At 55.0% G+C, this 136322-nt stretch overlaps 5 protein-coding genes across 12 annotated transcripts; all 5 read left to right on the plus strand.

Annotated features, from left to right (window-relative positions):
* Nucleotides 1–3266: 3266 nt before the first annotated feature.
* baz2a (bromodomain adjacent to zinc finger domain, 2A) lies at nt 3267–46913 on the plus strand. 7 transcript variants are annotated; one of them, XM_088633449.1, is made up of 30 exons: nt 3267–3638; nt 11049–11181; nt 12459–13421; nt 17671–18492; nt 19158–19340; nt 20241–20552; nt 20662–20722; nt 21307–21415; nt 22288–22389; nt 22934–23162; nt 24092–24153; nt 24427–24492; nt 25162–25506; nt 26501–26755; nt 27747–27961; nt 28113–28187; nt 28470–28641; nt 29482–29544; nt 29991–30135; nt 31288–31895; nt 32091–32337; nt 33065–33262; nt 33715–33875; nt 34625–34690; nt 37261–37553; nt 38343–38478; nt 39364–39510; nt 40490–40737; nt 40926–41069; nt 42106–46913. In XM_088633449.1, the coding sequence occupies exons 2-30, from the start codon at nt 11052–11054 to the stop codon at nt 42263–42265; spliced, it is 6717 nt and encodes a 2238-aa protein (XP_088489575.1). In that variant the 5' UTR covers nt 3267–3638; nt 11049–11051; the 3' UTR covers nt 42266–46913. The 7 variants fall into 7 exon arrangements, with proteins under 7 accessions (XP_088489575.1, XP_088489574.1, XP_088489577.1 ...); XM_088633448.1 differs by lacking the exon at nt 3267–3638 and adding an exon at nt 6602–6824; XM_088633451.1 differs by lacking the exon at nt 3267–3638 and adding an exon at nt 6602–6824 and having other exon boundaries at nt 33065–33220.
* Nucleotides 46914–54770: 7857 nt separating this feature from the next.
* LOC148678403 (bromodomain adjacent to zinc finger domain protein 2A-like) lies at nt 54771–73955 on the plus strand. Its single transcript, XM_088633457.1, has 16 exons — nt 54771–54982; nt 55135–55209; nt 55492–55663; nt 56504–56566; nt 57013–57157; nt 58310–58917; nt 59113–59359; nt 60087–60284; nt 60739–60899; nt 61649–61714; nt 64288–64580; nt 65370–65505; nt 66391–66537; nt 67517–67764; nt 67953–68096; nt 69124–73955. Exons 1-16 carry the CDS (start codon nt 54771–54773, stop codon nt 69281–69283), a joined length of 3075 nt encoding a protein of 1024 aa, XP_088489583.1. The 3' UTR covers nt 69284–73955.
* Nucleotides 73956–79844: 5889 nt separating this feature from the next.
* LOC148678404 (ATP-dependent 6-phosphofructokinase, muscle type-like) lies at nt 79845–95866 on the plus strand. Its single transcript, XM_088633458.1, has 22 exons — nt 79845–80039; nt 82382–82455; nt 82829–82906; nt 84757–84946; nt 85709–85874; nt 86041–86085; nt 86594–86702; nt 88619–88714; nt 88799–88891; nt 89014–89139; nt 89707–89771; nt 89954–90017; nt 92124–92270; nt 92367–92437; nt 92547–92634; nt 93042–93194; nt 93397–93561; nt 94042–94103; nt 94253–94364; nt 94470–94569; nt 94664–94769; nt 95161–95866. Exons 1-22 carry the CDS (start codon nt 79955–79957, stop codon nt 95306–95308), a joined length of 2343 nt encoding a protein of 780 aa, XP_088489584.1. The 5' UTR covers nt 79845–79954; the 3' UTR covers nt 95309–95866.
* Nucleotides 95867–96693: 827 nt separating this feature from the next.
* Nucleotides 96694–103992, plus strand: endou (endonuclease, polyU-specific). Of its 2 annotated transcripts, XM_088633459.1 has the most exons (8): nt 96694–96851; nt 97634–97756; nt 98708–98873; nt 99481–99686; nt 100647–100760; nt 100859–100965; nt 101729–101871; nt 103512–103992. In XM_088633459.1, the coding sequence occupies exons 1-8, from the start codon at nt 96791–96793 to the stop codon at nt 103624–103626; spliced, it is 1035 nt and encodes a 344-aa protein (XP_088489585.1). In that variant the 5' UTR covers nt 96694–96790; the 3' UTR covers nt 103627–103992. The 2 variants fall into 2 exon arrangements, with proteins under 2 accessions (XP_088489585.1, XP_088489586.1); XM_088633460.1 differs by lacking the exon at nt 97634–97756 and having other exon boundaries at nt 96695–96851.
* A 17426-nt stretch (nt 103993–121418) lies between these two features.
* On the plus strand, nt 121419–132934 carry neurod4 (neuronal differentiation 4). The gene is made up of 2 exons (XM_088633461.1): nt 121419–123189; nt 128326–132934. The coding sequence occupies exon 2, from the start codon at nt 128332–128334 to the stop codon at nt 129478–129480; it is 1149 nt and encodes a 382-aa protein (XP_088489587.1). The 5' UTR covers nt 121419–123189; nt 128326–128331; the 3' UTR covers nt 129481–132934.
* The last annotated feature ends 3388 nt before the right edge of the window (nt 132935–136322 follow it).

Below are 136322 nucleotides of genomic sequence, written 5' to 3' on the forward strand. Positions count from 1 at the left end.
GCAAAGTATAACAAAGTCAGCACACAGAACTTGATGCAGCCTCACCTCAACTTGCTGATTAAGAACTTTCTACCCTTATTAACTAAAAAGCTCAAACAGGAGATTGGTTTATGATGGACCGACATGCCTGCCCTTTTCCTATCGCTTAAATCCACGCAGTTCACACCTTAACGGGGGCTGGTCTGAAGCTTATCGATTAGGTTGGTACCAATTACAAATCCAGATTCACCTTGTGAAATAGGCTATTGAAATCAATTGAGCAGTGAATAAGAACTGGATTGGTGAGTAGCTGCGTCAGCATGCGTAGGCTACAAAGGAACAAGTAATAGGTTTATTCCATGCTGAAAAAAAAAGAAAGAAAACAATGTTTCAGCCTTGGAGCCTCCTTCAGGTGTGCTTCCTGACCTTGCTTCACACCCGAAGAAGGTTCCATGGCCGAAACGTTGTGTTTTCTTTCTTCTTTTTTTCAGCATGGAATAAACCTATTACTTGTTCCTTCAAGAACTGGATTGGACTGAATTACTGCATGGCATTTGTTGTGGCCGTCATGCCCCTCTGTACAGTTATAATATACATTAGAGGAAAGCCACTGCAAATAGCTGAATCAGGCATGGTCTTCCCATGAATTGAAAAAAATCAGCCTGTGGTGGGTGTGTAGCGACACCCACTGGCCAGAATGTCAAACTACCACAGGGAGAGCTGGCAGCAGAGTGGAAAGGCAAGGTCCTGACCTTTCACCTCTGAACCATAGTCCTCCTCGCTACAGCCTTGCACTTCTGACAGCATGCGCCATGAAGTTTGTATCTGCAAGAGGATGAGCGTGCAAGTGTATCACAAAGCAATCGAAATCACATTAAAGTATGGTCATTTTTAAAACTGAAACCAGTAGCAACATTATTAATGTCGATAATGGTACTGGTGGCGCAGTTGTTAGCATTGCTGCAGGGCAGCTCTGGGGCCCTGGCAGGCTAAATATGTGGTGTTTGCAAGTTCTCCCCATGCTGACATGTGTTTCCTCCAGGAAAAACTGGCCCTGGTGTGAGTGTGTTTGTATCTGTGTTTATTGTTGTTGTTGTAATAACTGCTGCCTCACTGTTCTTGGAAACAAGGTTGGATTCTGGTCTGGAGTACCTTCTGTACGGAGTTTGCATGGTATTCCTCTGTCCAGGTGTTGTATTTCTCTCCACCTCCCAAAGGCAACCACCTTGCTGGTTTACTTGCAGTCTCTAATTTATGCCTGAATAATAATAATAATAATAATAATAATAATAATAATAATAATAATAATAATTGCTTACACTTATATAACGCTTTTGCTGGACACTCCACTCAAAGCGCTTTACAGGTAATGGGGACTCCCCTCCACCACCACCAATGTGCAGCCCCACCTGGATGCATGTCCGTGAACACATCCTGGACTGGAGTCCCATGTAGAGTGAAGTCTCGCATTGCATAATGAGGAGAGTCCCGCCTCACACCCTCTGCTGGAGATAAGCTTCGAGCTGCCTTAACATTGAACAGGAATAAGTGACTTTCTGATCATGGATGGAAGGACTGATTATTATCAGTCAACTGTGCTTTTATACAATACCTTTCAAGGACACCAGCCTTCAAAAAACACTGCAGGATAAGAAAAATAAATATGAGATAGAACATTAAAAAGTCAATGTAAACCGACGAAGTAGCAGATCAAAGAGCAATAACACTTAAAATAAAAATTAGAGCAGACAAAGCAAAAAAGCAATTCACACACCCCAGTGCATACAGAGTTCCAACTGAGGGGGAGAAATACGAAGTTTGACAACAGCTGCTTCAGCCCAGACACCATCCCCAGTCATTGAGCCCCTCTGTAACCCTGAGGTTTTCTCTGAAAAATCATCGAAGAGCAAGCAGGTGTCGATTCAGTTCGTCTTTGTGGTTTTGTTCTTGCATGAGCTAGTTTTTAAAATTCAGGCCATTAATTCAATAAAATCAGGGGCGCTTCACACCACCTATACACAATTTCTGTCCGAAGAGTGTGGACATGAAACCTGTTGTTTCCATCTTGCATCCTTGTGTGTTTCAGCCAATTGTTTTTGTAATCTAATTGATCTTCTTAATGCAATCATATTTTCCTTATAATCTCTTGTAGTCCAATCCCTCCATTCAAGGTCACTTTACATTCAAAACACAATACATCACATACAGCCTTCTGAAGAGATACAGTATGTAGTCCTGAGGTTATAATTGTGTTGACTAGTGTAGCACAAGTCTTAGAATAGAAGAAACTGACATGGGACGGACAGTAAATGAGGTCACAGTAGTAAATTCATTGGTTTAATCCCACGCCTCCGGTTTTCCGATTCAGGGTCGCAGGGGTGCCAGAGCCTACCCCAGCAAGCAGGGGGTGCAGACGGGGTGCGCCCTGGGCAGGACGCCAGCCCATCTCAGCACTGACTCACGGGCACACAACCTCGCACCAGGGCCAGCACTGCTCCCAGAACTCAGTGAACCCTTTTAGCTTGTCTTTGGACTGTGGGGGGGAAACTGGAGCACCCAGAGGAGACACATGCAAACTCCACACAGACAGCACCACAAGAACTGAACCCAGCGCCCCAGTCCTGCGAGGCAGCGAGCATATTAACGGTGCCACCCTGTTTTAATCTCACTGAAGGTATTTGTTTCATTGCTAAGGGGAAGGCTAGTTTAAGGCAATACTCTTTATCTAATGTTTATAGAGACCCACACAAATGTTAGAAATGTTAGGTAGCCTTTGGTTTAAAGGAATTCTCTCTCAGTGTTACTGCCGGACGTCGTACAGAAATTGTGGGTTCACATTTTACCGTAATTCAAAATCATTATTCGCTTTAAAAATAAAGCGTTTACAATATCGTCTTTGCCTGCACACAAAGGTGCAATTGTGGATTTGGGTGAGTTCTTTACATATTTTCTTCCGACTTAACTCATCCTATCCCAGAGTATCTAGTTGTTTTGATGACAGTTAAAAAACATTTTTCACTAATGGCAGTATTTATTTTACTACTTAATATTATGCCGGGTACCATGCGTCAAAAAGGCATAAAATTGTTCTTTTAAAAATCATTCAAATGGTTCGGTGCGTCTGTGGCAAATTATTCACATTAATTAATGTGGAGACGGGGGGCGGTGTATCATATTATAGACAGAACAGTGCAATTAAAAAAAAAGAGTAAGACGCTCGGATCCCTGCAAAGGAAGAACTCTCAAATCTCGTTTCTCCTCACTCGCTTTCCTAGCACTCTCGCATCGGGACGTGCATGTTAAAACGTGTGCATTTCAGAGTGCGATTCCCCCTGGCTGTTCGCCGTCTCCCCCAGGCTGGTCCGCACTGTCCAGTGTGGGTGTCCTCTCCCCGGTCTGCGCCAGACCCGTGCCGCTGCACATCGCGCGAATCAGTGACATCACCGCATCGCCCGGGCGCCGCTGACCACCTGCTCGGCTCGGCTCGGCTCCGCCAGGCGAGCGGCGCAGGAGCAGACCCAGCGACGCGGACGGGGCAGGCGAGAGGAGGACGCAGCGGAAAAGAAAAGAAGCCGAGAGAGAAAACTTAATTCATTACAATACTTCTCTCTTTCAAATTTCTCCTTTTCGAAACCACCGTCTATAACTGGACCCGGGAGGTAAGGCTAATTTAGATGACGCTCGCGGGCGGAGGGGGGGGGCTCGTTTTTGGCAAAGCCGCCCGCGTTATCTAATTTCCCCCAACGGTTATTTTTTTAATTGAAATCCATTTTGTTTCGTTTCATCCCCCTTGTTTGTGTCCCCGTCTTTCTGTCTCCGGCCGTGCGCGTGCGGTATCACTTCCTGCTGCCTCTCGCCGGCTTCCGCCGGGTCCTGCTGCCGTCCGAGTTCGCGCAGACGCGTCGTTTCCTTCGCTTTCGGGGGTCTCTGCCCTCTCTCAAGGACTGCGAGCAGAGCACACAGCCGACAAGCCTGAGATGCACTGCTTAACAATCCCTGTCACCCTTCAGATCGAGACCCGTACAAGTATTCAAGCATGCGGCCGTGGTCTCAAATAAGTGATCAACGGAAATATGGACCAAACTCCCTTTACGCCTTATTTGACTTAAAGGAGCTTTTACCAGCTGCCCCCGACGAATCTGAGAAGTCGAAGCCGATTTCCTCCATGATAAAGTAACAAGCCTGAAATCTCCAGTCTTGGGAGCTGGCATTTTTACCAGAGTGCCGGAGCTGGTAATAACACGGACCGGATCAATCTAAGCGCAGTCTAATAGCATAATGTAAGTGTCCAAGTCGCAGTGTGACATGACTTAGGGCAATACTCTTGTGCCAACACCCTCAAGACTTAGTTGGACTGTCTTCTCTCTGAGGATAGCTGCACGCCTTTCACCAAGAGCAGAATGATTATCCAGAGCTGATTATCATTTGGACATAATTACCTGTAGTACCAAAGCTGAGGGGAGCTTGTGAGTGTGGGACAAGAAGGTAGTAGTAGTTACCTCCCGGCTGCACAGCTGGTGAGTGCAGTAGCAATAGGAGTATCAGTGGCAGCAGTAGGTGTAGTAGCAGCAGTACTGTATATACAGTATAGTAGCACTAGGGGCAGCAGTGGCTGCAGTAGGAAGAATTGTAGCAGCAGCAGCAGCAGGAGGAGGAGTAGTGTCAGCAGTAGATGTAGTGTTGGAGCAGTTGCTACAGTAGCAGTAGGAGTAATAGGAGCACTAGCTGGAGCAGCAGTTCATGTAGCATTGGACTAGTAGCTGTAGTAGGAGTAATAGGAGCAGGTGCTGTCGCAGCAGTAGATATAGGAGGAGTAGCAATAGGGGTAATGGGAGCAGTAGCTGCAGTAGAAATAGGGGTAATAGGAGCAGTAACTGCAGTAGAAGTAATAGGAGCACCACCTGGAGCAGCAGCAGTAGTAGCTGCAGTAGGAGTAATAGGAGTACCAGCTGGAGCAGCAATAGATATAGGAGCAGTAGCTGCAGTAGAAATATGGGTAATAGGAGCAGTAGCTGCAGTAGGAGCAATAGGAGCACCAGCTGGAGCAGCAGCAGATATACAGTAGGAGCAGTAGCTACAGTAGCAATAGGAGTAATAGGAGCAGTAGCTGTAGCAGCAGCATTAGTGGTGCTGTGACCCCCACCTCTTAAGAGCTCAAAGCCTGTACCTGCAGACATCACCCTCCTTCAGGGGGCCTCCTGTCTGCCTGCTGTGCTAACGTTCGGATTTCCTCTGCAGCTGAGCGCTGATTAGATCAAGCCCCACACAGGCAAAGGGTACAGGACCAATCAAGGTGTGCTGTGGAAAATGAAATGCTGTACATTATACAGCTGTGCAGTGAATAAGGCTCTGCTGCTGGTGTGGGTTTTTCATATGGTAGGCAGGCGTTGGTGTTTCTTTGATTATGATATCAGTTGTAGGTTTTGTATGAATGGCCTAGTGTAACTCTGTGAGCACAGATTGCAGTTTGAGAGGTGAGATCGTGATATTTGGATACCCAAACCATTTAAGTCTCTTTTTGAGGTTGAATCGCCCAGTTACAATCTTTCACCCTGCCATGGTGTTGCCTTGTTAAAAAAGTGGCAGCTGACAATCACATGCTAAATTATTGATGGCAATAAACTGCCATATTAGCACCAGCTTCTAAAGTTGTTAAATGGGTTTGAGTGAGCAGAGATTATTATGAGCTGGAATGAAAACCAGGAGGAACCCCAGCCCTTGCATGGATCGGGACTGTGCAGCCCTGCTTTAGGGTTCTGCATTAGTGTTTCCTACCAGCTAACCCTTGAGATGATAAAACTAAAGCCTACGTGTGCAGAAATTCATTACATTTCAGAGAAACATCAGACTCCAGTTCCTTAGCAGTTTGATGCATTTTGGTTTTTACCAGCTGCAGGCTGGCTGCATATTCTGAGTGAGCACCAGGTGCAGGAGAGTCCAGGCTTGCTACCTGATTTTGAGCTCCCTGGCAGAGGTGTGAGGAGTGAAGATTACAGGGATGCTGAACAACAGGTCTGCTGGATTGGGGTCATTTTCAGATGGCAAAATCTAAAATGGATTAAACTGCTGAGCAACCGGAGTCCTACCTGTTTCCTCGCCCCCAAAGGGTGTCTTGCCTGTAAAGGGGTTTAGTGTTTACAGTGCAAAGACGCCTGTCTCTAGCACGGAATAATTATTTTAACGCAGTCTGGTGGAATGGAAGCACACCTGGTCGAGCGAGTGACCGATAGTCAAAACAAACTCTTTAAGTTGACCTGTTTTTGCTCATCTCCAGGGATTCTCAACTGGGGGTTCCCCGAAACTGACAAGCTTTTCTCTCCCAACCTTACCATAAAAATAACTTTTTGAATAAGTTAGCATTGTATTAAAATAACCCCTCTCAGAGAGACTCAGCTCTGGTAGCGCTTACAGGAGATCCGTCTTTTGTGGCTTTTAATATGTTAACCCTGACAGCCGTACGGCTGTAATAATCACAGGCTTTTGGGTTAGGGTTATTTTTAAAATCGAGGGCCTTTCTTCCGAGGGATTTCTCCAAAAGGGACTCTCTAGCCAGGAAATGTGGCAGCAGGCATCAGCCACTGTTGTGTCAGGCAGGCGTTAGGACCCGGGGCAGCCTGGCGTCCCGCGGTGTGTATAGCACCATTCACTTCCTTTAGGTTGAATTTCTTTCTTTTCAATGATCATGGCTGCACTCAAATACACCAGCCATGTTTGCTAATTTGGAACCTAAAGGTTAGCGATTACCTGTTTTATTATTTTGACCTACGATCCCCTTTCCGAACTGTACCCGGACTTCCCTCGAAAGCTCAAAGGCACTGGTGTCTTTGATAAGCAAGGAATACGAGGTGGGGATTTTTTTATTTTAATTTTTTACTGTGCAAACTTTTGGAGCTCTGTGTGTGTGTGTGCAGTTGCTGTTTCAAAATTTCTCCACTGTGAGCGAACGGGGAAAAACAATGCGAGTTTATTAAACAAAAGAGGAGCGTCCGAGTTGCCTGTCGGTCGTAAGGAGAAATTTAAAGGGCCGGTTTTTGAAGACGATCGTTTTACGTTTTTATCTTTTATAATGCTAAAACCCCGGAGGGAAAAGATAGTATTTTAACCAAAAAAAGTTTCTGAATCGTGTTGTTTTTTCGAGGAATGCAGTCGCGGAGTGTATTGGAGAATGAAGTTTCAACAATTATAAATAACCTTTGATGTGGACTAGTCACTGTCTAATAAAGACGAGGCCTCAATTGGTGCCAGAGGCCTTGTGCCATTTTCATGTTTTAGGTAACAAATGATGTTTTTTTACTAAATAATTTCTTGGTCTTTACTCGGGACGTTTTCCCCGATACTGTGTTCCGTGGGTGAGTGGGGGCTGTGTTTCGGAAGTAGTAAAGCGATCTGGGACCTTAACGGGCTTTTTTGCAGTGTAATACTGAGAGAAAGGCCCGGGTTCGTTTCCCGAAAACACGCATTTATATTATTTAAAAGTTTTAATGAAAAAAGTTTAAACGCATCCAGTCGGCACACGGAGGGGCCAGGCGACGATGGCTCCCTCGTTGTTAACCTGCCACGTTTTCTGCCCGTTTTCCGTTTCGCCATTTCGGTGGTTTTTTCGTGTTTTACTCTGTTTTGGTTATAAAGTTGTCGCGTTTACTAAAGGTTGCCGGAGTAATTTTCGTTTTCTTTTTTTTCCTCTGTGTCGACGGGAAATCCGTGAGCTTACTTTCGTTATTCTGCGGTTAGCGGTTTTAGGGAGACGCCAAGAGGGGTCCGTGTATTTTTTGGGACTTGATTTGAGGGAGAGAGGGGGCTTGTTTTCATTTTCTGAACGCGTGGTCGGGGCGGCCGGAGTTCCTCGCTTGTTCAGGCGGAGTTTTAAATGTACGTGTAAAAATAATGGCCGCATTTTCTAAACCGGCCGGGCTTATTGATTGAGGGAGAAGGCATTTAAACATTTCATGAGGCGATGTATACCCATCCAGAGCTATTTTGTCGGTGTGTAACAAACAAGGTAGCTACCGAACAGTTTTCTTCATGTCTCCTTCTAATCCAGTAAACAACAACACCGCATTTTCGCTGCGTGTTTTTTGTGGGGGTATTTCTGGGGTTGGGGGGGGGACACAAACACTCATTTTCGGATTAAAAACGATGGAGAGCTCCCCGGCTTCGACGGCCAGAGCCCCTAGGAGCGGCAGCAGCGAGGCGGCCGGCGCACGGTGTGCGGTCCGGTCCGGCCCCGCGCATCGCATCGCTGCCTAGCAGCGGGGCTGCCCGGGCGGACTCGGCAGCTGCGACATTTTAGGAGTTGTGGAAGTGCTGTTGTTCGTGATGTCGTCCTGGTCGGCGATCGTGACACAGCCGCCCCGCAGATGACAACGCCTGCTCGCTTCTTGTACGCTGGCCAATTGCTGCCTGCTTGTGCGTTGCATTACAGCAAATGATGCAGAAGCGAGTCGTCGCTGCGCCTGTAAGAACAGGCGAAAAAATAAAATATCGCACGTTTTAGGGACTCAACTTTCCCCCCCACCTGCTCCGTCTTATATTTTAAAAACAAACTGATGAAATGCTGTTTACATTTGATTAAATATCAAAATGCCTTATTTTACGTGGGATGTGGAGTCGGTAAAATCGAAAAACAAAATAATTTTGTCAGCTTTTGCAAAATATGTGGGGCGCTATTTTCTCTGAGAAACAATATCTGGACACGGGTGATGACTTCCCGAGCGAGTGTGAAGTATTTTTTTTTCATTATTATTGGACCGTCTTACGAGGGACGCGAGTGGAGCGGGCGGCCAGAGCCGTGGCAGTTACATCTCTCGCCTCTCCGCCTCAGTCCCGTCGTGCCCAGCGCGGCTCCCTCGCGAGCCTCAGTCCTGCAGGAATCGCAGCTCTGAAGAAAATCCCAGAATCCTTGAGCCCTGCCCGGGAGCACGCTGTAACGTGAGCGGTGACCATAAAAACGTTCACAAAGAAGAGGGTGGCCTTTGGGCCGGTGTGATCAGCGAGGCCCCCATTAATCGGGCTGGCGCATTTTACTGAATGATGGATGACCGAACCCGACAGGCCTTCCCCTCCCCAGCGCTTGGTCTGGTCACCCCTACGCTGTCCTTGCTGTAAGGACGGGGTCCTGGAGGGAGGTGGGGATCTCTGGGAGCCCCATTCTTCTCTCTATCCCAGGCTGGCTGCTCCTGGTCCTGCGAGCCCGGGGCAGAGGGCTCGGGGCTCTGGTCTCCCAGCTGGAGGGCTGTGGGTTTGAGTGCAGATGCTGCTGTTGGACTCCAGCAGGCTGCCCTACCCTGCTGGCTCCTGTCTCCCACGGTTGCTCCATGTTTAGGGGGCGACCCTGTGACCTAGTTCTCCAGTGTTGGCGACCGGTGCCCATGCACTTGGCTACTGGAGGCGGAGTAAGCTATGACCTGCTGGAGTGTACCCCAGCGTACCCCCGTTCCTGCAGGAACACTGTGTCTGCTGGTTCTCATTCCAGCTCCAGTGCTTACTGGTGACTTACAGGCACTGGCCTGCTTGCTGGCTGAGACTTGTGTTGAACCCGTTTCTCCAGTCAGTCCCGTGTGTCAGAAATACCCCAGCTGAAGGGCACTGTTTCTACAGCTTCATCTCCCAGAGCCTCACACAGCCTCTCCTCACCCTGCTGGCTGTTCCTTCTGATTCAGCAGCTCTGACGAGGTGATCAGCTGGTGAGGAGCACACATGGCCGGGGAGTGAGACTGTGTCAGTGACAGAGACAGGAGTGGGTGACAGTATCAGACACAGGCACAGTGCGGGCTCTTTCCTTCTGCAGAGGTCTGGTCTGGTTACTTTTCACGCAGCGCGCCTGAATGAGGGCAGTTCTGAGACCTCTGAAATACCAATTGCCCACCTCATCTGAGCGAAAAAGTGCCGAAAGTAGATTTGCAAATTACACCCCCAACAGGAGAGCTGAAATGAGTGAGCCTGTGATTGAGATCTCAGCTGGAGCAAAACCCCGAAGAGACGGTGCTGCTTCAGGACCTGGGCTGGGGTAGCAGCCAGGACTGTTGCATGCCGAGCAGTTGGATTCATGTTCTTTCCCCTGCACAATCATGCCTGAGACCAGAACTGGATGGGAGTCCTGTAGTTTTTTTTTTCTCAGTGGTTACAAACGGGGATTTTAGCGCCATAGAGCTCCAGGTCTTGAGTTTGTTTGTGGCTGTCTGTGTGGAGCTTGCATGTTCCTGTGCCCGCGTGGCTTTCCTGGTTTCTTCCTGCATTCTGAAGATATCGCAGTCCAGGGTAATTGGCGTCCTCGGATTGCCCCCCGCAGCGACCTGGTGACCCCCTGGGAGTGTTGCCCAGCCTCGCGCCCTCTGGCCCCTCTCCCCCGAATGAAGCTTGGAGGTTAAACCCTCTCCTGAATATCGGGGGGGGGTGGGATGGGGGGAGAAACGGATTGTAGTAGTATTCTGGATGTGTTTTTCCCAGAATATCTTCTCGGTTGTAGTCGCAACCGGCAGGAGGTCATCTTCAGAGCGGCTCGGGCCAAAAAAAGGAAAAGACCGCTTTCCTCTGTGCGGTTAATGAGTCTGCAGGGTCCGCTTGCAGGCAGCGTGGGCTTTCTTTTCCAGTGCAGCCCTGGTGTGCACCGCTGGAGGCCCGCTGTGCCTTTTCTCCTGTGAGAAAACAGGCTGTGAGACACAGGCTGGCGAGGGAGAGGTTGTGGTGGTTTTGTGGGCGTCATTGGTGGCGCAGTGCAGGGGCCCCCCAGGTTGGTTTTGGATCCGGAGTGCTGTCTGTGTGGAGTTTGCGTGGTGTCCCTGTGTTCGTGTGGGTTTCCACCAGGTTCCTCCCACAGTCCAAAGACATGCTGGGAGGTAAACTGGCTTCTGGGAAAACTGGCCCTGGTGTGAGCGTGTCTGTCTGTGTTTGCCCCGTGATGGACTGGCGTGCCGTCCAGGGTGTACCCTGCCTCGCCTGCTCGATAGGCTCCAGCTCCCCTGTGACCCTGAACTGGAAGAAGTGGTTGGAAGACAGAGGGATGTTTTTTTTTTTGTCCATTCACTGTGCATCATCGTGCTTAGTGCCTGTCTTTTTTTTTCTTCTTGCAGGTCATGGAAGCGGACAACCATTTTAACTTCGGCGGTCACCCCTCGGCGCCCGCCGGCTCAGGACTGAAGCTTTCCTCTGGGGAGTCTCTCTACACTAACGGGTCCTCGATGAGCTTCCCTCAGCAAGCGAAGAGTGAGTCCGCCGAGATGGGCGCGTCTCGCGGGGGCGCCTCGGTCTTCCTGGGTGGGTTTTCCCAGAGGGGCCGGGGGCGGAGGGACAGCTGCAGTGCCCGTTGTTGTTGGAGTTGCGGGCGATGGAGGGACACGGTGCCCATTTATATCAGATTGGCAAGGTAGCACGGTGGGGCTGTGGTCTGGGCTGCCACCTCGCAGCACTGGGGTCCTGGGGTCAGTTCCAGACCGGGGTGCTGTCTGGGTGGAGCTTGTGTGTTCTGCGTGGGTTTCCTCCAGGTATCCTCCTTTTCCTCTTACAGTCCAAAGACATGCTGGTGGGTAACTTGTCTTCTGTAGCCCGTTGCTAAAGCAGTTAGAAACTGGATGGATGGTCCAGATGTCAGAAGCAACGTGATGTAAGTGGGGGTCTGCGAGCTCCTTCATTCGTTACGTGTATTGAGAGCGTCTGTTCGTACAGCTGGGGATTTCACTGGAGCACTTTGTGTACAGCAGCCGTGTCTCACCTGGGATTCCAGTGACCAGCCCTGGCCGCTGCTCCGCACCGCTGCCTTCCTCCCTTAGCTAACACTGCTGTCTGAGAGGTGTGCTTTCGCTAGCAATGGGCCCATCGCTCGTGTGCGTTAAAGGGGCGTCGCGCAGGGAAAAGGGACAGGGAGAGCGAGCCTGTCTGAGGAAAGAGCCAGTCACAGGAGGTCAACAGCAAGGGAGCAGCAGTGACCCCAGTTCGCAGCCTTACTGTTTAGTGCCTGTTTGTCAGCAGTCTTAAGAACACTGGCAAGCTCACGCGCAAGAGGAGCCATTCGACCCATCTGGCCTGTTGGGGAGCTAATTGATCACAGGCTCCGGTCCAGATGTTGAAACCAGTGGCGACTGAAGCCGCCAGCTGGCGGAGCCCGAGCCTCGAGTCCAGCCGAGACGCCACCTGTGAGGTGCCACCTGCCCGCATTGGCCCCTGTCCGAGAGCATCGGCGTCCGCGGGTTTTGTGACGAGGACTGAGAGTTCAGGAGGGGCAGAGGGCTTGACAGGGCAGACCCCTGCCTGTCTGCTGCGAGCATCCTCCCCTTCATCCCCGGCTCGTTAGCGCTGCGGCTTTCACGTCGCCAAACGCTCGGAAACAGATGGCCGGTGCCGCAGGTGGTCTTTTTATTTCTCTAACAAAGCCCCGAGAAACGGAGGGCAAAAGATGGTTTAGTTCCTGATCTGAAGGCGGAGAATCTCCCCAGCGATGCCCAAATGTGTACAAGCTCACCCCTGCCTCTCTCCCTCTGTTCCAGATCTGAACGGCGACTTGAATGTGAACGGCATCACTACTGTAATCGGGACCAGTGCGGCTGGGTCCCACATCTCCTCCCACCCTTCCTACTCCCTGATGGGCAACCACCAGACCGGCCTGGGCTACGACTACCTGTGGAACCAGTCTCAGTATGTCCCCGCCATGGGGGCGGGGCAGGGGGCGGGGCCCGGGGTGGGCGTGCACCACAAGCAGAGCCCAGGAGGCGGGGTGATGCAGTTGCCCCAGCAACCGCAGCAGCCGCAGCCGCAGCAGCAGCAGCAGCAGCCGGCGCCGCCCCAGCAGCACTTCCAAGGACACGCGCAGTACCAGCTCAACGGGGGCGTGGGGGCGGCGGTGACGACGGCGACGGCGGTCTCGGCCGCTTCAGCTCGGCAGGCCCCCGCCGCGGCGGCGGTGGCGGCCCCACCTCCCAACGTCACCCTGAGAGGGGCCCAGTACTGGAACAGCGGGAGCCCCAGCCACCAGCAGAGCAGCTCCCCCCTGCCTATGAGTTACAACTCGCATGGCGTGTACGGGACGTACCCGAGCCAGGTGCATGCCCAGATGCCCCCCGCCCAGCATCACCAGCAGCAGCCCCAGCCGCTCCCCCATCACCACCACCACCACCACCAGCCTCAGCAGCAGCAGCAGCACTACGGCATGGTGACCAACGGCATGCCCTATTACCCCATGTCTCAGCCCCAGCGCCAGATGATGACCCCCCCCGCACAGGCCTACTCCTCCCCACACGGCAGCCCGCAGCACGTGACCCTGAGCCGGAGCGCTGCGCCCAGCCCCCTCCCTGTGCCAGCGCCACTGCCGCCTGCGCCCGTGACCGTGCCCGTCCCGCCCCCTGTGAGCGCGGCGCCTGAGAACGGAGGAGGAGGAGGAGGAGGAGGTGGCCCCCTGACCCTGGACAGCACCTCGGGCATGCGTGCGGCTCTGCCCCCCTCCGTCACGCCAGGTGGGTGAGCCTTCGTGTACCGGCCCTGGCACCCTGGCCCAGGTGCAGCGTTTTGGGGATAGGGGTGGGGATGGAAGGGTAATCCGGTGCCGGGTTTTCCTTTTAGCGGTTCCCGCGGGTGGGGCAGCAAAGCGAGTCGCTTGACGCTCACCCCGCGGACCTTGTCCGTCTGCGTCTTGTTTCTGCAAGACCAGACTTAAAATCCTGCCTTGGCTGGAAGCAGCTGGAATCGCAATTGGCGGCTTCTAAACTCCGGAACGGATCAGCCTGCTCTGCAGCGGGAGGCTCGTTCCCCTGGTTTAAAAAGCACAGCACGCCGTGGGACCTCAAGGCGCTGGCTGCAAACGGATCGGCCTGCTTCCTTTAGAGACGCGTCTGATTCGGCTGGGAGGGGGGGGGGCGGGGGCGAGTCATTTCCCGTGTTGCTCATCGGGGTCTCTAGCGCAAGGACCGGTGCCTCCAGCCGCACAGAACCCCAGCTTGCAGCCTCTGCAGGCCTGTTGCTGAAGGCTGTGCAGGAAATCGTGCAGATTTCAGAAAGCGCAGCTGTGAACATTTTCTAGCTTCAGACCATGTGGGTGTGGAAGATCTTTTTTGTTTCGCAGATCATTTTGAAATCTCTGTCTTGGCTGAGAGGGGGAGCCTGTAGTTCTTGGGCTGCAGGGTCGGAGAGGTGACAGCCTGGCGATGTCCAGATCTCTGGGTTAAGCGGTTCTTGACACTTTTAGGATCTTAAACACTTGAGACGAGTCATCCAGAATCCTCAAGGGCTTTGGCGAAACCAACCCACCGTACTTCTTAAGAATGAGCATTGAAACATGAACCAGTGAGCACAAGTGAAAGCTGGGAACAGGAGGCACTTCTTTACCCAAAGGGTGGTGGGAGTGTGGAACAAGCTGCTGTTACTCAAAGCCGATACCCTGTATCCTCTCAGGAAACAGCTGGATCACATCCTCAGATCCATTAGCTACTAACTACCCAACGGACAGATGGTCCTAGTAACTCTTCTTGTCTGTTATCTTTCTTAAGAGACCGACCGACTAGTTGAGTTGCACTGCAAATCTTTATTGACACTGAGCTCTGCCAGCGACCACAAACACAAAGTTGTGCCCCAGGTCTTGGACTGGAACAAAGGCCCCGTGATCTGTCCACCCTGCTTTGTGCATCCAGCGTCTAAATAAGTCCAGGAAACTTGATCTTGATTTGTGGTGTTCTGAGCAAACCTACGTCTCCACAGAGTCTGAGATTAGCTCTAACCCGGTGGAGGCAGGGGGGTGGGAGGAGCTGGGATCTCTAATGTTAATTGGGAAAAAATAGCTCTTGAACAGAGAAAGCAAAAGTTAAACATGGAAAGCATGCAGAGCTTCTTTTATGAACTTCTATGCTTGTACATTTTTCAGACTTGATGTGTGTGTGTGTATATACACATCTCCTTTCCATTGACAGCACTGATGTTGCCCACAGTGTTATCAGCGTCCTGTCTGATTTCCTCTGGTGGGTCTCAGCTGTCTGTTTCCTGAGACAGTAGGAGGCTGTAAATCTCTGTGACTCGCCTGTTTCCTGAACCCTCTTTTCTCTCGGGTGAGGCCAGAAAGAACTCGGCTACAGAACCCACAGCCATCTTGCCTGCCTGTCTGCCTTTATCTCTTATCTTTGAATGAGCTGGAGTTATCAGGTCAGATGTTTCTCCTGTATTGAAGCAGGAAGAGATTTAAGTGTTTTATCTCTGTTGCTCTCAGTACATACTCCAGACTTGTGGTAAAGCTTATCGGTTTTCTGGATGATCGTGTTGGGAAGGCCCTGTGTGATGCCCATCGCTCATTCTGAGTCATACCATAAGCAGTCTGCTGGGTTTTGTGCTTGGCGCATAGTCTAGATTGCTTTCCCAGCATGCATGGGTGCCTGGTTTTGGGGGTGAGGGGTGAAGGGGGGGGGGTCTTGACCCATGCTGTATTGAGTTGTATTTGTGCCTAGGCTTTAATTCTTAATACAGCTGCTTTCACTAGATAAATTCCCTTTAAAATACATTGAAACTGTTAATAAAGTTGCATTGTAAAATACAGCTCCGTGACTCAGTAGTGAAAATTGCTGCCTCGCAGCGCTGGGGCCCTGGTTTAAGCCCGGATCTTTGATTGCTACTCGAGGAATTTGCATGTTCTCCCTGTGTTTGTGTGGGTTGCCGCCAGGTGCTCTGGTTTCCTCCCACAATCCAAAGACATGCTGGTACAGTAGGTTAGTTGGCCCTGGTGTGGGTGTGTGTGCGCCTTGCGCCAGTTGCCTGCTGGGATAGGCTCCAGCTCCCCAGCAACCCTGAACTGGATTAAACGGTTTAGAAAATGGATGACTATAAACACCCCCCCCCCCTGCTCGGCACAAGCGTGACTTGAGTCCAGCTGTTGTCGGAAGCGCTCGAGCAGCGCGCAGCACTAGTGTTCCCGCGCGCGAGGCCTGATTTTCCACAGAGGCAGCTGAAGGCTAGAAGCGGGTGAAATACGCGCTGATTTGTGAATACCCAGCATCCCCCGCCACTGGGAACCTCCCGCCGCATCGCGGTGGACTAATCAAGGCAGAAGCCAGCAGCCCGGCTTGGGGCGAGTCGGGATGTCCCCAGGGTCATCCGCTGAGTTTCCCAGCCTTTCCGGTGCGGAGAGGGGGATCGCTGGGATCGCTGCTCCCGCCGCCTGCGAATGGAAAGTGCCTGCTCCCAGAGTCAGCCCCGCCGTGGAGATGGTTTCTAGCCGGGGAATGGCTGTGGAGTCTTCTCTCCAGCACGGTGCAGAGTTCAAGTCGGATGAAACGGATGATGACGCACTTTGAGCAGGGCGTGGCTGCTCGGAATCTGCCCCCCCCCCCCCCCCCCACTCCGCTCGAGCGCAGGTGTCCGGCTGCAGCAGGAGGACAGGAAGTTCCTCTTCCCAGCGCTTGGCCGGCTCGCGCCTCCCAGCTGATTCTTATTTTTAAAAGCCTGCTCCCCTGGCCGGTGGCCCCCGTTCAGACTTCCTGCTCTCCCCTCCAGCGGCGCGCGTTTTCGAGACAGCTGCTCGGGGCCTCGGCGGTACGGCCCCCAACCCGCCAGGCTCTGTGTCTGGTCTCTGCCGCGCGCACAGATCTCTGCGGCAGAGTCCTGGCCTGCGGCGGCTCTTTAACGCCCCCCTCCGCACGGCCCTGCCCCTTCCCCCGGTGGCAGAGGGGTCCCTGGCGATCGATCAGCTGGTCGCCCTGCGTGGGAGCGGTCAGAAGAGGACGTCCTTTGTTTAGTTCCAGTAGAAGAGAGCCAGGTGTCTTTGGCCAGGGGCGGGGGGAACGGAGGAGCGATCGAACGCTCACCTGTTCTGCAGAATCTTTGTCTGCAAAGTCTCCGTGTGTCCTGGCTGTTTGGCAGTGAGGAAGGTGGTCGGAAATGAACCCTTCACAGTTCGGTAGTAGAAGGCTTTGTGCTTTTTCTGATTAAACCTGCAGGTGTGGTTGTGCTTGTGCCCCAGCTACGCTTCAGCCTGCGCTGTTGACTGTAAATCTCCGAGCCTGTATGTTGCTTGAATTGCAACCCGCAGGCCCGTCGGTAATTTGTATTCCTCCCTTGCTGCTGACAAAGTCAAGGGCGTAAATAATATATTGTTTGCCTTTTGTTTAATTGTATTGCTGTTTTATTACAGTATTTGTGATCATAGTTTAATTCCAGGAGATCAAAAATGATTCCACAAAAAACAGGTTTGGAGTGGGTCTGAGTGGCATTTGAATAGGAAAATCTATGCACCTGCTGGTCTGGTCCTGGGGGGTCAGTGTGTCTGCAGGGTGTCTAATCCCAGTCATCCTGGGGAGGTCAGTGTGTCTGCAGGGTGTCCAGTCCTGGTCCTGGGGGGGTCAGTGTGTCTGCAGGGTGTCCAGTCCTGGTCCTGGGGGGGTCAGTGTGTCTGCAGGGTGTCCAGTCCTGGTCCTGGGGGGGTCAGTGTGTCTGCAGGGTGTCCAGTCCTGGTCCTGGGGGGGTCAGTGTGTCTGCAGGGTGTCCAGTCCTGGTCCTGGGAGGGTCAGTGTGTCTGCAGGGTGTCCAGTCCTGGTCCTGGGGGGGTCAGTGTGTCTGCAGGGTGTCCAGTCCTGGTCCTGGGGGGTCAGTGTGTCTGCAGGGTGTCTAATCCCGGTCGTCCTGGGGGTTCAGGGTGTCTACACAGCACACTGAAGCGCAACAGCCATTCTGCTCCAGCAGCTGTATACCATTTCAATCTCCTCTCTCTGTATCTCTTATGATCCACAGGGCACATGAGCAGCAGCTACAATGGCATGGAGAGAGTAGCAGCCAGGCTCCCCCCCGCCAAGACGGACGTTTTTGCCCCCGATTCGGCCCCCCTGCAGCCCGTAAGCGAACCCTGCCATCAGGACAGCTCCCAGCATGCCCTGCCCAGCTCTGGACGCTCCCCGACTGAGTGCAGGGAGACGGGGCACGCCGTGGGGGTTCCTGTAGAGGCGGCCTCGCGGGATCCTGATCACGGGGACCAGAGGAGGGGCTCCCAGCTGGGGGGCGCCTCCCTGGGAAGCCCCTGCCCTTTGGGAGCCGCACTGAGCCAGCCCTCCTCTCCTGGGCCAGGAAGCGACATGCAGGCGGCAGCCCACCCAGCAGGTCAGACTGCAAGGCGGGACAAAGGAGAGGGGCCTGTGGCCAGCCCTGCCTCGCTCGGGGGGTCCATGGACGGGCCCCCCCGGGACTGCGACTCCCCTGACGAGTCCTCCCAGATGGCCGGGTCTCTGGACGACGTCTGCGACACAGAGGACTCCATGAGCAGCTTCCCTTGCCTGCTGGAGGACTCCGGGCTCGAGGCCCCGGGGGCGGGGGAGTCGCGCTCGGGGGGCGGCGGCTGCTCGGGGGAGGGCTCCCCGCAAGGGGGCGCGCCCGGGGCGGAGGAGGAGTCCCTAGGCGCCAGCTCCGCCGCGGACGACTCCTCCCTCGAGTGCTCGGCCCTGGCGGAGACGGCGCAGAATGAGTCCGTGGGCGACTCCCTTAACGAGGCCTCGCAAGCGGCCGTTTCCCTCGCCTCCGCCTCGGACAACGCGATCTCGAACGCCTCCTCTTCCTGCAGGGGTGAGCCTCGTCGTCTGCTGCGATAGCCCGGTTCTAACTACAGCTACACTCGGCATCTTCACACTGGCGGTCCTGCGTGGTTCTTGGCGTGCTGCCTGGCCCTGGAACTGCTGTCCTGTGACATCCTGTGTGACAGCTGTCATTCCTCCATCCATTCTCTGGCCTCCTCTTCCAGTAGAGGGTCACAGGGGAGCTGGAGCCTATCCCAGAAAGCAAGGCTGTCCATCACAGGACACACACTCATACCGGGGCCAGTTTTCCCAAAAGCCAGTTAACCTGCCAGCACGTCTTTGGACTGAGGGAGGAAAGCAGAGATCCACAAACGTGGGGGTGGAGGGGGGACATACAAGCTCCACACAGACTAAGCTCAGGGCCACAGCGCTGCAAGCAGAGATATTGACCGCTGTGCCACTGTGCCGCCCATTGTGCCATTAATTCTTAGTTGAACACTAACAGCTCTGAGTTTTTACAGAACAAAGCTCTCCCTTCCTCGGCTAGATTATTAGCTACGCATCAGTGTGATCAAGTGAGCCTTTGAGCTCGGCATCAGAAATAGGTCTGCTGTCTCGCATGTGGGCTTAGCGGGGTCATAGGTCAGAAGGAGGGGCCGGGCACGGCCGACGTTGGCATTGTTGGGCCTGACTTTTCACTGCTGTTGACTGCAGGTTCGGAGAGCGAGGAGGACCAGGACGCCCCTGGTTCAGTGGCGGTGTCGGAGGAGGAGGAGGAACAGTGGGATGGGGGGCGGCGCCCCGTTGGTGCACAGGTGTTCGAGAACCGTGCTGCTCCCTTGCTTGACGGCTTGGATGTGGCTGGGTGTGACGGCGGCGGGGCCTCGCCCGATCGAGGTAAGATCCTGGCCCCGCCCTTTCTGTCCCGGCTGGGAAACGAGCTCCAGCGGTCTGAAATGCGCGCACGAGTTGCCCCCTACTGTCTGGTGACGAATCCTGTTCTCCGTCTTCACCCACCTGTCCCTACCTTATTAAGAAACATGCACTTCTTCACACTGTGTGCCACATCTGTGCCCGCTTTCTAAAGTCAACTTGCAAGCGTATTGAAGCGGCACTCTTGGTTTCAGTGCCCACTATGGGCTCTATCGTAATCTAGACCGAGGACTGGCTCCTGAACGGCTCCTGAGGTGCCGAAGGGTTTAGTGTTGGAGTGTTGGTCTAGGCCTGTATCTCAGGTGTGACTCGTGCATCTCGTGCCATGAGGGGGCCATCACCTCATGCAGCTGACTGTAGAGCAGGAGGGGGGTCGGGAGCCGGGTGGAGCTGTGTGAGCCGCGAGGAGCTGCTTGGCATCAGTGCCAGAGAATCCTGAAGTGGCGACACACAGCTGGTAAAGCGACGCTCTGAGGTGGGGCAGGGTGGGGGTCGGTGGATCGTATCTGTCGCGCTTCAGTACGGATGTCAGTATTGTGAGCCGAGAAGTTGGGGTTAAAAAGTTACAGATTACCAGTTGGGGTGGAGTCAGATTAATTAAAAATCGCCTTGCACTAGCTTTGAGTTCTTTCACTGGTCTGAGAGAGAGCAGGAGACTGCTTTATGACACTTTTGTGTGAAGTTGCTTTAGTGACCTTTAAAACCTTGGGGCTACCTTGTGGTGTCAGTTTGTGCCTTTTCAGAGACAGGCGTGGACAGCAGCACCACAGTCGTCTGACCTCGGTGCACCTCGACCAGGCCATTACTAGACCTGCTGCTGGTTTCAGCTGTCTTTGAAGTCGCATGCTCCTCTTTCTCTTCTAGATTCCCGGTTTTCTCAGGATGAATCAAAAAGTGAAAACGGAGGGGAGGAGGCCCCTGCCAAGGTGGAAGTAGGGGATGGCGGGGAAGAGGAGGAGGAGGAGGAGGAGGAGGGGGAGGAGGAAGACTGGGAAGAGGAAGAGGAGGAGGAAGAAGAGAAGGGCGAAGAGGACAGTGAGGCTCAGGAAGCTCTAGCCCAGGTGCAGGTGTCCTACCACCCCTCCTCCAGAGCGGTACCCCTGCCATTGAAGGCGAAGAAGCGGGAGAAAGAAGTGGGTGGGGAGAGGGAGGAGACTGGCAGCACCACGCCCACAGGTGAGCCCCTCCCACAGCCGGTGCGTCGCTGTCGCTGAATCGATCTGCATTGGAGAAGCTGACTGCAGTCCTTGTTATTTTACTTCATTTTCACTTTTGTTTGTCGCAGGGGAGGTCCAGAGGAGGAGGATCGCTACAGAAGAGCAAGTTCGGTTTCCTCTTTTGCACGGGTAAGGTGCTCTTCGCTCCTGGAGTCTCCCAGCAGTTTTCTCCAGGACAAGATCCTGCAAAGCCAGGAATCTGGATTCATTTATACAATATTTCATGGAGCATGTGTATAGCAAACCTAGTCCCGTTAAGACTGTGTCCCCCACAGGAGGAGGGGTTTTAAAAAAAATGGGGTACCTTATCCATTTTAGGCACAAGAGCAGATCCACTGTGAAGGGGTTGTTTTTAATACCACTGGACTAAGAATTATGTGTCCCTGATTCTTGGGGCCCCCTTGGACCCTTGTACCCCAGGCTAAGTAAGACATAACCCCTGGCTTACCAGTTAAAAAGTGAAAGATTCACAACCCTCAACACCATTCAAAAGCAGTAAGGCACTAAGCACGCTCCAGTGACAAGAGGTTTACAGAATTGTGCACAATTGGACACAAGTATTTAGCAGAGTCATGGCACCTGTATTGAGCCAGTTGCTGTAGACAAGCTCCAGATGGCAAAGGCGAAATGAGAGATGCTTTGTCACAAAGCAAGCACAAGTGCAGTGAAGTTTATTTCCTCCCCCTACTGACTGGGCGCCTGTGTCCTTGCAGCTGGAGGCGGGAGATCCGCATCAGGAGGAGCGAAAGCCGGCTGAAAGGAGAGACCTGGTACTACAGCCCCTGCGGGAAGAGGATGAAACAGTTCCCCGAGGTCATCAAGGTAACGTCTCTGGGCGTGCACGAGCCCCCGGTTCATTTTGGCAATCCAAGGCCCCTTCGCTGGAACGAGCTGGTCTTGCAGGGGTCACCAACGTCAAGGCCTGTGTGGCATGGGGCACGCTATGCAAAGGCACGACTCATTCGTATAAAACCTGCGTTATTCTGCGTTAACAGAACATGCGCGACAGTCTGTTTCTTCCCTGTGACTGGTCAGCACCAGCACTAGTGTCCAAACAGTGCAGTCGAGCAGCACGCTCCCTTGTTTCTAGGCGTTACTGCAGGAGTGCTGGACTGGCCTTGATTCTGGGGAGCCCCTGCACTGTCTCAGGAAAAGCCAGGGGTCCACAGTCCTGTGGCTAAGACCCTGTGATTTCAGGAAGTGTTCCAGGGGGCCTGATAACACTGGAGTCTACTGATGGGGCGGACAGCCTTCCCCGTGTTTTTCCATCCATCCATCTCCTAACTGATTCTTCCGGTTCAGTGTTGTAGGGGAGCTGGAGCCTATCCCAGCAGGCCATGGGCACAAGTGCGGATACACCCGGGACAGGACACCAGTCCATCACAGGACACACAGGCGCACACACTCACACCAGGGCCAGTTTTCCCAGAAGCCAATTAACCCACCAGCAGGTCTGTGGACTGTGGGAGGAAACTGGAACACCCAGAGGAAACCCAGGCGAACCCAGAGAGAACATACAAACTCCACACAGACAGCACCCCAGGTCCGGAATTGAACCCATAGCCTCACAGCTGCGAGACAGAAATGTTATCCACTGCCCCATGCCCTCCGGTTATGTCCCTGTCATGTTAATTATTAACTGTGACCTGAGCCTGATCTTGTTACTAAGTAATCTTTCTCTCCTGTCACCCCAGTACCTCAACAGGCACCAGGGTTTAGGGGTCACCCGGGAGCACTTCAGTTTCAGCCCCAGGATGCCGGTGGGCGATTTCTTCGAGGAGCGGGAGACCCCGGAGGTAAGCGCGGTCAGGTGGTCAGTCGCACTCTCCTCCAGCCGGGTCCAGACCGGCTGGGTCGGCGCTGCTCGGGGGATCCTGGCCCTGTGGTTTGGGACGATCTGAGTTTCGCTCCAGCTGAGCTCCATCTCGGAATCAAACCCCCTTAAAGTCATTAGCCGATGGACAAACTATAGGTAGGGAAACAGTAACACTCCTGCTCATTTACTGTATGGTACAGTCGCTACAGCGTCAGATGTTAGCAAAAGCACAAACCTTGTTATATCCTGTACAGAAGTGCACTTAACACACACAAGCCTCTGATAAAAAAAAAAATGCAATCAAAAATAAAAGAAAGTTCCCCCTCCCAGAAGATTCAAGAAAAGAATCCCAGCGTTGCTTTACGAGAGCCCAGCTCGCCAGAGTGGAGATCTGCTCGTTGACAGGGAATACCACGTCTTGTACCCGCTGGAGCTATTGTAGCGAGGGGTTCCTGTCCTGGCGGTGCTGAAGTGGAAGCGCTGTGCTGTGCCAAGGTGTGGGCCTCACTCCTCTGTCCCCGCAGGGCGTGCAGTGGGTCCAGCTGGCCGACGAGGAGGTGCCCTCCATGATCATGGCCATCACGGGCAAGCGCGGCCGGCCCCCCAACCCGGACAAGGAGAAGCCCCGGGCTCGGGCGCGGGGGCGCGACAAGGGGGGCTGCCGGCGCCGACCCGGGAGGCCCCCCAAGACCAAGATGGTGGATTTGCTGAGCAAGGTGGACGCCAGGCTGCTGAAGAGACTGGAGGCGCAAGGTGCATGCTGGGAAGAGAGCGGGACTCTCGTTGGAGACTGTAAAAGGGAGACGTGGGTTTAAAATGTCCTGGAGAGCTATAGGCAGTGGGGGTTCCGGAGGGTGCTAGGGTGGGCTACCCCAAAATTGTGTGGAGCCTCCCTGAGAATGTATGCTGTGATCTTCAGGTAGTTTTTTTAATCCAGCCATCACCAAGCTTCCTGAGCCCTTCCTGTGCTCAGCAGGGCTCAGCCAAGTGAGTGCCGTAACCCAGGCTCGAGCCCACGACTGCAGAGTCTAGCCCGCGCCTGTGCAGGCAGCTTTTTCAGCTTAGCCATTCGGGAGTGTTCTCCTCAGGAGTTTTAATGTCTACACTTCCTGCTGGCTGTAGAGTTTTAATTCCTGAGCTGGTATAAACGAGACATAACGAGAAAGCATGGGGCTTGTCAGCTGATGGACCTGGGCACTGTATGGGAATGGTGGCAGGAGCACAAAATCAAAGCGATGTGCCCCGCTGTCTTAGAGCAAGGGGCTTACGTGTTACAGCAAGTGTGCCCAGGGGCCCTGTGGCACGGCACACATTGTGCAGAGCGCAGTCTCTTCATTACAACAGACCAGCTGACATGGAATAGTGCAGAGCAGACTCACGCCAATCTGTTTCTTCCCCGTGACTGGTCAGCACCAGCACTAGTGTCCAAACAGCGCAGTCGAGCAGCCCACTCCCTCGTTTCTAGGCGTTACTGCAGGAGTGCTGGACTGGCCTTGATTCTGGGGAGCCCCTGCACTGTCTCAGGAAAAGCCAGGGGTCCACAGTCCTGTGGCTAAGACCCTGTGATCTCAGGAAGTGTTCCAGGGGGCCTGATAACACTGGAGTCTACTGATGGGGCGGACAGCCTTCCCAGTGTTTGTGCTGCTCTGTAATCACTGCTCCTGTGTCCCTCTCCCCAACAGAAACGCTTAGTGAGGAAGACAAGGAAAAGCTCAACAAAATCAAGAAGAAGATGAAGAGAAAGGTGCGTTTCTGTGACACTGTTGCTCCCAGGAGAATTCAGCTGTGACTCTGTCCCTCCAACGAGCTGATCGGTTATGTTGCATAGTAATTACAGCTGTATCAGGCCTGGAAATAATTGGCCCTCTGAGTTTTGATGCGGGGGAGATGTGAGATTTTGCAGAAAGATTCGTGCTGGAGGATCTCCCTGGTCCAGTGACTTGGGGAAGTAGGGGGTGGGGGTTTTTCTGAAACCGGAAACGTGATGTGGGTTTGTGACTCGCTTTTGTCTTCCCAGGCGAGGAATAAAAGGAAACAAGACGCCAAGAACAAAAAGTTGAAACTGGAAAAGAAGAAGGCAAAGGTACCTCAGTCTCCCCAAATCGGAACACTTCCCCCTGAGATCCCTGTCCTGATCTGTCCCCGGTCTCCCCCGGCGGGGACACTGACGCCCTGTCCCCGGTCTCCCCCGGCCGGGACACTCCTCACTGTGAATCTAGCTGCTGCACAGTTTTCTCGAAACTTCAGTCCCAAGCAGAGGGTCCTGAATGCACATCCTGCCTGGAGGCAGGCTGCTGGCTAACCTGCTGTTCCACAGCATCAGAAACGAACGTGTTGTGTAGTCTGCAGGTTTTTCCATCTCTGTTCTAAAGCACCAGCAAATTAAGTGCTGGACCGTTAAAAGGATCCCGTTCATTTAATAGTGAGCTTATTTAAAGTTGATGGCCAAACTGGATTCAGAGTCTATAACCTGTGGTGCCAGGATTGGACACTCCTACATCAGAGCATAGGACTTTTAAGAGGTTAAGACGAGGAGCTCATTCCGTCCCCAAGTGCCAGTAATTGGCACCTCTGTACTTAATTGGGTGGTAATGGTTTAATTGGTGCTATTGGAGAGAAGTAGAGGATACGGGCCAAAGCTGCTCTCCTGGCTTTGACAGTTCTGCTGTTTCTGGGGGTGGCGGAGAGCCCGAGTCACGAGTGACCCCTTCTCGCCCCTCTCTCTCTCTCTCTCTCTCCGGCCCCCACGCAGCTGGAGAAGGCCAGGGAGAAGAAGGAGGACAAGGCGGCGGCGCAGGAGCCGGGGCCCGAGCCGCCGGAGGCCAAGAAGCGCCGCTGGAGGAGGAGGAAGGAGACGGGCGAGAAGGGGGGGAAGGAGCGCGTGGAGCGGGAGAAGCGGGGCGCCGGCCGGGGGAAGGCCAAGGCCGAGGCGCAGGCGCAGGCGCTGGCGCAGGCCGAGGTCCTGGCGGAGACGGCGCGCAAGCTGGCGGAGAAGAAGGCCCTGGCGCAGAGGAGGCAGGAGGAGAGGAGGCGGCAGCAGCTGATCCTGGAGGAGCTCAGGAAGCCCACCGAGGACATGTGCATCACCGACCACCAGGTAGGGGGAGAGCGCCCCCACCAGGGCGGGGAGAGACTTGCGCGAGCATGTTCAGATGAGTGCTGTTTCCCGGGAAGGCTGAGCTTTCTGTTACCTTATCACCCCAAAACCAGAGCACCTCAACTCTGAGCCCTCAAAGCCTAGAAAACCTTCTGCCCGCATTTCTATCCAAGCTCTTTGTTAGCTAACAGCTCGGAACTTGTCTGAGAAGTGCTCCCTATCTCCAATTTAGTGTAGTATTGGATCCAACAGTCCTCTTAATGATCTCATTTAGACCTTAATTTCCTTTAATGAACTTTGCATTCATTTTCAGCTTAAGCCAACAGAACTGCTCAAGCTCAGCACATTGCTTTAGCTAAGGCAGGGTGTTCCAATTTATCTTGACTGATGCTTTTATACAAAGAGACTCGGATTTGCATCTGTTTGGACAGCTGGATATTTTTCACCAGGTTCCTCACCTTGGATTCACACCCATAACCTTCCAGATACAACATCCCTGTAATCACTGCACCACACTGGTGCCCTTGATTCAGTGGCATTTACATTCAACAGTGGTGAATTTGTAAGCTCATCTGGTGCCTCGTAAAGGACAGCAAAACGGAAACTTCCAACACTGCAGTGCTAAAAACAATTAAAAAGATTTTTAATCAAATGAGTTCAATTAAGGATTTAATTACTGAAAAAGACTTGAGCTAGAATCGAGCCCTGTAGGCAAGGGGGTGCCGTGGACTGAAACTGAAAATCCAAAGTATACAGCCTCCACTGGGACTTTTATACATTTTATTGTGTTATAATATGGAATCTCGATGTGTTTAATTGGGATTTTTTCCCTTTGATCAACACAAAACACTATAGTGTCAATGTTTTCTACAGCTCCTCTTAAATTATAAATATAAAAGGGAATATAACTTATTGCAATCAGTATTTGCCCCCTTTGACAGAAATTACAAGCCTCCTGTCAGCATTTGTCCATCTGCCGTTCCCTCCCTGCCAGCCTCTGCCGGAGTTCTCCCGGATCCCGGGCCTGGTTCTGTCGGGCCGGGCCTTCTCGCACTGCTTGACGGTGGTGGAGTTCCTGCACAGCTACGGGAAGGTGCTGGGCCTGGACGTGCCCAAGGACGTGCCCAGTCTCGGCACCCTGCAGGAGGGGCTGCTGGGCATGGGCGACAGCCAGGGTGAGGTCCAGGACCTGCTGGTGAAGCTGCTGCGGGCCGCACTGCACGACCCGGGACTGCCTCCATACTACCAGGTCAGGAGCCGAGCGGGCCCTGGGGCAGATATTCGGCCGAGCGCGGGTCCGAGTGGCCTCTCGGGGTACCGCAGGGTCTCGACATCTGCGAGTTTAACGTTCTGGCCGTTGCAGTCTCGTTTGGAAGTAGAGCAGGGCGGGCTGAAACTGAGCCGGAGGTTGTTAAGCGGGACTTTCAAACGAGCGGATAGGCAGACTGGGGTTGTGAGGCGAATCCAGCCAGTGAGTGAGCCTCTCCCTACCTCCTGCATCCACATCTCAGCGTGATCTTGTTTTTCTGTTCTAACAGACGCTCCAGATTCTGTGTTGGCAGTGTGACAGGCTGGAGATGACCGAATAGGCTCACTCACGGTTTTATTGCCAGTTAAAGTATTGTAGGGCGTGCTGATCACAGAGGCTGAAAGAGAAAGTGCAGGCATCCACTACATGCAGAGGAGGGATTCATGTTGTTTATTTTAGCCGATTACTATAAGTTTGTGATCAACTTTGTTTTTGTTGATCAGATATTTTCATTAACCTAAAGTCAATACATTAGTACTTCACTATGTAAAGGAGGTTTATTTGTGTTTTGACCATACAGACAGTTTACTGTAGAATGTGACAGTATAGGGGTGGACTTGGTTATATGCCAGTTTGGCTGTTTGTGACTCTATTGTTCTTTCCTCTGCTTTCAAACCCAAGAAGGGTTTCGGATGAGTGGCCCAACTTGTATTTTTTTGTGGCTGTTAGTTTGCTGAAGGATCCAACACAGCAGGGAATCCAATCTCTTGCCACCCTTCAAATTCCATCATTATCGTTTTTCTAGGGGAAAAGATCTGAAACTGGGCCACACCACAGTTTTTCGTTGTGTTGCGTGCAGTTCTCTTGCGTTATTTTAACGGAATGTTTCTGTGTGTGACTCGGAAAGCGGATCTTAACTCCCAGTCATCCTGGTTGACGTGACGCGTGACGTACTCTCCCGATCCTTCCTCTTCCTCTCCCCCCCCGGCAGTCGGTGAAGATCCTGGGGGACAAAGTGGCCGACCTGGATCTGAATCGCAGCAGCGTGTCGGAGGGGCTGCGGATCTTCCTGGAGGCGTACGGGTTCGAGGCAGAAGTCTGCGACAGCCTGCGGACCAAGCCCTTCCAGGCCCATCCCCCCGACGTCAAGGCCGCGGTACTGGCCTTCCTGGTCGACGAGCTCAACGGCAGCAACATCGTCATCAGGTGAGGGGGGGGGCGTCGGAGGTCGCGCAGGCTCGTGTGCCTCCCAGGGCCTGCCCACCTGGGCGAGCCCCCTGTCGGGGTGACGTCTGTGGGGCGTAACCAACGAACGGACGGATCCGTTCCTGACGCTCGGCTCGTTCTGTCTTTGCAGCGAGATCGACAGCACGCTGGAGAACATGGCCACCTACAGGAAGAACAAGTGGATCATTGAGGGGAAGCTGCGGAGGTGAGAGACTCGTGTTCGCTTGTGACTGACTCTGATGATGACGGCACAAGACTCCAGATCAGTGAGCTTTAGCAAAAGGCCAGCAGAGGCGAAGATGATGCTCTCCGGGACCCCAGTCCCTGGCAATGTTAAGGAAGTACCTCGTGTTTCTTGTGACGATTGGGTGCCTCTATTCTTGCAGTAGGCCCAGGGCGCTGCGTTATCTGGCTAAGGCTGGAGATGGGGTGCAGGTTCGAAAATCCAGTCGCCCTGGATGAGTCTCTCCCTCCCTCCTCTCTGCAGGCTGAAGGTGGCCCTGGCCAGGAAGACGGGGCGCTCGGAGGTGGAGCTGTGCCTGGAGGACCGGCGGCGCAGCGCCCGCGTGGCCGAGGAGGAGAGCCTGACGCTGGAGGAGAGCGGGCCACTGGAGCGGAGCGGGCGCCGCGCGCGCAAGGAGGACGCCAAGCTCAGCGAGGTCTGTGTGGAGTTTGTATGTTCTGCTTGTGTTCACATTGGTTTCCTCCCACAGTCATGCTGGTGGGTTAATTGGCTTCTGGAAAAACTGGCCCTGGTTTGTGTACCCTATGGTGGACTGGTGTCCTGTCCAGGGTGCGACCTGCCTTGTGCTCTTTGCTTGCTGGGATAAGCTCCAGCTCCCCCATGACCCTGTATTGGATGAAGTGGTTAGAAAATGTAATGGTTAAGAGCTGATCAAGAATCTGTACGTCTGTCTTGTACAAGCCTTGCGTTGAAGCTTGTGTAACAGACGTCCCACCAGAAAGGTGCAGCGCTCGGGTTCCTGTGTAATCTCCACTCCTCCAGGCTGAAGAGGTTCAGTTTCTTTACCCCATTCTGATGAAACCAGGAATTAGTCTGGTGGCTGACTTGTCAAGCTGACTCCAGCACAGCAGAGCAGTGCTGTGGAACGAGGCAGCCAGCGCTGTACATGGTTTTCAGCTCTTGCTAACAAGTCGCTGGGCTGTGGCTTTGATCGGCAAGTCTAGAACTCAAAGACCAGCGAGAATTCAGGGCCCACCCCTGCCAGGCACCAGTCCAGGTGGAAAATCAGGAGGCTGGGCTTCAGCGCTGGGCTGTGCGGATGGAGGTCATTGTGTTCAGTCACGTGAGCGCTCCAGGGCTCGGGTTTCTCTGCTGCGCACCGTAGCCCGCTGTGGGTGAGCTGCGATGGTGCTCTTTCGTCAGGGAGTTCCTTGCATTGCATGTTTCCTCTTTTCTGTTCGAGGTGGCTGGGGGGTGGGGGGAGGTCACACGTGCACGCCGGCCATTCGGGGTAACCCTCTTCTTGTTTCTGCAGGGGGAGAGCCCCTCCACCGCCAGCGTCCCCGAGCTGGAGCGACAGATCGATAAGCTAACCAAGGTAAGGCTGGGCGCAGCCCCCCTCTCGGCTGGAAATATGAGCCATTGCCGGCGTGGTGCGGTGGAGAGGCTCACTGCCTGACACGGCCGGCGGCGCGATCCGGGGTCGAGCTGGCTCAGTCTGGGCCGCAGAGCTCAGTCTGTGCTGGGGAACGGGAGGCGTGGAGTTTCCTTCTTCCGGGCGTCATCGCTGACTGCTAAAAGGAGAACTGCAGTCAGAACTGCAGACGTGTGATCTGTTGGTGTACAATTGCAGACGTGTGATCTGTTGGTGTACGATTGCAGACGTGTGATCTGTTGTCATCATGTGGGAATGAAAACCGCGATTGTCCAGATCATGCTCTTGCATAGTGACTCCCTTTTCTCCCAAGGAGGTTGTGGGGAAAAATGGACGCAAGTTCCTAACGTTTCTCTCTCTCCCTCTGCTCCCCCGCTGTCCCTCCTCAGCGGCAGGTGTTCTTCCGGAAGAAGCTGCTGCAGTGCTCCCATTCCCTGCGGGCGGTGTCTCTGGGTCAGGACCGGTACCGGCGCCGGTACTGGGTCCTCCCCCATGTGGGTGGGGTGCTGGTCGAGGGTCCGGAGGAGATCCAAGGTGAGGTGGTTCTCCGGCAGGACAGCCTGGGTCTGTGGTTCTGGCTGTCATCGTTACTCAGCTGATTGTACCCACTGTACCCAAAATATTAGAAACCCCTCCCAACACGGCCAACAGCAAACAGTATATTGGCTTTCTGCACCCATAGGACAGCCTTCAGCTGGGGTTGTGAGGAGTTGTGGCTTTGTGTTGGGACTGAACTGGAAAGGTCCACTGGTTCCACTGGGTTCCAGCAGGAGTGAGGTCTGGGGATTGTTCAGGCCAGGGAAGCTGATGGAAATTGTCATTGTGGGGGTGGAATATTTTGGCCAGTGAGTTTGTCTCCATCTGGCTGTGTAAGGAAGGTTGGCGTGAGTCGCTGACATGCTCGGACTGGTTTGTGCATTAAAGGAGTGCTCAGTGCAGGGTGAAGGTGTTGTCCGGGTAGTGGAGTGTGGGTGATGCGGAGCAGCAGAGCAGCCCCAGTGCCACACCGCTCTTCCAGCAGGTGTCCCGGCTTGCTCTTACATCACTGTTTCCTGACCGCAAGCTACCTACTCGGAGGTTTTCCTGGTTTGATTACGGCAGCCAGAGGTGTGGAATCGGGGGAATCCAGCCTGCCCCTGGAGTCTGTGGGGTTTTCCTGTTTGTAGGAGGTAGTTGTGTTACTCCTGTGGAAAAAATAAAAGCAAGCTGCTGGAGAGGGATGGGAGAGGGGACTGGGCTGGGGCTGGAGAGGGATGGGAGAGGGGACTGGGCTGGGGCTGGAGAGGGATGGGAGAGGGGACTGGGCTGGGGCTGGAGGGGGACTGGAGGGGGATGGGAGAGGAGACTGGAGAGGGATGGGAGAGGGGACTGGGCTGGGACTGGAGAGGGATGGGAGAGGGGACTGGGCTGGGACTGGAGAGGGATGGGAGAGGGGACTGGGCTGGGACTGGAGAGGGATGGGAGAGGGGGCTGGGACTGGAGAGGGATGGGAGAGGGGACTGGGCTGGGACTGGGACTAGAGAGGGATGGGAGGGGGGACTGGCTTGGACTGGAAAGGGATGGGAGAGGGGACTGGGACACTGGTGGAGACAGTGGTGTGGAGCTGCCGCCTGTGGGATTGAGGCTGATCTCTGGAGTTATGATCTGGTGCACCTCGCTGACCCCCTGTGCTCTGTGTGCCGGCAGCCCCCGAGGATCCGTTCGTCAAGGAGGAATCCCTGCGCTTCACGGTCCCCGTTATCTCCCCCGTGAAGAAAGAGCCCAAAACGGAGGTGCCCGTGTCCTTCCTCTCCCCTCCCCCTCCTCCCCCTCCCCCTCCCCCTCCCCCTGTGGCGGTGGCCCCCCAGCCGCTCCTGGAGGACCCCCTCCCCGGCGAGGCCTCCCTGATGAGCAGCCCCCGGAGCCGGGGCCGCCCGCGCAAGATCAAACCGGAGGTGGAGCTGCACCTGCGCGCCGCCAAGAACCGCCGCCGGCGTCGCAGCAGCAAGGCCGCGGCGGCCGAGGACACGCCGGAGCCCCCCGGCGGCGCCGGCCCGGCCCAGCAGGACCTCAACCAGTCCGCCTTCCTCTCCTGGCTGAGCCAGTCGCAGGGCTCCCCGGCCAACGGCGAGGAGGCGCAGGCCGCGGCCGAGGACAGCGTCAAGGAGATGGCGGAGAAACGCGGCCAGTGGTTCAACCTGCTCCCCAAAACGCCCTGCGACCCCTCCTCCCTTTCCCAAGCCCCTTCATCCGGAGACGCTCCTCCCAGCGCGACCCAGGCCAGCCTGCCGGCCCACACTGCCTCGCTCCTGCAGGTAGGGGGCGCTCACGTGCCGTCCGGGCCGTCGCGTTGTCCTTGAAGCGCGTTGGTCTCCCTTCGCTTTCTGCAGCCCGACAATCTAGTGTAAAAGTTAAGAGGCCAGTTACGCCTCCAGTTTAAAACCGCCTGTCTCTGTTCCGCCCCCCGCCCTCGTGATGAACCTCCTTGTCCGCTCGCTCTCCCCGTACAGTGTCCCGTGTCCCTGGCTCCCAGTCTGGACCTGAGCGCCCCGCTGGTCTGCTCCACTCCGCTGCTCAAGCCGGACCGCCGGAGGAGGAGGAGGGGCAGCAGCCCCGCCCAGAATCCCGGGGACCCCTCCGCCCTGGGGTTCTCCCTGCCAGGGGGCACCAAGCGGCGGGGCCGCCCCCCCAGCAAGCTGCTACGCCAGATCGAGCAGAAGTACTTCACTCAGCTCGTCGCCCAGCCCATCCCTGCAGGCAAGTCCCCCACCTCCGCCTGGGATCGGCCCACCGCGCCGCTGTCACCCAGGCTCGGACCTGTGATCACAGAGCTCGTCCTCCGCCCTTTGACCCGTGGAGACAGACGCTCGTTTCCCTTCTGCGGGCAGAGTGGTCCTGTCCTGCTTTCCCGGGTTTCTGCGAGCGTGAGGGATGCGGACGGGGTTTTCGCGCGCGATGGTTTTGCCCTGTGGGTTAACCGTCCCCTCGCACAGAAGTTCTGCGTTTGGGAAGCGCGGGTTTGCGTCCCGACAGCCTCGCTCCTTCAGCAGACACACGGCAAGGGCACCGTGAAACCCTTTACTGCCAAGAATATGAGCGCTGGCTGCCGAGCAGTGACTCTGGTGGTGTTCTAGCTCGAGGGGTACGTAGCTTGGAGGGTCCCTGAAGGGTCGGGCCTGCGTCCCTCATTACCGTGGGGCTGGAGGAGGAGGGGGGACGTCTGCTTTGGCAGACCTTGCAAGGCAAGCTGACTCTGGGGATTGTGAGAGACCAGAGGCTGCAGCATGGGTTTCTGCATCGCTCGACTAGCTGAACTAGGAGAGGAATCGCCGCTGGTCTCGCGCTTTTGGGGTCATTTTTGCAGCATGTCAGTGGGGGGGGTGGGGGAGGGATGCCCCCCTTGTTCTTCTGCACGAAACCCGTGGCGTGGGTTGCCCAAATTGGCCCCTGCTTCATTAACCCCACCAATTCTTGTTCCCCGTAGAGATGAGGAGGGGCTGGTGGTGGATCCGGGACCCCGAGGAGCTGGCGGCTCTCCTGCGAGCACTGCACCCCCGCGGCATCAGGGAGAAAGCGCTACACAAGCACCTGTCCAAGCACATGGAGTTCCTGTCCGAGGTCTGCACGCGGCCCAAGAACGGTGCGCACACGCAGGGCCAGGATCTGCTCTGGGAGGAGAAGGGTCAGTGGGGGGGCCAGGATCTGCTCTGGGAGGAGAAGGGTCAGTGGGGGGGTCAGGATCTGCTCTGGCAGGAGCAGGAGGGCCAGTGGGAGGTCAGGATCTGCTCTGGCAGGAGCAGGAGGGCCGGTGGGGGGTCAGGATCCGCTCTGGCAGGAGCAGGAGGGCCAGTGGGAGGTCAGGATCTGCTCTGGCAGGAGCAGGAGGGCCGGTGGGGGGTCAGGATCCGCTCTGGCAGGAGCAGGAGGGCCAGTGGGAGGTCAGGATCCGCTCTGGCAGGAGCAGGAGGGCCGGTGGGGGGTCAGGATCCGCTCTGGCAGGAGCAGGAGGGCCGGTGGGGGGTCAGGATCCGCTCTGGCAGGAGCAGGAGGGCCAGTGGGGTGTCAGGATCTGCTCTGGCTGTGCTTCTCACTGTCGGGCAAAGCTCACATCTGCGGTCTTTCTCCTCTGCCCAGACCCCATATTCCAGCTGACCCTGGACGAGTCCAGCCCGGTGTGCCAGGCGATGCGAGAGCAGTGGGACGTGTGCGCGCGCACCATGGAGATGGACCTCCACGTGCTGCAGTGGGTGGAGGACGTGGAGCAGCGCGTCCTTGCCGCCGACCTCCAGCTCAAGGTCAGGAGCAGCAATGGGCTTCTGGGAATTGTAGTTCTGGGCCCGTGTTCCTGTTCCATAAGAGCAGGTAGAGGTGGTGTTCAGGTTTGAGAGCTCTGTAGATTAGCTGAGGAGCACTGGAAAATGGACTGGTCCTATTCTAGTGACGGTCCGTGTGAGTCGCCGTCGGCTCATTTTGGAGGTGTGGCATCAATTTGACATTATGGGAGGAGAAATTTTTACTCCTTTTGTGCTTTTTTTCAATTTTATCTTTCAATTGTTTTACCAGCAAGAGACTAATGCTCTTAATTCCTAATGAGGCAGCACACCAGTGTATATAGCACCCTACTAAAATATTAGGGTGTACACCTCCAGCGGCATGTACAGCCAGAGCCTGTCATGGTACCAGCTCCCCTGGGCTCAGCTCCGTCTGAGAATTGTCAGTCAGGATTAAAGGGAGTGCGTCCTTTGTATTCAAACGTGCCATTCTGTAATATTTTGGTGTTTATTTGGCGCTGCATATGCCCAAACGCAAGCGGCAGATATTCCTCAGGTACGTGAAGTACGCAAAGGTATTAAAATTGCCCAGATGGATTGTCCGAAACGGCCCCCTCGGCTCTGGCTGCAGTTGTCAGGCGCCATGCGGGCCGCGGGCGCGCGGCCGGTTTGGATCGGGCAGAGCCGGGTTATCGGTGACCCCAGCCATGTCCGGTCTCCCTGCCGCTGCGGCTCCAGAGCTGTCATCACTTCTTCCCAATTTATGTTTTAAGATGGTTCCCCACTGCGGAAGGAGCGACACTGACAGTATCGCGGATTCCGCCTCCCCGGGACATCAGGTACATTTGTCTGGGTGGACAGTGGAGGGGGGAAGGAGTAGGGTGGGAACTCGGGGGCGCACGCAATTCCCTCCTCCTCCTCCTCACTCTCCCTTTTTTTCCTAAGGCGTTTTTCCTCCATAAGCCGAGCAATCTTCGGTCAGACTGATGGTGCAGTTACTAACGAAGACTTGTTTGGAGTTGGGGAGTGTTGTCCTCCTTCAGTTTCTTTCCTAGCCCCCACCTCTCCCATCAGATCCTCAGACAGGGCTGGTGTTTCCGGGCCGGACCTGCAGGACTGCTCTGATTTTTGAAGTTTGAAGTTGTGATTTGGTTTGAAGCAGCTGGATCCTCCAGCCAATGCTTGCAGCTCAACAGAGTCAGCAGCTGAAGTTGGGAAGCGTTCTGTTTGTACGCAGAGGGTCCCGTGTTCAGGCTGAGCCTTTGAGGTGCCTGCTGGTACTCAGCTCTGCCATCGGGACAGACATGATGTTCCCAGGGCCCTGTCGGCGCAGTGCTGGGGGAACGAGAGACAGACTGTCCCATCTCTTGTGCTCACAGGCTTCCCATAGACCAGGGCATCTTGTTCTGGTCCTGGGGGGGTCAGTGTGTCTGCAGGGTGTCCAGGCCTGGTCCTGGGGGGGTCAGTGTGTCTGCAGGGTGTCCGGCCCTGGTCCTGGGGGTCAGTGTGTCTGCAGGGTGTCCAGTCCTGATCCTGGGGGGTCGGTGTGTCTGCAGGGTGTCCAGGCCTGGTCCTGGGGGGGTCAGTATGTCTGCAGGGTGTCCAGGCCTGGTCCTGGGGGGGTCAGTATGTCTGCAGGGTGTCCAGTCCTGGTCCTGGGGGGGTCAGTGTGTCTGCAGGATGTCCAGTCCCATCAGTAATACTGCAAGAAGCAATGGGGGTGCCATGCAGCGAGGCGCCTCTGTCCCAGCCCAGGCTGGAGAGTCCTAGTGTGTGTAACACCAGCCCTGGCCCAGGGTTCAACTAACCTTCCCATGCTCTCACTCCTATGCCCTCCCCTCTCCCTGGGGTCACTGGAGAGGTAGTGTGAACGGGTACTACGTCTGCAGGCAGGTGAGGTCAGGGGCTGATGGATCCTGCCTGCAGCAGTCTGTTAAATTTCATCCCCCTGATATTTGAGACCAGTCCTGCTCAAGGGGTCGTGAGAGGGGACAGCTGTGACTTCTGGTTTTGCTCTGCTTGCTGAGAGCCTGTTATTCACGGGGCCAAGCTCCCTGCACGAGCCACGCCCCCTGCTGTGTTCCGTAGGGTCACAGGCCCTGTCTGTGAGCTGCTGGGCCACGCCCCCATCTGCTCAGCCGACTGCTCACCTGGGGGGATCTGGTCAGACTGAAGTGCTGAAGGTGCTGAAGTTTTTCACAGAAAGAGTCTTCAAGTCAGGCATTTGATCACGAAAAAGAGTGAATGTTTGGACTTGATTGAGGGTTGGAGGCCCTTGGTTTCAAGGAATCAGTTAGACCAGGGGATTTGAGCTGATTTGGAATGAAAACCATTGGATACAGAGTTCCTGTGCTCAATACACCTGCCCAGTGGATGAACTTTTCCTTGTTTGCTACCCTTTACATCAGGCTCTTTTGCTGCTCTCTAGTGACTAAAAACCTAGTTCCCAATAACCCGTGAAATAGCGTCAATGTGTGGAGACCTGGATCATGCATGAGCTGTCTCTCCTGCCCTGCTTCCAAAACTCCTGGTAGTGCTGTTCCTTGTGGTTCTCCTTCTCACTGCTGGGGGGGGAGCTTTTAGCTGATGTTGAACCACAAATTTACACAACCCACCCAATCTGTAAGTCAAATGTCTGAAATTAGGATGTTCATCTCAGAAAGCCCCGGGCTTGAGTTTTGGTGCCCTCAGATGCAGAAGTCAGAACCTCCCCCTCCCTGGTGATGACCAGAGTGCATGGAAACGATTGCTTTGGTTTGTGAGAAGGAGGGGGAAGCTGAAGGGAGCTGACATTGTCCTTCTGTAGAGCGCTCTTTAACATTTACGGTGAAACAAAGCAGAGGACACAAGTGGCAGCAGCATGGCAAAGCTTTCAAAAGCAAGGACATGAATCTCTTTTTTTATGCAAGGGGTTGTTGGAGTGTGGAACAAGCTACCCAGCTTAGTGGTTAAGATAAGAGATAAGATCACTTTATTGGCCATATGCAATTTCTTGTATTAGGAATTTGTCTTTTCACATACCCCAGCTTGCTCTCCATGAGACACACAGACAGGGAGAGAAGCTTGGGGTCAGAGCGCAGGGCCAGCCATTTATATGGCGCCCCTGGAGCAGCTGGGGTTGAGGGCCTTGTTTAGGGGCCCAATGGAGTAGGATTCCTCTGCTGGCCGCAGGATACAAACCGGCAACCTTCCAGCTACAGAGTCACCGCACCGCCCCTCCAGGACTAATGCATTGGCTTCATCCAAGAAACATCTGGATGAGATTCTTGGATTAATCATCTACTCACTTGTAAAGATGGGCTGAGTGGCCTCCTCCTCATTGATTAACAAACCACTCTGCTTCACTCCGTTAAGATGCCGTTTTCCAGCTGAAGCTCACGCCATTCCCCTTTCCTGCCTCTGCCCTCAGGGTTGGACCTTACCAGAACTGGACTCGACCCGGGAGGACCTGCAGTACCACGAGCACAAGGTGGACCCAGCGGACGACTGGATCATCAAGACCAAGAAGGAGTGGTCGGACTTCCTGAGGCTCGGCACCAACCCCCTGGACGTGGCGGTCCTGCGGCTGGCGGCGCTGGAGCGCAACATCGAGCGGCGGTACCTGAAGGAGCCGCTCTGGAACCTCAGCGAGGTGCAGAAGCTGGCGCCCCTGACGCCCCCCGTCCCCGTGCCCGGGGAGGAGCCCAGGGTGGACGTCGAGAGGTAAGGGTACCCCCTAGATCCTATATCGCCCCAACTCGCAGCGGAGTCAGCTCAGCAGGTGTGAGCCTGGTCAGTACCTGGATGGGAGACCCCCTGGAAGCGGTGTTAGTGGGGCAGCAGGGGGAGCTCACCCTGCGGTCTGTGTGGGTCCTAGTGCCCCAGTATAGTGACAGGGACACTATACTGTAAAAAGGCCCTATATCGTCAGATGAGCTGTAAAACCGAAATCCTGACTCTGTGGTCATTAAAAATCCCAGGGCTTTTCTCGAAAAGAGTAGGGATCTTTACCTGGTGTCCTGACCAGATTTCCCCCAGGCTTTTACCAATCGTGGCCTCCTAATAATCCCCATCTATAAGCTTTATTCATCACTCTGCTCTCTCTTTTGAGTGGAGTGTCCAGAAAAGCGCTGCTATACAAGTGTAAGGAATTATTATATCCCATCAGCGGGGTCATCTCGAGGAGGGTAGTGGGACGATCTGGCTGCAGGGTGGGGCTCATGTTACACATGACTTAGCCGACTGTGACTGCTACTCCCCAAGTGGGATTGGCTGGCCGGGGCTCTCTGTGTGCCGCTGCTCCTCTGGTCGGCTCTAGTCCTATACCCCCACCCTATCCACGGTGTCCTGAGTGGGCGTGGGAGCTGTTGCCTGCGGTCCGTGTCTGAGCCCAGTAAGCAGCTCCCACCTGGGTCGGGTCAGTCACGCGGACGGGCACCTGGGAGCTTGCGCCTGTACCCTCCGTGCGGGCTTGCCTGACGCCGCGGTGCCCCCCTGTGTTGTCGTTGGCAGCGTGGAGAGCGAGATCACCCCCAGGCTGCGGCTGTGGAGGCAGTCGCTGGACCGGTGCCGCAGCGCCGCCCAGCTGGCGCTGTGCCTGCTGCAGCTGGAGAGGGCCATCGCCTGGGAGCGCTCCGTCGTCAAAGTGGTGAGCCGCCCTCGTCTTCCGCTCTCTCCGTCCCGCCGCTCCCCTTCTCTCGCGTTCCTTTTCTCCTCTTCCGTGGTTCTCCGGTCCCTGTCTGCCCCACAAGGGGGGCACATCAGTCCTTCCTCCCACTTCCTCCCATGCTGTGTGTGTGGGGTGGCGCCACAGGGAGGCTGCTGGAGGCTATTGGAATGAAAACCATGGAGAGCCCAGCATTCCCTCCGGAACGTCGAAAATCTTAACTGGAGCAAAATGGTCAATGGGGGCCTTCCAGTGACGTGAACAGACAAAACTGAAGTACGGTCGTTTTCTTTAGCTTTCTCTAGCTCTAGTTTACTTCGCCAGATCGAAGTCCTCAGTCGAAGTGATCCGGATCTTCCCAGATGGATTTCCTGCTCTCGCTGGCGGACTCCTCTCTGAGCCTCTTGGCCAGGAGGCTGGCCTGGTCCGGCTGTAGCACTGGGGCGCCTCTTCCTTCCCTCCCCTGGCGTCACTGATTGACACAGATCTAGGCCTCCCAGGATCCAGCTGCCGGGGGGGGTCAGTGGAGTTTTGGGGTGCTGCTGCTGTCATGGTCAAAGCTTTGTTGTCCTGCAGCTACAACAGAGCCCCCACACAGGGGGTTCCTTCAGTAGAAACATGAAGCGGGGGGCAGAAATGCTTTTGTGTTTGGAGGCGGCAGTAAAAATTTGTTCTAAAAACTAAACCGACCCAATCAGAATATCCTTCTTCACCCCGTTGAGACGAATATGGTCATCATGGTGATCGCTGCATATGGCATCGTCTCAGCTCCCTGTGTGGTTCCTGTTTCCATGGGGACATGGAACCGCAGCTTGGTGGAAAAGGGGGCGTAGGACCCTAACACCTCTTTCTCCCCCTCTCCCACAGACGTGTCTGGTGTGCCGCAAGGGCGACAACGATGAGTCCCTCCTGCTGTGCGATGGCTGCGACCGGGGCTGCCACATGTACTGCCTGCGCCCCAAAATGACTGCCATCCCTGAGGGGGACTGGTTTTGCCCCGTCTGCATCTCCAAGGTGAGACAGCCGTGCGGAGAGGACCCACTTCCCTCAAGGCAAAAGAGTTGCTGGGCTCCCGGACTCACTTCCTGGAGCACTCAGTTGCTTATGGGTTGCGTCCCAACCTGAGCCTTTAGGTAAAGTAGATGTGTACAGGATGATAGTTGAGGTCTTTGTGTAAGGGTTGCTATTTGTACCTGAGTGAGAGTGGCGTCCAGATCAGTAAGAAGAACACGCATGCAGGGGAAGCAGACAAGCCAGGCGTGAAGGCAAGGGTATCCTCAAAGCGAGGTTTGTGGAAAGGACTAAGTTGACATAAAGACTGATCTTACATAGCCCGCTCCAGCTGAGGCAGGTGTGGAAAACAGGCAGGCACACGTAGGTGGAACAGATCTGCTTCCAGCGCAGGTAGTCACGGCAGCCGGCTGATTGAAGGGTTTAGCCGAGGCTCTGCCATTTGGCTCGTGATGATTGTTTTGCTTTCTCCAGCGCAGGATGGAGTGCGACACTTTCACTGTAGAGACCAAAAACACTCACTTCATTAGAGGTACAGTCCTAACCCCTCAGAGGCTGGTTAGAGGAGTGTTGCCGCCTTGTAGTCAATGAGACCCGCTCTGTAACCGAGAGCTTGGGTGGAGAAGAAACCCAGAGAGCTTGGGTCCTCCTGGAGCTGAGACCGACACTCCTGGGACGTGGAGATCTGAATCTCCTGAGCCAAGTCAAAATGGGGATCTCCGTGGCCCCTCACAGAAGGGTCAGCACACCTGGCCTCTGATCTCCACACCTGCTTGGGCCTTCCTGAGGCACCAATTGGAAAGGTGCCTGTAAAACCCCTGGAGTCATTAACTAGCTCAATTAAGTCCTTGGGGAGGGGTCTGAAAGGGTCAGGAGTCACCTGAGAACTGGCTTGTGTCCCGACTGCCACCTCGGCTCTTCTGTGACTCCGTACCTCATCCGATTTCACCCCAACAATCCCGCCTCCTCTCTTCTACCCCAGGCGAACGGCGAGTCTCCGCGGCGACGGAAGCAGCCCTCGCGGGGGCAGAAGCGCCGCGGTGGCGGCTGGTTCAGCTCCGGCAGCTCGGAGGAGGACGAGAGCCCCAGGCGGGGCGGGGGGAGCATGCAGACGCGGCGGAGGGAGGGGCCCTCCTACGCACACTCCCGCTACTCAGGGGACAGCGGCCACTCGCCCTCAAAACGCAGGCGCATGGCCACGCGCAACCAGCCCGACCTCACCTACTGCGAGTGAGTGTCCGCCCCTCCGTTGTCCAGTTGGCCGTCGCCAGGTGCCCACAGAGCCCTGGTATAGAGCAGGCGTTCCCACCCCTGGCCCTGGGGGGCCCCTGTGTCTCCTGGTTTGTGCTCTGTTGTACGAGAACGCCGGTGCCGTTGGGCTGGGCGTGACGTGATCGGCTCGGGGTTCTGTGCTGCAGGATCATCCTGATGGAGATGGAGTCTCACAGTGATGCCTGGCCCTTCCTGGAGCCCGTGAACCCCCGGCTCGTCCCAGGGTACCGCCGCATCATCAAGAATCCCATGGACTTCCTCACCATGCGGGAGAGGCTACTGCAAGGAGGGTGAGAGCTGCCGTGGATATCACATGACACAGGCTTTACATGGGGGTGTCCAGGCGTGGTCCTGGGGGGGTCAGTGTGTCTGCAGGGTGTCCAGTCCTGGTCCTGGAGGGTCAGTGTGTCTGGAGGGTGTCCAGTCCTGGTCCTGGGGGGGTCAGTGTGTCTGCAGGGTGTCCAGTCCTGGTCCTGGGGGGGTCAGTGTGTCTGCAGGGTGTCCAGGCCTGGTCCTGGAGGGTCAGTGTGTCTGCAGGGTGTCCAGTCCCAGTCCTGGGGGTTCAGTGTGTCTGTAGGGTGTCCAGTCCTGCTCCTGGGGGGGTCAGTGTGTCTGCAGGGTGTCCAGGCCTGGTCCTGGGGGGGTCAGTGTGTCTACAGGGTGTCCAGTCCTGCTACTTGGGGGGTCAGTGTGTCTGCAGGGTGTCCAGTCCTGGTCCTGGGGGGGTCAGTGTGTCTGCTGGGTGTCCAGTTCTGGTCCTGGGGTGGTCAGTGTGTCTGCAGGGTGTCCAGTCCTGGTCCCTTGTGATATTTTAGGTCAGTGAGAGCTTAGCTAGAATGACAGCTTGTAGATACACTGGATGCCCTGTTGTAAATAAGTCGAGTCTCTCACTTGGTAGGGTAATGGGACAGGGCTCCCCCAGACAGTTCCAGCGGCAGCTTTCCAGCAGTGCAGGAGTGCAGCTGGTCCAGTCGAGCCTTAATTGAGCTTGTCTGACCCACTGTGGTAGGCTTTGTGCTGCAGATGTTGTATAACCTGCTGCCTCGAGGGTGGGACTGGGGCTAATAGTTTTCACCACAGGCTCAGCTTCAATCAGGCAATTAAAAGACACTGTGAGCCTAAATTAACGTGATCTTTAAATAACTACAATACAAGCTCCTGTAACAGAGTTTGAAGAGTTTGAAGAAACAAATGTAGGTTTGTGGCTGACTGGTAGGAAGGCGGAGCAGTTTTTACTTTACCGAGGCAGCAGATCGGGCAGCAGAGCTCTTGACAGTGGCCCGGCCAGTGTGATCTGACTCCCCCCCCCTCCCCCCGTACCCGCAGGTACTGCAGCTGCGAGGAGTTTGCCGCCGACGCGCAGCTGGTCTTCGACAACTGCCAGCTGTTCAACGAGGACACGTCGGAGGTGGGCATGGCAGGGCACTCCATGAGGAAGTTCTTCGAGAGCCGCTGGGCCGAGTTCTACCAGGGCAAAGACAAGTGACGCCTGGGAGGGAGGGAGGAAGGAAGGCCGGGCGAGAGGCGGGGTGGGGCGCTGGGGGCTGGGGGGCGCTGAGGCCTGACCCTCTGGTGGGCCCCTCAGGAGCCCCACCCTGTCGTGGACGCTGGAGGTTTTCTCCCCACTACTACTACTACTATTACTACTACTACTGCTACTGGAGCCCCGCGGGGCCTGCAGCATATACATATAGATATGAATATATGTATATTTCTATAGAAGGTGGTTTTTCCAGTCTTTATAAACCCCTCCCCTGGTTCTGGCCTGTTCACGCGCACCTCTCCGCAGGAAGGGAAGGCACTCCTGCACCCTCTTCCCCTCTCCAGCTTCTCTCAGGACTACGTCGAAGCTTGGGGCCCCCTCCCGCTCCCCTGCCCTGCTGGCTCCCCCTCGTGCCCCGGCTGGCCTCCTGCTCCTCTGCGAGGTGGGGGGTCCGTGTGCAGGGAGCTGGTGGGGTGGGGGGGGAGGAGGAGGAAGAGGGAGGCGGGCGAGAACCCGTCGTAGACTCGCACTCCGCCGTTCTTCCGGGTGCTGGCCCAGAGAAACTCCAGTCCGCGTTCGAACCCCCCGCGCTCTGGGTAGTGGGGCGGCGCTGGGGGCTTGGGGCGCAGGGCAGGGTCGGGGGGAGCTTCCCGGTCCCCCCGGGATTTGCCGAGCCGCGCCTCCCTTGCTGCGTTCGGGTGAGACGTCGAGCCGAGGTCCCGTTGCCGTGGAATCGGCGCCACAGATCGCCCGCTCCTGGCCTCCCTGCCCACGCTCCACACAGGAGTGGGCTCTGTGGCCTCTGCCCTCGGGGGGCGTGGTTCCCAGACGGACCGGGCGGCAGTCCCTGGGCAGGGCGGGCCTGACGGCGCTGGGCCAGCCTGAGCAGGGACACCCCCATCGTCGCCGGGACTCTGGCAGCCCACCGCTTCCCTTCTCCAGAGTGGGTGTGGAATATCCCTTTGTCGGAAGAATGTCATGTAGCAGTCCAATGACTGGATGTCTGTTATTTTTTTTAAAACCTATATATAAAAGGTCAAAGGTTAGCAGGGGTTATTTCATAGCAATAGGTTAATAGTGACTGTGTACAGAGCACATATTAGTGATGTCTAGGGAATGCATTAAATGGCCAGTAAAAAAAGAAAAAAACTGAAAAATATGAAATTTCTGCTCTTGTTGTTTCAAAGGCTGTCCCGTTCCGTCGGACAGCAAACTTCCCAGAATGCCATGCTGCTAGACACACAGTACTGTTATTAGGTATTGGAGGATGGTTCTTTGTTTTTTTTGTTGCTGCTTTTTATTTTTGGGAATGGCGCGAGGAGGGCCCATCGTTTCGAACCCCTTTGACGTTTTAGGTTCGCAGAGGAGTCGTTGGCGTTGTTTGAAAAAGGTGCTGAAAGGGAGTTGTGCATCTTGGGAATCCAGACCTGTGCTTTTGGTGGAAGTTGGGATTTGACGACTGAAATCTTTCTTTTGCCCTCAAACTTGGTTGATGGCAACTGGAGCGAACGCTTGCTGCAGACCTGATCCGTCTGCCAGATCCGATCCGATCAGCAGGAGAATCCCCAGTCCAGCTGTTAACAGTTCTGGGGTGTGTGTGTGGTTATTCTGCAGCTCTGGCCTGCGGTGTCTTAAAACCAGCAATATCCAATCTTAACCAGGGTCAGGACTGGCTAAAGGTGAGAAACTGAGCCCCGGTTTTAACTCGGTGTTGGTCCAGCTGGGTAAGAGTTCAGGAAAGCCCAGAGCTGGGTCTGAGGGCAGGGTTGTTAGGATTTCTCAGTTCAGATTTGTTCAGTACCCTGGGGGGTTTATCCAACATGGATGGGCTGCTGAAGACTTCAGAATAAAATTCCTCTCTAGCTCTGTAATCGGAGAGCTAAGTGTTTTTTTAGTGTATTTCAGAAGACATTCAGGCCTTGATGATTGTGGGGAGAGGGCTAAATAGCATTAACCTTGTTTTCCTGATGATCTGCACTATAATCAGTCAGGGCATTAACTATCCATCAGTTGTAGCAGATGAGTTGCGCAGTAGGAACTCAGTTGAGTTCCTAGTGAAGGTCTAGTGAAAGCAAGGCAGCACATGCAACCAGGACTTTTATGAACTCCCAAGATAATTAGCCAGGTGTGCTTTGTCTTTACAGAAACACCTGGGGGAGTTCACAAACTCCCTGGTTTCACGTTCTTCCTGAGACCCATAAAAAGGGCTGACGCTGGCCGCCGTTGTCCACATCACCGACCCTGTTCTGCGTGGGTGGTACAGGCCCAGAGCTTGCCCAAAAATAACAGCTCCTCGCGAAGCCGGAGAGATAAAATCCTGGCAGGTGTAAACGTTACTGATGAGGAGCACGCCCCCTGTGAAAGCGAGAAGGTGTTGGGGGGATGTCAGAGTCGGGGTGACCTCTTGGCGTGCATCTCGTCAGGGGAATCGCGAGCTTGAACGGCCCCCTCCCACCGCACGCCACCGGGAACGCGGTCCTCTCCTCTGCGGCCACGGCCACTCGGCGGCGATCGGGGAACACGGGGTCTCCGCGAGGGTGTCCCTTCCTTCGGGCTGATCAGCAGGACGGCCCAGGACGTTGCTGGTCAGGGACCCTCCTGGATCCTCCTTCCTTGACTGGCTGTGAAACCAGCTTGGCTGGTTCAGTTTGGACACTGCGGCTGTTTTTCAGAAAATCTGACCTCCTTGTAGACGCACCTACCCCCTCGCTTCCCTTTATACCCCCTTCTCCTCCCCGCTCTGCCTCCGTCTGACCCTCACCTCCCACTCTGGCGGCACAGCAACACTAACGCGCTGCCCGGCAACCAGAACTGATTAAATTCGGCGCTGTCCCGAATGAACTCGTCTTCCTCGAGGGCGCATTTGCCCGTTGAAAGCGTGGGTGCGCCCGGTGGCGTGAAACTCTTCCAGTGACCTTTCCCCCTTGGACTCTCCCTTGAGTGTGTCCCGAGAGTAAGGAGAGAAGTGGGAAACGTGGATTGGGATGTCCTCGTTCAGGGAAGCACGATCGGGGTGCAGTACTGGAGGTACTGGTTATTTATGGTAGTCCTGGAGCCTGAAGACCCCAGACTCTCGGTAGGGTCGAAGAGCTCCTAGGAGGTCATCACGCTAGTGGGTAGAGACGGTGTCTGTTCTGCTTGACACGTCGGGGGGGGGGGGGGGGTTGAGGTTCTGGTTTCCAAGCCCAGGTTCTTCAGAACCTTGGCCAGGCAGAGATTTCAGGATGTTGTGCATCTAGGTTTTTACTTCGTTGATCATTCCCCATCCTAAAAGAAGCTGCCCTGTTCCTCGTGCTAAAGGGTCAGGGGTTTGTATGAAAGGCCCTGGGGGGAGGGGAGTCCAGGTGGCGCTGTCGCCTCCTGCGCGGTAGCAAAGCTTTACCAGCTCGGCCGGCACCTCCTCGCGACGCGCCAGAGACCCGTCTTCTTCTCCGTTGTTGGTTTTTGTGTTGGGTGGCGTTGAAGCATCGGTTTCTCTTGGTTCAGTCGAATTCCTGGCGCTGAGAAGCGGAGCGCGAGAGGGTCCGATTCCGTCACTTCTGTGGCGTGGGCAGGTGTAGGCGTGAGAGGGTTTTGGGGGCGGGGGCACCCTGTTCTGCAAAGTACTCATGGGGTCGGGCAGGTTATTGCTTTCTCTGGAGCCGTAGCTTTGATATTGCCCGTTTCAGGAAGGCCTGCAGGGGGCAGCGTAGAGCAGCGGACGTGGATGCGAGGATTGCCGATTGGAAGGTTGGGGGGGGCTCGGGGCTCCAGCGCAGACACTGCTGCCGCTGGCAGGCTGCTTAAGGGTGGTCGCCCCCCAGCGGCCTCTCGGATTCTTGAAAAGGAGGAAAGCTGGGCAGCAGGGCCGACGATACGTCCGCGTCCTTTACACACTTGGCGTCTTGCTGGAGGGCGAAACGAATCCGTACCCAAACCCGGAACGTCCATGCTCACCCCGACCGATCCGGGGGCTCCTCTCGGTAGGGGGAGGAGCCAGTTCTTCCATGATGGAGCTCCGCACGCCGTCTGCCGAGGAAGTTTCAGTGTCTTCTCCTCCGCCGTCATGTTCTCCATTTCTATGACGACTGCGGCCTGGTCTTGTTTTAATAGTGTTTCTTTTAACGTTGAGTTCAGTCTGCTCTCGGGTGTTAAGAACCTTCTATTTATTTATTTATTCATTCGTCTTTTTTGGATTTTGATCTTCTGTTCCTCCAAAACCCACAAATTAACTTCGCACTGAATTAGCAAGAGCTTGGTTCGGGAGGGGTAATAATTCTGAGAAAACTAAATCGAAGTGGTTTTATTTCCAAGTTCCGATGTGTTTGAACGTGCTTGAGCTTTCGGTTTCTGACACTGACGTGAAACTGGTCTCTACTGGTCTGCGACGAAATAAAAAAAATAGGAAAAGATGAAAAAAAAGGTTCCTTTTAACACAAAAGGGACATACTTTTCTATAACCAAAATGTGGTGTTTAGTGAATAATTTTTAATAATGTACAGTTTTTTGTGACTTTAAATTTATTCCTTTCTATATTTTTAGGACCAATATATCATTTTTAAGAGAAGGCATTAAAAGGAATCTCTGAAACATGTTGTACTGATGTGATGTGACACGTCTGCATCTGTAGAATGTACTGTGAGTTGAATAAACCACATTAGTAGAGAGAGAATTAACCTGTGTGTATCTCCTTTCTATTACAGTAGCATCCATAGAGCTAAAAGGTGTCAATCTAGAATAAGTAAGATAATTAAAGTCCAGTGGGCGGTGGCATGAAAAGGGCATTATGGATCTCTGAGAGCCCTGTGATGAACTGGCGTCCCGTCCAGAGTGTACCCTGTCTTGTGCCCGTTGCTCGCTGGGATAGCAACCTGTATTGGAAGAAGTGGATGAACATGGATGTGAATGTTGTATAACACACCAGTGAGGCCTCCCTGAAAGCAGGAGAGGAGTATCACTGGTCCCTGTGGCCCTATAGTTAAGGCGCAGGGACTATAGCCAAAGGGTTTCCAGTCCAAATCCTCTCCTGGCCCGGTTAGGAGGGCATGAGTTACTCATGCTGCAGGAGCAACGTCATGGCACCCATTGATCCCCCCCAAGCTAGTCTCTGGAAAGCCACTTGAGTAAAGTTTTCTCTTATTTTAGTATTACTGCGATCTTTACGTCACACTGAGAGCACCTCTGAACTTTGTGAAGCAACTGATGCCAAGTGCAGTTCTGCGGCCTCGTTAAAGTACATCGTTAAAAAACATCCATTTTCTAGCTGCTGATTCTAATAAAGGGTTGCGGGAGAGCCAGAGCCTATCCCAGCAAGGAATGGGAGCAAGGCAGGGTACACCGTGGACAGGATGCCAGTCCAGGTACACAGACACACTTATACTCACACTCTCACAAAAGGGCCAATTAACCAATTAACCCACCAGCATGTCTTTGAACTATGGGAGAAAACTGGAGCACCTGGAAGAAACCCACACAAACTAGAGGAGAACATACAAACTCCACACAGACAGCAGCACAGGAATTGAACCCAGGGCCCCAGCTATGCTTACTAACCACTGTGTCACCCTAGAATAATTACATGAGCACAGTATGAGTGTGTGGACAGCTGCTAGACTGTTAAGTGATGCATTAAAGGACATGAAACAAAGTGTATGAATGAGCTGCTGTCCAAATACTCATGTCAGCAACTTCATAGGTGTACAGTACATTGTTAAACAGTAACAGATGCTGATGGAGGGCAGAAACATGAGGACTTTGGGAAACCGTAGCCTGTCATAGAGAATGGAAGCAGAAAAGTGTGTGGAAGTACTTTTAAAACTGAGAAGAGGGGCCACTACTTCACACTAAGGGCTGTGGGAGAGGGGAATAAGCTTCCCAGCACTACTTCACGCTAAGGGCTGTGGGAGAGGGGAATAAGCTTCCCAGCACTACTTCACGCTAAGGGCTGTGGGAGAGGGGAACAAGGTTCCCAGCACTACTTCACGCTAAGGGCTGTGGGAGAGGGGAACAAGGTTCCCAGCCAGGTGGTTGAAGCCGATACCCTGGCTTCTCTCAGGTCACCCAGGTCAAGAGCCTCCTGCCGACCGGTCTGGCTCGAAGGGCCGTCTGAGTGAGCAGTCAGCCTCCAGGAAGCAGCAGGAGGGCGGGGCTCCTCGGGACTGTTCACTGGGCCTGCCCTGGCAGCGACGTCAGCGCTATAAATACCCAGGAAGCCGGGCCGGCGGACGACTGCGGGCACGGCGGGATGTGGGAGCTGTGCGTCCTGGTGGCCAAGCTCTTGGTCTCCACGGGCCTGGCGGCCGCCATGTGCTGGGGCCTGCTGCACCTGCGGAGGGCGCTGCTGCTGCTGCGGAGGAGGAGGCCGCCTGGTGAAGGTGGGCCGGGGGAACGGGGGGCTGGGGGGTGTGGTTATTCTGTAGCTCCGACCTGCGGTGACTCAGCACTTCCTGTCTGCCTGACATGTGGCACAGGGCCTGGACATGGGGGGGTGAGGGGTGAAGTTGAGGTGGGGTGAGCTGTGGGGGTGAGTTGAGGGTGGGGGAGTAGGAGGAGGGGGGTGAGTGGGGTGAGTTGGGGTGAGGGAGTAGGAGGAGGGGGGTGATTGGGAGTCAGTTGGGGTGAGGGAGTAGGAGGAGGGGGGTGATTGGGAGTCAGTTGGGGTGAGGGAGTAGGAGGAGGGGGGTGAGTGGGGTGAGTTGGGATGGGGGAGTAGGAGGAGGGGGGTGAGTGGGGTGAGTTGGGATGGGGGAGTAGGAGGAGGGGGGTGATTGGGGTGAGTTGGGGTGAGGGAGTAGGAGGAGGGTGGTGATTGGGGTGAGTTGGGGTGAGGGAGTAGGAGGAGGGTGGTGATTGGGAGTCAGTTGGGGTGAGGGAGTAGGAGGAGGGTGGTGATTGGGGTGAGTTGGGGTGAGGGAGTAGGAGGAGGGTGGTGATTGGGAGTCAGTTGGGGTGAGGGAGTAGGAGGAGGGGGGTGAGTGGGGTGAGTTGGGATGGGGGAGTAGGAGGAGGGGGGTGATTGGGAGTCAGTTGGGGTGAGGGAGTAGGAGGAGGGGGGTGATTGGGGTGAGTTGGGGTGAGGGAGTAGGAGGAGGGTGGTGATTGGGGTGAGTTGGGGTGAGGGAGTAGGAGGAGGGGGGTGATTGGGAGTCAGTTGGGGTGAGGGAGTAGGAGGAGGGTGGTGATTGGGGTGAGTTGGGGTGAGGGAGTAGGAGGAGGGGGGTGATTGGGAGTCAGTTGGGGTGAGGGAGTAGGAGGAGGGGGGTGATTGGGGTGAGTTGGGGTGAGGGAGTAGGAGGAGGGGGGTGATTGGGGTGAGTTGGGGTGAGGGAGTAGGAGGAGGGTGGTGATTGGGGTGAGTTGGGGTGAGGGAGTAGGAGGAGGGGGGTGATTGGGAGTCAGTTGGGGTGAGGGAGTAGGAGGAGGGTGGTGATTGGGAGTCAGTTGGGGTGAGGGAGTAGGAGGAGGGGGGTGATTGGGAGTCAGTTGGGGTGAGGGAGTAGGAGGAGGGGGGTGATTGGGGTGAGTTGGGGTGAGGGAGTAGGAGGAGGGTGGTGATTGGGAGTCAGTTGGGGTGAGGGAGTAGGAGGAGGGGGGTGATTGGGAGTCAGTTGGGGGTGGGGGAATAGGAGAAGGGGGAATTAACAGCCCAGTGTACTTGACAGGCATCTCCCCTAGTCTGGGCTCAGGCTGAGGCAACAGGATGATAAAATCCACTGTTCAACATCAAAAATCAACATCGTAACATCCTATTTTCGTTCAAGATATTCCGCAACTTTCCACTTCCGTTTGAGACGTGGTATAAAGAGCTTACTTAAGCAAAAAGGCATTCTGAGCAGCAGAAAATCATGTCTGTTCAGGCTGTTTGTGTCGTTAACCAGAATCAAATCGCGTCATGGAGGAAGTGGTGAAGTGACGTCAGTGTGAGAAGAGCTGACGTCATCAAGCGAGCCGTCCTCAAGTATGGCGTCAGGGAGGAGGGGCGATTGGAGTTTAATTGAATAAAGCGAGGGGCGCACAAGAGGACCGGATTGACGCTCGGACCGCAGGCTGCAGCCGGGATCTTGCGGTGCTCCCGGAACTTCGACAGCAGTGTTGTTCCGACGTGTTGTTGACGTCGTCGGTGATTTTGCGTGAAAGAGCACGCGCCGCGGGCCGGTTTAGGCAACGATGTGTAACCGCGAGTCGCGTAGCCTGTCGAGTTCCCTCCTCGAGGACACGGCTGTGTCTCCACGCAGAAGAGACCCCGCGCACGGCTATTACCGGGCGTCCAAGCGCCTCCATAAAGGTGGGTGTCTGTGTTGCAATCGGTTCGGCCACGTAGGTCAGCGGCTGACCGTGTACTCCTGTCACTCTCAAATCGGCTTTTCAGCCTCTTTACTCCCCCTGACGCTATGAATCCTCACGCCCGAATGCAGATTTGCGGTACAGGTGCGAGAGAGATTTTGGTTTTGCACAGTCTCGCAGTGTGCGCATGTCTGCGGAAATGACGACGCTTGTGGTGATGGCGCTCCCGTTGTTGCGCAGATTTCTCACAGATCTGCAGGCATCTGCGCAGCTGCTCGTTTTTTCCAGGTCTTACGGGTCTGAAGTCTCGCAGCTTCGTGAAAGTGCCCTGTGCAGCACAGAGGCTAATGATAAAGGGCTTATTTGTGCTGACGGCGAGTTCACAGAAGTTATGGAAAACTTAACAATAAGATTAATGATAACGTTACGAAGTTACCTGAAGGCCGTAACCGTGGGTTGAGAGAATGCGAGCGCTGTCTCGGGGAGTCACGCCTTTCGCACGCTGTGAACCCCCTGATTATGGCCCTGTCTCGCTCTCTGTCTGTGTGTCTGTGCAGGGCTGTACTCATCCTCTGAAGATGACTCTACTGATGAAGGCTCCAGCGACTCCAACTCCGTGTTCGGCCACGAAACCTGTGAGCGGCTTCTCTTTCTGACTAGTGACGTCACAGCCGCCCCGGCGGTCCGGGTAGCTCCGGGAAGTTGCCCCCCACCCCCGCCTGCGAACAGGACAAACACTGAAACCCGTCGCATTCGTTTGTGCCGTTCTGTGCCGTTTAAAGTAGCGTTTGTGCTTTCCCGCGATATAGCGTCTTATTTCGTCGGGGATGTGACGTCATTCGCCCGCCCGCCTCCCCAGAACCGCGCAGGAGAACCGAACCGGGCTCGTTCGTTTGTGCTCCGCCTGTGGTGTGCAGGGGACTGACCCGGCCTCCCATTGCACAGCAGTCCGATCCACTCCAGGCTTTGCCTGCTGCTGGGCTCTTGAGTGGGAGCCCACGCCATCTGATGGGAAATGATTGTAAATTTGGGCAGATGGGAACCTCATGTAGAAATAATGTCATGGGACTCATGACCTTTAATCAGGAGTCCTGCAGCTGGTGACGCCAGTTCAAAAGAGGGAAACTATATTTCTCCCTATTAGGATCTCTGTCTCTCCCCCCCACAAGTCAAATGGCTCCATCGTTCAGATGAGAAGTAAAACAGAGATCCTGACTCTCTGTGGTCATTAAAAATCCCAGGGCTTTTCAAGAAAAGAGTAGGGATGTAACCCTACTCTGGTGTCCTGGCCAAATTTCCTGACCAGAAATCTCAATGTGGTTGAAACCAGTGGAACGTAAAATGCAATCCCACACACCACCTCCCTCCTCACCACCCAGCTGACGGCCGTCCTGCTGCAGGATTGGGATGGGATTGGGCTGCGGAAACTTCAGATCCCTGAGGAATCCCTCAGGCCACGGTCTGTCCCAGCTGTTCCTGCAGTTCACAGGTCTCCATGGCGTTGGGAGCAGCAGCCTGGAGCACTGGATGGGGTTCTGGGCTGTGGTGCAGTGGGATTGCGGGCTCAAATCCCAGGTGAGGCACAGCTGTTGCGCTATTGAGCAAAGTGATATTTCTCCAGTCATGACCTGTTGCTCAACATCAGCATTGTAAATGAAAATGTGTTCTTATTGGACTCTTCTGGTTAAATTTCAGGATGTTTTTAATGGCTTTGGTAGTGGTGGGTTCCTCATGTAGTGAAAGTATGTGTAATATCTCAATTGTAGCCGTGTTGCTTGTAAAAAGCAACAACTCATCTCTTCTTTTTACATATGTGGGAAGAAATGATTAATCTCTCAGTTGGTGGGTTGTGTGGTGGATTTTTATCTAAAATCTCAAACGTTCCTTATTGTGATTCGGCAGTTTTTCCAAGTCCCTGTAACTCCTTCTCCCTGAGGAGATGGGAAAGTGCTCCGATTAGAACAGCCCTGACTGGAAACCTTCAACCGGGGTTCCGTGCGAAGGGGAAAATCAGCCGGATTGAGGACTCCGAGGATAGGCGGGAAGCTGGGAGTGCCTGGGGTTGGTCAGGGGCCTCGCTCGTGTCCTGTCTGTGTGGAGCCTGTGTGCTGGGGGAAGCAGTCAGGGTGTAAAACAGGAGCAGTGAAGCAGTGGTCTGGCTCAAGCGGAGCCAGGGAAGGCCGGGCGCTATTCATAGCTCAGTGAGTGTGAGAGGCGGGGGGGGGGGGCGGTGGTGTGTGTGTGTGTGCGCTCTCGAAAGCGATACCCCTGTCTGCCAGGAGACTCAGTCCTCCACTCTGCCGGAGAGAGCTGATCGGAGAGGGGCTCGTCCGCCACTCTCTCTCTTTTTCTTTCCTTCCTGCGTCGCCCAGGTGTGGACTCCGCCATGACCAGCCCCAGCGCCGTGGACCCCACCAGGATGGGGGAGGGCAAGGCCATCGCCGTGCTGACCTCGGGGGGAGACGCACAAGGTCAGTGGGGGGGCGTGGGGGTCCCCGAATACTGCCTTCTGCCAGACTGATGGCGACTGTAGATCTGTGCATTGCGTTTTCCCAGCTAGCTGTGTAGATCTCGTCTCCTGTGCGTTCGTATCTGTCCCTCTCTGTCCAGTAGTGTGTTCAGACATCGTCTCCTCTGTGTGATCTGTCACCTTCACTCCTCTGCCTGTCTAGTCCAGCTGCAGACTGTTCTGTGGGTTTAATCCTCTTCATCAGAAGGCTGACTGATGCCGAGCTCTTCGGCTCTTTTCACTAACCTGCTTAAAAAAACATCGCTAATCGGATCCATTAAGGAACAGAGCGAAAGCCAGGATTCAGTCCTGCCCCCCTCCCCCAGGACTGTTGCTAACAGCACCCTTCTGCATGAGAGTGTGCAGCAGTGTGAGCCCACACGTTTCATGGTCTGTCTTCCCCTGTGGGCTTGGTCTTGTAGGCTTGTGAGCGTGGGAAAAGAGCGCTTGAGGTGCACTCTTGTCTTAGTCGGGGGTGAAGTGGGGCATCATGACCCCAGTCTCTGCTGGCTCTTTTACTCTTTTTGAACAACTTTAATATTATAGAGTAGCTCTCTGCTAATCAATTGAAAGTCTTGTCTTTTTAAATTAGACCTTTACGATTACTTATGGCTCTAAAGAGGTTTCAGTCATTATTGACTTTCTGTAGGGATGGTGGGATTTTTAGTGATTCAGTCTAGAAAATGTAAGGGTCCAGTTAACTAATAGTTCTTAATTGCTTAATTGGTCTGAATCTAGGAGACTAGGGGGTTCTGCAGGTCAGGGTCAAGAAGCTCTTGACGGGTGTCTTGGTGTCTGCCTGTGTCAGCCAGGACTCTGTAAAGATTTGAGTCGCAAGGTGCTATATACGCAAGAGGCATCCTGTGTCTCTTTCTCGTGGCTGGTGCTGTTGTCGGCAGCAGCGCTAGGGTCCCTGCTCGGCTACGAACCAGGGATCGTGGGATCATGGTCCCTGGGATAACAGGATATGTAGCGGCGTTTGTGTCTTGACGTTCCCTGCCAGGGCAGAGCAGTGAACTCCGAGTGTCGCCTGCTGCAGAAACCAGATCGCTGGCTGTACAGGTGTTTGGTGCTGCGATCAGGGATTCAGGGTCCGAGCACTGGGGATGCACTGTGGCACGACAACCTTTGACCTTTATCCTCCATGCCGTCGTTTTGTCTGGTTTAGGCCGAGATCTCCGGCGTGGAGCAGGGCGGAGGGGAGGGTGTCGTTTTCATTTGTCAGGAAACTGGATTTTTCTTTGCCCTTTCCTGCTTTAACCGACCTCCCAGTCTGTTCTGCTGCTCTAAGTTTAGTGCCGTGACCTTTCTGTGGAATGAGGCAGCGCTGTGGAGGGCGGAGGGGGGGGGGTGGTTGTTCTAAGACCTCAGCTGCTCTTGATTTTGAAACAGGAGTCACTGTCACTGACTGGGGCGGGTGAGGGCAGCAGCTGTAATACAACCCAGGCGCGTGGCCTTTTCCGAGATCCCTCTCGGAGGGCGCCGGGGGACAGGGAGACGTGGCGCCCAGTGCACGGGACTGTGGTGTGCTCGTGTGACAACAGAGGCGAGCACACCTTCCCCATGGTGCCCCAAACACGCGGACTCCAGCTGCACGGTGCATGATGGGACAGCACGACAGTCGCCTCGCCCTGCGCTGGCTGCAGTGCGGCCCCTAATTCCCAATCCTAATCTCTGGAACACCAGAGCAGAAACTTCGGAAATGAGTCAGGACCCCTGCCCTCTCGCTGCTCGTGAATGAAGATCCTGGGGGACAAAGTGGCCGACCTGGATCTGAATCGCAGCAGCGTGTCGGAGGGGCTGCGGATCTTCCTGGAGGCGTACGGGTTCGAGGCAGAAGTCTGCGACAGCCTGCGGACCAAGCCCTTCCAGGCCCATCCCCCCGACGTCAAGGCCGCGGTACTGGCCTTCCTGGTCGACGAGCTCAACGGCAGCAACATCGTCATCAGGTGAGGGGGGGGGGCGTCGGAGGTCGCGCAGGCTCGTGTGCCTCCCAGGGCCTGCCCACCTGGGCGAGCCCCCTGTCGGGGTGACGTCTGTGGGGCGTAACCAACGAACGGACGGATCCGTTCCTGACGCTCGGCTCGTTCTGTCTTTGCAGCGAGATCGACAGCACGCTGGAGAACATGGCCACCTACAGGAAGAACAAGTGGATCATTGAGGGGAAGCTGCGGAGGTGAGAGACTCGTGTTCGCTTGTGACTGACTCTGATGATGACGGCACAAGACTCCAGATCAGTGAGCTTTAGCAAAAGGCCAGCAGAGGCGAAGATGATGCTCTCCGGGACCCCAGTCCCTGGCAATGTTAAGGAAGTACCTCGTGTTTCTTGTGACGATTGGGTGCCTCTATTCTTGCAGTAGGCCCAGGGCGCTGCGTTATCTGGCTAAGGCTGGAGATGGGGTGCAGGTTCGAAAATCCAGTCGCCCTGGATGAGTCTCTCCCTCCCTCCTCTCTGCAGGCTGAAGGTGGCCCTGGCCAGGAAGACGGGGCGCTCGGAGGTGGAGCTGTGCCTGGAGGACCGGCGGCGCAGCGCCCGCGTGGCCGAGGAGGAGAGCCTGACGCTGGAGGAGAGCGGGCCACTGGAGCGGAGCGGGCGCCGCGCGCGCAAGGAGGACGCCAAGCTCAGCGAGGTCTGTGTGGAGTTTGTATGTTCTGCTTGTGTTCACATTGGTTTCCTCCCACAGTCATGCTGGTGGGTTAATTGGCTTCTGGAAAAACTGGCCCTGGTTTGTGTACCCTATGGTGGACTGGTGTCCTGTCCAGGGTGCGACCTGCCTTGTGCTCTTTGCTTGCTGGGATAAGCTCCAGCTCCCCCATGACCCTGTATTGGATGAAGTGGTTAGAAAATGTAATGGTTAAGAGCTGATCAAGAATCTGTACGTCTGTCTTGTACAAGCCTTGCGTTGAAGCTTGTGTAACAGACGTCCCACCAGAAAGGTGCAGCGCTCGGGTTCCTGTGTAATCTCCACTCCTCCAGGCTGAAGAGGTTCAGTTTCTTTACCCCATTCTGATGAAACCAGGAATTAGTCTGGTGGCTGGCTTGTCAAGCTGACTCCAGCACAGCAGAGCAGTGCTGTGGAACGAGGCAGCCAGCGCTGTACATGGTTTTCAGCTCTTGCTAACAAGTCGCTGGGCTGTGGCTTTGATCGGCAAGTCTAGAACTCAAAGACCAGCGAGAATTCAGGGCCCACCCCTGCCAGGCACCAGTCCAGGTGGAAAATCAGGAGGCTGGGCTTCAGCGCTGGGCTGTGCGGATGGAGGTCATTGTGTTCAGTCACGTGAGCGCTCCAGGGCTCGGGTTTCTCTGCTGCGCACCGTAGCCCGCTGTGGGTGAGCTGCGATGGTGCTCTTTCGTCAGGGAGTTCCTTGCATTGCATGTTTCCTCTTTTCTGTTCGAGGTGGCTGGGGGGTGGGGGGAGGTCACACGTGCACGCCGGCCATTCGGGGTAACCCTCTTCTTGTTTCTGCAGGGGGAGAGCCCCTCCACCGCCAGCGTCCCCGAGCTGGAGCGACAGATCGATAAGCTAACCAAGGTAAGGCTGGGCGCAGCCCCCCTCTCGGCTGGAAATATGAGCCATTGCCGGCGTGGTGCGGTGGAGAGGCTCACTGCCTGACACGGCCGGCGGCGCGATCCGGGGTCGAGCTGGCTCAGTCTGGGCCGCAGAGCTCAGTCTGTGCTGGGGAACGGGAGGCGTGGAGTTTCCTTCTTCCGGGCGTCATCGCTGACTGCTAAAAGGAGAACTGCAGTCAGAACTGCAGACGTGTGATCTGTTGGTGTACAATTGCAGACGTGTGATCTGTTGGTGTACGATTGCAGACGTGTGATCTGTTGTCATCATGTGGGAATGAAAACCGCGATTGTCCAGATCATGCTCTTGCATAGTGACTCCCTTTTCTCCCAAGGAGGTTGTGGGGAAAAATGGACGCAAGTTCCTAACGTTTCTCTCTCTCCCTCTGCTCCCCCGCTGTCCCTCCTCAGCGGCAGGTGTTCTTCCGGAAGAAGCTGCTGCAGTGCTCCCATTCCCTGCGGGCGGTGTCTCTGGGTCAGGACCGGTACCGGCGCCGGTACTGGGTCCTCCCCCATGTGGGTGGGGTGCTGGTCGAGGGTCCGGAGGAGATCCAAGGTGAGGTGGTTCTCCGGCAGGACAGCCTGGGTCTGTGGTTCTGGCTGTCATCGTTACTCAGCTGATTGTACCCACTGTACCCAAAATATTAGAAACCCCTCCCAACACGGCCAACAGCAAACAGTATATTGGCTTTCTGCACCCATAGGACAGCCTTCAGCTGGGGTTGTGAGGAGTTGTGGCTTTGTGTTGGGACTGAACTGGAAAGGTCCACTGGTTCCACTGGGTTCCAGCAGGAGTGAGGTCTGGGGATTGTTCAGGCCAGGGAAGCTGATGGAAATTGTCATTGTGGGGGTGGAATATTTTGGCCAGTGAGTTTGTCTCCATCTGGCTGTGTAAGGAAGGTTGGCGTGAGTCGCTGACATGCTCGGACTGGTTTGTGCATTAAAGGAGTGCTCAGTGCAGGGTGAAGGTGTTGTCCGGGTAGTGGAGTGTGGGTGATGCGGAGCAGCAGAGCAGCCCCAGTGCCACACCGCTCTTCCAGCAGGTGTCCCGGCTTGCTCTTACATCACTGTTTCCTGACCGCAAGCTACCTACTCGGAGGTTTTCCTGGTTTGATTACGGCAGCCAGAGGTGTGGAATCGGGGGAATCCAGCCTGCCCCTGGAGTCTGTGGGGTTTTCCTGTTTGTAGGAGGTAGTTGTGTTACTCCTGTGGAAAAAATAAAAGCAAGCTGCTGGAGAGGGATGGGAGAGGGGACTGGGCTGGGGCTGGAGAGGGATGGGAGAGGGGACTGGGCTGGGGCTGGAGAGGGATGGGAGAGGGGACTGGGCTGGGGCTGGAGGGGGACTGGAGGGGGATGGGAGAGGAGACTGGAGAGGGATGGGAGAGGGGACTGGGCTGGGACTGGAGAGGGATGGGAGAGGGGACTGGGCTGGGACTGGAGAGGGATGGGAGAGGGGACTGGGCTGGGACTGGAGAGGGATGGGAGAGGGGGCTGGGACTGGAGAGGGATGGGAGAGGGGACTGGGCTGGGACTGGGACTAGAGAGGGATGGGAGGGGGGACTGGCTTGGACTGGAAAGGGATGGGAGAGGGGACTGGGACACTGGTGGAGACAGTGGTGTGGAGCTGCCGCCTGTGGGATTGAGGCTGATCTCTGGAGTTATGATCTGGTGCACCTCGCTGACCCCCTGTGCTCTGTGTGCCGGCAGCCCCCGAGGATCCGTTCGTCAAGGAGGAATCCCTGCGCTTCACGGTCCCCGTTATCTCCCCCGTGAAGAAAGAGCCCAAAACGGAGGTGCCCGTGTCCTTCCTCTCCCCTCCCCCTCCTCCCCCTCCCCCTCCCCCTCCCCCTGTGGCGGTGGCCCCCCAGCCGCTCCTGGAGGACCCCCTCCCCGGCGAGGCCTCCCTGATGAGCAGCCCCCGGAGCCGGGGCCGCCCGCGCAAGATCAAACCGGAGGTGGAGCTGCACCTGCGCGCCGCCAAGAACCGCCGCCGGCGTCGCAGCAGCAAGGCCGCGGCGGCCGAGGACACGCCGGAGCCCCCCGGCGGCGCCGGCCCGGCCCAGCAGGACCTCAACCAGTCCGCCTTCCTCTCCTGGCTGAGCCAGTCGCAGGGCTCCCCGGCCAACGGCGAGGAGGCGCAGGCCGCGGCCGAGGACAGCGTCAAGGAGATGGCGGAGAAACGCGGCCAGTGGTTCAACCTGCTCCCCAAAACGCCCTGCGACCCCTCCTCCCTTTCCCAAGCCCCTTCATCCGGAGACGCTCCTCCCAGCGCGACCCAGGCCAGCCTGCCGGCCCACACTGCCTCGCTCCTGCAGGTAGGGGGCGCTCACGTGCCGTCCGGGCCGTCGCGTTGTCCTTGAAGCGCGTTGGTCTCCCTTCGCTTTCTGCAGCCCGACAATCTAGTGTAAAAGTTAAGAGGCCAGTTACGCCTCCAGTTTAAAACCGCCTGTCTCTGTTCCGCCCCCCGCCCTCGTGATGAACCTCCTTGTCCGCTCGCTCTCCCCGTACAGTGTCCCGTGTCCCTGGCTCCCAGTCTGGACCTGAGCGCCCCGCTGGTCTGCTCCACTCCGCTGCTCAAGCCGGACCGCCGGAGGAGGAGGAGGGGCAGCAGCCCCGCCCAGAATCCCGGGGACCCCTCCGCCCTGGGGTTCTCCCTGCCAGGGGGCACCAAGCGGCGGGGCCGCCCCCCCAGCAAGCTGCTACGCCAGATCGAGCAGAAGTACTTCACTCAGCTCGTCGCCCAGCCCATCCCTGCAGGCAAGTCCCCCACCTCCGCCTGGGATCGGCCCACCGCGCCGCTGTCACCCAGGCTCGGACCTGTGATCACAGAGCTCGTCCTCCGCCCTTTGACCCGTGGAGACAGACGCTCGTTTCCCTTCTGCGGGCAGAGTGGTCCTGTCCTGCTTTCCCGGGTTTCTGCGAGCGTGAGGGATGCGGACGGGGTTTTCGCGCGCGATGGTTTTGCCCTGTGGGTTAACCGTCCCCTCGCACAGAAGTTCTGCGTTTGGGAAGCGCGGGTTTGCGTCCCGACAGCCTCGCTCCTTCAGCAGACACACGGCAAGGGCACCGTGAAACCCTTTACTGCCAAGAATATGAGCGCTGGCTGCCGAGCAGTGACTCTGGTGGTGTTCTAGCTCGAGGGGTACGTAGCTTGGAGGGTCCCTGAAGGGTCGGGCCTGGGTCCCTCATTACCGTGGGGCTGGAGGAGGAGGGGGGACGTCTGCTTTGGCAGACCTTGCAAGGCAAGCTGACTGTGGGGATTGTGAGAGACCAGAGGCTGCAGCATGGGTTTCTGCATCGCTCGACTAGCTGAACTAGGAGAGGAATCGCCGCTGGTCTCGCGCTTTTGGGGTCATTTTTGCAGCATGTCAGCGGGGGGGGTGGGGGAGGGATGCCCCCCTTGTTCTTCTGCACGAAACCCGTGGCGTGGGTTGCCCAAATTCGCCCCTGCTTCGTTAACCCCACCAATTCTTGTTCCCCGTAGAGATGAGGAGGGGCTGGTGGTGGATCCGGGACCCCGAGGAGCTGGCGGCTCTCCTGCGAGCACTGCACCCCCGCGGCATCAGGGAGAAAGCGCTACACAAGCACCTGTCCAAGCACATGGAGTTCCTGTCCGAGGTCTGCACGCGGCCCAAGAACGGTGCGCACACGCAGGGCCAGGATCTGCTCTGGGAGGAGAAGGGTCAGTGGGGGGGTCAGGATCCGCTCTGGCAGGAGCAGGAGGGCCAGTGGGGGGTCAGGATCCGCTCTGGCAGGAGCAGGAGGGCCGGTGGGGGGTCAGGATCCGCTCTGGCAGGAGCAGGAGGGCCGGTGGGGGGTCAGGATCCGCTCTGGCAGGAGCAGGAGGGCCGGTGGGAGGTCAGGATCTGCTCTGGCAGGAGCAGGAGGGCTGGTGAGAGGTCAGGATCCGCTCTGGCAGGAGCAGGAGGGCTGGTGGGAGGTCAGGATCCGCTCTGGCAGGAGCAGGAGGGCTGGTGGGAGGTCAGGATCTGCTCTGCCAGGAGCAGGAGGGCTGGTGGGAGGTCAGGATCCACTCTGGCAGGAGCAGGAGGGCCAGTGGGGTGTCAGGATCTGCTCTGGCTGTGCTTCTCACTGTCGGGCAAAGCTCACATCTGCGGTCTTTCTCCTCTGCCCAGACCCCATATTCCAGCTGACCCTGGACGAGTCCAGCCCGGTGTGCCAGGCGATGCGAGAGCAGTGGGACGTGTGCGCGCGCACCATGGAGATGGACCTCCACGTGCTGCAGTGGGTGGAGGACGTGGAGCAGCGCGTCCTTGCCGCCGACCTCCAGCTCAAGGTCAGGAGCAGCAATGGGCTTCTGGGAATTGTAGTTCGGGGCCCGTGTTCCTGTTCCATAAGAGCAGGTAGAGGTGGTGTTCAGGTTTGAGAGCTCTGTAGATTAGCTGAGGAGCACTGGAAAATGGACTGGTCCTATTCTAGTGACGGTCCGTGTGAGTCGCCGTCGGCTCATTTTGGAGGTGTGGCATCAATTTGACATTATGGGAGGAGAAATTTTTACTCCTTTTGTGCTTTTTTTCAATTTTATCTTTCAATTGTTTTACCAGCAAGAGACTAATGCTCTTAATTCCTAATGAGGCAGCACACCAGTGTATATAGCACCCTACTAAAATATTAGGGTGTACACCTCCAGCGGCATGTACAGCCAGAGCCTGTCATGGTACCAGCTCCCCTGGGCTCAGCTCCGTCTGAGAATTGTCAGTCAGGATTAAAGGGAGTGCGTCCTTTGTATTCAAACGTGCCATTCTGTAATATTTTGGTGTTTATTTGGCGCTGCATATGCCCAAACGCAAGCGGCAGATATTCCTCAGGTACGTGAAGTACGCAAAGGTATTAAAATTGCCCAGATGGATTGTCCGAAACGGCCCCCTCGGCTCTGGCTGCAGTTGTCAGGCGCCATGCGGGCCGCGGGCGCGCGGCCGGTTTGGATCGGGCAGAGCCGGGTTATCGGTGACCCCAGCCATGTCCGGTCTCCCTGCCGCTGCGGCTCCAGAGCTGTCATCACTTCTTCCCAATTTATGTTTTAAGATGGTTCCCCACTGCGGAAGGAGCGACACTGACAGTATCGCGGATTCCGCCTCCCCGGGACATCAGGTACATTTGTCTGGGTGGACAGTGGAGGGGGGAAGGAGTAGGGTGGGAACTCGGGGGCGCACGCAATTCCCTCCTCCTCCTCCTCACTCTCCCTTTTTTTCCTAAGGCGTTTTTCCTCCATAAGCCGAGCAATCTTCGGTCAGACTGATGGTGCAGTTACTAACAAAGACTTGTTTGGAGTTGGGGAGTGTTGTCCTCCTTCAGTTTCTTTCCTAGCCCCCACCTCTCCCATCAGATCCTCAGACAGGGCTGGTGTTTCCGGGCCGGACCTGCAGGACTGCTCTGATTTTTGAAGTTTGAAGTTGTGATTTGGTTTGAAGCAGCTGGATCCTCCAGCCAATGCTTGCAGCTCAACAGAGTCAGCAGCTGAAGTTGGGAAGCGTTCTGTTTGTACGCAGAGGGTCCCGTGTTCAGGCTGAGCCTTTGAGGTGCCTGCTGGTACTCAGCTCTGCCATCGGGACAGACATGATGTTCCCAGGGCCCTGTCGGCGCAGTGCTGGGGGAACGAGAGACAGACTGTCCCATCTCTTGTGCTCACAGGCTTCCCATAGACCAGGGCATCTTGTTCTGGTCCTGGGGGGGTCAGTGTGTCTGCAGGGTGTCCAGGCCTGGTCCTGGGGGGGTCAGTGTGTCTGCAGGGTGTCCGGCCCTGGTCCTGGGGGTCAGTGTGTCTGCAGGGTGTCCAGTCCTGATCCTGGGGGGTCGGTGTGTCTGCAGGGTGTCCAGGCCTGGTCCTGGGGGGGTCAGTATGTCTGCAGGGTGTCCAGGCCTGGTCCTGGGGGGGTCAGTATGTCTGCAGGGTGTCCAGTCCTGGTCCTGGGGGGGTCAGTGTGTCTGCAGGATGTCCAGTCCCATCAGTAATACTGCAAGAAGCAATGGGGGTGCCATGCAGCGAGGCGCCTCTGTCCCAGCCCAGGCTGGAGAGTCCTAGTGTGTGTAACACCAGCCCTGGCCCAGGGTTCAACTAACCTTCCCATGCTCTCACTCCTATGCCCTCCCCTCTCCCTGGGGTCACTGGAGAGGTAGTGTGAACGGGTACTACGTCTGCAGGCAGGTGAGGTCAGGGGCTGATGGATCCTGCCTGCAGCAGTCTGTTAAATTTCATCCCCCTGATATTTGAGACCAGTCCTGCTCAAGGGGTCGTGAGAGGGGACAGCTGTGACTTCTGGTTTTGCTCTGCTTGCTGAGAGCCTGTTATTCACGGGGCCAAGCTCCCTGCACGAGCCACGCCCCCTGCTGTGTTCCGTAGGGTCACAGGCCCTGTCTGTGAGCTGCTGGGCCACGCCCCCATCTGCTCAGCCGACTGCTCACCTGGGGGGATCTGGTCAGACTGAAGTGCTGAAGGTGCTGAAGTTTTTCACAGAAAGAGTCTTCAAGTCAGGCATTTGATCACGAAAAAGAGTGAATGTTTGGACTTGATTGAGGGTTGGAGGCCCTTGGTTTCAAGGAATCAGTTAGACCAGGGGATTTGAGCTGATTTGGAATGAAAACCATTGGATACAGAGTTCCTGTGCTCAATACACCTGCCCAGTGGATGAACTTTTCCTTGTTTGCTACCCTTTACATCAGGCTCTTTTGCTGCTCTCTAGTGACTAAAAACCTAGTTCCCAATAACCCGTGAAATAGCGTCAATGTGTGGAGACCTGGATCATGCATGAGCTGTCTCTCCTGCCCTGCTTCCAAAACTCCTGGTAGTGCTGTTCCTTGTGGTTCTCCTTCTCACTGCTGGGGGGGGAGCTTTTAGCTGATGTTGAACCACAAATTTACACAACCCACCCAATCTGTAAGTCAAATGTCTGAAATTAGGATGTTCATCTCAGAAAGCCCCGGGCTTGAGTTTTGGTGCCCTCAGATGCAGAAGTCAGAACCTCCCCCTCCCTGGTGATGACCAGAGTGCATGGAAACGATTGCTTTGGTTTGTGAGAAGGAGGGGGAAGCTGAAGGGAGCTGACATTGTCCTTCTGTAGAGCGCTCTTTAACATTTACGGTGAAACAAAGCAGAGGACACAAGTGGCAGCAGCATGGCAAAGCTTTCAAAAGCAAGGACATGAATCTCTTTTTTTTATGCAAGGGGTTGTTGGAGTGTGGAACAAGCTACCCAGCTTAGTGGTTAAGATAAGAGATAAGATCACTTTATTGGCCATATGCAATTTCTTGTATTAGGAATGTGTCTTTTCACATACCCCAGCTTGCTCTCCATGAGACACACAGACGGGGAGAGAAGCTGGGGGTCAGAGCGCAGGGCCAGCCATTTATATGGCGCCCCTGGAGCAGCTGGGGTTGAGGGCCTTGTTTAGGGGCCCAATGGAGTAGGATTCCTCTGCTGGCCGCAGGATACAAACCGGCAACCTTCCAGCTACAGAGTCACCGCACCGCCCCTCCAGGACTAATGCATTGGCTTCATTCAAGAAACATCTGGATGAGATTCTTGGATTAATCATCTACTCACTTGTAAAGATGGGCTGAGTGGCCTCCTAGTTTCATTGATTAACAAACCACTCTGCTTCACTCCGTTAAGACGCCGTTTTCCAGCTGAAGCTCACGCCATTCCCCTTTCCTGCCTCTGCCCTCAGGGTTGGACCTTACCAGAACTGGACTCGACCCGGGAGGACCTGCAGTACCACGAGCACAAGGTGGACCCAGCGGACGACTGGATCATCAAGACCAAGAAGGAGTGGTCGGACTTCCTGCGGCTCGGCACCAACCCCCTGGACGTGGCGGTCCTGCGGCTGGCGGCGCTGGAGCGCAACATCGAGCGGCGGTACCTGAAGGAGCCGCTCTGGAACCTCAGCGAGGTGCAGAAGCTGGCGCCCCTGACGCCCCCCGTCCCCGTGCCCGGGGAGGAGCCCAGGGTGGACGTCGAGAGGTAAGGGTACCCCCTAGATCCTATATCGCCCCAACTCGCAGCGGAGTCAGCTCAGCAGGTGTGAGCCTGGTCAGTACCTGGATGGGAGACCCCCTGGAAGCGGTGTTAGTGGGGCAGCAGGGGGAGCTCACCCTGCGGTCTGTGTGGGTCCTAGTGCCCCAGTATAGTGACAGGGACACTATACTGTAAAAAGGCCCTATATCGTCAGATGAGCTGTAAAACCAAAATCCTGACTCTGTGGTCATTAAAAATCCCAGGGCTTTTCTCGAAAAGAGTAGGGATCTTTACCTGGTGTCCTGACCAGATTTCCCCCAGGCTTTTACCAATCGTGGCCTCCTAATAATCCCCATCTATAAGCTTTATTCATCACTCTGCTCTCTCTTTTGAGTGGAGTGTCCAGAAAAGCGCTGCTATACAAGTGTAAGGAATTATTATATCCCATCAGCGGGGTCATCTCGAGGAGGGTAGTGGGACGATCTGGCTGCAGGGTGGGGCTCATGTTACACATGACTTAGCCGACTGTGACTGCTACTCCCCAAGTGGGATTGGCTGGCCGGGGCTCTCTGTGTGCCGCTGCTCCTCTGGTCGGCTCTAGTCCTATACCCCCACCCTATCCACGGTGTCCTGAGTGGGCGTGGGAGCTGTTGCCTGCGGTCCGTGTCTGAGCCCAGTAAGCAGCTCCCACCTGGGTCGGGTCAGTCACGCGGACGGGCACCTGGGAGCTTGCGCCTGTACCCTCCGTGCGGGCTTGCCTGACGCCGCGGTGCCCCCCTGTGTTGTCGTTGGCAGCGTGGAGAGCGAGATCACCCCCAGGCTGCGGCTGTGGAGGCAGTCGCTGGACCGGTGCCGCAGCGCCGCCCAGCTGGCGCTGTGCCTGCTGCAGCTGGAGAGGGCCATCGCCTGGGAGCGCTCCGTCGTCAAAGTGGTGAGCCGCCCTCGTCTTCCGCTCTCTCCGTCCCGCCGCTCCCCTTCTCTCGCGTTCCTTTTCTCCTCTTCCGTGGTTCTCCGGTCCCTGTCTGCCCCACAAGGGGGGCACATCAGTCCTTCCTCCCACTTCCTCCCATGCTGTGTGTGTGGGGTGGCGCCACAGGGAGGCTGCTGGAGGCTATTGGAATGAAAACCATGGAGAGCCCAGCATTCCCTCCGGAACGTCGAAAATCTTAACTGGAGCAAAATGGTCAATGGGGGCCTTCCAGTGACGTGAACAGACAAAACTGAAGTACGGTCGTTTTCTTTAGCTTTCTCTAGCTCTAGTTTACTTCGCCAGATCGAAGTCCTCAGTCGAAGTGATCCGGATCTTCCCAGATGGATTTCCTGCTCTCGCTGGCGGACTCCTCTCTGAGCCTCTTGGCCAGGAGGCTGGCCTGGTCCGGCTGTAGCACTGGGGCGCCTCTTCCTTCCCTCCCCTGGCGTCACTGATTGACACAGATCTAGGCCTCCCAGGATCCAGCTGCCGGGGGGGGTCAGTGGAGTTTTGGGGTGCTGCTGCTGTCATGGTCAAAGCTTTGTTGTCCTGCAGCTACAACAGAGCCCCCACACAGGGGGTTCCTTCAGTAGAAACATGAAGCGGGGGGCAGAAATGCTTTTGTGTTTGGAGGCGGCAGTAAAAATTTGTTCTAAAAACTAAACCGACCCAATCAGAATATCCTTCTTCACCCCGTTGAGACGAATATGGTCATCATGGTGATCGCTGCATATGGCATCGTCTCAGCTCCCTGTGTGGTTCCTGTTTCCATGGGGACATGGAACCGCAGCTTGGTGGAAAAGGGGGCGTAGGACCCTAACACCTCTTTCTCCCCCTCTCCCACAGACGTGTCTGGTGTGCCGCAAGGGCGACAACGATGAGTCCCTCCTGCTGTGCGATGGCTGCGACCGGGGCTGCCACATGTACTGCCTGCGCCCCAAAATGACTGCCATCCCTGAGGGGGACTGGTTTTGCCCCGTCTGCATCTCCAAGGTGAGACAGCCGTGCGGAGAGGACCCACTTCCCTCAAGGCAAAAGAGTTGCTGGGCTCCCCGACTCACTTCCTGGAGCACTCAGTTGCTTATGGGTTGCGTCCCAACCTGAGCCTTTAGGTAAAGTAGATGTGTACAGGATGATAGTTGAGGTCTTTGTGTAAGGGTTGCTATTTGTACCTGAGTGAGAGTGGCGTCCAGATCAGTAAGAAGAACACGCATGCAGGGGAAGCAGACAAGCCAGGCGTGAAGGCAAGGGTATCCTCAAAGCGAGGTTTGTGGAAAGGACTAAGTTGACATAAAGACTGATCTTACATAGCCCGCTCCAGCTGAGGCAGGTGTGGAAAACGGGCAGGCACACGTAGGTGGAACAGATCTGCTTCCAGCGCAGGTAGTCACGGCAGCCGGCTGATTGAAGGGTTTAGCCGAGGCTCTGCCATTTGGCTCGTGATGATTGTTTTGCTTTCTCCAGCGCAGGATGGAGTGCGACACTTTCACTGTAGAGACCAAAAACACTCACTTCATTAGAGGTACAGTCCTAACCCCTCAGAGGCTGGTTAGAGGAGTGTTGCCGCCTTGTAGTCAATGAGACCCGCTCTGTAACCGAGAGCTTGGGTGGAGAAGAAACCCAGAGAGCTTGGGTCCTCCTGGAGCTGAGACCGACACTCCTGGGACGTGGAGATCTGAATCTCCTGAGCCAAGTCAAAATGGGGATCTCCGTGGCCCCTCACAGAAGGGTCAGCACACCTGGCCTCTGATCTCCACACCTGCTTGGGCCTTCCTGAGGCACCAATTGGAAAGGTGCCTGTAAAACCCCTGGAGTCATTAACTAGCTCAATTAAGTCCTTGGGGAGGGGTCTGAAAGGGTCAGGAGTCACCTGAGAACTGGCTTGTGTCCCGACTGCCACCTCGGCTCTTCTGTGACTCCGTACCTCATCCGATTTCACCCCAACAATCCCGCCTCCTCTCTTCTACCCCAGGCGAACGGCGAGTCTCCGCGGCGACGGAAGCAGCCCTCGCGGGGGCAGAAGCGCCGCGGTGGCGGCTGGTTCAGCTCCGGCAGCTCGGAGGAGGACGAGAGCCCCAGGCGGGGCGGGGGGAGCATGCAGACGCGGCGGAGGGAGGGGCCCTCCTACGCACACTCCCGCTACTCAGGGGACAGCGGCCACTCGCCCTCAAAACGCAGGCGCATGGCCACGCGCAACCAGCCCGACCTCACCTACTGCGAGTGAGTGTCCGCCCCTCCGTTGTCCAGTTGGCCGTCGCCAGGTGCCCACAGAGCCCTGGTATAGAGCAGGCGTTCCCACCCCTGGCCCTGGGGGGCCCCTGTGTCTCCTGGTTTGTGCTCTGTTGTACGAGAACGCCGGTGCCGTTGGGCTGGGCGTGACGTGATCGGCTCGGGGTTCTGTGCTGCAGGATCATCCTGATGGAGATGGAGTCTCACAGTGATGCCTGGCCCTTCCTGGAGCCCGTGAACCCCCGGCTCGTCCCAGGGTACCGCCGCATCATCAAGAATCCCATGGACTTCCTCACCATGCGGGAGAGGCTACTGCAAGGAGGGTGAGAGCTGCCGTGGATATCACATGACACAGGCTTTACATGGGGGTGTCCAGGCGTGGTCCTGGGGGGGTCAGTGTGTCTGCAGGGTGTCCAGTCCTGGTCCTGGAGGGTCAGTGTGTCTGGAGGGTGTCCAGTCCTGGTCCTGGGGGGGTCAGTGTGTCTGCAGGGTGTCCAGTCCTGGTCCTGGGGGGGTCAGTGTGTCTGCAGGGTGTCCAGGCCTGGTCCTGGAGGGTCAGTGTGTCTGCAGGGTGTCCAGTCCCAGTCCTGGGGGTTCAGTGTGTCTGTAGGGTGTCCAGTCCTGCTCCTGGGGGGGTCAGTGTGTCTGCAGGGTGTCCAGGCCTGGTCCTGGGGGGGTCAGTGTGTCTACAGGGTGTCCAGTCCTGCTACTTGGGGGGTCAGTGTGTCTGCAGGGTGTCCAGTCCTGGTCCTGGGGGGGTCAGTGTGTCTGCTGGGTGTCCAGTTCTGGTCCTGGGGTGGTCAGTGTGTCTGCAGGGTGTCCAGTCCTGGTCCCTTGTGATATTTTAGGTCAGTGAGAGCTTAGCTAGAATGACAGCTTGTAGATACACTGGATGCCCTGTTGTAAATAAGTCGAGTCTCTCACTTGGTAGGGTAATGGGACAGGGCTCCCCCAGACAGTTCCAGCGGCAGCTTTCCAGCAGTGCAGGAGTGCAGCTGGTCCAGTCGAGCCTTAATTGAGCTTGTCTGACCCACTGTGGTAGGCTTTGTGCTGCAGATGTTGTATAACCTGCTGCCTCGAGGGTGGGACTGGGGCTAATAGTTTTCACCACAGGCTCAGCTTCAATCAGGCAATTAAAAGACACTGTGAGCCTAAATTAACGTGATCTTTAAATAACTACAATACAAGCTCCTGTAACAGAGTTTGAAGAAACAAATGTAGGTTTGTGGCTGACTGGTAGGAAGGCGGAGCAGTTTTTACTTTACCGAGGCAGCAGATCGGGCAGCAGAGCTCTTGACAGTGGCCCGGCCAGTGTGATCTGACTCTCCCCCCCTCCCCCCGTACCCGCAGGTACTGCAGCTGCGAGGAGTTTGCCGCCGACGCGCAGCTGGTCTTCGACAACTGCCAGCTGTTCAACGAGGACACGTCGGAGGTGGGCATGGCAGGGCACTCCATGAGGAAGTTCTTCGAGAGCCGCTGGGCCGAGTTCTACCAGGGCAAAGACAAGTGACGCCTGGGAGGGAGGGAGGAAGGAAGGCCGGGCGAGAGGCGGGGTGGGGCGCTGGGGGCTGGGGGGCGCTGAGGCCTGACCCTCTGGTGGGCCCCTCAGGAGCCCCACCCTGTCGTGGACGCTGGAGGTTTTCTCCCCACTACTACTACTACTATTACTACTACTACTGCTACTGGAGCCCCGCGGGGCCTGCAGCATATACATATAGATATGAATATATGTATATTTCTATAGAAGGTGGTTTTTCCAGTCTTTATAAACCCCTCCCCTGGTTCTGGCCTGTTCACGCGCACCTCTCCGCAGGAAGGGAAGGCACTCCTGCACCCTCTTCCCCTCTCCAGCTTCTCTCAGGACTACGTCGAAGCTTGGGGCCCCCTCCCGCTCCCCTGCCCTGCTGGCTCCCCCTCATGCCCCGGCTGGCCTCCTGCTCCTCTGCGAGGTGGGGGGTCCGTGCGCAGGGAGCTGGTGGGGTGGGGGGTGAGGAGGAGGAAGAGGAGGAAGAGGGAGGCGGGCGAGAGCCCGTCGTAGACTCGCACTCCGCCGTTCTTCCGGGTGCTGGCCCAGAGAAACTCCAGTCCGCGTTCGAACCCCCCGCGCTCTGGGTAGTGGGGCGGCGCTGGGGGCTTGGGGCGCAGGGCGGGGTCGGGGGGAGCTTCCCGGTCCCCCCGGGATTTGCCGAGCCGCGCCTCCCTTGCTGCGTTCGGGTGAGACGTCGAGCCGAGGTCCCGTTGCCGTGGAATCGGCGCCACAGATCGCCCGCTCCTGGCCTCCCTGCCCACGCTCCACACAGGAGTGGGCTCTGTGGCCTCTGCCCTCGGGGGGCGTGGTTCCCAGACGGACCGGGCGGCAGTCCCTGGGCAGGGCGGGCCTGACGGCGCTGGGCCAGCCTGAGCAGGGACACCCCCATCGTCGCCGGGACTCTGGCAGCCCACCGCTTCCCTTCTCCAGAGTGGGTGTGGAATATCCCTTTGTCGGAAGAATGTCATGTAGCAGTCCAATGACTGGATGTCTGTTATTTTTTTTAAAACCTATATATAAAAGGTCAAAGGTTAGCAGGGGTTATTTCATAGCAATAGGTTAATAGTGACTGTGTACAGAGCACATATTAGTGATGTCTAGGGAATGCATTAAATGGCCAGTAAAAAAAGAAAAAAACTGAAAAATATGAAATTTCTGCTCTTGTTGTTTCAAAGGCTGTCCTGTTCCGTCGGACAGCAAACTTCCCAGAATGCCATGCTGCTAGACACACAGTACTGTTATTAGGTATTGGAGGATGGTTCTTTGTTTTTTTTGTTGCTGCTTTTTATTTTTGGGAATGGTGCGAGGAGGGCCCATCGTTTCGAACCCCTTTGACGTTTTAGGTTCGCAGAGGAGTCGTTGGCGTTGTTTGAACAAGGTGCTGAAAGGGAGTTGTGCATCTTGGGAATCCAGACCTGTGCTTTTGGTGGAAGTTGGGATTTGGCGACTGAAATCTTTCTTTTGCCCTCAAACTTGGTTGACGGCAACTGGAGCGAACGCTCGCTGCAGACCTGATCCGTCTGCCAGATCCGATCCGATCAGCAGGAGAATCCCCAGTCCGGCTGTTAACAGTTCTGGGGTGTGTGTGTGGGGGTGTGTGGTTATTCTGCAGCTCTGGCCTGCGGTGTCTTAAAACCACAAATATCCAATCTTAACCAGGGTCAGGACTGGCTAAAGGTGAGAAACTGAGCCCTGGTTTTAACTCGGTGTTGGTCCAGCTGGGTAAGAGTTCGGGAAAGCCCAGAGCTGGGTCTGAGGGCAGGGTTGTTAGGATTTCTCAGTTCAGATTTGTTCAGTACCCTGGGGGGTTTATCCAACATGGACGGGCTGCTGAAGACTTCAGAATAAAATTCCTCTCTAGCTCTGTAATCGGAGAGCTAAGTGTTTTTTTAGTGTATTTCAGAAGACATTCAGGCCTTGATGATTGTGGGGAGAGGGCTAAATAGCATTAACCTTGTTTTCCTGATGATCTGCACTATAATCAGTCAGGGCATTAACTATCCATCAGTTGTAGCAGATGAGTTGCGCAGTAGGAACTCAGTTGAGTTCCTAGTGAAGGTCTAGTGAAAGCAAGGCAGCACATGCAACCAGGACTTTTATGAACTCCCAAGATAATTAGCCAGGTGTGCTTTGTCTTTACAGAAACACCTGGGGGAGTGCACAAACTCCCTGGTTTCACGTTCTTCCTGAGACCCATAAAAAGGGCTGACGCTGGCCGCCGTTGTCCACATCACCGACCCTGTTCTGCGTGGGTGGTACAGGCCCAGAGCTTGCCCAAAAATAACAGCTCCTCGCGAAGCCGGAGAGATAAAATCCTGGCAGGTGTAAACGTTACTGATGAGGAGCACGCCCCCTGTGAAAGCGAGAAGGTGTTGGGGGGATGTCAGAGTCGGGGTGACCTCTTGGCGTGCATCTCGTCAGGGGAATCGCGAGCTTGAACGGCCCCCTCCCACCGCACGCCACCGGGAACGCGGTCCTCTCCTCCGCGGCCACGGCCACTCGGCGGCGATCGGGGAACACGGGGTCTCCGCGAGGGTGTCCCTTCCTTCGGGCTGATCAGCAGGACGGCCCAGGACGTTGCTGGTCAGGGACCCTCCTGGATCCTCCTTCCTTGACTGGCTGTGAAACCAGCTTGGCTGGTTCAGTTTGGACACTGCGGCTGTTTTTCAGAAAATCTGACCTCCTTGTAGACGCACCTACCCCCTCGCTTCCCTTTATACCCCCTTCTCCTCCCCGCTCTGCCTCCGTCTGACCCTCACCTCCCACTCTGGCGGCACAGCAACACTAACGCGCTGCCCGGCAACCAGAACTGATTAAATTCGGCGCTGTCCCGAATGAACTCGTCTTCCTCGAGGGCGCGTTTGCCCGTTGAAAGCGTGGGTGCGCCCGGTGGCGTGAAACTCTTCCAGTGACCTTTCCCCCTTGGACTCTCCCTTGAGTGTGTCCCGAGAGTAAGGAGAGAAGTGGGAAACGTGGATTGGGATGTCCTCGTTCAGGGAAGCACGATCGGGGTGCAGTACTGGAGGTACTGGTTATTTATGGTAGTCCTGGAGCCTGAAGACCCCAGACTCTCGGTAGGGTCGAAGAGCTCCTAGGAGGTCATCACGCTAGTGGGTAGAGACGGTGTCTGTTCTGCTCGACACGTCGGGGGGGGGGGGGGGGGGGGTTGAGGTTCTGGTGTCCAAGCCCAGGTTCTTCAGAACCTTGGCCAGGCAGAGATTTCAGGATGTTGTGCATCTAGGTTTTTACTTCGTTGATCATTCCCCATCCTAAAAGAAGCTGCCCTGTTCCTCGTGCTAAAGGGTCAGGGGTTTGTATGAAAGGCCCTGGGGGGAGGGGAGTCCAGGTGGCGCTGTCGCCTCCTGCGCGGTAGCAAAGCTTTACCAGCTCGGCCGGCACCTCCTCGCGACGCGCCAGAGACCCGTCTTCTTCTCCGTTGTTGGTTTTTGTGTCGGATGGTGTTGAAGCATCGGTTTCTCTTGGTTCGGTCGAATTCCTGGCGCTGAGAAGCGGAGCGCGAGAGGCTCCGATTCCGTCACTTCTGTGGCGTGGGCAGGTGTAGGCGTGAGAGGGTTTTGGGGGCGGGGGCACCCTGTTCTGCAAAGTACTCATGGGGTCGGGCAGGTTATTGCTTTCTCTGGAGCCGTAGCTTTGATATTGCCTGTTTCAGGAAGGCCTGCAGGGGGCAGCGTAGAGCAGCGGACGTGGATGCGAGGATTGCCGATTGGAAGGTTGGGGGGGGGCTCGGGGCTCCAGCGCAGACACTGCTGCCGCTGGCAGGCTGCTTAAGGGTGGTCGCCCCCCAGCGGCCTCTCGGATTCTTGAAAAGGAGGAAAGCTGGGCAGCAGGGCCGACGATACGTCCGCGTCCTTTACACACTTGGCGTCTTGCTGGAGGGCGAAACGAATCCGTACCCAAACCCGGAACGTCCATGCTCACCCCGACCGATCCGGGGGCTCCTCTCGGTAGGGGGAGGAGCCAGTTCTTCCATGATGGAGCTCCGCACGCCGTCTGCCGAGGAAGTTTCAGTGTCTTCTCCTCCGCCGTCATGTTCTCCATTTCTATGACGACTGCGGCCTGGTCTTGTTTTAATAGTGTTTCTTTTAACGTTGAGTTCAGTCTGCTCTCGGGTGTTAAGAACCTTCTATTTATTTATTTATTCATTCGTCTTTTTTGGATTTTGATCTTCTGTTCCTCCAAAACCCACAAATTAACTTCGCACTGAATTAGCAAGAGCTTGGTTCGGGAGGGGTAATAATTCTGAGAAAACTAAATCGAAGTGGTTTTATTTCCAAGTTCCGATGTGTTTGAACGTGCTTGAGCTTTCGGTTTCTGACACTGACGTGAAACTGGTCTCTACTGGTCTGCGACGAAATAAAAAAAATAGGAAAAGATGAAAAAAAAGGTTCCTTTTAACACAAAAGGGACATACTTTTCTATAACCAAAATGTGGTGTTTAGTGAATAATTTTTAATAATGTACAGTTTTTTGTGACTTTAAATTTATTCCTTTCTATATTTTTAGGACCAATATATCATTTTTAAGAGAAGGCATTAAAAGGAATCTCTGAAACATGTTGTACTGATGTGATGTGACACGTCTGCATCTGTAGAATGTACTGTGAGTTGAATAAACCACATTAGTAGAGAGAGAATTAACCTGTGTGTATCTCCTTTCTATTACAGTAGCATCCATAGAGCTAAAAGGTGTCAATCTAGAATAAGTAAGATAATTAAAGTCCAGTGGGCGGTGGCATGAAAAGGGCATTATGGATCTCTGAGAGCCCTGTGATGAACTGGCGTCCCGTCCAGAGTGTACCCTGTCTTGTGCCCGTTGCTCGCTGGGATAGCAACCTGTATTGGAAGAAGTGGATGAACATGGATGTGAATGTTGTATAACACACCAGTGAGGCCTCCCTGAAAGCAGGAGAGGAGTATCACTGGTCCCTGTGGCCCTATAGTTAAGGCGCAGGGACTATAGCCAAAGGGTTTCCAGTCCAAATCCTCTCCTGGCCCGGTTAGGAGGGCATGAGTTACTCATGCTGCAGGAGCAACGTCATGGCACCCATTGATCCCCCCCAAGCTAGTCTCTGGAAAGCCACTTGAGTAAAGTTTTCTCTTATTTTAGTATTACTGCGATCTTTACGTCACACTGAGAGCACCTCTGAACTTTGTGAAGCAACTGATGCCAAGTGCAGTTCTGCGGCCTCGTTAAAGTACATCGTTAAAAAACATCCATTTTCTAGCTGCTGATTCTAATAAAGGGTTGCGGGAGAGCCAGAGCCTATCCCAGCAAGGAATGGGAGCAAGGCAGGGTACACCGTGGACAGGATGCCAGTCCAGGTACACAGACACACTTATACTCACACTCTCACAAAAGGGCCAATTAACCAATTAACCCACCAGCATGTCTTTGAACTATGGGAGAAAACTGGAGCACCTGGAAGAAACCCACACAAACTAGAGGAGAACATACAAACTCCACACAGACAGCAGCACAGGAATTGAACCCAGGGCCCCAGCTATGCTTACTAACCACTGTGTCACCCTAGAATAATTACATGAGCACAGTATGAGTGTGTGGACAGCTGCTAGACTGTTAAGTGATGCATTAAAGGACATGAAACAAAGTGTATGAATGAGCTGCTGTCCAAATACTCATGTCAGCAACTTCATAGGTGTACAGTACATTGTTAAACAGTAACAGATGCTGATGGAGGGCAGAAACATGAGGACTTTGGGAAACCGTAGCCTGTCATAGAGAATGGAAGCAGAAAAGTGTGTGGAAGTACTTTTAAAACTGAGAAGAGGGGCCACTACTTCACACTAAGGGCTGTGGGAGAGGGGAATAAGCTTCCCAGCACTACTTCACGCTAAGGGCTGTGGGAGAGGGGAATAAGCTTCCCAGCACTACTTCACGCTAAGGGCTGTGGGAGAGGGGAACAAGGTTCCCAGCACTACTTCACGCTAAGGGCTGTGGGAGAGGGGAACAAGGTTCCCAGCCAGGTGGTTGAAGCCGATACCCTGGCTTCTCTCAGGTCACCCAGGTCAAGAGCCTCCTGCCGACCGGTCTGGCTCGAAGGGCCGTCTGAGTGAGCAGTCAGCCTCCAGGAAGCAGCAGGAGGGCGGGGCTCCTCGGGACTGTTCACTGGGCCTGCCCTGGCAGCGACGTCAGCGCTATAAATACCCAGGAAGCCGGGCCGGCGGACGACTGCGGGCACGGCGGGATGTGGGAGCTGTGCGTCCTGGTGGCCAAGCTCTTGGTCTCCACGGGCCTGGCGGCCGCCATGTGCTGGGGCCTGCTGCACCTGCGGAGGGCGCTGCTGCTGCTGCGGAGGAGGAGGCCGCCTGGTGAAGGTGGGCCGGGGGAACGGGGGGCTGGGGGGTGTGGTTATTCTGTAGCTCCGACCTGCGGTGACTCAGCACTTCCTGTCTGCCTGACATGTGGCACAGGGCCTGGACATGGGGGGGTGAGGGGTGAAGTTGAGGTGGGGTGAGCTGTGGGGGTGAGTTGAGGGTGGGGGAGTAGGAGGAGGGGGGTGAGTGGGGTGAGTTGGGGTGAGGGAGTAGGAGGAGGGGGGTGATTGGGAGTCAGTTGGGGTGAGGGAGTAGGAGGAGGGGGGTGATTGGGAGTCAGTTGGGGTGAGGGAGTAGGAGGAGGGGGGTGAGTGGGGTGAGTTGGGATGGGGGAGTAGGAGGAGGGGGGTGAGTGGGGTGAGTTGGGATGGGGGAGTAGGAGGAGGGGGGTGATTGGGGTGAGTTGGGGTGAGGGAGTAGGAGGAGGGTGGTGATTGGGGTGAGTTGGGGTGAGGGAGTAGGAGGAGGGTGGTGATTGGGAGTCAGTTGGGGTGAGGGAGTAGGAGGAGGGTGGTGATTGGGGTGAGTTGGGGTGAGGGAGTAGGAGGAGGGTGGTGATTGGGAGTCAGTTGGGGTGAGGGAGTAGGAGGAGGGGGGTGAGTGGGGTGAGTTGGGATGGGGGAGTAGGAGGAGGGGGGTGATTGGGAGTCAGTTGGGGTGAGGGAGTAGGAGGAGGGGGGTGATTGGGGTGAGTTGGGGTGAGGGAGTAGGAGGAGGGTGGTGATTGGGGTGAGTTGGGGTGAGGGAGTAGGAGGAGGGGGGTGATTGGGAGTCAGTTGGGGTGAGGGAGTAGGAGGAGGGTGGTGATTGGGGTGAGTTGGGGTGAGGGAGTAGGAGGAGGGGGGTGATTGGGAGTCAGTTGGGGTGAGGGAGTAGGAGGAGGGGGGTGATTGGGGTGAGTTGGGGTGAGGGAGTAGGAGGAGGGGGGTGATTGGGGTGAGTTGGGGTGAGGGAGTAGGAGGAGGGTGGTGATTGGGGTGAGTTGGGGTGAGGGAGTAGGAGGAGGGGGGTGATTGGGAGTCAGTTGGGGTGAGGGAGTAGGAGGAGGGTGGTGATTGGGAGTCAGTTGGGGTGAGGGAGTAGGAGGAGGGGGGTGATTGGGAGTCAGTTGGGGTGAGGGAGTAGGAGGAGGGGGGTGATTGGGGTGAGTTGGGGTGAGGGAGTAGGAGGAGGGTGGTGATTGGGAGTCAGTTGGGGTGAGGGAGTAGGAGGAGGGGGGTGATTGGGAGTCAGTTGGGGGTGGGGGAATAGGAGAAGGGGGAATTAACAGCCCAGTGTACTTGACAGGCATCTCCCCTAGTCTGGGCTCAGGCTGAGGCAACAGGATGATAAAATCCACTGTTCAACATCAAAAATCAACATCGTAACATCCTATTTTCGTTCAAGATATTCCGCAACTTTCCACTTCCGTTTGAGACGTGGTATAAAGAGCTTACTTAAGCAAAAAGGCATTCTGAGCAGCAGAAAATCATGTCTGTTCAGGCTGTTTGTGTCGTTAACCAGAATCAAATCGCGTCATGGAGGAAGTGGTGAAGTGACGTCAGTGTGAGAAGAGCTGACGTCATCAAGCGAGCCGTCCTCAAGTATGGCGTCAGGGAGGAGGGGCGATTGGAGTTTAATTGAATAAAGCGAGGGGCGCACAAGAGGACCGGATTGACGCTCGGACCGCAGGCTGCAGCCGGGATCTTGCGGTGCTCCCGGAACTTCGACAGCAGTGTTGTTCCGACGTGTTGTTGACGTCGTCGGTGATTTTGCGTGAAAGAGCACGCGCCGCGGGCCGGTTTAGGCAACGATGTGTAACCGCGAGTCGCGTAGCCTGTCGAGTTCCCTCCTCGAGGACACGGCTGTGTCTCCACGCAGAAGAGACCCCGCGCACGGCTATTACCGGGCGTCCAAGCGCCTCCATAAAGGTGGGTGTCTGTGTTGCAATCGGTTCGGCCACGTAGGTCAGCGGCTGACCGTGTACTCCTGTCACTCTCAAATCGGCTTTTCAGCCTCTTTACTCCCCCTGACGCTATGAATCCTCACGCCCGAATGCAGATTTGCGGTACAGGTGCGAGAGAGATTTTGGTTTTGCACAGTCTCGCAGTGTGCGCATGTCTGCGGAAATGACGACGCTTGTGGTGATGGCGCTCCCGTTGTTGCGCAGATTTCTCACAGATCTGCAGGCATCTGCGCAGCTGCTCGTTTTTTCCAGGTCTTACGGGTCTGAAGTCTCGCAGCTTCGTGAAAGTGCCCTGTGCAGCACAGAGGCTAATGATAAAGGGCTTATTTGTGCTGACGGCGAGTTCACAGAAGTTATGGAAAACTTAACAATAAGATTAATGATAACGTTACGAAGTTACCTGAAGGCCGTAACCGTGGGTTGAGAGAATGCGAGCGCTGTCTCGGGGAGTCACGCCTTTCGCACGCTGTGAACCCCCTGATTATGGCCCTGTCTCGCTCTCTGTCTGTGTGTCTGTGCAGGGCTGTACTCATCCTCTGAAGATGACTCTACTGATGAAGGCTCCAGCGACTCCAACTCCGTGTTCGGCCACGAAACCTGTGAGCGGCTTCTCTTTCTGACTAGTGACGTCACAGCCGCCCCGGCGGTCCGGGTAGCTCCGGGAAGTTGCCCCCCACCCCCGCCTGCGAACAGGACAAACACTGAAACCCGTCGCATTCGTTTGTGCCGTTCTGTGCCGTTTAAAGTAGCGTTTGTGCTTTCCCGCGATATAGCGTCTTATTTCGTCGGGGATGTGACGTCATTCGCCCGCCCGCCTCCCCAGAACCGCGCAGGAGAACCGAACCGGGCTCGTTCGTTTGTGCTCCGCCTGTGGTGTGCAGGGGACTGACCCGGCCTCCCATTGCACAGCAGTCCGATCCACTCCAGGCTTTGCCTGCTGCTGGGCTCTTGAGTGGGAGCCCACGCCATCTGATGGGAAATGATTGTAAATTTGGGCAGATGGGAACCTCATGTAGAAATAATGTCATGGGACTCATGACCTTTAATCAGGAGTCCTGCAGCTGGTGACGCCAGTTCAAAAGAGGGAAACTATATTTCTCCCTATTAGGATCTCTGTCTCTCCCCCCCACAAGTCAAATGGCTCCATCGTTCAGATGAGAAGTAAAACAGAGATCCTGACTCTCTGTGGTCATTAAAAATCCCAGGGCTTTTCAAGAAAAGAGTAGGGATGTAACCCTACTCTGGTGTCCTGGCCAAATTTCCTGACCAGAAATCTCAATGTGGTTGAAACCAGTGGAACGTAAAATGCAATCCCACACACCACCTCCCTCCTCACCACCCAGCTGACGGCCGTCCTGCTGCAGGATTGGGATGGGATTGGGCTGCGGAAACTTCAGATCCCTGAGGAATCCCTCAGGCCACGGTCTGTCCCAGCTGTTCCTGCAGTTCACAGGTCTCCATGGCGTTGGGAGCAGCAGCCTGGAGCACTGGATGGGGTTCTGGGCTGTGGTGCAGTGGGATTGCGGGCTCAAATCCCAGGTGAGGCACAGCTGTTGCGCTATTGAGCAAAGTGATATTTCTCCAGTCATGACCTGTTGCTCAACATCAGCATTGTAAATGAAAATGTGTTCTTATTGGACTCTTCTGGTTAAATTTCAGGATGTTTTTAATGGCTTTGGTAGTGGTGGGTTCCTCATGTAGTGAAAGTATGTGTAATATCTCAATTGTAGCCGTGTTGCTTGTAAAAAGCAACAACTCATCTCTTCTTTTTACATATGTGGGAAGAAATGATTAATCTCTCAGTTGGTGGGTTGTGTGGTGGATTTTTATCTAAAATCTCAAACGTTCCTTATTGTGATTCGGCAGTTTTTCCAAGTCCCTGTAACTCCTTCTCCCTGAGGAGATGGGAAAGTGCTCCGATTAGAACAGCCCTGACTGGAAACCTTCAACCGGGGTTCCGTGCGATGGGGAAAATCAGCCGGATTGAGGACTCCGAGGATAGGCAGGAAGCTGGGAGTGCCTGGGGTTGGTCAGGGGCCTCGCTCGTGTCCTGTCTGTGTGGAGCCTGTGTGCTGGGGGAAGCAGTCAGGGTGTAAAACAGGAGCAGTGAAGCAGTGGTCTGGCTCAAGCGGAGCCAGGGAAGGCCGGGCGCTATTCATAGCTCAGTGAGTGTGAGAGGCGGGGGGGGGGGGGGCGGTGGTGTGTGTGTGTGTGCGCTCTCGAAAGCGATACCCCTGTCTGCCAGGAGACTCAGTCCTCCACTCTGCCGGAGAGAGCTGATCGGAGAGGGGCTCGTCCGCCACTCTCTCTCTTTTTCTTTCCTTCCTGCGTCGCCCAGGTGTGGACTCCGCCATGACCAGCCCCAGCGCCGTGGACCCCACCAGGATGGGGGAGGGCAAGGCCATCGCCGTGCTGACCTCGGGGGGAGACGCACAAGGTCAGTGGGGGGGCGTGGGGGTCCCCGAATACTGCCTTCTGCCAGACTGATGGCGACTGTAGATCTGTGCATTGCGTTTTCCCAGCTAGCTGTGTAGATCTCGTCTCCTGTGCGTTCGTATCTGTCCCTCTCTGTCCAGTAGTGTGTTCAGACATCGTCTCCTCTGTGTGATCTGTCACCTTCACTCCTCTGCCTGTCTAGTCCAGCTGCAGACTGTTCTGTGGGTTTAATCCTCTTCATCAGAAGGCTGACTGATGCCGAGCTCTTCGGCTCTTTTCACTAACCTGCTTAAAAAAACATCGCTAATCGGATCCATTAAGGAACAGAGCGAAAGCCAGGATTCAGTCCTGCCCCCCTCCCCCAGGACTGTTGCTAACAGCACCCTTCTGCATGAGAGTGTGCAGCAGTGTGAGCCCACACGTTTCATGGTCTGTCTTCCCCTGTGGGCTTGGTCTTGTAGGCTTGTGAGCGTGGGAAAAGAGCGCTTGAGGTGCACTCTTGTCTTAGTCGGGGGTGAAGTGGGGCATCATGACCCCAGTCTCTGCTGGCTCTTTTACTCTTTTTGAACAACTTTAATATTATAGAGTAGCTCTCTGCTAATCAATTGAAAGTCTTGTCTTTTTAAATTAGACCTTTACGATTACTTATGGCTCTAAAGAGGTTTCAGTCATTATTGACTTTCTGTAGGGATGGTGGGATTTTTAGTGATTCAGTCTAGAAAATGTAAGGGTCCAGTTAACTAATAGTTCTTAATTGCTTAATTGGTCTGAATCTAGGAGACTAGGGGGTTCTGCAGGTCAGGGTCAAGAAGCTCTTGACGGGTGTCTTGGTGTCTGCCTGTGTCAGCCAGGACTCTGTAAAGATTTGAGTCGCAAGGTGCTATATACGCAAGAGGCATCCTGTGTCTCTTTCTCGTGGCTGGTGCTGTTGTCGGCAGCAGCGCTAGGGTCCCTGCTCGGCTACGAACCAGGGATCGTGGGATCATGGTCCCTGGGATAACAGGATATGTAGCGGCGTTTGTGTCTTGACGTTCCCTGCCAGGGCAGAGCAGTGAACTCCGAGTGTCGCCTGCTGCAGAAACCAGATCGCTGGCTGTACAGGTGTTTGGTGCTGCGATCAGGGATTCAGGGTCCGAGCACTGGGGATGCACTGTGGCACGACAACCTTTGACCTTTATCCTCCATGCCGTCGTTTTGTCTGGTTTAGGCCGAGATCTCCGGCGTGGAGCAGGGCGGAGGGGAGGGTGTCGTTTTCATTTGTCAGGAAACTGGATTTTTCTTTGCCCTTTCCTGCTTTAACCGACCTCCCAGTCTGTTCTGCTGCTCTAAGTTTAGTGCCGTGACCTTTCTGTGGAATGAGGCAGCGCTGTGGAGGGCGGAGGGGGGGGGGTGGTTGTTCTAAGACCTCAGCTGCTCTTGATTTTGAAACAGGAGTCACTGTCACTGACTGGGGCGGGTGAGGGCAGCAGCTGTAATACAACCCAGGCGCGTGGCCTTTTCCGAGATCCCTCTCGGAGGGCGCCGGGGGACAGGGAGACGTGGCGCCCAGTGCACGGGACTGTGGTGTGCTCGTGTGACAACAGAGGCGAGCACACCTTCCCCATGGTGCCCCAAACACGCGGACTCCAGCTGCACGGTGCATGATGGGACAGCACGACAGTCGCCTCGCCCTGCGCTGGCTGCAGTGCGGCCCCTAATTCCCAATCCTAATCTCTGGAACACCAGAGCAGAAACTTCGGAAATGAGTCAGGACCCCTGCCCTCTCGCTGCTCGTGAATGACTTGGGGGTTTGGTGGGGGGGCACTTTGGGGGACCTCCCTTAAGACAGTTGAGGGGTGGACTTACAGCAGTGGGGCAGGGGAACGGCCTAAACTGACGGCTCTTGTCAGAAAAGAGCATGGAGCCCTGGAGTCGGAGAGGGGGGTGATCTGGGAAGGGATGGAGAAGGTGTGCGCTCGAGGTATTCCGAGTCGGTTCCGAGCCTGGCGGGCCTCAGAAGGAGCATGAAGCGCGATGTCGCCAAATGGGGTTTCCCCACGGCGAGGGAGTGCTGGGAAGGACTGTGGGCCCTGTACAGGGACTGATGGGCAAACGCAAGCGGGAGGGCTGGGAGGGTCTCTGTAATGGCGCCATTCCAGCCCCATCATCCACTTGCACAGATCGATAATGGACAATCACCGCCGACTGGAGCGCTTTTCATTGCATGCGAAGTTTACCAATTTGTGAGGATGTTTCTTTTGTGAGCTGTTGTTATGGAAAAAACGTATATTTTGTTTAAAAAATATTTCAGCTCTTCCGAGTGGCAGGCTTCCAGTCTGACCCCCCACCTCCTTTTTTTTCCAGGGATGAACGCCGCGGTGCGCGCCGCGGTTCGAGTCGGCATCTACTGCGGAGCCAAGGTCTTCTTCGTGCACGAGGTCAGTGTCCCGCTCGGAGCAGGCCTGCTGGGCCCTCGTTCATCACCCATCTTAAAACGACATGATCACAGGCGAGGTCGACAGAGAGAGGAGCCCCTCTGGCCTGTTGGGTTGTTAGTAGCTCATTGGGCTGAGGATCTACTTGACGTAAACCAGGCTTTCGGCTTCATCTACATGGCTGGGTAGCTTGTTCCACTCTACCGCCACCCTTGATGTAAAGTGCCACGTGTCCTTGGTTTTAAATGTACTCCCACACCGTTTCCATTTGTGCACTTAAGAGGTCACATGCCACATATCAACACGTCTATTTATAGCGTCTTTATGGGAGCTGTCTCTGTGTTTACTGCGTCTCTGTTCCTTGTCTCGTCCGCAGGGTTACCAGGGCCTGGTGGATGGAGGGCACAACATTCGCCCAGCCACTTGGGAGAGCGTGTCCATGATGCTGCAGCTGGTGAGGCTCAGGGGTGACCCCTGCTGGACACAGGCTCCCCACACGCACGACCGCTCCTGCCGGTTCCTTAACTGTTGCAGCTGAAGGAAAACACATAGATGAGAGCAGCCCCTTGCAGTGGGAAAACACAAACGCCTTATTTGTGCCTGTGCCGATTCCAAGTAACGTGCACAGAACACCTAATGGACCGAACTTCACATTTGAATTAAAAGAGGGCTTTTTCTGTGACGATAAAGAAAAAACAACAACAACGACAACAAAGAATATTAACTGATTCACAGGTCTTCACTAAGGGGAGAGACGGACTAAGAGTGGGGTCTCCGGTCCTGGTCCTGGGGGGGGGTCAGTGTGTCTGCAGGGTGGCCAGTCCTGGTCCTGGGGGGGTCAGTGTGTCTGCAGGGTGTCCAGTCCTGCTCCTGGGGGGGTCAGTGTGTCTGCAGAGCTAGGAGAAGCTGTCAGTGTTGTCTTCTACAGTCAGTAACCTGCTGATTTAGCACAAGGGCTGAGACTGCTACAGCTCCTTTCTAACTGATTCACAAGTTCACCTTTGCACACCAGGTCTGTCTGTGTGTGGGGCTGGGCTGAGAAAACACTGCAGAATCCCGGGAGGAGTAAAACTCTGCACACACTTGTGCCCCTGTCCTTGAGTAAGACTGTGACGTGGAGAGAGTGGTACCGATTCACCATTCTCTTCTCCTCCAGAATGAAGCTCCACACGGTGTGAAAATTAGACCCCAAACAAGCAGTCTTAGTGCAAATATGAACTTCTGTCTGTTGTTGGGATGTTCCCACTTTGTCTTTCAGGAGTTATCTTAGTGGGACCACTTTGTTCTTGTGCTGATGGTGGTGCCCTTTGGATGCACACATCTTGTGCACCCCATCACTGAAGTACTGGGGAACCTGGTCCCTTGGCTGCTCTTGGGCTAGCGTGACCCAGTGGGGGGAGTGAACTGGACTGAATTGTCCCTGTATTTACCTGATAGAGGTCCTGTGGTCCTTGAGGGCCAGAGCTTGTTTCCAGCATTGCAAACCTTTCTGGGTCACCCAGTTCAAATACAAAACCGCACACGGTTACCCCAGGGTGCACGGTATCTCTTTCGCCGGCCATCACCCTCTGACCTTTGCACACTGACCCTGGGCTCTGGGTTTCTGTAACCCAACCTCCTCCGTGTTGGCGGGGGGGAGGGAGCCAGGAGTCATGTGAGAATGCCAGGGTGTGATGGTGACCACAAGAGAAGTATTAATACTCACTCCTTGGCGGCACAGTGCCGCAGTCCTTAATGTTGCTGCCTCACAGCTCTCGGGTTCCTGGAGTGCTATCTGTGTGGAGTTTGTATGCACTGATGCCCTCTGATGCATCCTGGGAGTATTTGGTCTTGCACCTGTTGCTTGCTGGGATAGGCTCCAGTTCCCCTGCCATGTTGGATAAAGCAGTTACAAAATGGATGGAATAACCAGTATTCCTTGTACTGGTGCGCCCAGTTGGCGTGGTCACGCTCATTGGCTTTCATCTGCACTGGTTCCCACTGTGTTGGCAGCAGGGCTGAGGCAGTGGGGGAAAGACTGGGGGGGGGGGTCTGCACCAGGGGGTGCTGTTGAGCCTGGAACAATGGATACACTGGCCAGTTCGATCCCAGTCACAGTCGGCTAGTGCCCACAGCCCAGAATGTGGAGGGAATCACTTCATGGGCTAGAATTGGGGAACCCCCCTGCGCTGGCCTTCCGTACTGCGATCGGAGCAGAGGTCTCCAGCGGTTGAGCCCCGGAACGCAATCGCTCCCTCACGCGCTTGTTTTTCTCCAGATCTAGTCGGTTCATGCCCTCTCTCCCTCTCCCCCGCTGCGCGGCAGGGCGGCACGGTCATCGGCAGCGCCCGGTGCCAGGACTTCCGCGCCCGAGAGGGCCGCACCAAGGCCGCCTGTAACCTGGTGAAGCTGGGGATCACCAACCTGTGCGTCATCGGGGGCGACGGCAGCCTCACCGGAGCCAACCAGTTCCGCTCGGAGTGGAGCGAGCTGCTGGCCGACCTGGTGAAGACAGGTGAGTGCCCGCGGCCTGGGGTGGCACGTGCTGGCCTGGGACACCACGCAGCCCAGCATGACACAGTCCAGTCACACCCGAATAGTGCGTGACATTCCTGATCCCGGTCCAGCACCAGCCCTCTCCTGGGGCTCTTGTCTTGCTCTCCTCTCCCCGGTTACTTTTGTTCTGCACTCGGTTTGGAATCGTGGATTATGCGTTTTTTCATGTCGTGGCTCACAACTACAGCCCCTGTGGCCTCACACAGGGGAGGAAGAGGAAGTGCAGACATTCTGACTCCGCCCACCTCTGAGTCACATGTCACAGGCAGCACGTCCCCCTGCTGGAGGATCAGCTCACTGATTGGAGGAGAGGCGCGTCCCTCACTGACACTACTGCATGCCTGCCAGTTCCCAGGAGTACAGGGGTCGCTGAGAGCCGAGATAGTCCTGGCCGACTAATCACATCCTCTCCTCTGTGCACCACTGCTTGGGGAAACCTGACACAGTGGGTTTGTGACAGAGCCCAGGTTCGAACCTGCGACCACAGAGCTCTGCCTGTGCTCGAATAAGCAGCTTTACAAGCTCGGGACGCCCCGCTGCTTGTCATTAAAACCTTTTTAAAATGTTTATGATGGACTCCCACTCATTCTCCCCTTGTAGTATCCTCTCGCACTCCAGCGTGGAGTCCCTAGTCCGTCAAAATTCCCCTTCGGCGGCCTGGTACAGCATCCTCCCGTCCCACAATCCCACCTCATTCCCTGTTACTGTCCCTCTCTCCCAGGCAAGATCACTGCGGAAGAGGCAAGGCGCTCTTCCCACCTCAACATTGTGGGCATGGTGGGCTCCATCGACAACGACTTCTGTGGCACCGACATGACCATCGGCACCGACTCCGCGCTGCACCGGATCATGGAGGTGGTGGACGCCATCACCACAACGGCGCAGAGGTGGGGCTGGCGGTCGGCTCCGATACACGAGCTCGGTCAAGCCGTGGGAAGTTGCATGGGTCAAAAGGATGAACCGCAGGGCTTTCCAAGCTGTCCGTTAGTTGTCGGTTCATTGGCTGCCTGACGGCTCAGTTGATTGATCAGGTCTTTCTGTCTTTGCTCTCAGCCACCAGAGGACCTTCGTGTTGGAAGTGATGGGGAGACATTGCGGGTGAGTCATCGTGATGACGGATCGCTTTTAAACGTTTGTTATACGATACTCTCATTGTGTGCCTGAATGTGGTTTTGAATGTGCAGGTGAAGATTAAGAACCTGTAGTCCTTGGAGCCCCTTGGAGACCTGCAGGGTTTACACCTGGCAACAGATTGGGAGCTAAAGAGTGAATGGGCTGAACTGAGTTATGATCCATGTTTTCACATGGGTTTCCTCTGGGTGCTTCACAGTCCAAAGACTTGCTGGCAGGTTAATTGGCTTCAGAACATGGCTGGGTGGCGGACTTATGATCCAGACGGGTCTTATGTAATTACGACCCAAGGAGAAGTGAACACCAGCATCTTCCAGGTGGATAAGTTACCCCTGGTGCTGTTATTCCTGGATGGTTGGTGACTGTTCCAGTAGAAGAGACTGCTTGCCTTAGTGTAGTCGTGGAGACTTTTCCAGTTGGGGAAACCCTGACTTGGAGTGAGCCTGCTCTAGGGAAGTCTCCGTCTGTGCGTCAGGTACCTGGCCCTGGTGACAGCTCTGGCCTGTGGGGCTGACTGGGTCTTCATCCCCGAGATGCCCCCTGAGGATAACTGGGAGGATCACCTGTGCAGGAGGCTGAGCGAGGTGCGTCGAGACTTCTCCCACACTCTACTGAGTGTGCAAAAGTTTGCACCTTAGCTGCTCTCACACTGCACCCCCTTTCTGCTGAGTGTGCAAAGGTTCGCACCTTTGCTGCTCTCACACTGCACCCCCTTTCTACTGTTTGCACCTTCGCTGCCTGCTGCTCTCACACTGCACCTGCTTTCTACTGAGTGTGCAAAACTGCTCATTTGCTGCTTGCACTATATTCTTGAGCTGCTCATGTAGAGAATACATATCACCATATTGCCAAGTTCCCAATTAAAGAAATATGCAGTTATAAAATTGGGGAAAGCTGGACATAAAACTATTAAAAATAAAGACCTGAAAAATGTACCTGAGCCATAGGTATATTTAAAAAAAAAACAGTAACATAGACTGTTTACTTTTGTAACGCACAACGTATAACACCTACCCTACATATAAAAGCAGTATCTCAGAGATATACTAAATTCTACAGCCCCAGAAACCCAGACTGCTAACCCTGTAACCTGATATCCTACACAACACCTAAACAGGCCAGCAGGAGGAATACCCTGCATCCTAAATAAAAGAATATGACCCAGCACTAAACCCCCTTCCTACAACACTGATGCCCAAAGCTTCCCTATTCTGCAATGCACTGCATCCTAATAACATTTTTGGCCTGAGGATTTCACAATAACAGTCCAGATTTTCTTGAAATGAAAAGGACAGGAGTATGGCACAGAGGCATAGTGGAGAGCATTGACTCCTCAGCCACAACCTGGTCTCCTAGATTGATCAAAACAAGGTCTTTTCACCTGGCACAAGCTTAGAGAAGGAAAGGTGATGCTGATTCTTGTCTCTCTACCTTCTCTCTCTCTCCTTTTTTTTTTCCTCTTCCCTGCCTTTTTTTATCCTGTGTGTTGAGTGTGATTAACCAGAGTAAATCATCTAAAATCCTCATTTGCTTTTCTGTTTCAGCTAAACAAGCACTTAAATTGCAACTTACTGTCTTTAGTCCTTTTGTGATGTGAATTTTCCAAATGCGAACAGCAAATGATATGAGCTTTGACCACTAGCTATAGGGAAGACAAACATTCTTCTTTACAAATGCAATGAATCTGATCCCAGTATTCCCACGGCTACCAGTCAATAGAGGGGCAGCCCAGCGTGTCTCTCCTGTCACAGACTGAGCAACAGAGTGAGGCTCTCAAATAATATTATGTTCTTGTTATGTCTTAATTTTTTTTGATTTGTCAACACTGTAGTTCAGCAGTGATGCTAGAAAAACCTCTTGGACTTTGAGTCATGAAAGCAAGGGGTTCTCAGGGATGCACAGGCATGGGGTTAGATGGCTGGTTTAGAAACGAGGCTGTGACAGAGCCAGGGTTGCAGTGTGGTTGCAGGTATGTTTTAATAAGTGGGTCTCAGGAAACGGACACAGCCACATTTAAAACTGCTCTTTATTTATTCAGTGTAGTAAAACAAAACCGAAGCTCTTCTTTGAACTCTAACGACACGTTTTAGTTGCAATACTCCACACTCCATGTCTTCTCTTTAAATCCAGCTAAGTTGCTGGCCAGCATCCAAAGTGAGGTGTTCTCTGAATCGGTTCCAAAAAGTTAATTGTACCCAGTCCATGTTCTCGTCAGTCACCTCCCAAGCTGCCTTCTCCCTGTGGTTCAACACATAACTGAGCCTCTGCTCTCTTCGAGCACAGCAGAGGTCAACAGCCGCTGGAAGTCTCCACTTCCTGTTATTTTACTGTCATCCAAACAATTTGTCTTCTTCCAATTGGTCAGGTAACTAAGGGTGGAGGGTAATTTCCTGCCCCATTCTATAGCTTTCTGGGTAATGTAGTTCAGACCAGATCTGCCATCTTGTCTGAGCCCATCATCACTGCACACTTTCATCCCTGACTGTCGTCTCTCTCCCAGACGCGAGGCAGGGGCTCACGGCTGAACGTGATCATCGTGGCTGAAGGCGCCATTGACAAGAACGGCAAGCCCATCACCTCCGAGTGTGTCAAGAATGTGAGTGTGGCCTCCAGTCTCTCCGACCTGTCACGCTGCGAGGTTGCGTTTCTTAACTCCCCCCACCCCCCTCTCTCTTTCCAGCTGGTGGTGAAACGGCTCGGCTATGACACTCGGGTCACAATCCTGGGCCACGTCCAGCGAGGGGGCACCCCTTCTGCCTTCGACCGCATTCTGGTACTGATGGCTCCTCCTCCTCCTCCTCTTCACCCGCCCGCCGCCTCTCATAAGGCTTATGGGTGATTGGCTGTAACTTCTCTCTCTCTTTCTTTCTTTCTTTCTTTCTTTGTCTCTCTCAGGGCAGCAGGATGGGAGTGGAGTCGGTCATGGCTCTGCTGGAGGCCACTCCAGACACCCCTGCCTGCGTGGTCAGTCTTTCTGGCAACCAGGCCGTCCGTCTGCCACTGATGGAGTGTGTGCAAGTGGTAAGCCCCGCCCCCTCACTATATCCTGGCCCCGCCCCTTCCTTGGCTTCTCAGGCCCCGCCCCCTCACCCTGCAAGGTGCTGTTTCTTGAGCTGCAGCCCTAATGACTTTCAGGAGCCCAGGACACTTTGGTGTCACGTGGATTGAACTATTATAGGCCAGGCGTGGCAGGTCAGATCCCAGCTTCTGTCTGTACCTGGACAGGACCAGGGATTTCCTCTGGATTCTCTGACTCCCACAGTGTCAGAACTTGTGGCAAGCTGGGTGAACATCTGTCTTCTCAAGCTGGTCGCGATTGGAAAAATAATGGATTTTTACCCCAGCTTAGAAAAGAAATGGCTTACAGATAACAGTATTGTTTAGTTGGGTTCACAACCGTAGTGTATAAAGTGATTCCCCGACCTTGGGAAGAAGGAGCATCTCGTCAGAAGGAGAAGGGGAAGTAGGAATTTATTTAAAAATCCAGAACCCAGCTGTCCATGGCTCGGGCCTCAGGGCTGCTGTCCAGGTCCGAGTCCACCAGTGGTGACCTCTGACCTTTGACATCTTGCCCTGCCTCTCTCCCAGACAAAGGATGTGACGCGTGCAATGGCGGAGGGGCGTTTCGAAGATGCCATCAAACTCAGAGGACGGTGAGTGGCGCGGGGCTTCCCAATCCCAGCATCTTTGAGTGTCGCTCTCGGCTCTGCCCTGTCGCTGAATTGATAACCTGATTTATTGTGCCTTGTAGCGTTCTGCTTCGTCCACGATGTTGAGCAATGCATTTAATCTGGGATGTGTCGTCAAGCTGTTATCTTTTCTCTTCTCTCTGCAGAAGCTTTGAAAACAACTGGAACACCTACAAACTGCTGGCTCACATCCGCCCCCCAGAGGGGAAGGTAGGAACTGCAGCTCCCAGGCTCTGTAGTTGTGGGATCATTCCTGCCCAGAATCTGTTTGCATTTTTCAGCCCTGAAACTGACTGGGTGTGTGGCATCAATGTATCCATAAGAAACGAGCACCAATATGCTAGCGAGACTGGCTCGGCTATGAGAGCAGCTCCTACTTAGCCTGTATGTTTCCACTTGCTGGACACCTGTCACTGGCTACTTTATCTAACAGGTTCTCTTATTGTAGCATGTGTTAATCACTTGTGTGGATAGTGTAAGGGCAGGTTGGCTGGCATTGCTGTCTCACAACTCTTTGGCCTGGGGGACCTTCTTTCTGGAGTTTGCATGTTCTTTCTGGGACTGAATGGGTTTTCTCTTACCTCCAGAAACTGAGACGGAGCAGCCTTGGTTGCTTAAAGACTCTGATTTGTCCTTGTGTCTGTGCTTGTGCCCAGAGGTGGACTGACATCCCATCCATAGTGCGGTCCTGGCTTTTGCCTAGTGCCTCTTTATCACTGGGATACTCACCAGGAGTAACGGGATGTTAATGGAAGAGGTGTTAGTGGTGCGCTCACCCTGCGGTCTATGTGGGTCCTAATGCCCCAGTATAGTGACGGGGACACTATAATGTAAACAGGCGCCGTCCTACGGATGAGACGTAAAACCGAGGTCTTGACTCTCTGTGGTCATTAAAAATCCCAGGGCGTTTCTTGAAAAAGAGTAGGGGTGTAACCCCAGTGTCCTGGCCAAATTTCCCATTGGCCCTTACCAATCATGGCCTCTTAATAATCCCCATCTATAAATTGGCTAAATTACTCTGCTCTCCTCCCCACCGATAGCTGGTGTGTGGTGAGCATTCTGGCGCACTATGGCTGCCGTTGCATCATCCAGGTGGATGCTGCACATTGGTGGTGGTGGAGGGGAGTCCCCATTACCTGTAAAGCACTTTGAGTGGAGTGTCCAGAAAAGCGCTATATAAGTGTAAGCAATTATTATTATTATTAATGGATGGATGGAGCAACAATTAAACCACATTTTTTTTCAACAAAAAAATACATTTGCCTTTTGCGTTCTTGTTGGCTTCATTATAATAACTTTTCCATTTAACTCAAGGAAGCATCTGCTGTTTCTGCAGTTTAATCCTGATTTAGGGGCAATGTTGGATGGCATGTGGGATGAGGGTGTGAGGCTGGGATACCAGAGGGGAATGTGTGTTTGGATAAGATGACCATAATACTCTGTTCACTGAGACAAAGGGGATGTGTAAGCTGCCTTGAGACTGAGAGAGCTGATTTAGCATACCTTACACCTTGGCAGAAATGTACGGTGTAATCCTTGTTCCCTATCGAACAGATCATCGATCAGACTGACTGAACAGCTGATCAATGTAGAATGTTACGTTGTGGAACGTTAAGCCCGTTGACAAAAATAAGTAGTAACTATAAGTATTATTGGTAAATGCAAAATGTCAAAACCTGACATTTCCACAAGCTTGTAGGTTTTCCAATAGTTATTCTTTATAAGCATTTTATTTACTAAATGGGGTGGAGGCCTGAAGGTTAGAGGTCACGTGAATTCCATGCATACATCAATTTTCTAACAGCTTAACCAGTTCAGGTTCGTGTGGAGCTGGAGCCTGTTAAGCAGTGGGCACAAGGCAGGGTACACCCTGGACTGGACGCCAGTCCGTCACAGGGCTCACACACGGACACACTCTCACTCCAGGGTCGATACTCCCGGAAGCCAGTTGACCTGCCTGCATGTCTTTGGACCGAAGCACCTGGAGAAAACCCATGCGAACACAGGGAGAACATGCAGACTCCACACAGACAGCACCTCAGGTCCATAATTGAACCCAGGACCCCACGGCTGTGAGGCAGCAGTGCTAACTACTGTGCCACCATGCCACCTTGTTTGAATTCCATTTCAGATCAATTTTAAAATCTCCGGTCAGCTTAGAGACCTTTGCCTTATGGACGAGATCTCTGGAACTGATTGACCAAACGATGGGATCTCATTTAGGACGTCCCGCCTCAGGACAGATTTGTGCCCCAGGCATGCAGAAGCCCCCTGTGCCGACTCTGTCTCTCTCCGTGTGCCCTCTCTCCCAAACAGAGCAACTTCAACATCGCCATCATGAACGTAGGGGCGCCCTCCGCTGGCATGAACGCGGCAGTGCGCTCGGCCGTCAGGATCGGCATCATCCAGGGGCACCACATGTTTGCGGTGCACGACGGCTTCGAGGGGCTGGCCACTGGACAGGTACGGCTCCGGCCTGCGCTCTGCCGGGCCCGATCAGAGCGGGGCGAGCGTCGCCCCCGAGAGGCGCCGAGTAATCTCTTCTCCGTCTGCTCGCAGATTGAGCCCATCGGCTGGGGTGGCGTGGGCGGCTGGACGGGGAAAGGGGGCTCCAATTTGGGCACCAAGAGGTGAGGTGTTGGCCCTCTGCCTTCTGCTCCACATCCGGAGGGTTTGATGGGTTGATTTTTGTTTGTTTGAAACAAGCCTGTTTGTCGCGGTCTGTCTCACTCTGTCCAGAGTCCTCCCAGGCAAGACGCTGGAGGAGATCAGCCTGAACATCGCCAAGTTCAACATCCACGCGCTGGTCATCATCGGGGGCTTTGAGGTGAGGGGGCGGGGCTGCGCGGCACCGCGTTGCTGCAGTTGGCCCTGCGCGGCACAGGTCCCCAGTTCCAGAAGTGACCGAGATCTGCGTCATTCATTTTTAGACATTTGGGATGGAGCTCGTGCCCACTATCCCAATCTCCTTATTCCTCAGTTCCATTCATTATTTTCCCTTCCTACTTTCAGTGATCAATTGTGTTTACTGTATATACTGTAAGCGCATCATCTCCTCCTCCTCCTCCTCCTCCTCCCAGTCTCCTGTTCTATCCCCCTTCTTATGTCTTGGAAGGATAAACGTCGGCCCCTCAGACGGTCTCTCTTGCATGTTTGAAGCGATCTGTACTGGCACCAGAGGTTCTTGACTGGGCTTTCCATTCCTCCCTGTCCCTCTTTCCCCTGTCCTTCCAGGCTTTCTCTGGAGGTCTGGAGCTGGTGAGCGGCCGGGAGAAATACGAGGAGCTGTGCATCCCCCTCGTGATCATTCCCGCCACAGTGTCCAACAACGTCCCCGGGTCGGACTTCAGCATCGGAGCGGACACCGCGCTCAACACCATCACTAATGTGAGTGCTGCAGACGCACTGACCCCCCCCAGGGACCAGGACTGGACACTACCCCCACTCCAGAAAGTGGGCTCCCCACATGGCCTTATTTGTCACCCCTCAAACACTGGCATGGCGCCCCCTTGGCACACAAGCATGTGACCCACAGTTGGTGACTGTTGTGACCGTGTCCCCTCTTTCTCTCTTCATCCCCGCCCCCCAGACCTGCGACCGAATCAAGCAGTCGGCCGCCGGCACCAAGCGCCGTGTCTTCCTGGTCGAAACCATGGGCGGGTACTGCGGTTACCTAGCAACGATGGCGGGGCTGGCGGCGGGCGCGGACGCGGCCTACATCTTCGAGGATCCCTTCACCATCCACGACCTGGAGGTCCGCTCACCTTCCCTGCGCCTGTTCCTTTGCTTTCAGGAGGCGGCTGTCCGTCTAGAAATGATCTGAAGGCCACATCTTTGGGGAAATCCGATCTTGGAATTCTGGGTGGGGAATTCCCAAAGTCGAGCAGCCTCTGCAGTTAATTGTTAATTTGGTGGCATCTTAGTTGAGGATCTTAATTATCTAGTGCTTTCTGGGGGTGGAGGGCTTCTGTGAGAAAAGCTTCAAATCCTGTACACGTTTCCTTGTGGTTTGATCTGGGTGAGTTTCTGCCGCTGTTAATTGGACAATTGAGTTAATTAGCTCCTTAAAAGAGATCAGAATAACTGAATCCATGGTGTTGGCAAGGATCAGAGTGCCAAAGGCTTCCGTGAAGAAATCGAGGGCTGAGATTTGAACCTGCAGCCCCTGAGCTGGTGGCATGCCCCCCGCACTCTGCCTGATCTGTGTGTGACTTGCCGCTGTCTTGTTTGGCAGACGAATGTGGAGCACCTGGTGCAGAAGATGAAGACCACAGTCAAGAGAGGCCTGATCCTCAGGTACAGACATCCGTTTGTGTGCACTTATTGTGCTTTGCCATAACCAAACCCCTGGGTGAAACGGGGACGTGCTGGTTCAGCTCTAAGACTAACTACTGACCTGCCAAGGCCGTGCTGGGCTGACGCCCTGTTGCTCCCCCTGTCTGCAGAAACGAGAAGTGCAACTCGAACTACACCACCGACTTCATCTTCAACCTGTACTCCGAGGAGGGCAAGGGCACCTTCGACTGCCGCAAGAACGTCCTGGGACACATGCAGCAGGTCTGCGCCAGCCCACCGGGTGGCACCGAGCTAGGGGGGGGCCGGGGGGGGGTGCTGCTGGGAGGGAGCCACGTGATCACGCTGTTCTCTTTCTCCCCTTGCCAGGGCGGGACCCCCACTCCTTTCGACAGGAACTTCGGCACCAAGCTAGGGGCCAGGTCGGTGCTGTGGCTGACGGACAAGCTGAAGGAGTGCTACAGGCATGGTGAGGGGCAGCTGGGCTCTCGCTCAGGGGGCGGGGAGGGGTGTGTGTGTGTGTGTGTGTGTGTGTTCAATAGCTCCGTCTCTCCCTCTCTCAGGACGCGTGTTTGCCAACACCCCCGACTCGGCGTGCGTGCTGGGCATGCGGAAGAGAGCCCTCCTGTTCCAGCCGCTGGCTGAGCTGAAGGAGCAAACCGACTTCGAGTGAGTTTGTCTGCGCGACCGGACTCTTTCCAGCTCCATCCATCCATTCATTCATTTCCTCACTGCTTCCGACTTAGGGTCTCGGGGGAGCAACAGCTTCAAGGTGGGGTTCACCCTGGATGGGACACCAGTCTATCACAGGACGTATAGACACACACTCACACCAGGGCCAATTTTCCCAGGGGCCAATTAACCTTCCACAAACCGAGGAGAACATGCAAACTCCACACAGACAGCACCCCAGGGCCGCCATTGAACCCAGGGCACCAGTGATGGGAGGCAGGAGTGCTAACCCGCACCACCCTCCTGCCCTCATTCCATCACCCTTTCCTTAAATTCAGTCTTGGGGGTCCAACCGTTCTGACCTCCTCCTCTCTCCCTCCTTTCCCAGGCATCGTATCCCTAAGGAGCAGTGGTGGTTGAAGCTAAGGCCCATCCTGAAGATCCTGGCGAAATACCAGATCACCCTGGACACCTCGGAAAAGGCTCACCTGGAGCATGTGATCCGGAAGAGGGGGGTGGTGGAGAAGGGCCAGTGAAGTCTGTGTTGGGGGATGTTGGGACGGGGGCAGGATCCTGGACAGAGGTGGGGGCGGGAGACTGCTGTTTCCTTGTACATGCGAGCACCGTCAAGCTCTTGGCTCGATTACTCTGGTCTGTGTCAAACCTTAGGCCTGGGGAGCCCCTGCAGCTCTCTGGTCTCCAAACCAGATCATTAACTGAGCTCGTTATTGAAACGAGTGCCTGGCAGAACCAGGGTTCGGGGCACCCAGCCGTAGCTGCGATCTTTCAGACGGCAGGCTGGGTGTGGCTCTCTCCCAGCTGTGACATCCTGGAGCCCTTAACTGATCTCGTGACCCAGAGTCTGTGCTGTTTCTTGGTTTGACTGCTCAGGTCAGGGTTGGCCTGAGCGATGTCCTCTCTGTTCTCTGTCTTATTCCGTCTCGTCTCCCCGTCTCTCTATCTCTCTCTCTCTCTTTTGTTTTTCCTCTGTGCCAGTTGTGTGAGATATAGAGCTCGCTAGTTAACTTTGTATTCTCTTACCAAGGACTATGCTCTGCTGTGATGGAGCACATTAAATATGACCTCCTAATGAATAGTATGTTGCCTGTGGTCATTTTTTACTTGTCCGTGTCCCTTCATCTGTGTATGAAATGAGTCGGTCAAGGGATTAGTTTGGTTTTACCCATGAAGCCAATTCCTGACCATCCTTGTCTGAGACGCCAGCCAGTCCGAAACCCTGTTGATGGGTGTGAGGGGTTGAGTGTGATGGGGGGGTTAGTGTGATGGTGTGTGTGTGTGTTGGGGGGGGGGGGCGGTGCCTTTATCCTGTTTCAGATGAGGAGCCACAGGTGGATGGGGGGGGTAGTGTTCTGCTCTCTCTACAGGGAACCTGCTGACCTGCTGCTTATTTGTGATTGTCTTGCAGTCACCTCTGGCCCATTAACACGTGCGCACTTTCTCATCACCCTCGCTAATGATTAACAGTCCAACAGGGAAACAAGGCCACCCCTGGGATCCAAGGCTGTTCTCGCACAATCTGTTTGTGGGACATCATGACCCGTTTCTCTTGAAGATTAAGGCTCCCTATCAGCCCTGGTGGTCAGTCATTAATAGGAGCTTTAAACGGGACCTATAATTTTTTTTATGCATGTTGCTGATGGGTATGGTCCTGGTAAAAGTCAGGATATTTGAAAGACTTTTGCAAGAGGAAAACATCATGCTTTTAGTAGGACCTCTGTTCTTCTGATGGACACTCGTGTAGTGTAACAACACACCATGTGCTGGTCTGGAGGCTCAGGGAGTCGGTAACTTGTTGTTGACTGAACGTCTGCCCGGTCTGCCTGTGCATGCTTGCTGTAATCTCCCGGCGCCTCACCCTTCCCCGTCAGATGACACCCGATACCTCCCGATTGGACAGAGCACAGCTCTCCGAGCCCTGCGATTGGCCAGAGCTCGCCCCTATAAAAAGGAGCAGCATTATCTAGTGTGTAAGGATTTCGGCTTGGGTCGTGACGAAGATGATGAAGACCCTCCTGCTCCTCGCTCTCAGCCTCTCTGCTCAGGCTCTGAGCCTAGGCAGTAAGTACAGCCCTGTCTTTCTCTCTTCTACACCCGGAAGATATGCTGTTCAGTTCTGACAGTGTGGAATTGCCCTGCTCAGGGTTGAGTTTGATGTTCTGTACTCTGTAGTTTGAAGTCTTTCTTTACCTAGAGGTGTATAGACTGTTTCAGGAGAGACTAACGTGACATGCAGTTTAGGAAAGGGAGTTCATCTAAGGGTGGTACAGTGGTGCAGTCCTGCCTCACTCTGGGGCTCCGGGCTCAACTGCTGAGCTGCTTGCTGTCTGTGTGGGTTTTCTCCTGCTGGTCCTTTCCTCTCACAGTCCCAAGACGTGCTGGTGCGTTAACTGGTTTCTGGGAAAACTGGCCCTGATGTGAGCGTGTCTCTGTGTGCCCTGCAATGTACTGCTGTCCTGTCCAGGGTGGACCCTGCCTTCCACCCATTGCTTGCTGGGATAGGCTCAGGCTCCCCTGCTGCCCTGTACTGGATGAAGCATTTAGAAGATGGAAGGATGGACCGATGGATGGAATTCATTAACCGAAGGAAAGAAAATATGCCAGAGATTTCTTTCAAAAAGGCAGACAAAAAAGTGACGAGTGTGCAGGTTGCGCTATAGCCTGCATTTCGACAGCACAGCCTCACCTGAAATCACCAGCCACCAGGCTGTGGCTGTGTGCCTGGCAGAGTTCGGTCTGCACGGAAGCCAGCTCCACACGCCTGGGTTTGCAATGTGTGACCGGCGGTGCTGTGCAGCCCCTGTGCTGCTGAGTCTCAGCTCCTGTGCTGTTGTCCCCGCCAGACTCCCTGGACTCCTGCGAGGGGCGCTGTGGCTACGGCACAGATTCCTCCTCCTCCTGCCAGTGCAACCCAGCCTGCCAGCGTTTCGGGGACTGCTGCGCAGACTACCAGAGCGTGTGCACGGGTGAGAGGCGTCCCTCCCTCTGTGTGCGGGGGGGGAGTGAGGGGCGTCCCTCCGTCTGTGTGCGTGGGGGCGAGAGGGGCGTCCCTCCGTCTGTGTGCGTGGGGGCGAGAGGGGCGTCCCTCCGTCTGTGTGCGTGGGGAGTGAGGGGCGTCCCTCCGTCTGTGTGCGGGGGGAGTGAGGGGCGTCCCTCCGTCTGTGTGCGGGGGGGGAGTGAGGGGCGTCCCTCCGTCTGTGTGCGGGGGGAGTGAGGGGCGTCCCTCCGTCTGTGTGCGTGGGGGCGAGAGGGGCGTCCCTCCCTCTGTGTGCGGGGGGGCGAGAGGGGCGTCCCTCCGTCTGTGTGCGGGGGGAGTGAGGGGCGTCCCTCCGTCTGTGTGCGGGGGGAGTGAGGGGCGTCCCTCCGTCTGTGTGAGGGGCGTCCCTCCGTCTGTGTGCGGGGGGGCGAGAGGGGCGTCTCTCTGTGTCTGCAGGGACACGGCCTTTGAGTGAAAATGCAGCTGTGTAGCATCTCTAAATTGGACTTTTAGACGCCGTGTCTCACCTGTCCTCCTACGCTTTCTAGAACAGAGTTAGGCAACACTGTCCTGGACTGCGGGGCGCCCACTAGTACTAGAGGCACCTTTTCAATTAACACCTGATCTGAAAAACAGGTGAATGGACTTATTGTCGGCTTGGCTTAATTGGTTAATTGGTAATTGATCCTTGGTTCAATCAAGTCATTCAAGTCCGAGATGGAACTGAAGGCAGAGATAACTGCGGCACTCCAGGGGCAGGGCTGCCAGCCCTGTTCCAGAACAGCACAGCGCGAGGAAGGTCGCGACATACACTCACCTGGCTGCCAGTACCTGAACGATTCCAGCTTTCCGTCATTCAGTCTCTCTCTCCTCCTCTTTTAAACAAACTGGAATCGGCGATTATTTCACTCATGTCTTCCTGTGCCCTCCTCTCTCCCAGGGGCCTCCTCTGCGCTCCCCATCACGGACGCGGAGCTGCTGTCTGTGGCCGAGCTGCTCTTCGCTCTGGATGAGAACAAGGCTTCTCCGGCCCTGCTGGTCATCAGCCCCCAGGCGCTGGTGTCCAGCTCGCAGACCAGCACCCAGCAGGACCTGTCTCCTGGCCCGTGAGACATGCTGATGCCCTCGGCTCCTCCACATTCCCTTACCGCTCGTACCCTCCCTTCCTACCCACCATCTCGCCGCCCTCCTACCTGACTCTCGCTTTCTGCGTACCTGTCTCCCTCTCCTGCTGCCTGTCTCACTCCCTCGCTGTGTCTCACTCCCTCTCAACCTGTATCATTAGCCCTCTGCTCGTCTCACTCTCAGCCCGTCTCGTTGTTCCTGTGCCTGTCTCCCTCTCCTGCTGCCTGTATCACTCACTGTCTGATCCTTCTATGATCTCACTCTTCAGGCTCTGGTATCACTCTGTCCGTCCGCCTGTCTGCGGTGCTGAACCCCCCCTCGCTCTGTCCGTCTGCCTGTCTGCGGTGCTGAACCCCTCTCGCTCTGTCCGTCTGCCTGTCTGCGGTGCTGAACCCCCGTCCCTCTGTCTGTCCGCCTGTCTGCGGTGCTGAACCCCCGTCCCTCTGTCTGTCCGCCTGTCTGCGGTGCTGAACCCCTGTCCCTCTGTCCGTCCGCCTGTCTGCGGTGCTGAACCCCTGTCCCTCTGTCCGTCCGCCTGTCTGCGGTGCTGAACCCCCGTCCCTCTGTCTCTCTCTGCCCCGCTGGCAGGCTCTTCAGCCTCGTTGACGAGGGCTCCCTGTTCTCGAGGCCGACGTTCTCTGCACTCCTCGCCCTGCTCGACAATTACCAACGGCAGACCGGCCTGGCGGAGAACTTCAGCCCCGCGCAGCTGGCCGAGCAGGAACGTTTCCTGATGGAAGCAATCAGCAACACTCAGCTGGGCCAAGAGCTGTACTCCTTCCTCTACAGCAAGAGTACTGTCTCTCTCTCTACACCTCCCTCTACAGCCAGAGTACTGTCTCTCTCTCTACACCTCCCTCTACAGCCAGATTCCTGTCTCTCTCTCTCTCTCTCTACACCTCCCTCTACAGCCAGATTCCTGTCTCTCTCTCTCTACACCTCCCTCCTCAGCCAGAGTACTGTCTCTCTCTCTACACCTCCCTCTACAGCCAGAGTACTGTCTCTCTCTCTACACCTCCCTCCACAGCCAGAGTACTGTCTCTCTCTACACCTCCCTCTACAGCCAGAGTACTGTCTCTCTCTCTCTCTCTCCACCTCCCTCCACAGCCAGAGTACTGTCTCTCTCTACACCTCCCTCTACAGCCAGAGTACTGTCTCTCTCTCTCTCTCTCTCTCTCTACACCTCCCTCCACAGCCAGAGTACTGTCTCTCTCTACACCTCCCTCTACAGCCAGAGTCCTGTCTCTCTCTCTCTCTACACCTCCCTCCTCAGCCAGAGTACTGTCTCTCTCTCTACACCTCCCTCTACAGCCAGAGTACTCTCTCTCTCTCTCTCTACACCTCCCTCTACAGCCAGAGTACTGTCTCTCTCTCTACACCTCCCTCTATAGCCAGAGTACTGTCTCTCTCTCTACACCTCCCTCCTCAGCCAGAGTACTGTCTCTCTCTCTCTACACCTCCCTCTACAGCCAGAGTACTGTCTCTCTCTCTCTACACCTCCCTCTACAGCCAGAGTACTGTCTCTCTCTCTTTCTCTCTCTACACCTCCCTCACAGCCAGAGTACTGTCTCTCTCTCTCTACACCTCCCTCTACAGCCAGAGTCCTGTCTTTCTCTCTCTCTCCTCCTTCCTCTATACCCAGAGTCCTGTCTCTCCCTCCAGCAGTTAGACCTCTCTCTAATTGTCATTCTATCTGAATGGCCGTCTGTGTGCCCTCAGTGCCCAGCAGTGTGTCTGTGTGTCTGTGCCCTCAGAGCTCTACAGCTCCATGGAGGAGTTCCTGCAGGATCTGAAGATGATGTGGTTCGGCCTGTACTCCCGCGGCAAAAACCAGCTCGACTCCAGCGGGTTCGAGCACATCTTCGCAGGTCAGTCTGCCCTGTGTGCCTGTAGGAGAGGCCGGGCATTGGGCACGACTCGGCGTGTCCCTGCCTGTCTTACAGATGGCCTGTCTGTCTGTCTGAAGGGGAGATTAAGAAGGGGAAGGTCTCCGGGTTCCACAACTGGGTCCAGTTCTACCTCCTGGAGAAAGAGGGGCTGCTCAACTACTACAGCCACAACTTTGACGGACCCGTGAGTATGATGACATTTGCTTTCCCTTTATTTAACCACACAAGTCTATTGAGATTGAACTCATCATTTACAACGAGACCCAGTGATGCTGTCTTGCAACTAGTTCAAGGGGGCTACAGCAGTTTCCCACCTGGGATTTGAACCCGTAACCCTGCAGCCCGGAGTCCAGAGGCCCTGGCCACTGCACACTTACTCCCAGCATTACTCGTACTGCTGCTGACGCTGCCACTTCTGTAAATACTGCTGTTGTTACTTCTAGCAGTAGTGCGGTGATGTGTTACTGCTAATCCTCCTGTTACGGCTGCCACAAGACCACCAAGTATAGTGTTAATAATAATCTGATTTTATTGTTGTCACTGCTCAATTGCAGAGTATTAATAATGTTGATTCTGTTGCAGCTATTGCTATTACTGCTGTCATTTCTGCTGCTGTTGCTCAAAACCCTGCTAGGACCATTGGGATTGGGTGTCCGAGCTGAAATGTCATCCTATGTCTGACTGCACCAGTGTGAAGTACCTTGTTGTTGCCAGCAGGTGTCAGTATCGCTCAAGCAATAGTAATTAGTGTGCATTCTGGGACACAGTTGCTTTTCTGGGATGTCCATGCAGCACATTTGACGTCTTTCCTGGTTGTGGAAACCTCCCTTCCTGTCCCACATTTTCTAACTGTCCTTGCATTGTTCGCTTTCTGTTTCCTTCTGCCTTGTCTTTTTCTCCACCACTTACCCTGTCTTCTGACCCCTGACTTCTCCTGCTCTTTGCAGTGGACAGGGTACCCCGATGTGCTGGGCATGCAGTTTAACTGGGACGGCTACTTCAAGCAGGTGGGTTCTGCCCTGATTGGCAGCAGCCCGGAGTTCGACTTGGCCCTCTACACGCTGTGCTACATCGCGCGACCGGGCAAGCAGTGAGTCTCTTGTCCGCCCACCCTCCTGCCTGCCCGATGCGGTCAATCGTTCGTGTGAAAGAAACGGGGGTCTCCAGCCCTGACCCCTGAGAGCTGGTGTAGTAATAATGTAATAATAATAATGTTTCTTTATTAGCCCTATACAATTTCTTGCATTAGGAATGCGTCTTTTCACATACCCCAGCTTTTTTCTCCAGGGAGACACAGACACAGAGACAGGGAGAGAAGCTTGGGGTCAGAGCACAGGGTCTGCCATTGTACGGCACCCCTGGAGCAGTTGGGGTTAAGGGGCCCAACAGAGTAGGATTCCTCTGCCGGCCGCAGGATTTGAACCGGCAACCTTCCGGTCACAGGCGCAGATCCTTAGCCACAGAGCCACCGCTCCGCCCATACTGAGGGAACCATAAGATCACCTGCCACCAAAGGTCTTTGCTGCATGTTGTTGGTGAGCAACCAGGCAGGTTATTTGTGAAAGTCAACAGTTTTAAAGGTCATTTGTTACACAGATTTCAAGACTCCTCACTGTTCGAGCGCTGAGGTCCCTCACTTGAACCTAAACTTGCTTGCTTCTCAAGCAGAGTGCAGATACTCCCAGTCTTTAGAAGCTGGTGATTCAGAGTGACCTGTGGACCTTTTACATCTGTTCCCACTGTGCGTGTGAGTCACAGCATGTGTGTCAATGTGAATATATCAGCATATGTGAGTGTCTGTGTGTGTATGCCAGTGTGCATGCCTTTGTGTGAAAGTGTGTGCCAGGGTGTGTGCACCAGTGTGCATGCCAGTGTATGCCAGGGTGTGAGTGCACCAGTGTGCATGTCATTGATTGCCAGTATGCATGTCATTGTGTGCCAGGGTGTATGTGCCAGTGTGCATTTCATTGTGTGCCAGGGTGTGTGTACAAGTGTGCATTTCATTGATTGCCATTGTGCATGTCATTGTGTGCCAGGGTGTGTGTGCCACTGTGCATTTCATTGTGTGCCACTGTGCATTTCATTGTGTGCCAGTGTGCATTTCATTGTGTGCCAGGGTGTGTGTGCCATTGTGTGCTAGGGTGTGTGTGCACCAGTGTGTGTGCCATTGTGTGCTAGGGTGTGAGTGCACCAGTGTGTGTGCCATTGTGTGCTAGGGTGTGAGTGCACCAGTGTGTGTGCCATTGTGTGCTAGGGTGTGTGTGCACCAGTGTGTGTGCCATTGTGTGGTAGAGTGTGTGTGTGCACCAGTGTGTGTGCCATTGTGTCCTAGGGTGTGTGTACCAGTGTGTGTGCCAATCTGTGGTAGGGTGTGTGTACCAGTGTGTGTGCCATTGTGTGCTAGGGTGTGTGCACCAGTGTGCGTGTCAGTGTGTGCCAGTGTGTGCCAGGCTGTGTGTGCGTGCACTATTGTGTGGTAGGGTGTGTGTGCACCAGTGTGTGTGCTATTGTGTGGTAGGGTGTGTGTGCACCAGTGTGTGTGCCATTGTGTGCCAGGCTGTGAGTGTGTCAGTGTGTGCTAGGGTATGTGTGCACCAGTGTGTGTGCCAGTGTGTGCCAGGCTATGAGTGCGTCAGTGTGTGGTAGGGTGTGTGTGTGTCAGTGTGTGTCAGGCTGTGAATGTGCCAGTGTGCGTCTAGCTTTCACAGATTGCCTGGCATTGTTCCCCAGGTGCCGACTCAGTCTGGGAGGGAAACCTCTGGTCATCCAGACCTACACCTGGGACAACTCCTTCTATGGAAACGGAAAGAAATTCATCGCCTCTGCCTACCCGGTCTCTCCTTGAGCACCCCACTCTCTAAGCACTCTCAGTCTCACTCTCTGAGCACCCCACTGTCACTGTCTAACTGTCTGAGCACCCCCACCCTTTGAGCACCCCACTCTGTCGCTGTCTGACTGTCTGAGCACCCCAGTCAAGGGAGATATTCATTTTTCTTAATTCAACAAGCTTCATTAACATGAGCAATGAAAAGCAGTGTTCCCAAAGCAGGAACAATTGGTAAACATCAACAAACAATTCTAGCAACGTGGTATTATAGGAGAGACTCTCTCCCTGTCATCTCACACTCATTCTGACTCCTCTGCAGTCCCTCTTCCTCAGCTCCTGGCTCCTCTCACATTACTGAAAAAATCAATAAAGATTTCAAATTTATTAGGCAATTTTTTAAATGTTTTTTTTTATAGCAGCAATTGCACATGAAAGTACGGTCTCGTGAATAAAATGTAGGACACAACAGTATAGTATATGGCTGCCCAGCCCTGTTCCCAGAGAACCACAGTGCAGCGGGTCTCAGTACTGACCCTGGTCCTGGAGAACCACAGTCCAGCAGGTCTCAATACTGACCCTGGTCCTGGAGAACCACAGTCCAGCGGGTCTCAGTACTGACCCTGGTCCCGGAGAACCACAGTGCAGCGGGTCTCAATACTGACCCTGGTCCTGGAGAACCACAGTCCAGCAGGTCTCAATACTGACCCTGGTCCTGGAGAACCACAGTCCAGCATGTCTCAGTACTGACCCGGGTCCCGGAGAATCACAGTCTGGTAGAACGTATGGTCACTCTAAAGTCCTCAATCTTAAGAGACTTGGACCACCTGTGGACAGCTGCACCACATTATCTCGTTGGTTAAGTGAGGGCAGTTCCTGAGAGCAAGCAGGCTGCTGCGGTTTCCCTTCCACAGTCCCACTGAACGGTTGGTAACTGAGCACCTCATCCACTCCAGCGGGCAGAGTCAAACAAAGCGCGGACCGGTCACCCTGGTTCACCTCCCAAACCCAGCCCGGGAAAAAAAACCCTTTCAACCCTCTCCGTTAGAAAACACAAACGCCCTTCAGAGAAAACGAAATAATAGATCCGTTTTCTCTGAAGCTGATTTACAAACGCACGAGAACAAGCGAACGATTTACTGGTAGATTTAGAGTCGCGCGGGCATAATCGATTATCTCTGGCGGCTCGGGGGTTTAGGTACAATCCATCGCGCGCTCAATGGGCCTTGAAATCGCAGTTTATGTGTCTCGGGCTGAGGAAACAATGGCGACACGGACCCCCGCCGCGACACCAACGGCACTTCTGGCTTGGCGGGGTTCATACGGATTCAAATTAGTGTGGAAAAGGGGGGTGTGGGGGTCAGTCACACACACACACACCCCACTAATTCGCATCAGCTGGCCCGATCAGCAGTATCTGTGCGCCCTCGGGGAGGGCGGATTGGGGGTGACTAAAGGGATAACGCGGGGTCTGCCGAGTGTACTAACAACTCGCGCGTCTTCTTTTTTTAAAATGAGCCTTTTTGAAGAGATTAGTTTCCGGAGTATTATTTAGTTTTAGAGGAAAACTTCGAAAAGAAGTGTTGTATTGGGGGTATCTGACCTGAAATTTGTGGGCAAAGCTCCGACCCATTTATCTGTAGGACCCAGGTAAACGCCAGAATCGAGCAGTAACCTAACGTTTACGGGACACCGCAATTCGGACAAATGACGGGAAACGAGAAGGGGAAAAAACGAATTATTAATTATTTAAATACTGAGATGGGAACGGGAGGAGAAGGAGAGATGGGAGAGAATAAAAGACTTTTCAATTTACAATTGTTCCTCCGGGTCCCGTTAGACTGAGTAATCAAATTAGAGGGTCTACCCCCCAACCCCCTCCTCCCAAAAATCTCTTTACCCCTCCAAACCGTGCGCCACCTGATTTCCTTTTAATTATATTAGACCGCTCTCTCCTCTGTGTCATGTTAATGCCCCGGGGCTCGGCCAGCTGCCGGTCTCCACATTCGAGCCGCTTTCCAAAGCGGGACCGCGGGGAGAGGATGAGACGCAGAGGCGGGGCCCGCGGGCGGCGGGAGAGGAGGGGGAAGCCCCGGTGTCGAAGTTTCGTGGTGCCCCGAAGGAGCGGCTCCGTCAATGGGACACGGGAGACAGGCCGAGTCGGGGCTCTTCCAAGGGTCCCTGTCACATCGGGTCCCCCTCCCCTCTGCCCTCCGGAGGGTGATGAGAGACCATGAAACACGAGGCAACTTGATTTCCCCCCTTTTACATTTTTGTCTTTCTTTTCGCTGTTTTTGTTCTATAAACAATCCCCCGTGTTCACCAGAGAGACGTTTTTCAGATTCACAGTCGCCTTTATTCCGAGAAAATCTTCATTGCCAATACCCCCGGGGAGACAGAGCGGTGGGGGTGGGGGGGTGCTTTTTGTGTTTTGTAGGGAACAGCGGAGAGTTTTCATGTGTGCCCGGCTTTGTTTAGTTAACCCGTGTCACAGAGACGATCCGAACTCAATTTTCTGTAACAGGCAACCATTCAGTCAGTGTTCACCTCTCCCTCCAGTACCCCGTGTTTGCTCTGATTATATAGCGCCTTTCCCTGAAGGGCAACGCCGCGACTCTCAGTGTTGAGTTTCCTCGGTCAGCGCTCCAGCGACCGCCCTGGCACCGTCACCGAAAATTTTTTTCCCCGGCTAGCTTTAGTGCTCTTGTGGAAATATAGGCTGTTTTTACACCCGTGAAGTAAAACAATAAGACAACTGAAGCTACTGTAAACGCTGGTTTGGTAAGGGAGTTAGGTGGCCTACATCACACCGCGTCAGTTCAGAGCTGTATCAGTAAACGGGTAGTAGGCGTGTAGGCTCTGTGTATTCGCGCATACAGGTATAACTACCCGCGCGGCGGTGTGCCAAAATACACAGGCTTTCCATTGCACTTGTGCATATGACAAATAAACTGAATTGGAAACGAAAGTGCCAATGCTACTGCGCCTCTGGACACCCTCATCCTGTCGTTGGGAGTGGCAGCATCTCGCTCCTCTCTCTCTCTACCCATCCTGCCCTCCTCCATCTCGCTCCTCTCTCTCTCTCTACCCATCCTGCCCTCCTCCATCTCTCTCCTCTCTCTCTACCCATCCTGCCCTCCTCCATCTCTCTCCTCTCTCTCTACCCATCCTGTCCTCCTCCATCTCTCTCCTCTCTCTCTACCCATCCTGCCCTCCTCCATCTCTCTCCTCTCTCTCTACCCATCCTGCCCTCCTCCATCTCTCTCCTCTCTCTCTACCCATCCTGCCCTCCTCCATCTCTCTCCTCTCTCTCTACCCATCCTGCCCTCCTCCATCTCTCTCCTCTCTCTCTACCCATCCTGCCCTCCTCCATCTCTCTCCTCTCTCTCTACCCATCCTGCCCTCCTCCATCTCTCTCCTCTCTCTCTACCCATCCTGCCCTCTTGTCACGGACGTCCAAAGGGACGAACCGTGGGGAGCAGGAGAGCGGAAAAAGACCCATATGCGTAGCGGCGAGACGGGAAAAAGATCCGGGCTCATTAGTGCAAAGAGTTCAGGAATGCCGTATAGAAACCTATGCCCTCAGGGAGCGGACGTGGGGCGCCCTGGTGCTAGGCGGGTCTCAGGACATCCGAATGTCAATGCTGAGCGAGGACAGAGTGCAAGACCCTGAAATATATAGCCCAAGGGAAAGAGAGGGACCGGAAGGACAGCAGACCGGAAAACTAGGGACAGGACAGAGAAGGAGCGCCCTCTGGCTACAGAGGGTGTGACACCTCCTCCATCTCTCTCCTCTCTCTCAACCCATCCTGCCCTCCCCCATCTCTCTCCTCTCTCTCTACCCATCCTGCCCTCCCCCATCTCTCTCCTCTCCCTCTACCCATCCTGCCCTCCTCCATCTCTCTCCTCTCTCTCAACCCATCCTGCCCTCCCCCATCTCTCTCCTCTCTCTCTACCCATCCTGCCCTCCCCCATCTCTCTCCTCTCTCTCTACCCATCCTGCCCTCCTCCATCTCTCTCCTCTCTCTCTACCCATCCTGCCCTCCTCCATCTCTCTCCTCTCTCTCTACCCATCCTGCCCTCCTCCATCTCTCTCCTCTCTCTCAACCCATCCTGCCCTCCCCCATCTCTCTCCTCTCTCTCTACCCATCCTGCCCTCCCCCATCTCTCTCCTCTCCCTCTACCCATCCTGCCCTCCTCCATCTCTCTCCTCTCTCTCAACCCATCCTGCCCTCCCCCATCTCTCTCCTCTCTCTCTACCCATCCTGCCCTCCCCCATCTCTCTCCTCTCTCTCTACCCATCCTGCCCTCCTCCATCTCTCTCCTCTCTCTACCCATCCTGCCCTCCTCCATCTCTCTCCTTTCTCTCTACCCATCCTGCCCTCCTCCATCTCTCTCCTTTCTCTCTACCCATCCTGCCCTCCTCCATCTCTCTCCTCTCTCTCTACCCATCCTGCCCTCCTCCATCTCTCTCCTTTCTCTCTACCCATCCTGCCCTCCTCCATCTCTCTCCTTTCTCTCTACCCATCCTGCCCTCCTCCATCTCTCTCCTCTCTCTCTACCCATCCTGCCCTCCTCCATCTCTCTCCTCTCTCTCTACCCATCCTGCCCTCCTCCATCTCTCTCCTCTCTCTACCCATCCTGTCCTCCTCCATCTCTCTCCTCTCTCTCTACCCATCCTGCCCTCCTCCATCTCTCTCCTCCATCTCTCTACCCATCCTGCCCTCCTCCATCTCTCTCCTCTCTCTCTACCCATCCTGCCCTCCTCCATCTCTCTCCTCTCTCTCTACCCATCCTGCCCTCCTCCATCTCTCTCCTCTCTCTCTACCCATCCTGCCCTCTCTCCGGCCTGCAGTGAGGACATCCTGAAATTAGGGTTGTGAGAGCCCCTGCCTCTCTCCACCCCTTGTCACTTCCACTAAGGAATTAATTTGTTTCATTTGCGTTTTCATTTAAGGGAATGAAGCCTAATTGAGGAGAGGCAGTGGGGGAGGAGGGGGGGCGCTGGAGATGGGACAGGATGCTGTGCGTTATCTGTGGGCCGCCGTGGGGAAAGGAGCTGGCCGGCAGGGAGAGAGGGAGGGATGGCATTAATTTAAATTGGTGTTTTTTCCCCCCCCCGTGCGCAAGCTTGCGGATTACGGGGAATGATTAGGGAAGAGGTGTGATCTATTCAGCGCCCGGCTCTGCCCTCCCTCCTGGGGGACAGCCCAGTTCCACCCAGGACTGCCTGCCTGACAGATGGACCGCCCCCCCCTCTCCCACTACCACCACCTCCCCTCCCAGTCCGGTCCAGCGGTACACAGAGGGGCTCTGGGATTTGGGGTTGTGGCGACGGGAGCAGAGGGCTGCTTTCCAGCTCTCGCCCCTCCTGGGCAATAGAAACCCCTTCAGAGGGGAAGATCCGAGCCACAGCTGGAGTCCTGGGGCGCGATCGCTGTTCGCCATCACTTTATTCGCTGCGACACAATCGTCTTTTAGAAAACTTTTTTAAAGCCGCTTTTCCAGACGTCCAGCGCCGGATTGAGCAAATCTCTGAAACCCCAGGACCTGGCTGCGTCGCTGTCTCAGCCCCTGTGTGAGCTCAGCCAGAGCCAGCTGATCTCTGCCGGGGGGCTGCAGGTGGTCCCGGCGTGCTAATTGACAATTTAATACTTTCAATTAAAAGAGCAGCCCTGTCCTGTAGTGTAGGAGTGATTTACACACACTGTCTGGTCCCTGCTGCACTGCCACTACTGTCTCTATCCCTCTCTTTCCTCTGTGATCTCTTTCTGTCCCTGTGTGTCTGCTCCTCTCTCCCTGTCCCTGTGTCTCCTCCTCTCTCCCTCTCCCTATGTGTCTCCTCCTCACCCCTCTCTCCCTGTCCCTGTGTGTTTGCTCCTCTCTCCCTGTCCCTGTGTGTCTCCTGCTCACCCCTCTCTCCCTGTCCCTGTGTCTCTGCTCCTCTCTCCCTGTCCCTGTGTGTCTCCTGCTCACCCCTCTCTCCCTGTCCCTGTGTGTCTGCTCTTCTCTCCCTGTCCCTGTGTGTCTCCTCCTCACCCCTCTCTCCCTGTCCCTGTGTGTTTGCTCCTCTCTCCCTGTCCCTGTGTGTTTGCTCCTCTCTCCCTGTCCCTGTGTGTCTCCTGCTCACCCCTCTCTCCCTGTCCCTGGATGTCTGCTCCTCTCTCCCTGTCCCTGTGTGTCTCCTGCTCACCCCTCTCTCCCTGTCCCTGTGTGTTTGCTTCTCTCTCCCTGTCCCTGTGTGTTTGCTCCTCTCTCCCTGTCCCTGTGTGTCCCCTCCTCCTCTCTCCCTGTCCCTGTGTGTTTGCTCCTCTCTCCCTGTCCCTGTGTGCCCCCTCCTCCTCTCTCCCTGTCCCTGTGTGTCCCCTCCTCCTCTCTCCCTGTCCCTGTGTGTCTCCTGCTCACCCCTCTCTCCCTGTCCCTGTGTGTCTGCTCTTCTCTCCCTGTCCCTGTGTGTCTCCTCCTCACCCCTCTCTCCCTGTCCCTGTGTGTTTGCTCCTCTCTCCCTGTCCCTGTGTGTTTGCTCCTCTCTCCCTGTCCCTGTGTGTCTCCTGCTCACCCCTCTCTCCCTGTCCCTGGATGTCTGCTCCTCTCTCCCTGTCCCTGTGTGTCTCCTGCTCACCCCTCTCTCCCTGTCCCTGTGTGTCTGCTCCTCTCTCCCTGTCCCTGTGTGTCTCCTGCTCACCCCTCTCTCCCTGTCCCTGTGTGTTTGCTTCTCTCTCCCTGTCCCTGTGTGTCCCCTCCTCCTCTCTCCCTGTCCCTGTGTGTTTGCTCCTCTCTCCCTGTCCCTGTGTGCCCCCTCCTCCTCTCTCCCTGTCCCTGTGTGTTTGCTCCTCTCTCCCTGTCCCTGTGTGCCCCCTCCTCCTCTCTCCCTGTCCCTGTGTGTCCCCTCCTCCTCTCTCCCTGTCCCTGTGTGTCTCCTGCTCACCCCTCTCTCCCTGTCCCTGTGTGTTTGCTCCTCTCTCCCTGTCCCTGTGTGTTTGCTCCTCTCTCCCTGTCCCTGTGTGTCTCCTCCTCCTCTCTCCCTGTCCCTGTGTGTCTCCTGCTCACCCCTCTCTCCCTCTCTCTCCCTCTGGTCTCTGTGCAGTGGTGCTCTGGGAGGCTCTCCTCCCTCTGGACTGCAGTTCACTCTTCAGCTCCATTTAGCAGCAGCTTCAGGAGAAACCTGGGTCCCTTTCTCCTACAGGGACCCTGGCTGCTGCTTCTCTGCTTTATTTATTATTTTCTTTATATGTTTTTTTGCTTCAAAATGCAAGAGTTTCCAGAAGTTCTCATGCCCGGAGCAACACGGCCTCCCTGTTCTGCCCAAGGAAGGGATGTCAGCTGAAGGTGATAGTCTGTGGAATTCAGTTTCTACTTTCCTGTCTCCTGCTCTGTCTGCAAGGTGCTGTGCAAAATCCTTAGACATCCCGGACAGAGACCGGAGCCAGGATCCCTGTGTGAGGAGCACCAGGAATTCTCTCCAGGCCCCCGCTGGTGCTGGATCTGTTCTCAGTCCTGTGACTGGGGCTGATGCAGCTCAGGCTGGGTGAGGAGTCATTCAGCACCTTCAAGTCTCTCTGACCAGCGTCTCTCAAGCACCGTCTGGCAGCTCAAGGACAGCCGGACACGAGCGGCCAGCAGGAAGGGCTGTAGGGGCTGCTGTCACACTGACCGGTCCAGCGTGGCGACCAGGGGCTCCTGGTCAGTCAGCAGGAGCTCCTCCCCCCCCCCCTCACAGCTTTCATGGGAGGGGGAGAGAGAGGCTGGGTATCTTCCTTTTGGAGAGGGTCTGGTTTTTTCGCTTCTCTTTTGGGGAGACGGTGTCCCCGTCACCTCTGACCTTCTTCGCTGTCTTGCCCCCCTTCCCGGCTTCCCCCGGGTGTTTGGAGCGGGAACCTGGCGGGACAGAGGCACCGGGCGTAAAACACGGCGAATCCTGCGCCCTAGAACCGCCTGTGTTTCTCTGAGGTTTGCCCGACCCATGCCCCCCCCCGAACCCTGCCCACGCCGCTGGTGATCCCGGCCGCTCGCGCCGGCGGAGTGGCGCACGCGGAGTTCAAGAGCCCCGGCGGGGCCGCGCGCCGCTTATTAGCCCGACGCGCGTGTCGGCGGAGGGGAACCGGGTGTCTCGCACACGGGGCCCCTTGGACCTCGGTTCCGCTCCGAACCGGGTTAGGGAAGAGGGCTGGCCGGACCGGGCCGGTGGTTCAAAATGAAACACACAGACGCGCACAGAAGCCTTCAGTTCCGCGAGGTGCGTCGTAACTCATCTGTTGTTTTTATTTTAAAAGCCTTTTATTCCCCCACCTCCCGAACACACACACACACACACACCCCACTCCCCTCCTGGCACAGACTAGCGGGCTCAGCTTTCAGGTTGGGTGTTTGGGGGCGCATGTGCGCCTGAGTTTAATTCCTTTTGTGTCCTCCCTGCCCTGGTGCGTGTGTGTGTCTGAGAGGCGCGGAGCGAGGGAGGCGGAGAGCCGGGCCCATCTGTCAGCGCGCCGCGCTCCTCGCCCCCGGGGACCGGGGCAGTGACGACTTGCACAGCTCACTTGTGGCAAAGGTTTGTTATGATGGAGCGGGGGGTTGGGGTCACTCGGTCGCAAGAGCTGTGTTTCGCTGTTCAGTGGAACTCAAGAAAGGTTACAGACAAGAGGGAGCACCTCGGCCCTGCCTGGCCCGGGGGGTAATTAGTAATTAATTCAGGGATCGCATCCAGCTGTTGATGAAAAGAAATCAGAGTGTCGGCTTCAGCAGCATGGCTGGCAGCTTGTTCCCCACCCCCACCACTCTCCGTGTAGAGTAATGCACTTCTGCATAGTTTCTACATGTGTCTTCCAGTTCAGTTTGAGCCGCAGACACAGAAGAGGGGTGCAACACCCATGTGTGTCTTTCCAGAATGATAAGATGGGGTGCAGAGAGAGAGAGGCCAGAGCCCTCCTGCCTCTAAAAGGGGCGAAGACGGAGCCCCACGTTTTTAAACTGCGTTGATCCGCGGTGAAGAGACCTCTCCCGTATCCAGACTCACTGGCCTCCAGCCCGAAGGATCCCCAGGGGCTCCCCGGCCTCGGAGCAGCGCAGGGATGGGGAGCTCAGACCTGGAGGATCCAGCCCCCTGTGCTGAATGGAGGGAGGTCAGGAATATTCCCGCTCCGGGCTGCAGGTGCGCCGGAGCCGCAGCTCAGCCCCGAGGGAGGGGGGCTGTTAGCGAGGGGGCTGGGAATTGGCATCCCCTAGTTAACCCCACTGACACCTCCCCCAGCCATGCGGGCACCCCTGGGGGCACAGACATCACCTGGGCTCCCGCTAGTGGGGCTGCAGGGGTCAGCGCCGCCGCGGCACAGCTGTGAGGGCCGAGGTTCGAATCCAGGGTGAGGTTCCTTTCTGTGTGGAGTCTGCATGTGGCACAGGGGTGTGTGGGTCAGGCTGGGGGGTGGGGTGGCTGGCTGTGAGTGGGTGTCACAGTGTGAGAATGTGTGTGAGAGTGTGAGTGTCAGTGTCAGTGTGAGTGGGTGTGGGTGTCAGTGTGAGAGTGTGGTAGTGTGAGTGGGTGTGGGTGTCAGTGTGAGTGTGAGTGGGTGTCAGTATGAGAGTGTGGTAGTGTGAGTGGGTGTGGGTGTCAGTGTGAGTGGGTGTGGGTGGTAGTGTGAGTGGGTGTGGGTGTCAGTGTGAGAGTGTGGTAGTGTGAGTGGGTGTGGGTGTCAGTGTGAGAGTGTGGTAGTGTGAGTGGGTGTGGGTGGTAGTGTGAGTGGGTGTGGGTGTCAGTGTGAGAGTGTGGTAGTGTGAGTGGGTGTGGGTGTCAGTGTGAGAGTGTGGTAGTGTGAGTGGGTGTGGGTGGTAGTGTGAGTGGGTGTGGGTGTCAGTGTGAGAGTGTGGTAGTGTGAGTGGGTGTGGGTGGTAGTGTGAGTGGGTGTGGGTGTCAGTGTGAGAGTGTGGTAGTGTGAGTGGGTGTGGGTGTCAGTGTGAGAGTGTGGTAGTGTGAGTGGGTGTGGGTGTCAGTGTGAGAGTGTGGTAGTGTGAGTGGGTGTGGGTGGTAGTGTGAGTGGGTGTGGGTGTCAGTGTGAGAGTGTGGTAGTGTGAGTGGGTGTGGGTGTCAGTGTGAGAGTGTGGTAGTGTGAGTGGGTGTGGGTGGTAGTGTGAGTGGGTGTGGGTGTCAGTGTGAGAGTGTGGTAGTGTGAGTGGGTGTGGGTGGTAGTGTGAGTGGGTGTGGGTGTCAGTGTGAGAGTGTGGTAGTGTGAGTGGGTGTGGGTGTCAGTGTGAGAGTGTGGTAGTGTGAGTGGGTGTGGGTGTCAGTGTGAGTGGGTGTGGGTGTCAGTGTGAGTGGGTGTGGGTGGTAGTGTGAGTGGGTGTGGGTGTCAGTGTGAGAGTGTGGTAGTGTGAGTGGGTGTGGGTGTCAGTGTGAGAGTGTGGTAGTGTGAGTGGGTGTGGGTGGTAGTGTGAGTGGGTGTGGGTGTCAGTGTGAGAGTGTGGTAGTGTGAGTGGGTGTGGGTGTCAGTGTGAGAGTGTGGTAGTGTGAGTGGGTGTGGGTGTCAGTGTGAGTGGGTGTGGGTGTCAGTGTGAGAGTGTGGTAGTGTGAGTGGGTGTGGGTGGTAGTGTGAGTGGGTGTGGGTGTCAGTGTGAGAGTGTGGTAGTGTGAGTGGGTGTGGGTGTCAGTGTGAGAGTGTGGTAGTGTGAGTGGGTGTGGGTGTCAGTGTGAGTGGGTGTGGGTGTCAGTGTGAGAGTGTGGTAGTGTGAGTGGGTGTGGGTGTCAGTGTGAGAGTGTGGTAGTGTGGGTGGGTGTGGGTGGTAGTGTGAGTGGGTGTGGGTGGTAGTGTGAGAGTGTGGTAGTGTGAGTGGGTGTGGGTGTCAGTGTGAGAGTGTGGTAGTGTGAGTGGGTGTGGGTGTCAGTGTGAGAGTGTGGTAGTGTGAGTGGGTGTGGGTGGTAGTGTGAGTGGGTGTGGGTGTCAGTGTGAGAGTGTGGTAGTGTGAGTGGGTGTGGGTGGTAGTGTGAGTGGGTGTGGGTGTCAGTGTGAGAGTGTGGTAGTGTGAGTGGGTGTGGGTGTCAGTGTGAGAGTGTGGTAGTGTGAGTGGGTGTGGGTGTCAGTGTGAGTGGGTGTGGGTGTCAGTGTGAGAGTGTGGTAGTGTGAGTGGGTGTGGGTGTCAGTGTGAGAGTGTGGTAGTGTGAGTGGGTGTGGGTGTCAGTGTGAGAGTGTGGTAGTGTGAGTGGGTGTGGGTGTCAGTGTGAGTGGGTGTGGGTGTCAGTGTGAGAGTGTGGTAGTGTGAGTGGGTGTGGGTGTCAGTGTGAGTGGGTGTGGGTGTCAGTGTGGGTGGGTGTGGGTGTCAGTGTGAGTGGGTGTGGGTGTCAGTGTGAGTGGGTGTGGGTGTCAGTGTGAGTGGGTGTGGGTGTCAGTGTGAGAGTGTGGTAGTGTGAGTGGGTGTGGGTGTCAGTGTGAGAGTGTGGTAGTGTGAGTGGGTGTGGGTGGTAGTGTGAGTGGGTGTGGGTGTCAGTGTGAGAGTGTGGTAGTGTGAGTGGGTGTGGGTGTCAGTGTGAGAGTGTGGTAGTGTGAGTGGGTGTGGGTGGTAGTGTGAGTGGGTGTGGGTGTCAGTGTGAGAGTGTGGTAGTGTGAGTGGGTGTGGGTGTCAGTGTGAGTGGGTGTGGGTGGTAGTGTGAGTGGGTGTGGGTGTCAGTGTGAGAGTGTGGTAGTGTGAGTGGGTGTGGGTGTCAGTGTGAGTGGGTGTGGGTGTCAGTGTGAGAGTGTGGTAGTGTGAGTGGGTGTGGGTGTCAGTGTGAGAGTGTGGTAGTGTGAGTGGGTGTGGGTGGTAGTGTGAGTGGGTGTGGGTGTCAGTGTGAGTGGGTGTGGGTGTCAGTGTGAGTGGGTGTGGGTGGTAGTGTGAGTGGGTGTGGGTGTCAGTGTGAGAGTGTGGTAGTGTGAGTGGGTGTGGGTGTCAGTGTGAGAGTGTGGTAGTGTGAGTGGGTGTGGGTGGTAGTGTGAGTGGGTGTGGGTGTCAGTGTGAGAGTGTGGTAGTGTGAGTGGGTGTGGGTGTCAGTGTGAGAGTGTGGTAGTGTGAGTGGGTGTGGGTGGTAGTGTGAGTGGGTGTGGGTGTCAGTGTGAGTGGGTGTGGGTGTCAGTGTGAGTGGGTGTGGGTGTCAGTGTGAGAGTGTGGTAGTGTGAGTGGGTGTGGGTGTCAGTGTGAGTGGGTGTGGGTGTCAGTGTGGGTGTCAGTGTGAGAGTGTGGTAGTGTGAGTGGGTGTGGGTGTCAGTGTGAGAGTGTGGTAGTGTGAGTGGGTGTGGGTGGTAGTGTGAGTGGGTGTGGGTGTCAGTGTGAGAGTGTGGTAGTGTGAGTGGGTGTGGGTGTCAGTGTGAGAGTGTGGTAGTGTGAGTGGGTGTGGGTGGTAGTGTGAGTGGGTGTGGGTGTCAGTGTGAGAGTGTGGTAGTGTGAGTGGGTGTGGGTGGTAGTGTGAGTGGGTGTGGGTGTCAGTGTGAGAGTGTGGTAGTGTGAGTGGGTGTGGGTGTCAGTGTGAGAGTGTGGTAGTGTGAGTGGGTGTGGGTGGTAGTGTGAGTGGGTGTGGGTGTCAGTGTGAGAGTGTGGTAGTGTGAGTGGGTGTGGGTGTCAGTGTGAGAGTGTGGTAGTGTGAGTGGGTGTGGGTGGTAGTGTGAGTGGGTGTGGGTGTCAGTGTGAGAGTGTGGTAGTGTGAGTGGGTGTGGGTGGTAGTGTGAGTGGGTGTGGGTGTCAGTGTGAGAGTGTGGTAGTGTGAGTGGGTGTGGGTGGTAGTGTGAGTGGGTGTGGGTGTCAGTGTGAGAGTGTGGTAGTGTGAGTGGGTGTGGGTGTCAGTGTGAGAGTGTGGTAGTGTGAGTGGGTGTGGGTGGTAGTGTGAGTGGGTGTGGGTGTCAGTGTGAGAGTGTGGTAGTGTGAGTGGGTGTGGGTGTCAGTGTGAGAGTGTGGTAGTGTGAGTGGGTGTGGGTGTCAGTGTGAGAGTGTGGTAGTGTGAGTGGGTGTGGGTGTCAGTGTGAGTGGGTGTGGGTGTCAGTGTGAGAGTGTGGTAGTGTGAGTGGGTGTGGGTGTCAGTGTGAGAGTGTGGTAGTGTGAGTGGGTGTGGGTGTCAGTGTGAGAGTGTGGTAGTGTGAGTGGGTGTGGGTGTCAGTGTGAGAGTGTGGTAGTGTGGGTGGGTGTGGGTGTCAGTGTGAGAGTGTGGTAGTGTGAGTGGGTGTGGGTGTCAGTGTGAGAGTGTGGTAGTGTGAGTGGGTGTGGGTGTCAGTGTGAGTGGGTGTGGGTGGTAGTGTGAGAGTGTGGTAGTGTGAGTGGGTGTGGGTGTCAGTGTGAGAGTGTGGTAGTGTGAGTGGGTGTGGGTGTCAGTGTGAGTGGGTGTGGGTGTCAGTGTGAGTGGGTGTGGGTGTCAGTGTGAGAGTGTGGTAGTGTGAGTGGGTGTGGGTGTCAGTGTGAGTGGGTGTGGGTGTCAGTGTGAGAGTGTGGTAGTGTGAGTGGGTGTGGGTGGTAGTGTGAGTGGGTGTGGGTGTCAGTGTGAGAGTGTGGTAGTGTGAGTGGGTGTGGGTGTCAGTGTGAGAGTGTGGTAGTGTGAGTGGGTGTGGGTGTCAGTGTGAGAGTGTGGTAGTGTGAGTGGGTGTGGGTGTCAGTGTGAGTGGGTGTGGGTGGTAGTGTGAGAGTGTGGTAGTGTGGGTGGGTGTGGGTGTCAGTGTGAGTGGGTGTGGGTGGTAGTGTGAGTGGGTGTGGGTGTCAGTGTGAGAGTGTGGTAGTGTGAGTGGGTGTGGGTGTCAGTGTGAGAGTGTGGTAGTGTGAGTGGGTGTGGGTGGTAGTGTGAGTGGGTGTGGGTGTCAGTGTGAGAGTGTGGTAGTGTGAGTGGGTGTGGGTGTCAGTGTGAGAGTGTGGTAGTGTGAGTGGGTGTGGGTGGTAGTGTGAGTGGGTGTGGGTGTCAGTGTGAGAGTGTGGTAGTGTGAGTGGGTGTGGGTGGTAGTGTGAGTGGGTGTGGGTGTCAGTGTGAGAGTGTGGTAGTGTGAGTGGGTGTGGGTGTCAGTGTGAGAGTGTGGTAGTGTGAGTGGGTGTGGGTGTCAGTGTGAGTGGGTGTGGGTGTCAGTGTGAGTGGGTGTGGGTGGTAGTGTGAGTGGGTGTGGGTGTCAGTGTGAGAGTGTGGTAGTGTGAGTGGGTGTGGGTGTCAGTGTGAGAGTGTGGTAGTGTGAGTGGGTGTGGGTGGTAGTGTGAGTGGGTGTGGGTGTCAGTGTGAGAGTGTGGTAGTGTGAGTGGGTGTGGGTGTCAGTGTGAGTGGGTGTGGGTGTCAGTGTGAGTGGGTGTGGGTGGTAGTGTGAGTGGGTGTGGGTGTCAGTGTGAGAGTGTGGTAGTGTGAGTGGGTGTGGGTGTCAGTGTGAGAGTGTGGTAGTGTGAGTGGGTGTGGGTGATAGTGTGAGTGGGTGTGGGTGTCAGTGTGAGAGTGTGGTAGTGTGGGTGGGTGTGGGTGTCAGTGTGAGTGGGTGTCAGTATGAGAGTGTGGTAGTGTGAGTGGGTGTGGGTGGTAGTGTGAGTGGGTGTGGGTGTCAGTGTGAGAGTGTGGTAGTGTGAGTGGGTGTGGGTGTCAGTGTGGGTGGGTGTGGGTGGTAGTGTGAGTGGGTGTGGGTGGTAGTGTGAGTGGGTGTGGGTGTCAGTGTGAGTGGGTGTGGGTGGTAGTGTGAGTGGGTGTGGGTGTCAGTGTGAGAGTGTGGTAGTGTGAGTGGGTGTGGGTGGTAGTGTGAGTGGGTGTGGGTGTCAGTGTGAGAGTGTGGTAGTGTGGGTGGGTGTGGGTGTCAGTGTGAGTGGGTGTGGGTGTCAGTGTGAGTGGGTGTGGGTGGTAGTGTGAGAGTGTGGTAGTGTGAGTGGGTGTGGGTGTCAGTGTGAGTGGGTGTGGGTGGTAGTGTGAGTGGGTGTGGGTGGTAGTGTGAGAGTGTGGTAGTGTGAGTGGGTGTGGGTGTCAGTGTGAGAGTGTGGTAGTGTGAGTGGGTGTGGGTGTCAGTGTGGGTGGGTGTGGGTGGTAGTGTGAGTGGGTGTGGGTGTCAGTGTGAGAGTGTGGTAGTGTGAGTGGGTGTGGGTGGTAGTGTGAGTGGGTGTGGGTGTCAGTGTGAGAGTGTGGAAGTGTGAGTGGGTGTGGGTGTCAGTGTGAGTGGGTGTGGGTGGTAGTGTGAGTGGGTGTGGGTGTCAGTGTGAGAGTGTGGTAGTGTGAGTGGGTGTGGGTGGTAGTGTGTGTGGGTGTGGGTGTCAGTGTGAGAGTGTGGTAGTGTGAGAGTGTGGTAGTGTGAGAGTGGGTGTGGGTGTCAGTGTGAGTGGGTGTGGGTGGTAGTGTGAGTGGGTGTGGGTGTCAGTGTGAGAGTGTGGTAGTGTGGGTGGGTGTGGGTGTCAGTGTGAGTGGGTGTGGGTGTCAGTGTGAGAGTGTGGTAGTGTGAGTGGGTGTGGGTGTCAGTGTGAGTGGGTGTGGGTGGAAGTGTGAGTGGGTGTGGGTGTCAGTGTGAGAGTGTGGTAGTGTGAGTGGGTGTGGGTGTCAGTGTGAGTGGGTGTCAGTATGAGAGTGTGGTAGTGTGAGTGGGTGTGGGTGTCAGTGTGAGTGGGTGTGGGTGTCAGTGTGAGAGTGTGGTAGTGTGAGTGGGTGTGGGTGTCAGTGTGAGAGTGTGGTAGTGTGAGTGGGTGTGGGTGTCAGTGTGAGAGTGTGGTAGTGTGAGTGGGTGTGGGTGTCAGTGTGAGAGTGTGGTAGTGTGAGTGGGTGTGGGTGGTAGTGTGAGTGGGTGTGGGTGTCAGTGTGAGAGTGTGGTAGTGTGAGTGGGTGTGGGTGTCAGTGTGAGAGTGTGGTAGTGTGAGTGGGTGTGGGTGTCAGTGTGAGTGGGTGTGGGTGTCAGTGTGAGAGTGTGGTAGTGTGAGTGGGTGTGGGTGTCAGTGTGAGAGTGTGGTAGTGTGAGTGGGTGTGGGTGTCAGTGTGAGAGTGTGGTAGTGTGAGTGGGTGTGGGTGTCAGTGTGAGAGTGTGGTAGTGTGAGTGGGTGTGGGTGTCAGTGTGAGAGTGTGGTAGTGTGAGTGGGTGTGGGTGTCAGTGTGAGTGGGTGTGGGTGGTAGTGTGAGTGGGTGTGGGTGTCAGTGTGAGAGTGTGGTAGTGTGAGTGGGTGTGGGTGTCAGTGTGAGTGGGTGTGGGTGTCAGTGTGAGTGGGTGTGGGTGTCAGTGTGAGAGTGTGGTAGTGTGAGTGGGTGTGGGTGTCAGTGTGAGAGTGTGGTAGTGTGAGTGGGTGTGGGTGTCAGTGTGAGAGTGTGGTAGTGTGAGTGGGTGTGGGTGTCAGTGTGAGAGTGTGGTAGTGTGAGTGGGTGTGGGTGTCAGTGTGAGTGGGTGTGGGTGTCAGTGGGTGTGGGTGGTAGTGTGAGTGGGTGTGGGTGTCAGTGTGAGAGTGTGGTAGTGTGAGTGGGTGTGGGTGTCAGTGTGAGTGGGTGTGGGTGTCAGTGTGAGAGTGTGGTAGTGTGAGTGGGTGTGGGTGTCAGTGTGAGAGTGTGGTAGTGTGAGTGGGTGTGGGTGTCAGTGTGAGTGGGTGTGGGTGTCAGTGTGAGAGTGTGGTAGTGTGAGTGGGTGTGGGTGGTAGTGTGAGTGGGTGTGGGTGTCAGTGTGAGTGGGTGTGGGTGTCAGTGTGAGTGGGTGTGGGTGTCAGTGTGTGGGAGCATGAGAACAGACAACAAGAGCAACAGATGCTGCTTCTTTTTAACACCATCTGTTCACAGAGAGATGGGGCAAAGTCTGCAGACTGGGACAGATTCATCATCATCACCATCACTATACTCATTGTCATCATCGTCATCATCATCATCCTTATTGTTATTATTAGTGCACCAAGTGTGCAGTTACGATAAAATCTAAAACAAAAACAGGAAAGCTCTATGTAAATGACTGTATTTAAGGAATTCAGGAAAGTATTCCTAACTAATTCAGAGCTACAGCATGTTGTAAAGGGGGTAATGCGTTTATTGCATTTCTCTCTCTGTGTTCCAGTCCTGAGGCAGACCCGAAGGCCAGGGCTCGTCCTGCCGGCTGCTCCACTCGGGGGCGGCGGGGGTGGAGTCAGTGCCAGAGAGTGACCGTTATTTTGGTCAAACCATCCCCCCCCCTCAATACAACACAACACAACCCACCCCGATCCCAGGCCCTTTGCGCGAGAGACCCCCGTGTCTCCGTGGCGGCGCGCGCTGACAGATGTGAGCCCTCGCAGACAATGGGATTAGAGTGGGGGCACGTGCGGCCCACAAGCCTGGCTCTCGCGACCTGCGCCGCGCGGACAATGGAGCCGCGTCTGCGCCGCGGGGCCCGGGGCGCGCGAGGAGAAGTCCCGTATTCGGCGCTTGGTGCGCCTCGGCATTTGGTCATGAGCGGGGAGCGGGTGCACGAGAGGGGTTAGAAGGACGAGAAAGTGTGTGTGTGTGTGTGTGTTTGGAGGTGTATAATAGATTTAAGAAAACCCTGCAGCACAAGAAAACAGATGAATGACAGCAGCAGCATTGGACTCCACAGCACTTTCGGTTCAGCGAGCGGAGGAGCGGTTTTAACAAAAAAACTTGCCTCCATTTTGACGTTTAAAACATTTATCTTGGTACCCCGTGTTTATTAATTCTCAAATGTGTTAGTGTGGCTAAATTAATTACTTAGTCCCAATGGCCGTTCTCTGTCGAGCTCGGGACACGTCCTGTATCCCCGGTGCGGACAAGGGGGCATGACCTTAAACGCAGCCGATCAAAGATCTGGACTTTCTGAGTCCAGACGTATTCAAAGCCTGAGATAATCCGATCAAGACGGTGCTCGTCTTGCGATGCGAGTCTAACTCGTTCACTACATAACTAATTTGTCTTCCATGTTTATTCATGTATATAGTGCCTTTCATCCCAAAGGACCCACTTTACTGCTCTTCCTCTCCCAGTGAAGAGCAGCCCCTCCTGGGAGACACACTGCAGCCCCACTGCACAGCAGCTCAGGGCAGGAGAGAGACACTGCTGCTCCAGGGGGTGAAGGGAGGACAGACTGTGCAGGAGCAGAGTGGGGTTTATCCAGGACACCCCTACAGCAGTCCGGAGATCTTCAATCACCAAGCCCTCGGGGCCGGAGGATAATGTTTCATTCAGACAGACAGCAGCTCCTACAGCACAGTGTCTCTGCTGGTCACCATCTTTGGTCAGTGATTTGGAAATCCTGATCCAGTGGGATCAAACGTTCGCCCCCTACTGGTCCCCCAGAACCACGTACCGCAATCACCTGCTTTTCATCCCAGCCTGAGCTTCTGAGATCGGTCCACATGAGGTTAGTAACTGTTACTGATTATTCTCATTATCGTCGTCGTCGCTGTTGTTGTTGCTGGTGGTGGCGTCTTATTTCCTGCCCTGTGGCCACTGTCTGTCAGGTTAGACTGCTGCTCACTGTGACTCTGTTGCAGCGGACGGGACTGCTGACGTAAACTCAGTACGCAATCTGGACCCGCAGCCCAGTTCTCTCGCGGTCCGCAGGTTCCTGAACCCCCGCGTGCTGCTCTGTTGACAAGCCAGCGAGTCGCCGGTGTGTCTGCTACACTGGCCACGGGGAAAGTTATTTAAAAAAAAAAACCTGAAATCAACTTCGTAGTGGAATGTTACTCTCAGTTTTCCGAGCGGCCCGGAAAGTCCACAAAGAATGCAATCCCTATCCTGTTCTGTGGACCGCCTCTCGCGTGAAAAATAAAGGCATGAATAATTTATGAGTCGCAGCGTGACAGGGACAATCCTGTTACACGCGGCCGAGGCTGTGTACTCTCGTGCGGCTCACGCGACGGAATGGGGACTGTGGGGTACTGTCGGCTGACCCCACCGTTCTCTAAAGACTTCACTTTTTTTTAAAAAAAAGTTGAATAATCTTTTCCAGTACACTCTTTTCAACACCTCCTGCAGTTGGAGCGCAGTGGCCAGACCGACGGTTTACACCGGACCGACTCGGAAGTCAGGCGGAAAAGACGTTTCCGAGCTCCTCTTGTCCTCTGATCTTGTCAGGACTGTCCCCCCCGCTGCCAGTGTCCCGACAGGCACTCGACAGGCAGGTGGGACTCCAGACCCCGCTCGGGGCAGCTCCGCGCCTCTCCCGCCCGGACACGGGCGCGACGCTGTTCTCGCGCCTAGAGGGGAGGGACGGTTCGGTCAGTGTCATTCTTTGGCCACGAGCCCGGCCACGCGCGTGTGAGTAACATCAGATGAACCGGGCAGCGCTTGAGGGAGAGAGAGAGTGGAGGGCGGGATGGTGAGAGTGTGTGTGTGTGTGGTGAGGGGGGGCTGTAATGGGAGGGGCCACTCCACGTCCCGTTTGCTAGAAAAGCAAAAATCAGAGCTCGAGCCTGACATTCATCAGTGAAAGTTCCAGGCGCCCGGATGGAGTGATAGAGAGCACGGGACCAGAGGCAGCGCGAGCTGAAGGAGACAGAGAGAGAGAGAGAGAGAGCCAGGGGTCCGAGCGCGAGAAGCCGAGGAAAACACAGACCCGGCTTTCAAACCCTCTAGCGCCCCCAGAGCGCACTTGATCCCGGCCTCTGGCGGAGCGTCACGGCGGCCGGCGGAGCACGGAGAGGCGCCGACAGACAGCGGCAGGAGCACCGGGGACACAGGTAAGGCGCTCAGAAGCAGCTTCACGCCGACAAACAGCACGTTTACGAAACATAAACAGCACCAAAAACCTTAAGGAATTTATGGCAGAATGTCAGCATGTAGCCGTAATTAATTATGTGTCCAGTAATGGACTTGAAATCGACAGCGAGCAAATGTGGATATGTGTGATTTTGTGTAGCCTGTTGACACAAGACAGCTTTGAAACGCCACAGCACTGTGTCTGATACGCGTTCTGCTTCTGTAGGTCTGTGTTATCTTCTCAGTCTGAGCTCAGAATTGCGCTGTTTTTAAGGTTATGTGAGTTTGCTGTCCCTTAAACCGTCCTCAATTTTGTTGCATTTTCGTACCCCAGGTGATTTTGGTCATAACAATCCATAATAACCCAACTTCCTACACTGAGCTACAGGAACTGCACTGGGCTGTTATCGCACTCTGTTGTAAATTCTATCCATTCTTTAGTTCTTTAAAACTTTAATTCTGTTTTTTTTTTAGTTTGGTGCATCGAACGTCTCCTTATTTAACTTGTTTGAATGGGTCTTGAAGTCGCTCAGGTTTAAAGCGTCGAGAGTCACGCGCAGGGGGTGGTTGAAAAATGCGCCACGCTCCCGGTCCCGGTTCTTCTCCACGAAACCGCAGCTCTATCTTCCAGGCTGTTTTATACATTTAGCTACATTTTGAAGCCAGAACAAAACCACTAGCGGTACCACTAACACGCACAGCGGCAGCTCTCACGCGTTCAAAAGCGGAGAAAAGCGTCTGACCTCGCGCTAGAGTACTCCACAATTGCATTAGGATCACTGCTGCTATTTAATGGATGTTACCTCTGTTGCAAGCCCTGCTCATAAAACTGCTCCTCGGTTTCATTCCAGCAGCCCAGCTGAAGACAGGGACCCGCAGGCGCGTGCACAGACAGACACACGCACAGAGGTACAGAGAGACACACAGAGGCACAGAGAGACACACGCACAGAGGCACAGAGAGACACACAGAGGCACAGAGAGACACACGCACAGAGGCACAGAGAGACACACAGGCACAGAGAGACACACGCACAGGGGTACAGAGAGACACACAGAGGCACACGCACAGAGGCACAGAGAGACACACAGAGGCACAGAGAGACACACAGAGGCACAGAGAGACACACGCACAGAGGTACAGAGAGACACACAGAGGTACAGAGAGACACACAGAGGCACACGCACAGAGGCACGGAGAGACACACAGAGGCACGGAGAGACACACGCACAGAGAGACACACAGAGAGACACAGAGGCACGGAGAGACACACACACACAGAGACACACAGAGGCACAGAGAGAGAGACACACACACGCACGCTTTCCAGAGGTAGTAATCCGTGTCTGTCTCCGGGATTGACTCCTGCCTTCGCTGTTTGTGTCTTGGGCTCGGTGTCCGCTGACGCTGTTATCTGGGCTAAACTAGAATTAAAGCCGAGGACCTCAGCCTTGAGCTGTCAGGCTAAATCCCCCCGCGTCCCAGATAGACAGCGGCCCCTCTCCCCGATACGGCGTGTCCTCCTGAGTGTATTTCTCGGCGAGATCTCTCAGAAAACAAGCCTCCTGCACACTGTCCACCCTACCGCGCTCTATGGAAGAACTTCTCAAGAGGCGTTTAAGGACGGCAAACCGGTCGAAGCGCGCACAGCTGTGTGCGTGAATACTTCCGAGGACAGACCGGCGCGTCTCCGTCAGCCGTCCAGCTGCGAGTCCGCGGGTTTTAAACAACTGGGGAGGACAGACATGCAGACAGTTTTCTGGCGATCTCGATTCCCAGCAGCTCGGGGGGAGTAAATCATACGCAATTAGAGAGTGAGATACTGTAGACAGACAGCAACGTTTCTCAAAGAATCTCTCTAGGTTCGGGCAACTTCGTAGAAGAAGCATTAAACTCCAAACCAGGTAGCTGGATGGAGATTTCAACATTTTTAAATTCAGTACACGCCTTTGAGAAAAGATGTAATAAGTAATTATGAATATTTTTGTCGGATTAAATCAGCCCCATAGCTCCGATTATCACATGTTGAACGCATAACAGTGTCTAGTTATAGAGCTAGTGATCGGGTGATGTTCAGGGTAGAAGGGGATAAAAAAACGATTAAAATGGCTTTTACAGAGAGGCCGTAATGCGTAATGAACGTAATGCGGGCATTTGAGTTTTCGAGATAAATCCAGATCGCCTTTTCCTGAGGGAGCTGTCCGGCTCGCCAGTGCTGAAATTAGAAATCTCTCTCTCTCTCTCGCTCTAACTCGCTCGCTCGCACATCGCGGCTTCTCCGGGCTCGCTTGACTGGACACCATTTCAAACAGCTTCTCTCTGCAGATCTCTGCTCGCCGGCGCGCTGCAGCCGCGCGCTCCGCGAGGGCCGCGCCGCGCGGCCAGACGGCTCAGATGCAGGCTGGCAGAAGCGCGCGAGTCCCCTGTCGAAGTCTGTCGGACCTACCGGGCTTCACTGACCTATTTCCGGGTGCGCGAGGCAATTAGGCGAAGCCGAGCAGGAGAGGAGAGAGGAGGCGGTCAGCTCTGCGTGAATAAGGAGCACGTAGGGGTTTGTTCCACGAGGAAAAGAAAAACACGCAGGCAGCTTTTCGGCAACGGTGAATGAAAGGGGTCTCGACTTAGCTGAATCGTAGAATGACGGCTTCCCCGCTGTTTCCTACATACACGTGTAGTTTAGCGTGCAATTCCACAAAGAAAAACAAGAACGATTCCGTGTATTGTTGGTTTGAAACACGCCGTGAACAGAAAGGAGCTAAATCTCTAAAGATATAAATTCCTAAGTTGTCCAGTGACCTAGCAGGGAAGCAGGGACAGAGGGTCACAGCAGGACATTAAAGGGTCTTCATTTAGGAATGAGAACTGGAAACTGTGTTTACACAGAGAGTTGCGAGTGTCTGAAACAGGCTTCCCAGTCAGACGCATAAATGCCCAACTGAGTGCTGTGGGATAAACTCTCAGTTCACAGCAAGACCGTCATAGTCTTGGTGTGCGGGACGGTCAGTCAGACTGGGGACGTGGGTGAAAGATCCGACTCCATCCATACTGTCCCACTGCCCCTTCCAGGCTCCCCAGTGGCAAAACATGTCACACCAATTCAATTTAAGAGCGGGAATCTCAAACCTCCTCTGCGCCGCCTTAATAATAATTTCCAGGGCTGCTGTGAAAACAAGCCTGACACATACTCAACCCAGTTTGATATTTGCAGTTAGCACAGCATTAATAGTCAATGGCCAATACGAGGTCCACACTACTTACTGTACATGAGGCGTAGCTGGACAGTGAGATGAGTTTGCTGTGAGGCTGTTGCATGTGTTTCGTGTCAAAATGCCAAAAGGAAATGAATATTGACTTTTACTGGCTCCTGATTGCCAGTTAATACTGTGTGTGTGGGGGGGGGGGGGGAGGGCGTTAGTTTTGTCAGCAGAGCAGATCTGTGGAGGAAGCTCTGGATGTCCCCAGAGACTCCGGGTTCGACTCCCGGATGGGACTCTGCCTCTACGCCCTCACACCCGGCTCCTCGCTCAGATTCCTCCAGCAGACGCTCTGCTGCGACGGCGGGCCCCCAGGGGCCGCTGCACAGCCTGAATTGACGTCGACAGATCAAGCGGTTTAAAGGAAAGCGTCCCTCTTGAGGCCCCGGTTCCAGCCGAGCCGTGTTGCTGGGAGCCCGGGGGGGGGGCGGGGGCCAGCGGGTGTGTGGGCGGGGGCCGCGCGTGCCGCTCGCGCAAACAGGAGCTGACGCTGCATTATGCATGCGGGCCGGCCAGCGGGGTGTCGGGTTACTCGCGGAGGGCAGGGCGCAGGTCCTGCATGAATACGCATGTGGGCACAGGGCTGCCGGCGCCGGGCGAGGAGCAGGGCCGCGAGCGCGGGAACAGCCTGTCTCCATCCATAATGCATGTCGGTTCTGAACCCGTCAGTGAAAGGCAGCCTGTTTTTCAGAAGGCAGAGCGGTGATTTCATCATGGAAGGCCAGTTCTGGAGATGAATACATTCAGGAGGCGGCACAGAGGCACAGTGGGCAGAACTGCTGCCTCGCAGCGCCGAAGGGCTGGGCTCAGTTCTGAATCTGGGCTGCGAATATTCATTTCCTCCCACAGACCAGAGACATGTTGGTGGATTAAACAGCTTCTGGGAAAACTGGCCCTGGTGTGAGTGTGTGTGTCTGTGTCTGTGTGTGTGTGTGATGGGCTGGCGTCCTGTCCAGGGCGTACCCTGCCTCGCCCCCGCTGCTTTCTGGGATAGGTTCCGGCTCCCCCATGGCCCTGAATTGGATGAAGCAGCCAGCAAATGGGGGGGGTGACAGATTTAAGGGCTCTGAAGATAACTGTGAGAATGCAGAGAGGGTTTTGGGGGTCTGGTTCTCTCTGAGCTTGGCCTGCAGATGTGAGCACTGATTAAATATCTCCTCAGCCCTCATGCCCCCTCCTCCCTCTCCAGACTCGCCACACTCAAACCCGATCCAGGGGTCTGGGCCTTGGTCAGGTTCAGTGGCTGACTTCATAAGAGCGCCTTGCTAGCCTGCCAGCTGAGGGGCCTCCCCTGCTCTTCCACTGCGGGGCACGGATCCAACCACAGACTTCATTACCAGAGTGATCCTTAATCACTTAATTGCTTTAATCGAGGCCCCTCGCTGCAAGCCCTTCAGATAGAGCAGGGTCAGCCTGAATGAAGGGCTACAGCACAATGGAATGGAGTTAGAGCTTGCTGGGTAGACTGTCACTGGACGGGGCTTGTGTCCCTGGCCGTCAGTAAGTCTTGGCTGAACCCTCCTCACACACACAGGGTCTTCAGGAATCCTGAATGCCAACCGCAAGCCACAGCCTACCGCTGGCACCTTGGAGTCGTGGGTCTGCATCCCAGGAAGCACTAGGCTTTGTGATCTTTATTAGTTAGGGAGCCGTGTCAGCTTGTGCGGGCTGCAGACGAACAAGTAAAGTTTAATTCAGCCATCAAAAATAAACAAAGGAGAAACGCAGCGTTTCCGGTGTAGAGCGTTCTTCGGGCTGTAACGTTATGAGAGTGGCAGAGTCACACGGGGGGCGCTGGCTGTGGTCGGGCCGCAGAGGGCACTGGGGCAGCGGGACTGACTGTGACCCTCTCGCACTCTGCAGGGCGCCATGATGACGAAGCCCTACGGGAAAGCCAGCGACGTGGCGGAGCTGGTGAGCTCCCTGGGCTGGATGGAGGAAGACGTCAGCTCGCAGGACGGGGAGGGCGCGGCGGAGCTGGCGTGCTACGGCCCGGGCGGGGGCTGCGGGGCGGGCGAGCAGGGCAGCGAGGACATGGAGGACCTGGAGGACATGGAGGAGGAGGAGGAGGAGGAGGAGGAGGAAGAGGGAGGCGAGTGTGGGGAGAAGGGCCCCAAGCGCCGGGGCCCCAAGAAGAAGAAGATGACGAAGGCGCGGCTGGAGCGGTTCCGCGCCCGGCGGGTGAAGGCCAACGCCCGGGAGCGCTCCCGCATGCACGGCCTGAACGACGCCCTGGACAACCTGCGCCGCGTCATGCCCTGCTACTCCAAGACGCAGAAGCTGTCCAAGATCGAGACGCTGCGGCTGGCGCGCAACTACATCTGGGCGCTGTCCGAGGTGCTGGAGACCGGCCAGTCCCCCGAGAGCCGGGGCTTCATCGAGATGCTGTGCAAGGGCCTCTCCCAGCCCACCAGCAACCTGGTGGCCGGCTGCCTCCAGCTGGGGACGCCGCCCGTGCTGCTGGACAAGCTGGAGGAGAAGCAGCAGCACGTGCCCTGCGGGGTGGGGCTGGGCGCCTCCATGGCCCCCGGGCACCCCTTCAGCTACCCCTCCCCGGGGCTGCCCAGCCCTCCCTACGGCAACCTGGAGGCCTCGCACCTCCTGCACCTCAAGCCTCTGCCGGGCTTCAAGGGGGGCCCCTACGAGAACCCCTCCCCGGGCCACGACTGCAGCAGCGGGACCCCCCCTTACGACGGGCCGCTCACGCCCCCCCTGAGCATCACTGGGAACTTCGCCCTCAAGCAAGAGCCATCCCCGCACGAGGTGGAGAAGGGCTACGCCGCCCACGCCCACGCCCACGCCCACGCCCACGCCCACGCCCACGCTGGGGGCTTCCTCGGCCACCCCCACTACCCCCCTTCCTCGGTGGCGGGGCTCTCGGGGCCCCAGGGCCACGCCCCCCTCTTCCCCACGGCGGTGACGCGGTACGACCTGCCCCTGGACGTGGCCTTCGAGCCGTACGCCGCACCTGCCCCCCACATGGTGGGCACTCAGATGGGCTCCATTTTCAACGAGTAGACCCGGGGGCACTGCCCACCCCTCTCCTGACACCCCCCTCCCTGTCCCTCCTGCTCCTCACTGCGGGGGGGCAATGTGTCGAAGCCAGGAGTCCGCTTTGCCTTCTCAAGTACTTTAACATTTAAACCCATCCTGCAACTCTCCGAGATTCCCTTCGGAAGTATCCTGGGGCTATCCAAGATTCCCTTTGGAAGTATTCTGGGGCTATCCAAGATTCCCTTTGGAAGTATTCTGGGGCTATCCAAGATGCCCTTCAGAAGTGTCCTGGGGCTATTCGAGATTCCCTTTGGATGTATTCTGGGACTCTCCGAGATTCCCTTTTCGCAGGGCGGGGTGTGACTGCATCTGTACCCCTGCTGCCCTTCCCCACCTCTGTCGCTCCCAGCAGCTGGCAGGAGGGCACTGTGAGCCGCAAGTGTGTTGGGAAAAACAGACAGCTTCATTCCGTTCCCTAGTTCTGGGATACAGACGGCATCGAGAGGTCCTGTGTCCTTCCACGCTTGAGGAAAATCTTCTCTTTTAGACGGAGACAGAGTGGAGATCGTGGCTTTCAGACCCACCAGCACTTCGGGCCAGCGGGACGCGGGCCGTCCCGCGGACAAAGGGGGGGTTGTCAGAGCCAGCTGCGTGGCACACCGACATCGGAGAAGCCCTCTTCCAGCCAGGGCGTTCCCATGACTTCTCTCTCCTTGATGGGAAATCAAGATGCCCCTTTATTTTCTTAAAAAAATGAAATAGTTAATACACGTATCTGTAAGGTGCCAGATTTTGGGCCAATAATTGGAGTCCGGAAGTTGTTTCCAAAACGCTCCCACTCCGGAGCTAGGCAACCTCGGAATGAGGCGTTGGACTCTGGGAGCTGTTTGCATCCGGGGAGCAATACTTACATGTGAGCCAGACCTCATTGCTCCCCGCCCCGGAAAGATTCTTTGGTGTCATAATTGCTATTTACTATAAATGTACAAATTTGTCTATTTAAACCTTTATTTAATATTTATTTGCATTGTTATTTGTATTGTTTTTTTGTGGTTATACGTGTTGTTTGCACACTGGCAGAATTTACAGGGGCACCGAGATTGTCTGGTCCAGGATTCGAGGGCGCTGATGCAGTCCAGTCCAGATGCAGTCCAGTATAGGATTCGGGAGTGCTGACACAGTCCAGTACAGGATTCTGGGGTGCTGACACAGTCCAGTCCAGATGCAGTCCAGTATAGGATTCGGGAGTGCTGACACAGCCCTGTACAGGATTAAGGGCTGCTTACACAGTCCGGCACAGGACTCAGGAGATCTGAAGCAATCTGGTTAAAACCAGATACGGAAGTATCTGAGCAACCGCAGCTCCAGCAGATGCAGTGGACCAGCTGCAGTCCAGGGCTGGGTCAGCGTTAGAGTAGAGCAGGGGGACTATGGGTAAGGGCACAGTGAGGCCTGTGGGTACGGTCAGGCCTAATCAATGGTTCCCCATGTTTACTCTCTGGGAGGCAACAGTCCTGCAGGTGTTGTAAGTCCCTCTTCCAGCTCCAGACCTGGAGAAGAGGGATAAATTGGTCCAATTAAGCCTTAATTGAGTTCTAGTAACTCTTCCTGGTTCCTCTGTTGTTGATGATTGACCTATCGAAAGTTGGACTGTTGCTCTAGAGAGAGTGGATGTGGTGAGTCTGGCATAGGGATAAGGAAAGGGTTTTATTACTGCATTAAGGCTGGTACAAGCTGGTTATCAAGCTGGTACTTTTATCAATGAAGAACTGCCAAGATTTTTATCCCTCAAACTCGTAGGGATTTCAAGATAACTTCACCTTGTTGGATTTAACTAAAGATCGGAGACTTTTCAGGAACTGACAGCTACAACATAGGGTCAACAAACAAACAAACCATGCATTTAGAGAAGGGTCTAATTAAGGAAGCAGCTGAATCGAATCCCAGCAGGCACTGGGGTCAGGGTTTGGAAGTCCTGGTCTGGTTTGTGTTATGACTGGGTCTGTGATCGGGTCTAGGGCTTAGAGCTGAGGCCGAGCTATGATTAGTGCTAGAGTTGAGTTCGGGGCTCAGGCTAGAGTGGAGTGTAGGGTTGGGGTTCAAATAAGAAGTTTATGGATCCGCTAGGAGCCCCCTGATTTTAGGTAGATGGCTGGAAGACGTGTTCTGGGGCCCCAAGAACGGAAGAGTGAGTGACAGGGGGTGTCTTCTGGCCCAGATCTCTCTGCTGTCCAGTCTCTGTCCAGGCAGCCTGGGCTGCCTATAGAGTCATTTGCCAGTGTTTTACGTTAAAGTATATAAATTATTTATTTGTCTTTTTTGTATTGTTTTTTGTCATCTTTCAGTTTTGGTTTTGTAAATATTTCCCCCAGCGCACTTAAGAAAAGAAACGTTATTCATATATATTATATATTCTATATTCTATACTGCACTAGCTCCAAGAAACCCTGTACATGCCTTTCGACTGAGGCTCCTCTCTCCTGGTCCTGGAGAACCACAGTCCTGAAGGCTCAGAGGAAACTGAAAACTCACCAGTGGGGTTAGAGGCCAGGACTCAACATCAAGCAGATTTCTGATTCTCAGTGGTTTCTTGCTTCAGCGCAAAGCAGACTGGCTTGGCTTGACTTGGCTATTGGGTGCTGGTGCAGAGAAACTGATTTGGTACAGGCCACAGAGTCATTCAACACGTGTGGCAATGACTTAGTTCAGGTCTGGTTCAGTGTGGGCTGCAGCTGCATTGGCTTGCTAAGAACGGAACCGGAGGAGTAGCCAGTGGGGGCTGTATCTGCCCTCCATCAGATGCCACAGCTGTCGGAGCTGCTGGCTGTAGGGGCAGCAGGGCTGACGGAGTGAAACTGCAGAAGGCCCACAAGTAGGGGGGCCGCGATTGGGTCTGACATCCTCCCGTGCCGCAGACAGGACTGTCCCCAGTCACCTGAGGACTGGCACCTCTAGATCGAGGAGGGTTAGACAGGAAACAAACTGCACAAGCCCAGCGGTGAATGTCAGAAACAAGTGGCAAGAAAGGGAGCTTTGTCATTCCATTCCACCCTGTCCTGCCTCGCTAGCACAGCTAGCGCTCTCCTGAGAGCAGGTGAAACGTTAACAGTTTAAAAGCAGCAATAATCCATTTGACTATGCAAATTCCTCATTTTGTATGAAAATATGAACGCAGATCTATTTTCAGTAAGACATTTAATAAGAAAGAAGCCTCTCTTTTGGGGTGTCCTATTTTGTCACCCCCTCCCTGAATATAAAGTTTAATTTTGTATGAAAAGGGGACAGATTTGGTCCACATTAAGCCCCAAGCTGACCTGTGACTGTAAACGAATAGCAATAACGCTCATGAGAGATGTACAGACCTCAGATTTCCTTTTTTGTACAAATGATGTTCTATCTGCTTTTTTAAAGAGAAAATAGAATGAGACAAAATAATATGTTTTTTGACCAAAATAAAGATTTTTAAAAAGCTCCAGAAGATTTTGTTTTGCCTGTTGTGTATTGTCACTGAATTCCAATTTTGTTTTGCATCCACATTTATTTCTCATGTACTGCCTTTCTTTCTTTCCTCTATTCCTCTGTCCCTCCCTCTAATTCCCATCCTGAACCCTCTCTCTCCCAGTCCAATTCCTATAAGCCAGGGATCTCCAGCCCTGGTCCTGGAGACCTGCAATCCAGAAGGTTTTTTTGCAACATCACCAAGAGATCATCATCTCTAAAGCATTGGTTCCCTGCAGGAACACTGTGTCTGCTGGTTCTCATTCCATCTCCAGTGCTTACTGGTGACTTACAGTCACTGGCCTGCTTGCTGGCTGAGACATGTGTTGAACCCGTTTCTCCAGTCAGTCCTGTGTGTCAGAAATACCCCAGCTGAAGGGCACTGTTCCTACAGCTTCAGCTCCCAGAGCCTCACACAGCCTCTCCTCAACCTGCTGGCTGTGTCTTCTGATTCAGCAGCTCTGACTAGTTGATCAGTTGGTGAGGAGCACACACATGGCTGGGGAGTGACTCACTATCAGACACACCCACAATGCGAGTGGCACTGTATCAGACACGTCCACAGCAGGAGTGACACTGCATCAGACACACCCACAGTGTGAGTGACACTGTATCTGACACGCCCACATTGAAAGTGGCACTGTATCAGACAAGCCCACAGCTCGAGTGACACTGTATCGGACACTTTCACAGCAGGAGTGACACTGTATCAGACACGTCCACAACAGGAGTGATACTGTATCAGGCATGCCCACAGTGGGAGTGATATTGTATTAGGCATACACGATCATAAAGAATCTGTTTTTCCTTCTGCAGACATCTGGTTAGCTAGATTTCAGGCAGCAAACCTGAATTAATACTACATTGGTCCCAATTATAAATCCCATCTGACCTTTTAAGAGCTGAAAGCAAATGTGCAAATCTGGCCCACACAGAAAACTGAAATCAGTGAGCCTGTAATTGAGATCTCAGCTGGAGCAAAAAAACAGAAGACTGTTCCTCCAGGACCAGGACTGGGATCCACTGCTCTAAAGATTGGGAACAATTTTATTATGATCAATCAAACAGATGACATGCTACATTAAGCAATTCAGAGATAATTAAGTTATTGGAGATCATTTGAGGCCACATTCTGAGTGATACATGTTTTCACTGGTCCTGGACAAGGGCCAGAGGTCTTTTAATTATACAGGCTTTCTAGGCTTTAGAAACAGGTAACTTACAGTATAAGATTGACTGGATTGGGTCTCTCCAGGACCAGGGCTGAAGACCACTGGACTGACTGGGCTGGGGCTCCCACTGCTAGGGTACCAGACCTTACGGACCTACTCCAGTGCAGCAGTGTGTGGTGGGTTAATTGTCTTCCGAGAAGAGTGGCCCAGGTGTGTGTCTGTGTGCCCTGTGATGGACTGCTGTCCTGTCCAGGGTGTACCCTGCTTTGTGACTGTTGCTGGCCAGGACAGGCTCCAGCTCCCCTGTGACCCTAAATTGGATAGTGATTGCATTCTCCAACTCTTAAGGTCCTACAGGTTCGAAACAGCCCAAGCTGGACCGGAGGATCCCCAGGACTGAACTGGGGTGCCACGTGTCCCTATTGCCCTGTTATCCTCAGAAATGCGGTGACACAGTGGACTATGGGAACAGAACGCCGAGGAAACAGGTGACCTCTGGGAATCGATGCCCGCCCGTTCATGCCCTCTCGTGCACTCTCACAGACTCTCGCACACTCGCACGAACTCTCGCACGCACTCTCACACACCCTTGTGCACTCTCGTGCGTTCTTGCACATCCTGCTGGTGCCGCCGCTCCAAGATGCATCTGTTCGCCACTCAGATCCCTAGGGTGCTTTTTTTCCCCGCAGGAAAAAGGTTCGGGGTGTCCGTGGAGCAGAGAGTGTGACTTCCTCTCTGCAGCTGTCCTGAAGGAAAAGGGGGAGAAAGGTCCCTCTCAACAGAAGAGTTAAACACTGCCAAGGGGGGGAGCGCTGTTCCATCTACATGGCGGACCTCCAACACCCCAAAGTTGCACCTAGATGCGATGTTTTGCTAGCAGTTTGAAATCTCAAAGTCCGCGAAGGGGGATATACCTTCTGTATATAGGCCAGGCAAAGAGGGACAGCACTAAACAGAAATTAACCACTAATTAGGGCTGTTCATTTGATCAAAGTGGATGCTGTGTTCTCCACTACTGAGATGTGATGAGCAGATCTTGAGAGGGGGAGAAATTTGGGGGGGGTAGCTCTTGTTGTGGGGGACTCTTGTCTCATGCCCCCCCACTGACAGGCAAGACGGCCGTCTTTTCCAGCCATGGTGCAGAATAACAGTCCAATTGTCCCCCTCGCCACCGGCCCATTGTCTGCGCAGCCTGCTCTTTCTCTTGACCTCTGAACTGCATTGTTTGGGGCGGCTCATTGGAGAGCGCAGGCAGCTGGGTAACCGGCAGGGGTCTGAGTGACAGCTGGGCCAAACTGGAGAGGAGGGGGGCAGAGAGACCCCCAGCCCCCTCCCCTCCACTCCGCAAACGCACACACTTCCTCCCCCACCCGTCACAGACAGGAGGGCATCGGAATGAGGCGCACTCTCACATGGGGGTCTGCGGGGGCCCAGGAGACAGGTGGAGTGCTTAGGAATCGTCTGGTTTGGTTCCCTTCTTTCTCTCTCATTCACTGTCTGCCTGTGTCTGTCTGTGTCTGTCTGTATCCATCAGACTTCCAGTCTATAAAAAAGCCTAAAAAAGCACTATGTAATTGTAAGGAATTTTTTAATTATTATTATTATTATTATTATTACTGCCAGGACTGGAGACCCCTAGACGGACTGGACTTGGGCTCCCCTGGACCAGGGCTGGAGACACTTGGACTGACTGCACTGGGGCTCCCCAGGACCAGGGCTGGAGACCCCATGTGCAAAGGCCAGGAGTTTGAGAGTTAGAACAGTCTTATGCCAGAGAGGGGAAGGAAACAAAGGAAGAGCTAGGTGACGCAGCTGGCGTGGAGCCACACAAGGGGAGCTCAGGAGAGACTGAGAGCTGGCTCTGTCACTGCGTGTTAACGCTTCATCCCTGAAATATAGTACTTCTTTCATTTCCCCAATTTTAAAAAGCGAAACAAAAACAAGGAAAAATAACATACTGTGCTATTAATATTTCCTCAAGCCTCGACCCCGGAGGGGTGCCCTGATAATCCGCTGACCAAACACGCTGCAGATCATGACGGCGAAGTCCCTGGGTCGGTGGGGTGGGGGGATCAAGTATTGTGATTAAGATTGTATTAATCGTGCTGGAGAGGGGCTGGAAGGCTTTAATCAGTGTCTGAGCTGCAATAATCCCTGCTTTTAAGCTGAGGCTAACAGCACACAATCCAGGCCCTA

The sequence above is a fragment of the Lepisosteus platostomus genome, chromosome 1 (genome assembly GCF_059453375.1).
Source record: "Lepisosteus platostomus isolate fLepPlt1 chromosome 1, fLepPlt1.hap1, whole genome shotgun sequence".
Taxonomy (NCBI): domain Eukaryota; kingdom Metazoa; phylum Chordata; class Actinopteri; order Semionotiformes; family Lepisosteidae; genus Lepisosteus; species Lepisosteus platostomus.

Excerpts from the sequence above, each read along its gene's own strand:
- baz2a (XM_088633449.1), top strand. The coding sequence starts at position 11,052 with ATGGAAGCGGACAACCATTTTAACTTCGGCGGTCACCCCTCGGCGCCC. Across the intron at positions 34,691-37,260 it reads CCGCCTCCCCGGGACATCAG|GGTTGGACCTTACCAGAACT; the intron begins GTACATTTGTCT and ends CTCTGCCCTCAG. Across the intron at positions 41,070-42,105 it reads GAGAGGCTACTGCAAGGAGG|GTACTGCAGCTGCGAGGAGT; the intron begins GTGAGAGCTGCC and ends CCGTACCCGCAG.
- LOC148678403 (XM_088633457.1), top strand. The coding sequence starts at position 54,771 with ATGAAGATCCTGGGGGACAAAGTGGCCGACCTGGATCTGAATCGCAGC. Across the intron at positions 60,900-61,648 it reads CCGCCGACCTCCAGCTCAAG|ATGGTTCCCCACTGCGGAAG; the intron begins GTCAGGAGCAGC and ends TTATGTTTTAAG. Across the intron at positions 66,538-67,516 it reads GCCCCGTCTGCATCTCCAAG|GCGAACGGCGAGTCTCCGCG; the intron begins GTGAGACAGCCG and ends CTTCTACCCCAG.
- LOC148678404 (XM_088633458.1), top strand. The coding sequence starts at position 79,955 with ATGACCAGCCCCAGCGCCGTGGACCCCACCAGGATGGGGGAGGGCAAG. Across the intron at positions 85,875-86,040 it reads ATCACCACAACGGCGCAGAG|CCACCAGAGGACCTTCGTGT; the intron begins GTGGGGCTGGCG and ends CTTTGCTCTCAG. Across the intron at positions 92,271-92,366 it reads AGGGGCTGGCCACTGGACAG|ATTGAGCCCATCGGCTGGGG; the intron begins GTACGGCTCCGG and ends GTCTGCTCGCAG.
- endou (XM_088633459.1), top strand. The coding sequence starts at position 96,791 with ATGATGAAGACCCTCCTGCTCCTCGCTCTCAGCCTCTCTGCTCAGGCT. Across the intron at positions 96,852-97,633 it reads TCAGGCTCTGAGCCTAGGCA|ACTCCCTGGACTCCTGCGAG; the intron begins GTAAGTACAGCC and ends TGTCCCCGCCAG. Across the intron at positions 101,872-103,511 it reads ATCGCGCGACCGGGCAAGCA|GTGCCGACTCAGTCTGGGAG; the intron begins GTGAGTCTCTTG and ends ATTGTTCCCCAG.
- neurod4 (XM_088633461.1), top strand. The coding sequence starts at position 128,332 with ATGATGACGAAGCCCTACGGGAAAGCCAGCGACGTGGCGGAGCTGGTG.